The following is a 125,851-nucleotide window of genomic DNA, read 5'->3' on the forward strand; positions in this document are numbered from 1 at the left end:
GGCAGTTTGGATGTCTGTATTTGGTGGTGTTGTGTCCAATCACTTTGTAGCTGATATGCTGTTGCTTTTATGTGTTTACTTCACAGTAAATGTGCATGTGGGGTAGCTAACACAGTAGCAGGGCAGAAACGTAACAGACTAAATGGTTGAAAAGGTGGCACCCCGAACACCGTCAGGCTGAAAGTCAACTTTCAGCTTTTTGGAGCGACTCGTTCTAACGTTAGTGTTTGTCTGTGGGGTTTGTAGGGCTGTATGCCAAAATCACTAGTAAAGAGATTCATATACATTTACCACAATGTAAATAAATTATGGGTGGCAGTCTCAGCTCTGGACTTTGTGGTCACTGTGTTTTTGGTGGGACCTCTGTTTTCCTTTCACTTTTCAAAAACATGGAGAATATGGATTAACTATTAACTATTATTCAGGGTTTTTCTGATTACTTTACCATATTTTTAGGATGATTCAATCTCTAGTGACTTAAAGTCCAGTTCCATAGAATTTTCCTGCAGAACGGAAGGTGACACACTGAACGGGCAGTAAAGGAGAGTTTTCCTGCATGCTAACCTTTGCTCTGTCTGTCACATTTTTTGCCAGAATAAATGATATTAGTTGACAAAGTGCTGGATGCATATTGAAGGTCAGCGGAAATGTTCTTCCTCGTTTAGTTCAAATCGCAACATTAATTATGAATCTTCCAGTCATCTAAATCCATTGTTCTAATCCGGATAAAAATATCCATGATGTTTTCAGAGACGGAGACTGTAGGTGCACGGGGTCCACGGTGAGTTAACGTCTTATCAATTAGAAGGAAACAAAGGGAAAGAAAGACAGATAATGACTCGACATCACTGACTGTGTGCATTTTCAGGAAGCTACCACAGAACCGTCAATGTAAGGACATAGGCTTTAATATTCAGTTACAACTGCAGCAGTATGAACTAGCACTACACAACACCACTATGTTTATATTGTCTATATTTCTGAACATACACCGATCAACCATAACATTAAAACCACCTCCTTGTTTCTAAACACAATAAATTTTATCAGCTGCACTTACCATATAGAAGCACTTTGTAGTTCTACAATTACTGACTGTAGTCCATCAGTTTCTCTACATACTTTGTTAGCCCCCTTTCATGCTGTTCTTCAATGGTCAGGACCCCCACAGGACCACCACAGAGCAGGTATTATTTAGGTGGTGGATCATTCTCAGCACTGCAGTGACACTGACATGGTGATGGTGTGTTAGTGTGTGTTGTGCTGGTATAAGTGGATCAGACACAGCAGCACTGATGGAGTTTTTAAACACCTCACTATCACTGCTGGACTGAGAATAATACACCAACCAAAAATATATCCAGCCAACAGCGCCCCGTGGGCAGCGTCCTGAGACCACTGATGAAGGTCTAGAAGATGACCGACTCAAACAGCAGAAATAGATGAGCGATTGTCTCTGACTTTACATCTACAAGGTGGACCAACTAGGTAGGAGTGTCTAATAGAGTGGACAGTGAGTGGACATGGCATTTAAAAACTCCAGGAGCTGTTGTGTCTGATCCACTCATACCAGCACAACACACACTAACACACCACCACCATGTCAGTGTCACTGCAGTGCTGAGAATGATCCACCACCTAAATAATACCTGCTCTGTGGGGGTCCTGGGAGAGTCCTGACCATTGAAGAACAGGGTGAATGGAGGCTAACAAAGTATGTAGAGAAATAGATGGACTACAGTCAGTAATTGTAGAACTACAAATTGCTTCTATATGGTAAGTGGAGCTGATAAAATAGACAGTGAGTGTAGAAACGAGGAGGTGGTTTTAATGTTATGGCTGATCAGTGTATATAATTTATACAGTTTGATTTACTGAAAGACTTGATGTGTACGATATGTAATGTGTTTTTTTATTGTGTTTTCCTGACCAAGTTTGCAGTGAATCCAGAACTTGGCACGCCGTCATTGAGCACAAGGTGAGATCACACCCTGCTATTCTATTACAGACTCTCCCTCTCGCTTTCACTCACTCACAGGTAATTTAGAGTAGCACAGAACCAACAGTAACTGGAAATAAGGATCTAACTTAAATCATTGAAAATGTCCAGCACTAACACTACCTGATGCCTGTGCCACTGTACCCACTTCTTCATCCTGCATTGCATATTTTCATGTTAAACAAAAATGGTGCCCTGCAGTGAATTGGCTTCTGATCCAGGGTGTGTTCCCGCCTCATGTTTGATCTTTTCAAGTGTTGTTGGACCCACCCTGACTAGGATAAAGCGGTTGAAAGAAAATGAATGAATGAATGAATGATCATTCCAGTCTCACTTTGCTGTTGTATCATAAAGGAGTTTACAGTTTATACAGGAAAATTACTGTCTGCATTACAGTTTAACCAATAAAAAAAACACCTACAGTCACTTTTAAAGTTAGTATTTGAAATATATACAGGACAGCTTGATTATTAAAGTTCATTGAAAGGTTTATGTTAAAATTGTGTACACATCAAGTTACATTGAAGTACATTAAGAATATATTTTCACCATTGTTTCACGACATAGACATCTAATTGGTAATTCAACATACATTTACAGTCTTCATGCAAGTTTGGACAGCTGCTAAATAGGTTAAGTTAACACACCCTTCAAATGAAACAAACAGCTACGAATAGTAATGTATGATGACTGTGTTACTGTAATTGTGTAATTTAACATGGGGGTGTTCAAATGTGACATGTTTAAACATTTTGGCACATTTTAGTACTTTGATTTTGAGATTTTTAATGTGTTAACTGTAGCACATAAACACGGATTATACAATATAATTTACAGGTAAATGCCACATTCATGTATGTATGTCTGTAAGTATGTCTTTATGTCTGTATGTATGTTTGTATGTATGTATGTATGTATGTATGTATGACTGTATGTCTGTCTGTCTGTCTGTCTGTCTGTCTGTCTGTCTGTATGTATGTATGTCTGCATGTATGTATGTAGGTATGTCTGTATGTACTGTATATATGTGTGTATGTCTGTATGTATGAATGTATGTCTGTATGTATGCATGTGTGTATGTCTGTATGTATGTGTGTATGTATGTGTGTATGTCTGTATGTACAGTGTATCACAAAAGTGAGTACGCCCCTCACATTTCTGCAAATATTTCATTATATATTTTCATGGGACAACACTATAGACATGAAACTTGGATATAACTTAGAGTAGTCAGTGTACAGCTTGTATAGCAGTGTAGATTTACTGTCTTCTGAAAATAACTCAACACACAGCCATTAATGTCTAAATGGCTGGCAACATAAGTGAGTACACCCCACAGTGAACATGTCCAAATTGTGCCCAAAGTGTCAATATTTTGTGTGACCACCATTATTATTCAGCACTGCCTTAACCCTCCTGGGCATGGAATTCACCAGAGCTGCACAGGTTGCTACTGGAATCCTCTTCCACTCCTCCATGATGACATCATGGAGCTGGTGGATGTTAGACACCTTGAACTCCTCCACCTTCCACTTGAGGATGCGCCACAGGTGCTCAATTGGGTTTAGTCCATCACCTTTACCTTCAGCTTCCTCAGCAAGGCAGTTGTCATCTTGGAGGTTGTGTTTGGGGTCGTTATCCTGTTGGAAAACTGCCATGAGGCCCAGTTTTCGAAGGGAGGGGATCATGCTCTGTTTCAGAATGTCACAGCACATGTTGGAATTCATGTTTCCCTCAATGAACTGCAGCTCCCCAGTGCCAGCAACACTCATGCAGCCCAAGACCATGATGCTACCACCACCATGCTTGACTGTAGGCAAGATACAGTTGTCTTGGTACTTCTCACCAGGGCGCCGCCACACATGCTGGACACCATCTGAGCCAAACAAGTTTATCTTGGTCTCGTCAGACCACAGGGCATTCCAGTAATCCATGTTCTTGGACTGCTTGTCTTCAGCAAACTGTTTGCGAGCTTTCTTGTGCGTCAGCTTCCTTCTGGGATGACGATCATGCAGACCGAGTTGATGCAGTGTGCGGCGTATGGTCTGAGCACTGACAGGCTGACCTCCCACATCTTCAACCTCTGCAGCAATGCTGGCAGCACTCATGTGTCTATTTTTTAAAGCCAACCTCTGGATATGACGCCGAACACGTGGACTTAACTTCTTTGGTCGACCCTGGCGAAGTCTGTTCCGAGTGGAACCTGTCCTGGAAAACCGCTGTATGACCTTGGCCACCATGCTGTAGCTCAGTTTCAGGGTGTTAGCAATCTTCTTATAGCCCAGGCCATCTTTGTGGAGAGCAACAATTCTATTTCTCACATCCTCAGAGAGTTCTTTGCCATGAGGTGCCATGTTGAATATCCAGTGGCCAGTATGAGAGAATTGTACCCAAAACACCAAATGTAACAGCCCTGCTCCCCATTTACACCTGGGACCTTGACACATGACACCAGGGAGGGACAACGACACATTTGGGCACAATTTGGACATGTTCACTGTGGGGTGTACTCACTTATGTTGCCAGCTATTTAGACATTAATGGCTGTGTGTTGAGTTATTTTCAGAAGACAGTAAATCTACACTGCTATACAAGTTGTACACTGACTACTCTAAGTTATATCCAAGTTTCATGTCTATAGTGTTGTCCCATGAAAAGATATAATGAAATATTTGCAGAAATGTGAGGGGTGTACTCACTTTTGTGATACACTGTATGTGTGTATGTATGTGTGTATGCATGTGTGTATGTCTGTATGTATGTGTGTATGTATGTGTGTATGCATGTGTGTATGCATGTGTGTATGCATGTGTGTATGTCTGTATGTATGTGTGTATGTCTGTATATATGTGTGTATGCATGTGTGTATGCATGTGTGTATGTCTGTGTGTATGTATGTATGTGTGTATGTATGTGTGTATGTCTGTATGTATGTCTCAGAGCTCTGTGTAATAATACAGGTGTTTCCCTTTTTTAATTTATAGCTTACACACGTGTGATCTGATAGTGATGAAGCATGTGGATGGTGCTTAAGGGCGCACTGGAGGCTGGATGTAGTGGTCAGTGTGCAGGAAGGGAGAGGCGGTCCTGTCCGCTCCTATAAGCGCTCAGACAGATCGGAGCTCTGAACGCGCACTCAGTTAGAAGTGCATCAGCAGCACTCAGAGACACCGACACCAAATCCGGTCTGTTTCAGCTCCTCCACCGGCTGTGTTCTGATATATAGATGAGTATAGGGGTTTGTGTGGAGCTGTCCATGGTGCGGACGAGAAGAACTATAGGATTTGGGATGAGACACCTGTGACGTTTCCTAGCTGTTAAGGATGAAGCAGGACATCTGAAGTGGCTTCTGAAGTGACTGACCTGCATGCTGTCAGCACAGGATGCAAACGGAACTACTGCAGAATCCTTCCTGAAGGGCTCTATAGATCTACACTCTAAATAGAAAAAAGCTTCCTAAGATTTATCTGGGTGATTAAACAAGAGACAAGAATTTAACTGGTGCAAGATGTTCTTCTAGAAGGGGTTCAGTCTGTACTTTAAAATAAATGACCATTATTACCATTGTGCAAATATTAAAATGAGTAAAAAGTGGCTAGACATAAAAATGAATATTAATACAATTTTGTTAAGCATCAACTAGTTTTATTTACCAAGATAATCAGGTTAGTCTGGAGTTTATTAACCTTCATACAGACAATTATGCTAGAAATAAAATATGCTTTATGTTTTTGAACAAACTAAGTGCTTGTGTTAAAACGAACCTTAACTAATATATTTAAATTACACAGATTTGTGAATTTTTTGCACATTCATTAATTGAGTTAGAAAAACTTGCTTAGGTTTACTTAATTATTTTGTTTTATTTCATATTTTACTTCAATCTAAACTACAAGGACATTGATGCTCCAAAATCAGATGTATGTGTAATTATTTGACTTCTGACTGTGAAATTATCTTGGTCACAGGGTCAAATCGAAACAACCCTTTATTGGCCATTTGAACCCTTTTTAAGCTCTGATCTGATTTCTTGTTTCATTCTGTGCCAGAACTTGATCAGTGGCGCAGTTCATTCTGGTGAATGATTTACAGCCTTCAATCCCAGGGAGAGGGTGTATTGCTAATTCGGGCTGGCGCTGAAATGCCAGCAGGTGCTGCTGGGTGGAGGTGGTACTGGTGGTGGTGCTGCTGCAGCCCCTGCGCTCGGCCCGCGGAGCCCCGGCCGCACTGATGACGCTGGCACCGCGCCTCGGCCTGCTGGCGGCGGCGTGCACCTGCGCGTGGCTGCTGGTGACCGGCTGCGGACCGGGACCGGGATACGGAAAGCGCTCCCGGGTGCGCAGACTCACTCCTCTAGCCTACAAACAGCACGTCCCTAACGTCTCCGAGAACAACCTGGGAGCCAGCGGGAGAGCCGAGGGGAAGATCAGCCGCCACTCAGAGCGCTTCAACGAGCTGGTGTGCAACTACAACCCCGACATCGACTTCAAAGACGAGGAGCGCACCAGAGCCGACCGCTTCATGACCAAGGTAATGGAAAACTGGCTAATCATTAATGCGTCTTTGTACAGAAAGCTGGGCTTAATTGTGCATCCATTGTTTTCACATCAGCTTTCACATGCAGCAGGTGAGTCATTTACAAAAAAAAGTTAAGGATTGTAAGAACTTTGCAGCACAAACTATTTTAAATGAGATCACTTTAAAGATAGAATTAGTTAGATAGACAGACAGACAGATAGATAGATACTTCATTGATCCCGAAGGAAATTAAAGTCTCACTAGTATTATACAGCACAAACGTAACAACCAAGATTGAAAGTAACCTGAGTTTTACATATATTGCCTAACTACAGTGCAGCTATTAATGATGATGAAGAATTTGAGTGAAAAATGAATGAATGAAAGTAAAAGTGCAGGGAGGTGCAGTTCCAAGTATACAGTGTAAGGTACAAATTAAATATAGATTCAATATTAAATAGTAAAGTGATAGAGTGGCGAGTATTACACATTAAATTGGGCCAATATAGCCATATCTATATATACATCAACATGAAGCATTGGATTCGTTTTTTAATGGTTATTCAAGTAGAAACGGTTCTATTTAAAAGCATTAGCAATTTAAGAAGCAGCAACAGGTAGTGTGTGCTGCACAGGAGCATTGGAGTCTGGGGGACTTAGGGGCCTGAGTTTAAACCTTGTTTCCTTCAGGTTCTCCTATTTCCACCTACATCTCAGAAGGTGGACTGGCTACTCTAAATAGCCCCTAAAGGTGTGACTGAGTAAATGATTAAAAGGAAGAGTGTATAATGCCCTGCCCTTCGGCCATTGTTTTCTTCTGGCTCTGGACCCACTATAAAGCCAAAACATTACACCTTACCCCAATGTAAATGTGCACTGCAATGTCTGTTTTATAACAATTTTGCATGTCAAGGTCAGGGATATGTTTAACGTTGGGCTAATGGATGTTACTTGCAGCAGATATGATCAGGCGTAAACACCAGAGTGAACTTAATAAGGACAAAATTGTTATAATTGCTGTGGACAGAAGACTAAGTTGAAGTATTAGGGTTTGTACCTTATACCTGGGAGAGTGTACCCAACATCCTAAGCTGGCTTGAATGCTTAGTACCTCACTATATGGTCAAAAATACTGTATGTGGGCACCTCTGCTAAATATGTAGCTCAGGTGTTTGGCCTCACAGCGGTATACTTTTAACTTTGTGGCAAAAGTTTGGGGAAGGCCCTCTCCTCTACAATGCACAATGTTGTATGACGTTATAAAGACATGGGTTGACAACTTTGGTGGAGAGGAAATGCAGTTGCCTGCAGCATTAACCCCTGATTTTCACCCCATCAAACACTTCTCAGTTTTCACACGCCTCTGAGAGAGGGGTTTCTCTGAAGTACTAGTCTCTCGTTCAGCAAGTACCTTTAGACTCTTAAAATTCTGGGAAATGTCTGGCATGGTTTTACTTTGGGCTCATTATTATAGCCCATGCTTTTAATTTTGGATGTCCAACAAGCATATGGTCAGATATCGCAGGGTAGGAACACACCCTGAACAGGGTATCACTGCAGCACTCTCTCACATCTAGGGGGCAGTTAGAAATAGCCAATACACCAACAACAAGTCAGATTTCAGTATCCAACTGCACATGCATGTACTGAGGCTCACATTTGAAATGTTCTGTATCTTAACTCTACAGCTCTGAAATGGACAAAGATTAATCTGTTACAGTGTGACTTTGTTGGATGGAATATTTGGTGAACTTTTAATCCTACATCACAGCTAAATGTTTTGTTAGCCAGTGTATTTTGAGAGCACATCTTAGTCATTGATTTACTGATTTTCTTTAAGTGCTTTATCCTGGTCAGGGTTGTGGTGCATCAGGTGCCACTTAAACACTGGGTGCAAGGTTGGAACACATAACCAGCAACCAGAAGCAAGGATTGAACCCAGGTTCCCATCTTGGTTGTCTTTAATAAGCAGAATAGCACAACACAATGGAGATTGACAATAGTGATTTTTTAGACTATCACTAGTTGGGGTGGTAATAAGAAAAGTTGGGACATGTGGTAACATGAATGGTAACATTAAAAACTAGATTATGTTTTAAATTTGATGCCTGCAACTCAATAAAAATGGGTAGAAGCTTAATAAGAGTAAAAGCTTTGTAGAATTTGTAAGTTACATCATTTTAAATTATATTCAATTTTAAGCAGGTGAGTTGATAACAGGTGAGAGAACCATGATTGGGTTTAAAAGGAGGATCCATAAAGGCTCAGCCAAGCAAAGCAAAGGTGGAATGTGGCTCATCAGTTTATGCCAAACATTGTGCATGAACTGTAAATGAATTCCAGAAATTTCAAATTTATGAATGCAAAAAATTTGGTGTTTCACCACCTACCGTACATAATATCATACATCCTCCGCATCATACATGAAGGATCAGACAACACTGACCATAGACTGTCAAACAACTGTCAAAAGTCTTATATCAAGAACTTCAGGGCAACAATTAGTATCCTCACTTCCCAAACTTTTATGAAGTTCAATTGAAAGTGGTAAACATGTTTTCATCCCAACCTTTTTGGATGTGTTTTTGAATGTGTGTTTTGTGTGTGTGTGTGTGTTTGCGTGTGTGCGTGTGTGCGTGTGTGTGTGTGTGTGTGTGTTACATGGGTTTCCGAGAGCTAGAAATCAGTGACTAATTCTTAGGTATGAAGCAGTGAAAACTAAATAAAACAAATGTTTAATCACATAATCTTTTACTTAGTGGGAAATCATCCAGGTCCCTGAAATCATTAAGGTTGTTTTGGCTACACGTGTGAAGCTGAGTCACAGGTGTCTTTCGGATACCAAGACTGAGAGTTGGCGTATGTATATGTACGCATGTGCTCTCTCCTTGTCTAGCACTGAAAGGCATCCTTTGTGAATGTTTTAGTGGTTCTGCGGGGTACAGAATTCTCGCCCGCTGAAGTAACGGCAGCATCGGAAAAGCCTCTATTGTAGTTCTGACAATGAAACGCCTCTGTCAGACAGCACTGCGAGAAAAATGCCCCTGGTTTGTTTTTGCTCAGCTTGATTTTTCACTTTTCTCTGTCATATTCACGAATGCATGCCCAAACATTCCACCAGTCTGGCCTCTCACTTAGCTGGGTTGTCTTTTTTTTCCTCTCGTTGCCATTTTTTGCCCCCATGTCTGTCTCTTGTGCACTTTCTCACTCGTATTCAATAGCCTCAATATACTCTATGCTAGATTTCCCACGACAAGCTACGTTTTATCATTCACTGCATTATCTCCAGCTCTGAGAAGCTCACCATAGTCTGTGCCTCAACTACATAAACGGTAGGCTGTACAGATACTGTAACACACCCATTAAACTCAAAGTGTATGAAAGGCTCTGTGAAAATATTACTATCTTCTGAGGAAAATATGTGACCTTGAATTTACTCTGTAACGTAGCTGGAAATTGCCAAAGAATGTTGCAGATTAGTTACAGTAGCTTTGTTATGATTGTTAGAGGCACTTTTGAAGGGGATGTTGATGGCCTTTATCGGCGCTGAATGCACAGACAAAAAATTTGCTGATGTTAAGTGTGAACAAAACCAAGCCAGAAAGACAAAACACAATTCAGTGCTGGGGTGTTTAGTCTTTGTTCAACATGAGATGTTTTTAAAAGTGGGAAGAAAGGTAGAACAATCAATTTCAATGTTCTTGGCCCTTTATATATACAGTATATATATACAGTATATATTTATATATAGAAAAATTCTTTTCACATTATGGGGACTGACAGCAACTGATATGCACTTAAAGTCCAACTTGTCAGGGAACATGTATTTGGCAGTCATTGGGATTTTAATGAGTTCTATCATGGGTTTATTGTACATACATACAAAATTTACATACAGCAACTTAGATGATCAAATTGGTAATGTAATTCTATAAAGCCATTTAATCTGAGACATGACTTCATTTATTTATTGTCTGTTTTACCACCACTTTATCCTGGTCAGGGTCATGACAGGGGCCTTCTAATTACATCTAATATTATATATGAGCTCGTATAAATAAGGCTAGTTATTTAACTGCATTTAAATAAACAGTACAAGGAGCAGTGGTATTTAAGGTTGAAAAAAACCTTAAACTGTCACCTTAAACTGCAAGAACAAAATTGGTCTGGATGATCAGATGTAATCATATGGGACAAGATCATTTTGTATTCCATTATACCATTTAAGTGTGACTTGGATGCATCAGGATTCTTGCAAGAATCACTGGCAAATGATATTTGTATCTTGATATGCTTCCTCATCATTGTGACTAATAACAGACCAAAAAAAACATTGGAATGGCTGGCATTGTTTTTAAAAACTGTTGGACATCCTTAGCTGTCCATCATCCAAAGGTAGTAAATACACAGTCGTAAAGAGAAAGTCTTTTAATAGTTCATTATTCTTTTATTAGTAAACAGTGATTACAATAGGGAAAGTGTAACAGAAGTTGCTGCTATATTAAATATAGAAGTTGCTGCTATATTAAGCCACAATTTATTGTACAATTTATTGTATCCTGTGTATTAAGAAAATATATGATGTTATAAAGATGTGCTGCTAAATTGCTTTTTACTAGTTTTTATTATTATTAAGTGTCATCAAGTTGATTCCAAATCCTGGCTACCGTGTGGATAGTGTTTCTCCTGAACATCCTGTCTTCTGTTTGGGTCTTTAGGCTTCTTAATGGCTTGTTTATTCCTCTAATTGTATCCATCTAGTTTTGTGTTGGCCTTCCTCTTCCTTTTTTACTGCAACACTTTCAAGCACAATGTATTTTCCCATAAATTGTTTTTTCTCGTAATGTGTCCAAAATACAGGAGCTTCAGTTTGGTTATCTGGACTTTGACTGAGAGGTTAGGTTTGATTTGGTTGAGGATACATTTACTTGTGTTTTTTGCTGTCTAAGATACTGTCAAAAGTCTTGATATCAATATTCTTCCTTTATTCCTGTATTCAATGAAGCACATGTTGAGTTCCTTGCTGAAGTCATTGGCTTTTTTATAATCCATCGTAAATATGCAATGATATTTCTTGTTCCTATGCTTTTCCTGAATCCTGCTTACACGTTTAGTTCACATTTCTCTTTCAGTCGTAGGCTATAATCGGACTTAAATAATCATTAGCATAATTTTATATAAAGTGGTGGGGGATTTCAGATGCTTTTGGTTTGTATCTGTGGTATTTGTGTTGTTATCCATGATTTATTAAATCACCCCCTTTTATTTGTTTGTTTTTCTCCTGCAGCGGTGTAAAGATTGCATAAACAGGTTGGCCATTGCAGTTATAAATCAATGGCCGGGTGTTCGACTGCGAGTGACGGAGGCCTGGGATGAGGACGATAATCATCCGCCTGGTTCGTTGCATTATGAAGGCCGTGCTGTGGACATTACCACATCGGACAGGGACATAAAAAAGTACGGCCTTCTGGCTCAGTTGGCGGTGGAAGCCGGATTCGACTGGGTACACTACGAGTCCAAGTATCACGTCCACTGCTCTGTCAAAGCTGGTAAGTATGATTAAGTAACATTTACTTACATCACAAATAGCACCAGCTGACGTGCAGTTCTTCATCTCAACAACTGCACAAGTAATAGAACTTATAACTTGCTTTCTTTCAACAGTTATGCACTTTTTATGGCATGAAAGCAAACAGGGTGCTAAAATGCATTAGATTAGTACCTGCCCCTCACTTGTATTAGCTTGCACTTGGACTTAGCATTTGTAATGATTTTCAAGCTTTATATATCACACTGCACATGCTAAATTAATCTATTTACATTGGCACTGACAGACTTTGGCCACACTTAGTCAATGTCATGTTTTTTTCATTCTAATTTAAATAAATGAAAATATAGAAACAATTTAGCTGCACAAATAGCTGAACTGAACATTATTAATATTAATAAAGATATTAAATATGCAATTGCAAATAAACAGCAACAGTACATTACAATGCAAAGAAGAACAGATCTTATTTTCAGACAATAGACAACATATGGAATTTAAGATGAAATATGGGAAAGCCTAAATTTACCACAGCGAAATGTTAGTTTGTCTATTTAACAGATGTAACTTTATACTGTTAATAAATTAAATTGGGCCACTGTAAATAGATCCTGAAATGTACTTTGTATGTATTGTAGGTCCTTGTATTTGTTACACTGTGTTTATCTGCACTGTGTATATTGTATTGTTTGCACTTTTTTTGCATTTTTTATCTCACAAATACTTGTAGTAGATCAGGCCATCAATTTACTGACTACGTATTTAATTTTGTGTCAGAGGGATACTGAATATTTGCCCTGTTTCTCGATTTCTCAGATCACTCAGTTGCAGTGGAGAAAGGAGGTTGTTTCTCAGCATCAGGACTGGTGACTGTGGCTGCAGGACTGCAAAAGCCAGTGTCACATTTACAGCCTGGAGACTCAGTGCTTGCTCTGTCTGAGTCAGGTAACATGATCTTCAGTCGTGTCCTTCTTTTCATACATTTGGACAGTAAAAGGAGGTTCGACTTCTTGATTTTAAGCACAGAAGATGGGCAACAGCTCGCCCTTACTGCCAATCACCTCATCTTCATGGCTGCAAGCTACAAACTAAACCACCACGAGTATTCCGCTTGCTTTGCCAGTCGAGTCAGGCGGGGAGCTTATGTACTAATATCTGGAAAGGATGGTCGCACGCATCCATCAAAAATAGTCTCCGTCATGCAGGAGGAAAGAATTGGAGTTTACGCCCCATTAACAGAACATGGAAACCTATTTGTGGATGGCGTGCTGGCATCCAGCTATGCATCTATTGAGGATCACAGACTGGCACACTGGGCATTTGGGCCTGTTCGCATTATGTTTAAACTATTCGTGGCGGATAATCCTCGAACAACCACCAAACAAGGTGCTGTTGAGGTTCAGACAACGTGTTCCTCTTGCCAAATTCCTTCCAGAGGACAGATAATGAATAACAGTTCAAGTGTGGTGCACGCTATGATGAGTAAATGTAACCACAGTACATGTTTAAAGAAATGTAGTTGTACTGAATATTCTGAGCATGTTCATGACACACAAGCAGGCGTTCACTGGTATGCAAAGATGCTACAAATAATTGCCCAGATTTTTCTGAATCATCAGACATTTTATGTTTGAAGGCCTGAGGATGGGCCATAAAAAATGGTCATACAAATTCATCCAAATCAAAGAAACTAACAAATCAATGCAAATCCATTTGGAATACAAATGATAATTCTTGGAAATGATGATATAATGTAGTATCATTCATTTCTTACACTGTCTAAACGTAGATGAAGTACACTGTAATATTGTGATAGTTACTGTTGACTGTGGCACATATTTTGAGATTCAGAGTGAAGATTTTTATACTGAAGAGGAAATATTTCAGAATGTAAAAACATTTTATTTTTATACATTTGGATTTATAATATATGGACCTTTTATGATAGCTCTTAAAATTAATTTGGTTGTGTTTTTTTTTTGTCTTTACTACACCTGTGCTTTAGACTGACGTGACTAATTTCACAGAAGTTTTAATTTAATAGTTGATAGATCTTACATGGATTTATTCAACTTGTTACATATCCTAAATGTTAAAACACATCAGTTGACATGTCACCAATGAAGATCCTGGATTAGGAACTGTCTAAATATATGTTTTTTTCTGCAAAATAATTATAATAATAAATGGGTTTGAATCCTTAACTCAATTTTATATTTTTCCATGTTCGTGTGGTTCTGTCCTCCCACCTTTTGAAAACATGCAGTGGACTCGCTGGCCGCAGGTGAGAGTAAGTGCATAAATGTGTGAGTGTGATTAGATCTGTGTTAGCTGCCCTGCCCAGCGTTCCCTCTTTATATACTTTCATTTGTGAAAGTATTAAAAAGTGAATGCAGTGAACTTTAAAATCTCATTCATTATAATGTATTTAATGACTTTAATTAACGCTACAGTAATTCTGGGGATGCACTTTCCTGTAAATACCAAGATTTTACTTACAGCAAAGTTTTTTTTGGTTATTTGAGAGATAAAAGTAACTCCCGACTCAAACAAACAAATGTGTGCACATTTTAAATTTGTGAACATATGCACATTTCTGTAGGACTTATTTATTGTGCATATCTACTTCACAGTCTGCACTCCAGAGGCTTTTAGTTTAATCATGTTTACCTTTGGTAAATTGCAAGAATTTGCACCACAGGGTGCACCTGGTTAGACAAAATTGACTCATATTTGTTGGCTTTAGAAAAATATGGTTAAAATCACCACACAAAGATCACAATGTACAGCTTCTGCTGAAATTAGCTCAGAGAAGTATTCAGTTTGCTGTGTGGAACTGTTGCAATTGTATATTTAAGACATTTATCAATTATTCTGTAAAGTCGTGTCCATCCCTGTCAGTAAACTTTCACTTGTGACTACTGTTCCTTTTTGCCAGTTCTGTTTGTTACTGCTTAACTTGTCTTTAACAATTATCAGAGGGTCTGTTTAAGTTGCTGTATTGTTCTTCCATGGCTTTGTGCACCCATTAATTATTAGTAGTATTGTATTTCCCAAGTGTGTGAGAATGTAAAGACTGGTAGCAGTTTAGAGGTGTTTGGACATCACTGGACTGTCATCATTCTGCAGTGTGAACATTTCACACCCCCTTGTGGACAGTAAGCATCATTGTTAGATTATGCTAGACAATTTTAAGATTATAAATGTAAAATATTTAGGATACGTTTAAAACCGTGACACAGTATCTACTGACTCGCGTTTAATTTCTAATCTTTATCCTCGTTGCTTCACATTTCTTTATTTGCATGAGCAAAACGTTGGAAAGTTTCCCAGATGGTAAACAGGAGTGGTTACGATCACAATCTGGTCTTTGTTTTTACATTTTACCAGTTTAAAAAACAGCCAGCCAGGAAGAACTACAGATTTTTTCTTTGATTAATGGTGATTCTCTGTGACCTTTAAATTATAAAACCACTGTAATCAAAAGAAATGGTTTTATTTATTTCTAGAGAAACTTATTTTAGATGAAAGGTACTAAAAAGAAACAAAATGCTACAATATTTGAGTAAAAATACGTAAAACCAACAGAGATTAAAACCATAAAGTCATAAGGCTATTTAAGTATGCAGCATACTTATTAAAACATGCTTATAATAATATGTTTACTAAAGCTGCATTAGAAACAGAGATAATTGTTATTGCTGACCTTTAAATTATAAAGTCTAAAGGTTTAATGAAAACAAATATTCTTGTTTACTGCTTTTCTACAGCCTACAATATCTGCAATCATCAGAGTAAAGGAATCTTAAGTGATGGCAGTGTATGGAATAAAACAATCTATAAAATACAATTTAAAGTGCTGATATTCTGGGCAGATGTGAATGTATTACAGAGGATTATACTGCTGGAAACAAGGCAGATGGGTACAAATTCCTAACAGAGGTGTTGTCCTGTGATTCATCTGTGTATGGTCAATTGGAAATGAAACATTAAAAAACATGCATCTATTAACATCGCAAACCAACCAGTTGCAGGAATAATTTAATTTTCAAGAGTGTCAGGAAATTCATGTTCTGTTCTGTCTGAAGAAGAGCACAAAATAAAGTGTTATCAATTTTACATTAGTAACGACTGTATTAAAGAACAACTCTGTCCTATGGTATCTGGTAACAGGAAAATTACCAGCAGGTCACTCAACTTTTGTAAGATGTGAGGTGGAGGGTGCATCCTTGTGCCATCCCCTCCATGGGTAAATGATGCATGTGCCCTTCTGTCTACATATTTATAAAGAAAACCAGATTCATTTTCAGACTAGTCAACCATTTTTACCCATCAGTCTTAATCACTCATAATGACAAAGAGAAGATTTTTTTGGAAAAGTTTATTCAAATTAATAAAAAAATAAAAAACGGACACTACACTGTAACAAATTTCTGTAGTTTTTACAGTATTACTACTGTAGAATGATCAAATTCTTACTGTAAAACCTGTACACAGCATTTTACTGCACTGTAGATCTACAAAGGATCATGGTCAAGATTCAGTGGTGGGCGAGTTCTACAGTAAGCATATTTCTGCTGTGAATCACAATACAGTAAGTTTAAGCTGGATTTTTCTTTTTCTGTCAGTTTAAACAATAATCCATCTTTGGTAATAGTACAGATTGCATTATATCTAACACAAATATTAGTTTTTTGTTTTTTATCACTCAGACAGAAAGACATCTTTATATCATCAGTAACAGGTACAGAAATTAGAATTACTTGATAATAGTCACCTACTCTTTTAAACATAGAACTAATCGGCCAGTTGATAAACAACTAGCTAATGGTCTAGCCAAAAGTGATACACTAGAGAGCCAGTGTTCATAACATTACCAAAATAAGCTATTTGTACATGATATTTTGTTATCTGGTGATATTTAGTTGATAACGCCATCAGTTGAATGTATGTAGGAGTAACAACACTATTCGTAACGTTTGTGTATATATGTGGCTGTGCTGTAGCTCCATGTTCTATGTGGTGAAACTCGTCACTCGTTTATTTCTAGTTACCGTGAGGCAAAACAGAGCCCCAAAACAGGTAAGAATTTTAAACAGCACATTTTTAATGGTAGTATTTATAATAGTAGTGTTTATTCATGTGATATCTCTAATGAGAGGTTAGGAATTAACAAAACTGTCATAGTCTCCAGTCTTGTATATACATTTCTATAGCAGTAACAGTAATTCCTTGTTTTATCTTTACAGTGCAGGGAAGAAAACTTCAGCCCAAGATGTGGATTCCAGCAAATGTAAAACAAAGCACTTGCACATTTTTATGTTTTTGTTCAGAACAGCAGTGTTTACAAAAATATGAATGTATTTATTTAATTATCTATGTATTTTCAAAAACGTTTTAAAATGTTGAAATTCAATAGATGATTTTTTGTTACAAATGCAGTGTCTTAATTTTTACAATGTACAATGTATAGTTATTTTTCGAATATTATTTTAGTGTTAAATGCAGTAATGCCTTTAAAGTAGTCTTTGCTGTATTTGCTGTAATTAAAATACTGCATTACTGTGATAACAATTACAGTAAAGTGATTACTGCTGTAAATAGGTTACAGTAATGTGAAATTACTGTAATAAAATGTTGGTACTGTATTATTACTGTGATTATTACTGTAATAAATATTTTATAGTTACTGTAATTAAATTTGCAGTATGCGTACTGTAAAATTTATTACAGCAACTTACTGGCTAATTGCTGCCAGCAAGTTACTGTACATTTCACAGTCTCCTTTTTACAGTGTATTCAGTATTCAGAGCCTTTATTTCATACTTGTTGTCCCTGACAACAACTAGAAATGCACACCTATATTTGTCCAGTTTATGTTATTCTTCATGGCAGATCATGTCAATGCCTGTCAGACTGGATGGCAAATGTCTGTGAATTATCATCTTCAGGCTTCTGTGAAGTTGTTTGATGAGGATTAAATCTAGACTTTAGCTGGGCCACTCAGAGACATTGAATAAAAGCCACTCCTAGGGTCATTGTTGTGTTGAAAGACAAACTGTCACCCAGTCTGAGTTTAAATGCAATCTGAAGGAGTTTTTTTTACAAGGATGTTTTTGTACTTGGCTGCATTGAGCTGTTCCTCAATGATCTCCCTACTCCTGCTGCTGAGAAGCTCTCCCGCAGCATAATGCTGCCACCATGTTTCAAGAGATGGTATTAGCCAAGTGATACCTGTTTTACTCCTCTGTTTACAAGTTGATCAACCTGGTTGTGTGGCATAGAGCATGCTGGAATAAAACAACTCTCAAACCTGGACATCATTGTTAGGAAATCACCAAAAGTTTTTTTTATCCAGGATAAACGTGACTTGTACGTGACTTGACTATCACTGTTTTTGCTTTCAACAAGGTGCTTTTGCAAGAGGATAGTAATGACCACAGCAGTGGTTTCTAAATGCATCCTTGTTAAGTAAGATATGATTTATGTGTTCATTAAATCAATACCTTAAGGTGTGCCTATGCTGGAATTTAACAGATGCTGGAATGGAATGGCTGTCATACAAGTAGAGATGTTGATCTAGGCAATAATTTGGAGAGATCTATATTTTTTGTCAAGAGCTTTTACTTTATTAATATACTGTACATGCAGATTAATATACATACAGATTAATAAAAGATTAAAGTAATTGACATGTTAATAAAAGCTTAAATATATAAAAACATGAAAAGCTAAATTATACACAAGTTACAACACATTCAACAATGAATCAATACCTGATTAAAACAAGTGAAATACCTGATTGTTTAGGGCAACTGTCAGGCAGTTGTAGCCTAGTGGGTAAGATACTGGACTAATAACCAAAAGGTCACTGTTGGGCCCTTGAGCAAGGCCCTTAACCCTCAATTGCTTAGACAATATACTGTCACAGTACTGTAAGTCACTTTGGATAATTGCCTCTGTTAAATGCTGAAAATGTAAATGATTGTAATGAATAAAATATGATAGCACTGTGGTTTCATTCTATAAAAAGTAATTGATAAACTCCATGTCATGTTTTTTTGCAGATTGATTTATGCTCAGCTAGCTGGAGATAAATCACTTGTATAAAATTAACTTAATACAGGAAAACATTGTTTCTCTACATCTCAAGAAAACAATCCTATTGTTTAAAAACAACTGAATTATTAAAACACAAAGATTACAAAAATAATTAGCTGATGTGAATTCATAGCACTGGCATTAAATGCCTCCATACATTTAAAAAATCACAATTGATAATTAAATAATTGCGATTAGACGGTTATAAATAATTGTAGTAGGTCTAAAGAACTAATAAACACTCTTATTTTGATTTTAAAACGCATTCAATCGATTTAATAACATATGGGTATGATATTCAGTAGGAATACCACGCATGCTAATGAAAAATAATAAGGTAAATTAAAATGCTTTGTTTACTACTGTAATTATAAGTAATTACTATTGCAGTTTAAAGCAAACTGGTGGTAATTTGTATGTAAAACATTATCGTACAGCCTTGTATAGAGAGAGAGGTCCAGTATGAACTCGGTATGATTAATTTGGTTAGCCATCTTGTACGCTGCTAATACATTATCAAGCTTACAGTCAGTCGAAGCTTTCGGGCACTTCCCCCCATCCACATCCACATCCATAACAAACCGCTTTAAGCTTTATGAAATGACATGAACACGGAGGATTTGTGTTTGTGGGATTGTTTCTGACCATGTTTCAGGACGAGAGTATCGCCGTGTGAGGTGAGTTCAACTCTTTATAATCTGCTTTACAGCAGAATGAACTAGTTTACATGCTGCTGGGTCTGATTTTGTGTTTGTTGATGGTTTTAATGTGCATTGTTATCTAAGTGCTTTACTTCACCAGTATCGCAGATCGCTGTTTGTGTAGTTTAATGTGTAATATTTGCACTTATTCTCTTTCTTCTAGTTTCATGAATCAAACTGATTACAGTGCAATGATATCCTGCGTGCTTACTTATTTTTATCCCGGTATAGACTCCGGTCTTGGAAGTTGTTGACAGTTCAGCATGTAAAGCTTTGGCAAGATGTTTAGACTTCGGAAAGAAAATAAAATACACTGTGAAACGAAACAAATAACACAGTTGACTTGCTTTCACCTGGTTCACATACTCAACTTAAATGCACCTAAATGCACAAACCGTGCCCTTGGTTGCTATCAGTTAGCTTAGCATAAGTTCCCTAGCTAGGTGGGATTCATTTGAAGTTCGAATACTTCCCGTGCTTATTAAATGGAATAAAGTTCGTTTTTTGATAAATCGGACAAGTTTGCAATTTATTTTGCTTGTAGTTGTTGAAATGCACGGCAGTTTTTAACAGTTTTAATGTCGCATTTGATGTAGCAAACGTTAACCATGTTTCCCGGTTAGCATTACACAACCAGCTAGTTAGCGCTTAACTTCAATTTTTGACAACAACAATAACAACAACAGCACTAACGTGGGAAATGTAAACATTTGTATTTATGCCGGGGTTAAATGACTTATATTTGAGGGTCTCGGTAAATATGTAGTGTGGATTAATTGATAATAAGCGTCGTTTAGTGCTTTTTAATCAGCAATATGATAGAATAGCTGATCTGTAGGTATGATGTAGGTATCGTTAGCTACTTTGTGTACTATACTAGTATTACGTAGTTTGCTTAAACGCTAAATAGAAAGCTTTGCTGGCTGTGTATAATTCACTTTTTAAAGTTTATTACACACTCATTATGAATATAAATAATCATTATAATGTAATAGACGACGTTTATAAATGTGCTACATCTAAAACGTTCGCAATTCTGATCGTATTTAGCGTTGAAGTTACTGTACATCGCCAGTTCAAGTGTACTGACCTATTATTTTGGATTAGCTGACGTTATGCTAAGCTAAACTAGCTGCGTACTTTTATCTTTTTAAGACACTGTTCACTCCAGTGCAAGACAATTTCTATGAAGTAATAATATTAATATTTGGTTTATTATGTATACAATGTTATTTGTACAATAAATCAAGCACAATTTCAAACCAAAACAAACGACGCGTTATATGCGGCTATTTATTTATCTAGCTCACATTGTCAACTTCCATTACAATACAGTACAGTACAGTACTAGGGTAAAAATATCAACTCAGCATCCTGGTTCAATCAATATAAGTGGATAAAACAGTGTAGTTTTAAACGTAGCATTTAATTTAGTTGCTATTATTTTGTCTTAACAGTGCAATTCTTTTTACCACACAGACTAACCAATTTGCATGTCCATGGTGCAGGTAGTGCCTATTTACATTGTCCAAAAGGATCACTGTAGGTCTGAGACTTTAGATTGTATTATATTTTCCATCCTACATTTTTCCAGAGCTACAGTGCGTAGCACTGTCGCCTCACAACAAGAAGGTCCTGGGTTCGATCCCCAGGTGGGGCGGTCTGGGTCCTTTCTGTGTGGAGTTTGCATGTTCTCCCCGTGTCTGGAGCTCCGGTTTCCTCCCACAGTCCAAAGACGTGCAAGTGAGGTGAATTGGAGATACTAAATTGTCCATGACTGTGTTTGAAACTAAACTTGTGAACTGATGAACCTTGTGTACCAAATAACTAACGTTTCTGTCATGAATGTAACCAAAGTGTGTAAAACATGACGATAAAATACAAATAAACAAACAAACATTTTTCTTAAATATTTGTCATTACAAATATATAGGTACGGCCAACTACGTATTTTAATAAATGTATGAATATTTGTGTTTTTTAATTATTTAATCTATCTAAATAAAAGGCTGTTCCTTGTTAAGGTCACAGTTTCTGCATCTTTGTTAGGCAGAGCTGATTAAAAGCATATCAACATATTTTATTTATTGATAGGGAAGTTGTTTTTATTACTACTACATTTTGTAATGCATTATTGTGTCATCTGTAAAGACAATTGTGTTAGTATTTGTGATACGAAGATACAGTTAAAGTCAAACATTTACATTGTGTCATGTCGGTTTGTGGATTTTAAAGATTTCTGTTTGTTTGTTTGTTTGTTTATTAGGATTTTAACGTCATGTTTTACACTTTTGGTTACATTCATGACAGGAACGGTAGTTACTCATTACACAAGGTTCTTCAGTTCACAAGGTTATATCGAACACAGTCATGGACAATTTTTTTGGTATCTCCAATTCACCTCACTTGCATGTTTTTGGACTGTGGGAGGAAACCGGAGCACCCGGAGTAAACCCACGCAGGCACGGGGAGAACATGCAAACTCCACACAGAAATGACCCGGACCGCCCCACCTGGGGATCGAACCCAGGACCTTCTTGCTGTGAGGCGACAGTGTTACCCACTTAGCCACCGTGCCGCCCAAAGATTTCTGTAACGAATGATTGGACCATGTGCTTTTTGGTCTAATAACAGTTATAAGTTGAGTCTTTTTAATCAGGTACTTGTAAAATATTTACAACATACAAGCGCTAATGCCACCTAATGTTTGTGTTCTATATATTTAACATCTGTTTTAGCAGTTTTGTGACCCCCATCCCAACCAATCTTGAATCTTGAATAGCTGCCGATATAAAAAAGCTTTATCAGTTCAACCGAAGTAAGACCTATGGACATCCCATTCCATAACCATTTCCCCCCAGCATTTCTGTGGTCAGGTTGATGTTGGACAAAAAGGACAGGCTTGCACATGACATTACAATTAATCTTGATTATATTTAACTGTAAAATACTGAAACTAAATTAAATTAAACCGAAAATAATTATTTATCCTTGCAGTATTTTGTTTACGAGCTGCAAGTGTTTTCAAAATTCAACTAGCAAACTTATAAAAATCATAATGAACATATAAAAATATAAACCAGTAGAGCATGTTTTTTTTGAAGAAGTAAGATTACCAGCCAGTCCCAAATTTGTCCAGTGTGTGGTCAAATATCACTTTACTTCCTCATTATGAGTATTTTAGTGCATTTACTATTTTATTTTTAATCACAGTGAAAATATTTGACAGCAGTTCTGTCATCAGCAGGCTTGGATGATGCATGTTGTAACACAGTGATAAATTAACATAAGAAAAAAAGATTTAAGAAACATTTTGATGGTCTACCAGTGGCGTTTTCTACCCAGTGGTTGCTCTTGTAGGAGGAAACAGACATGGAAATAAAGGGATGTGGTGGCAACGATATTTAACTGTACTGGCAATGTAGGAGCAGGACATCAAAGTTCAGTGGGTTTAAAGGGTTTACATTTACAAAATCACTTCTACTGTTATGTGGTGAATGATAGGAATTAATGACACTAGGAAAATATTCACATTGTTAAAAATGTTCATAATTATAAATGTATTTTTTATAAATATATACTATATTATTATAAATTGTGTAGAAAGAAAATCACTCTCAATAATTAGATAAGTGTATACTGGTGGAAATGTATTGCAATATCAATATTATATTGTCATATTCTACAGCAGTAACGTAATAAAAATGTAAGTAATGAAAAACACACTAACAGGCATTTCATGATAGCAGAGCTGTAATTATATCTTAAGCTATTGTTTAAACATCACATGTCAATTTTACATGTGGTGACAAAATGTCTTACACAAAGTGTTGAAAAACAAATCCGTCCATACTTGTATTTTTGTAATAAACTTACATCATACAATTCCGTTTCAAAACAATTTAGTCATATACTGTGCATTAGTACAAGCATAAGTAAAGAAGTACAAAATACCTAACACAACACATAGGTGTGTAATAATGTAATTCTGTACAGCTGCAGTAATTCATACATTTAACGTTCCTCATTGAGTCTTATATGAAATGTGGGTCAGTAAAAGAAACTGAAGATAATTTGTATTATTTACCATTTAAATGATAATAAGTGCATTTACTTGTGCAATGTCAAGAAATCCCGAGGGTCCAGTAGTGAAAAAAGCAGCGAAGTAACACCAGAATGTTTGTGATTATACAGGTATGTTTATGTAGGGTTAAGATTTAGCATCAGTGTATGGATTCATGTTAACATGACAAATCTATCAGAGCCAAAATAATGTATTTATTTTTTTATTTTAATGCAGTGAGGACTTGATGTATGAAGGGTCCCAGAAAGTAGAATCAGTACAGCTACTGTAGAAACGGGCAAAATCTGTAACAAACGTGTCTGAAACTAGAGTCTTCTTCACTATATCTAATCCAGTGGTACCTTGAAACTCAACGTCAGTTGGTTCTGGGAGTGGTGTTGAGTTTTAAGGTAATTTTTCCCATAAGGATGTATGGGTAACCTTTTAATGCGTTCCATGGTCCCGTGAAACTGCATATATTTAAGGCTAATGTAAAATAATGGGGTTGTTTTTGACACTGAAAATAACATAAATATAATATAAAAATAACTGAAATACAATAAAAAAAACAGTTAAAAATCAACCAAAACAATAAAACCTGCACTTTAGCTTCACTTTTTTATTGTTTTCTTATGCTTCTTAATTAGTGGAGAGAACAAATAAGCAGTAATAATTAAGAGAGGTTTAGTGTTTTATGTCGTTCTTTTAATACATTAAGTCACATTATTATTTTTAATGATAAGCATTTTAGACTTTCTCGGAAAAGCTGAGATTCAGAACACTGACTGAAACAAGTGGAACAGGCGAAAATCCAGCTAAACACAAATACATGTGGAGCTTTCAGAGTGAATTTGATGGTTATTCCACACAAATGCAGATTCGTCTCATGTTCGCACTTTGATGACGTTTTACCACAACGCTCAAACCGAGCACTGAGCAAAGCAGCAGTCGCACACATGTTGAGTTTAAGGGTACACATTTCTCGATGAAGGGCGTCGAGTTTCAAAGATTTTGAGTTTAGGGGACGTTGAGTTACAAGGTATCGCTATATATCTAATATTTAAAGTACAACAGTGCTTTGGGATTTTATAAGATAAGATGCCTTTATTGTCATTGCACAGTGTACAACGAAATTGAGTAGCAATCCAACGGTGCTTACACATACAATAAGTAAGAATGGAAGCACACAAAAAAAATTATATACAAATACACAACACACACACATGTATGTATACGAATCTTAAATATAAAGAATAAAGACTAAACTATAGTTATAAAAAAAGAACAGTAGATTGTTTAAAAACAGCAGTGAGGTAGTAGTGGGGTATTGCACATGCCCTGAGTGGCTTAAGATATTGCACAGAATAAATTGCACGCTCTAAAAAACAATAGTGCGGTCATAATAAATATAAATACGGTCAGAGTAAAATGAAGCATTGGCCATGTTTAAAAGGAGTTAAATATTTCCTGTTAAATATTTCTTTATAAGGTTATTTAAAACACATAGGACTGTGCAATTTTCAGACAATGTTTACTAAGGGTTATGTGCAAATTTCCACCAGCTTGCTACTAAACAGAAAGTCTATTTTTTGTGTGTTATTGTTATTGTAAATTCTGTAAATTTTTAAATTTTGATAGTTTGTAAATTCTAGTTTTCTTTATTTAAATATTGTTTATAATCACTTGAGAATATGGCACCTTAATTTCGTTATACCTGGTATAATGACAATAAAGAGATTCTGATTCCAGAGTTCAATGTTTTTGTTCAGTTTTACTTGTGCATTGATTTTATAAGTGTCGGTTGTTACTTATGCTTGCTTTAAAAGAATTACAACCAAATATAAATGGGGTGTATTATAGATTTTCGTTGGACTATTTTAAATGTATGTATAGATTGTGAAAAGCACTTTAGTTTAGCTTAATATTAAAATTCATGCGGAACTTGGTGGTACGGCGCGTGTTTCAAGCCGGACCCGTCACGGGAAGCGAGCCAGTCGGAAGTTGTGTGTTCTTTGTGTATGTGCGTTTACTGTTGGTTTATATGAAGGAAGTAGCGTCGGCGTTTCATTATTTGCGCTTTTGAATTATTTTATTCCTCAGTTGTTTTAACCCTTGACCGCATCTGGGTGCTGTTAGGAGTTTGTTTTTCTGCTTCGGCGCACGCAGGGGGCATTTTTTTGCAGAATTAGTTTAGTCCGGTTAGCTGGCTATGCTAAGCTAAGCTACTGTGCAGGGGCTGTATGTGGTGTAATGTGTGTGTAGCTGAGAGAGGATCTAAACCGCAGCGCACTTATTTCAGTCTGAGTTTATTATAAATGAACATCAGTGTAACCGAGGAGAATGAGCTGAGACTCGACTCATCTTCATGGTTTGTATTAAATGCTTTATGTTGAGTATTTATGTTTATGCATTACTGAGTGGATGCGTTTCAGGTTGGATTGATTTGTATGTGCTGGATTGCATTTTATTCTTTATTAATGTCGTACTGAGCGATCAGAACTTAATTTTTTAATAACAATGTTCTGTGGTTGCATGTTTGCCTGCAGTTTATCTCCACAGCCACGTTTATGTGTAAATGAATAAACATCTGGTTCACACAAACCTCGTTTCGTTTGAGCAAAATTGCATCTAATGTACAAATCAACCACCAAACAAGTCCAAATTCATCATATATGTAACTTGTATGAACACCTCATACAGTCAGAGTGACAAAACAGGAGGAGAAAATACAGTGCAAGTATTAAATGATTATAGAGATGTAATTGGCTGACAGATTTTTGATAAATATGTACTTTATTTAACATTTAGACAGAGAATTGAATTTTCTTATTACCCTTGGACCTAGCACAACAAAATATTGTGGTATCTATAATAGCAGACATTTAGCACATGGGTCTGCCATGTGTGGGTTTGTGAGCAGGAAGGTTGGGGGTGGGGCTAACGTGTGTAAACAAGACCGTTTTTACTAGTGTTTTTTTTTCCAGGCAGTTTCATTGCAATCCCAGGCACATGGTACACTTTCGTTTATCTCACTGGGCGGCACGGTGGCTAAGTGGATAGCACTGTCGCCTCACAGCAAGAAGGTCCTGGGTTCGATCCCCAGGTGGAACGGTCCGGGTCCTTTCTGTGTGGAGTTTGCATGTTCTCCCCGTGTCTGTGTGGGTTTCCTCCAGGAGCTCCGGTTTCCTCCCACAGTCCAAAGACGTGCAAGTGAGGTTAATTGGAGATACAAAATTGTCCATGACTGTGTTCGATAAAACCTTGTGAATTGATGAATCTTGTGTAATGAGTAACTGTCCGTCATGAATGTAACCAAAGCAAACTTTAATCTCACTAGTTCAGTAGATATATTTCATTGTGGTCTTATGAAATTTACAATCATATTTATCGTACACAATCATAAGACAAGCAGGAGGACTACGTGGGCTTACTGCACTACTCTAAACATAAACAAAGTTTTTCGTTTATATTGTGTATTATAAGCTCAGTGTATAAACCAATTAATCAAAATAAGTCTCGGGGTTTTAAACTTTGAGCATGTTGCTCATATATTTAACCAAACTTAAGTCACTGTGCACGAGGTCTTGTGAGGTCACTTGCCATTCTCTTAACAACACTCAGCTTCTATACACTGTTTGGAAGAACTGGCTTTAAACAACTCCTAAATGCAGTGCACCCCCACCTGCAGTTTTCTTAAACACATAACATACACTAAGTGCCTTAGTAAACAGGTGTTTACCCTACTTCAAGGTTGTAGATGTCAATGTTTTATGTTTATTCTCTTTAGCGATACATTTTGATACATTTCTGTAGTTTTTTTCGGTGGCTCGTAGCACTGTCGCCCCACAGTAAGAAGGTCCTGGGTTTGATTCCCAGGTGGAACGATCTGGGTCCTTTCTGTGTGGAGTTTGCATGTTCTCCCTGTGTCTGTGTGGGTTTCCTTCCACAGTCCAGAGATACAAAATTGGCCGTGATGGTGTTTGACATTGCACCTGAACTAAGTAATCAAAGTGTGAAACATCACCTTTAAATCCTTTATCTTTGTATCTAATGGCTAACTGCATATCGTTCAGTTCAAATGCACCTTTATTTACCTCCTTTACTTTTCTTTCAATGCTACTCTGCAGTCTGCACTATAAATAGTTCTGCTTCTCCTTATCTTACCCCAGGACCCACATTTGTCAATCATCCTTAAGTCATGGCCAAGTGTAAATTTCTTATTCATTTATATATATTTTTGCAAACATATTATACTGCAGTATAAGGCTGTGTTCTAATTCACTTAAAACCCTAATGCACTACGCAGAGATCCTAGCTGTTCAGTCGCTGATTGTTCATAAATCCTGCATTTTTAAAATTCCTGGCGATGAGTCATGTAGTGTGCTCACTCCAACAATGTCACAAACCCAACAAGTACAAATAGCCAATAAGAGAGCGAGGCTTTATGGGGACGGGCTTTCACCAGAAACAAAAGGATGAAGAGCTCATCACAAAAAGTGCATGAACAGTTTCCAGCATGAACCTTTTCTGTAAAGTTGCTTCATCAATGTGCAGAGAAGAGCTGCCTTGTCCTAAACACTACACTCTTCACTAAATAGTGGGTTAAATAAGTAACCTCACCATTGCACAACTTACTTGAGCTTACTGTATAACACACAGTGTGCAGTTTGACACACAGACCTCCAGCCTGGATGTTGAAGTAGCTGTCAGTGCTCATGGTGGTATCACTCCTCCACACTGATTGTGAAGTGTGCACTCCGCTATGATCTTAAAATGACAATCTCAGTTGATTAAGTCGTGAAATTGCACTGCCCTGTACTACAGATTTTTTTCTACCCATAATCCTCTAGTGCAGCAAACAAGTAAACGTAAACAAATCATACTGGAGGGAAAAAGGATAAAAACTCCAAAAATCTGATTAGATTTTTATCATCCAAAACAATTCAGTGCGCTCCTGATCTTTACTCAGGCTAGAGTAATGAGGTCACATGTGTTGTATAACAGGCCATGCTTAGCAATTAAAATCACAAGAGCTTTTATTTACTGGTTTATGTGTACATTCGATGGCCAAAAGTATGTGGACGCCTGTCCATGAGTTTGTTACACATCTTGTTCCAAAACTGGCTATTAATTTGGAATCTTGCTCCTTCAAGGTTATAACAGCTTTCACTCTTCTGCCAGGAATTTGCATTAGAGGACTGTGCCTGTGTGCTCGGGGAATTTGTGCTCATTTATTTAAAAGTGCATTTTAAACATTTTAAACTCTGTGAATTGTTGCACTAAATATGAATCCAAAAACTTAAAATATTTTGCATTCTATACTGGCATGTTAGATTATATAATATTAAAGCACAGCGTAAAGAGACTTCTTTAAACATGTTTATATTATATTGCTTTACACAAAGAGGTGGTAGTGGGTAGCACTGTCACGGCAAGAAGGTCCTGGGTTCAATCTCCAGGCGGGGCGGCCCGTGTCCTTTCTGTGTGGAGTTTGCATGTTCTCCCCGTGTCTGCGTGGGTTTCCTCCCACAGTCCAGAAACATGCAGTCAGGTGAATTGGAGACACTGAATTACCCTGTAGGTGAATGGGTGTGTGTGTGTGTGTGTGTGTCTGCCCTGCGATGGACTGGCGGCCCCGTCCAGGGTGTTACTGTGTGCCTTGCGCCCATTGGAAAGCTGGGATAGGCTTAAGCAGAATGTCATTTTACAATATTACAGCCTAGCGACTAGAAAAAGCGCTCTCAGTGCTGGTCACGAGCCCAGATAAGAAATAAGGAGGATGTGTCAGGAAGAGCTTCTGATGTAAAAACTGTGCCAAGTTTGGTAGGCGGCCCAGAATGATTTGCAGTGACGACCTCTAATATGGGAGCAGCTCAGAAAAAAACCTTTTATTCACCATAATTATATATCAAAAGCATTATTCTAAACCTAAAGCACAGAACCCGGTCTCTGTTTCCACACAATCATTTTCTTTAAAAGGAGTATTTATTTTTAAATGCTTACTGTTATGGAATGCTAATTTAAATGAAAGTTATTTTTATTTAAAGTAATTAATACATCTGTTCATTTTTGTGTTTTTCAGATCTCTTTTAGAGAGATCATCCTTAGGTGTAGGAATGGACGAGCAGAAGTCAAACTGCGAAGAAAATGATTCAGAAAAAGCAGGCGAGTACATTTAAATTGTTCTTTGTTTTACTTTTCCCTGTAACAGTCTCATGTTATGCACATTTGTAGTTTATATTCAGTAAATGTTGGCATTTTTAAATAGATTTACACTGTAGTAATGTTTTAGTTTTTAACACAAAACAATGTCCTTAAAACACTTGCGCATTCTTTTTCGCCCGCGCTTCAGTGGATTTGCATGTGAGGTTTATCCATATCTTAGTGGTAGCATTGCCGCCTCACAGCAAGAAGGTCCTGGGTTTGATCCACAGGTGGAGTGGTCCAGGTCCTCTCTGTGTGGAGTTTGCATGTTCTCCCCGTGTCCGTGTGGGTTTCCTCCGGGAGCTCCGGTTTCCTCCCACAGTCCAAAGACGTGCAAGTGAGGTGAACTGGAGATACAAAATTGTCCACGACTGTGTTTGTCATTAAGTTTGTGAACTGATGAATCCTGTGTAACGAGTAACTACCGGTCCAGTCATGAATGTAACCAAAGTGTAAAACATGACGTTAAAATCCTAATAAATAAAAACAAAACAAAAATTATCCATATCTGAACAGGTGCCTCCATCTGCTAACCAGGGTCCTTACACAGTGTCACTTATTTTGGCAGACTCCGTGGCCAATTATGTCTGCTTCAGGCACTGCCAATTGTGCCCGCTAGATGGCACCCAGCCAACCTGTAGCAGAGCAGAGATTCGAACCGGGGTGTTCAGAATCCCAGCACTAGTGTGCTAGCGGAATATCCCGTTGCCCCACCTGGTCACACTCTGGCCTTTCAAGCTGCAATGTAACCTCCCTATACTGACTGACTAAAATCAGTGGCCTCTTGCTGTGATGCTTTTATTTCTGTGCATGTTTAAATGATCTGTTTTGCACTTCACAGCTGATGACAATGGCTCTTCAAAGACTGTCCTATCTCAGGAGGAATCAAAAGCCCCTCTTGCTGCAGAGGACATCTCAGGCACTACTGTGGACCCTTCCAACTCACCATCGTAAGTGTTTAGTTATTATTTCCTTCTGTTTTTTCTTCTTTTATTTGTTTATATTCTTATACTTTATCTATTTGCATAATAACTTGCTTTTATGGAGAGTTGCTTTTTTTAACGTGAAGCTGTAGCAGGTACTGAGATGAAGTTGTATGTTTAGGGAACTCATCAGAGCCTGTGCGCTTTGTAACTGCGTGGAGAGAAGTCTTCATGGACAGCGGGAGCTCCGGTGTTTTGGACCTTACTCCCCTCCAGAGTCCTCTACCTCCTCACCACCACTGGCTGGAAATGATGACCTGTCTTCCATTGGCTTCTCCGAACCCGTCAGTCCCGCGGCTCTCTTTGATGAGAAAGGTATGTTCTTTTAGGCATGAACTTGGCCAATCAACACGGTGCATAAAATGGTTAACTGAAGCTCAATGTTTCACACCACAGCTTTATAAACATGACTGATCATGCCTCTTGTCACAGGGAACTGTTGGGTGCATCACTGGTGCGCCGTCTGGTCAGAGGGAGTGCAACAGGGTGAAGGTGAAGAGCTGACACATGTCGATAAGGCAGTCCTCTCAGGGATAAAGCAGGTAAGCTAGACAGTTAATTTACTGTACGCTCTGATTTCAATCCCACAAAACCCCTCTGCTGTGAGTCTGTGATTTTTATAACGACCTCAATACACAGCAACGTTTTATTCATTCAAAGCGAATTTCCTTGGTATTTTAAACAAACATGATTCAGTAAAAGTGAGGTATGAGCTACAGATATTCAGTACGTCTGACTAGTTGCACAGTTATGATTACGACCCTACCTAATTCACAGCCGTTGTAGCCTAGTGGTTAGGGTACTGGATTAGTAATTGAAAGGTCGCTGGTTCAAGCTCCAACAGGTTGCCACTGTTGGGCCCTCGAGCAAGGCCCTTAACATTCCACTGCTTAGACAGTGTACTGTCATGGTACTGTATGTCGCTTTGGATAAAAGCGTCTGCTAAATGCCGAAAATGTAAAATTGTGTCACAGACCGTGAAATGAGTTTCCTGTGTAATATGAAATTTGCTGTAAAACTCAAAATTTAAGGTTTGTGTTCAGCGATTTAAAATTTTTCATTCGCAAAGCCTTCAAGTTTTCCACGTTTACTGGTTAACCTGCGCTATGAAGCGTCCTAGCATTCCTACGGCAATTCAGTTAGCAGTCGGTTAGTCAAAACGTTTAATATGTCAATAAGTCAATAAGTGTAAAGCAGCTAAAACACTACTCGGGTAAGTAGTTTGGAAAACTTGCAACCAATTCTGTGGATGCAGAGGGTAGGTGTCAAAACACGGACGAGAATTTTCGAATATGAAGTCTCGCACCGTCGCTGAATGTTCTAGGCTTACACTCAACTATTAAGGTAGCTGTGCATTGTAGCTTCTATTTATTCTGTCATTTAATTTATGAGTGTAATTTATTAAATTCCGTGAAATGTGTGACTTTCCTGTAAAAATCTGTGAAAATTTCTTAAGTAACATAACAATCCTCTTCACAAATAATTGCATCATCATACAAGCTGTGCGCCTGTATCTTCAAATTGGACTTTTAAAAACGATCATATTATTATAAAACAGTGAAATCCCTAAAAAAAAAAAAAAAAAAACTTAAAATAAGGGTCTTTCTAACTCTATTTTTTATGTTCCAGCCGTGCGATTATTGTAAAAGGATGGGTGCCACCATCAGATGCCGTGCTCCAGGCTGCTCACGGTTCTACCACTTCCCTTGTTCGGCTGCGAGTGGATCCTTCCAGTCCATGAAGCAGCTGGCGCTCCTGTGTCCCGAGCACATAGACAAGGCGGAGGAGATCGGTAAGGAAAACTACTGGAACACCAGGAGCTACTTATTAATCCTTTACGTTCTGTTGTTTTTGTTAAAACTGATGTCTGGATTGTGTCGCCCGTCAGCTGGCGAGGAGGCGGGCTGTGCGGTGTGCGATTCAGCAGGAGAGCTGCTCGGGTTGCTGTACTGCACAGGCTGTGGGCAACACTACCACGATGCCTGTCTAGAGATCAGCGCCACACCACTCCAACGCTCTGGCTGGCAGTGTCCAGAGTGCAAGGTGTGCCAAACCTGCAGGTATGTTGAAAATAGCCAGGCTGTTTTGTTAGCAGAATAAAAATGTGTGCTTTTACATTTGGAGAATCAGTTCGACACAGTCTCTAAATAAATCAAATGTGTTTAATGTCCAGACAACCGGGGGAAGATTCCAAGATGCTGGTCTGTGACGCATGTGACAAAGGCTATCACACGTTTTGTCTGCAGCCAGCTATGGACTCCGTACCCCCAGACTCGTGGAAGTGCAGAGTAAGTGCCACCCAGATTTGTTTGAAAGACTGTTTCATGTTTGTGTATTGAACAGTTGATTGTCATGGCAGATTTACTGTAAAATTTTAATAGATAAAAAAATAACGGTTTACAATTTAAAAGAGTGACAGACTTAAAAGCTAGTGGTTTTTATTTCCTGTGTTCGGGGTGGCATGGTGGTTGGGTGGTTAGCACCGTCACCTTGGTTCGATTCCCAGGTGGAACAGTTCGGGTCCTTTCTATGTGGAATTTGCATGTTCTCCCCGTGTCTGTGTGGGTTTCTTCCGGGAGCTCCGGTTTCCTCCCACAGTCCAAAGACGTGCAAGTGAGGTGAACTGGAAATACAAAATTATCCAAATTACAAAATTCATGCACCCTTTTAGCCCTCGTGCAGGTGCCTCAATTAGTCAGCAGAGGCCGCAGTTGCCCCAGCTGTCAGCCGTTGTCCCACCCCCTTCAGACATGCAGCCAATCCTGTGTCTGTGTAGGCACCCGGTCGGCTGATAGCAGAGCTGAGATTGGTACTCTAGGGCTTGAGATCTCAGCACTGGTGGGCTAAAGTGTTTTATAGCTGCGACTCCCAAGCGCCCTGCTAGATAACATCGAAACAATCTTCTCATTTCTGCAATTGTTAAAACAGGTTAAGCACATAATTCCACTGCAAGAAACGGAAACATTTCAGTAAAAATACTGTAGGCCATTCCTCTAATAGATCGTCTGTCTATTGGTTTTAAATGTCCTGTAGTTATTTACTTGGTTAAAATCTAGTGACTGTCGAGGCAGTAGTATATTATATACATTTATCAAACCATTCAGTAATCCCTTATGGATGGGGAGATGGTAATGGCAGCAGTTCATGGATTAATTCTGTTGTAATTGCTTACTTATCAAAACGTTTTTTACCTCATATCCAGCTGTATTTTTGTCACCTGGTTATATTATGTATATGTAAAATATATTAAGTAAGATTTAGCAGCTACTGGTTTGCTTGTCACATTGATCTTACTGAGGTTTGCTTCTCTTCCTTTCCCTTTTCAGCGATGTTGCGTGTGTACTTACTGTGGGGCACGAGGACTTACCCTTCCTGCCACTGAGCAGTGGTTTGAGAGTTATTTGGTGTGTGGCAGCTGTCAGCAACAGCGCATGACAGTCTGTGGTGTGTGCAGTAAGGTCGCCGAGTCATCAGTCCCTCTACAACACCGCTGTAACGTTTGCCATAGGTACGTCTGTACACTTGCTTACCAACCAAAATAGGTAAAGGAAACGGATGATTGTGTTGTTTTGGGTAACCAAATTACTAAAGACTAAATTACTAAATACTTCCTCAAATGGGCCACAAGGAACAGCTCAAAATTATCTACTCAAGTTTTAACACAGCAATTGCTAACAGTAGCTTTGCAAAAAAGTTCATTTCTGGTGTCAAACTCTTTATTAGCACCAAGTCAAATAGCATTATCGGCATAATGCATTGAATTTAAGCACTGGGAATATATTACAGGATAAAATCAAGTGTGGTTAAATGTTTATTTTCCCTAACTGTTTCTCGTAAGAACAAAAAAGGTTTGAAGTATTCGATTTCTCTCAGTCCTATTTTTGACTGTCACATTGCTTGGTATTTTTGTCTTTAAGGTAAGGTAAGGTAAACATCCTGGACACTTTATTTTAACTGCAGCTGGGACATCAGTATTAATGCACCATCTTTTATTAACAAATGACTTCTGGCCACTTTGTCACAGTGCATTACTGCTAGTGTCACGGTTTCTTTTAAAATGAGATTGGGTTACTATAGGGATGTACAGCATATCTTAAATCCTTTAGCATAGTACATTTAATATCAAAATAACAGAGTATATTTTGTAAAAATGTTTAATCTCAGCTGTGCTGTGCTGATCGGGTGTCTACATGGACAAAACCGGAAGATATTTCTGAAGATAGGAAGGCAGCCGAACAGCCTAGATATTGGGAGGTTCACTCGTCAGGGTGCTCTCAGTGCTGGTCCCAAGCCTGGACAAAAATAAAGAGAGTTGTGTCTGGAAGGGCACCCAGCATTAAAACCATATCTGCCATATCAAGTATTTGGACCAGAATGAGCCACTGAGGCAACCCCTAAAGACAGGAATAGCTGAAAGAAAACATGTAAGGCTATTAAAGCAGGGATGTTTACAACTGGAGCTAATTTGCTTTTCAACTGTGAACTGTTGCCGACTGATTCAGTCGAAGTCACATACAATAGTGGGTAAAACTCTGGGTATTAGCACTAGGTAAATAACTGTTGCTCTTCGTACACTGTGTTATTAATTAAGTGGGTGAAATTGATCCTCAGATGGCATTTTGTTTTGTTTTTCCCCTCATTAGATGGGTACACAGTGAGTGTGCATCTGTCTCAGAGGCTCCAGAAGAAAAATGCATTTGCACAATATGCAGAGAAACGCCTGCCATGGTCTCCGAGACAGAAAAATCTTCTACACAGATAGAGGAGAAAATGGAATTGGGTACGATTTGTATTCTGTTTGTCATTTTACTTACTAATAATGTTTTTTGGGTAGTGACGGGAACCTCAGTCTCGTTAGCTGTTGATCTCTGTTTATATAAACGACGTGCATTTGTTTTGATTTAGACACAGAAGCTGAGGTGCATAAAACAGAAAAATCAGACAAAAGCATTAAGGAAGAGGGATCACAGCAAGTGACGTCCAGGGTTCCTGCCGATTCACATCTGGATAGCGGTGACTCTAAAGAGGAGGAGGCCTCTATAGCTGAGGTTACAGGTAATCATATAAATCAAAGCACAGATGAACCATGTTGAATGCTTGGATGGTCCAGGTCACTCAAGGAGGATGGAGGTTCTTGCTCAGTCCGGTTCCTCTCAAGGTTTCTTACTGTAATTTTTAAGGGAGTTTTTTCTTGCCACTGTCACCCTCTGCTTGCTCAACAGGGGTTTCGGTCTGTCGGTCCAGGATTCTTTAAAGTTGCTTTGAGACAATGTCTATTGTAAAAAGCTGTATACAAATAAATTTGACTTGATGGTACAGCGGTAAAACATGCTACTGTTGAGATTCGGGGTTCTGTCTGTTGGGGGTGGTGGACAGATAGCCTAGTCATTGGAAGGTGCACTGGCCAGTGCCAGGCCCAAGCCCAAATAAATAGAACGGCTGCACCTAAATGTTTAAATAATGCACACAGTTTAAATAATCCTAATATTTTGACCACTGCATTGACATTTTTGACATTTAGCAGACACTTTTTATCCAAAGCGACGTATAGTACTGTGACAGTGTACTGTCTAAGCAATTAAGAGGGTTAGGGGCCTTGCTCAAGGGCCCAACAGTGACGACCTGGCAGTGGTGGGGCTTGAACCAGTAACCTTTTGATTACTAGTCCAGAACTTTAACCACTAGGCTACTGCACAGAGTGATCCTGGCGTTTACCACTAATCCACCTCCTGTCTCCATTACTCTAATCACAACTGTCTTTTTTTTTAGGTGATGCTGTTGGAGTCAGAGAAGCTTGCAGTGAGCCTGTTGCTGATGGTGCTGTTAGTACAGAAGGAAAACTTAAGGACACTCAGGTCTCGATGCACAGCCCTGCTACCCCAGTCACAAACTCTACAGTGGAGGATGAACGTAATGTAGCAACAGGGTGTGTTCAGCTTCAAAAGGAAGCCAGCTGCGAGGAGGTAAAGGACCTGTCTAGCAATGTAGATGTTGCAGTACCAGAGCCTCCTCCAGATTCCTCCTCTTCTCAGAGCCTATCCCCTGCTGGGCCGGAACAGGCCGAGCCTGTTGAAATGGACACAGCAGAGGCGGGGTCGGAAGGGCAGAATGAGGAGGTGACAGATAGGACTTCTCCAACCGTTCCTCAGATGGAAATACCCTCAGCATCAGACACAGATGAGCGAGTAGGTCAGTCGGAGGATGATGACGACGAGGAGGACGATCCCGGTGTGGAGGCGTTGTTCGATTCGGCTCACTGTAGACACGATGAGACGTCCAACATGAGCCATGGTGACGAGAGCAGCAGCGGCTTCCTCGGCTCACCTGGAGAGCCCGACTCCCAGATGCTCTCCATGGATCTGGGTGTTGTGCCAGCCTGCAGGCCGCGCTCTGATTCTCTGCTCACGGAGACGGATGATTCTTTACCCTTCGACTCTCTCAAGTGTGATGGAGAGAAGTTAAAGCGGAGAGGATCGCCAGGTCGCTCCAGAGTAAAACAGGTAGGCTGATGTATATAGGTTATTGCTTTTATACTGTGCTTGAAATACGGTACAGTACAGTTTTTTTTCTTACATGCAAATCATTTGATTTATGATCCAGCATGGAAGGGGAGGTGGTTTCCCAGGAAAGCGGCGGCCAAGAGGTGGGGGAACTGGAAGAGGACGAGGAAGATCACACCTTAAAGCTATGGCCTCTTGCATTGATGCGTTCATTGTAAGTCATGTTTATTGGATTTGCTGTGCAAAGAAAGGGCTGAATTATGGATTTATTGCTGATGTTTTTAGGACATATTTACAGTTGTGCACAAAGGAAATGGGGCATTAATGGGCACAAATTTCCACACACGTACTTCAAAGTCTTGTGAGAAGCCTTTTATAAGTCTGTTATAGCTGAAAAGGTGACATAGAGGTCACTCTAATACCACTTGATTTTGCAAATGGAATGTTCAACAAGCTCATGGTCAGGTGTCCAAATACTTTTGGCCATATAGGGTATGTTATGTAGAAGCTTAGATGGCCGTACACATGGGTGCTACAAGCGTGTACTATGGCGTATTTCCCCCGGCTATTAAGAATAACATGCAAGTGGTTTATTTCTGTATAATATCAGTGAGGCAGCTCGGTGGGTAGCGCGGTCACCTCACAGCAAAGGTCCCAGGTTCAGTTCCCAGGTGGAGCAGTCCGGGTCCTTTCTGTGTGGAGTTTGCATGTTTTTCCCGTGTGTGTGTGGGTTTCCTCCGGGAGCTCCAGTTTCCTCCCACAGTCCAAAGACATGCAAGTGAGGTGAACTGGAGACACTAAATTGTCCATGACTGTGTTTGACATTAAAACCCTTGAGCTGATGAATCTTGTAACCAGTAACTACCTGTCCTGTCATGAATGTAACCAAAGTGTGTAAAACATGACGTTAAAGTCATCTGAAGTCACATATATAATCATAACCGGCTTATTTATTATTATACTTTGTCATAACCAATCATTGGTGGCATCATGTGCCTGTACAAGCACTTTAGTTTGTGAAAAACATGAAGTTTTACATTCATATTGGTTTAAAAAAGGTTTAGAACGTGTGTTTTTAGAGGCTGGTTGTACATCTAGAAAGGTAGGGCAGTCTCATACTGATTTGCATGTCACACCTAAACAACTTCTGTAATTACCATAGCAAACCCTGAATGCGGACACTGGACTAAATAAGGAAGACGATGACGAGGAGGACGACACGATGCAGAATACAGTGGTGCTCTTTTCCAACACGGATAAATTTGTCCTGCTGCAGGTAAAAACACGACTAATATTTATTTTACCATAGTCATGTGTTTGACATTAAAGACTTGAACTGATGAATCGTGTGTAACCAGTAACTACCGTTCCTGTCATGAATGTAAGCAGGGTGTAAAACATGATGTTACAATCCTAATAAATACATAAATACCATAGTCAGGACATCTCAAATTTCTCAAAGTTCTAAAAAAAAAAAAAATCTCATATTGTAAGTTTGTTCTCTTCTTTCTAGGACATGTGTGTAGTATGTGGCAGTTTTGGGCGCGGTGCCGAGGGCCAGCTGCTAGCTTGTGCGCAGTGTTCGCAGTGTTACCACCCGTACTGCGTAAACAGCAAGGTATGTTTAGCAGTGTGCTTCTTCTTTAAACATCAGTTTGTTTATGCAAAATGTCATTTTTGCCGATTGCCGAATTCTCCTTCTAGATCACCAAGATGATGCTGAGAAAAGGCTGGCGCTGTCTCGAGTGTATCGTGTGTGAGGTGTGCGGTAAAGCCTCCGATCCTTCCCGGCTGCTGCTGTGTGACGACTGTGATGTCAGCTATCACACCTACTGCTTGGATCCAGCTTTACACACTGTACCCAAGGGAGGCTGGAAGTGCAAATGGTACCTGATGTTTTCTTAGTAACCCTGCAGTTTATGAGTTTGAATATCAGCTTTGCAACTGGCAGGCTGGGCACCTATACGGACAATGATTGGCTTAGGGATTCCTCATGACTGCTGCAATTATGACCTCTGCTGGCTGATTGATGGCACCTGCACTAAGATGGGGGATAATGGGGATCGGTGTGTGACTCTCTGTGTGCGATACTGATCTCCAGATGAACCCGCCACGTGCAGGTAAAAAGAAGCACCTGGCTACTGCGTAGGTTCCTGAGGGGGCGTGTGGTAGTTGCGGCTCTCCTCAGTCAGTAGTGGAGGTCTGCAGCAGTGATCAGGAAATGATCGCTTTTCCCACTGGTCCGAATTGGTCCGGTACCAAATATTCCAGTTCAGATTTGCACAGGTCTGGTACCGATGAGGGACCACGTTTTGAAACTAGCAGCACTGTTTAGTTTCAGACTGATCACTCAGTCTAAAACACACATACAAACAACTTAATTTAAGCTACTTAATTCCTTAACCTGGGGTGGCATGGGAGTGAAGCAAGCATTGTTGATGCACAGCTTTACAGACCCAGGTTTGATCCTTTTCTCTATTTACTGCCTGTATGATGTGTTCTCCATGCATCTATATTACGCCACCACCCCCTCATTTGCCATAAAACATGCCAGTATGTGTTCTGACTACTCTAAATTGCCTTTTATTCGTTCATATTAACACACAACTGATGTCTTAATACACACACACATTATAACAAGACCGCTTTCATATTCCTTCCAGGTGTGTGTGCTGCATGCACTGTGGCTCCAGCTCACCAGGGTTTCACTGCGAGTGGCAGAACAACTACAACCACTGTGGCCCCTGTGCCAGTCTGGTAACGTGCCCCGTGTGCCATGAGAACTTCATGGAGGAAGAGCTGCTCCTGCAATGCCAGCACTGTGACAGGTAGGCTTTTGGACTGTTAAAATGGCTTGTAGTTTTATTCTAAAGATACTCCGGCAGTACAAACCTTGATCTGAATTAAATTAATAGTTGCACTTTGTTGCATTTCAAATCGTAGATGGGTTCATGCTGTATGTGAAAGTTTGTATACTGAGGATGAGGTTGAACAAGCTTCAGATGAGGGCTTCGCATGTACAGCTTGTACTCCATTTGTTCCCAGACCTGTTGGTGAGTGTTTTGGTTTATTAATTGTTTAAAAAAAGAATAATAAATTGATTTGTTTATAAATTATCTGGATTATTACTAAGATACTGTGACAGTACCAGTACTTTTGACATCCGTGTACCTTGTGTTTATCTCCTGCAGTTGAGTCGCCAATGATGTCAGTTTTCAAAATGAAAGAACCTGGTACGTCTTATTTCCTAAATACCTCTCATAGCCCTTTTCGACCATTGTACAACTTGTTCTGTTCCAGTTTGCACCTAATTTTAAACCGTTTTGCATACTTTATCAAAAATAAATAGGTTCAGAACTGGGAATGTTTATTCCAAGCTGGAACCGAAGAATAGTAGGTTTGTCTACATGAACCATGACACCATCTGTGGGTGTGTCAAATTGTAAAGGAAAGAGAATCCCCAGTAGTTGATCCATTCTTGCTTTTTGGATAAAAACAAACATCTGTAACAGGACAAATACTAACATGTAGTCTGTGCTCTCGGCTAGCTTGTTACTACTGTTTATTTCTGATGATGCATCCTTGATTCCAGTAAAAAACTGGTGCATATGCGAGCCGGTTCTCTGAATACTACCATATGCACCATATGTTCTACCATGCCTGATCACAACCAGTGCAAGTCAAGTCAAATTTATTTGTATAGCTTTTTTACAATGAACATTGTCTCAAAGCAACCGGGCATCCTGGACCGACAGACCAAAAACCCCTGTTGAGCAAGCCGAGGGCGACAGTGGCAAGAAATAAAACTTCCTTAAAATGACAGAAAGAAACCTTGAGAGGACCCAGACTCAGAAGGGGCTTCTATCCTCCCTGGGTGGCCTGGAGAATAATTTAAATGAATTAGACCTACACATCATAAATACATACTAAAAATAATTAGCAAAAATAATAAACAAGCAATTTGAGTTTTTTGTTGTTCAGTCCAGTCTGTGATAAAGTCTGTAGTGAGTTCTGGAAGAAGATCCATTTCAAGATCCAGAGTTATTGTGGTTGAAAAGGGCTGTTTGACATTTCGGTAATGAGTATATACTTTTATATAATTCTGTTTCTGATTCTTTCCCATCCAGAGCCGCAGTTCTACCGTCTGGAAGGTGTCTGGCTGACTGAGACGGGAATGTCCTTACTGCGCAGCATTTCCATGTCCCCTCTGCATAAACGCAGACAGCGCCGCTCCAGACTGGGTACCTGCCTCGATGAAGTTCATGATGGTCTGGAGATGAAAGAGGGGGAGGGTGATGGAGACGAGGGAAAAGGTACTTTTCGCTTTACAGTAATAAGAAATCTAGCAATTGCCTTTATTAGTTTCATTGTACATCTGTGGTACATTGGCTATGGCTTAGAAGCCATTATGCTTTAACCTTGTCACAGAGTTGCAACCCTTCCTTTTGGATTTATTACTATCAATGCCATTAATTTTGCATGTCTTGTACTGAGAAAAATGGAAATGGTGCTATGATTTTACACCATGTTTGTAAATAAATTGGAATCCTCAAATATAGGATCTTTCAAATCTGCATCTACAGGCTGTGCTGAGTTAATGGACTGTGAAACAAAACTGGATGCTCCTGGAAGCCCCGATAGAGATGGTGGAGTGGACAAAGATCCGTTAGCAGATGGAGGTCCAGAGGGGTCGGCTGACTGTGACAAAGGGGTTGAGGAAACAGATGATGGGAAAAAAAGAAAGCGAAAACCATACAGACCAGGTCACTGATTACACTCTTGTTTTTATGTTTGCTGTATTTGTCTAACAGCTAAAATGGTTTTATAGGTGCTAATAATCCCTGTGCTTTTTAGGAATCGGAGGGTTTATGGTTCGGCAGAGGAAATGTCACACGCGGATAAGAAAGAGTTTGTCCGGGTCTGGTGATGTGGTTGACGGACAGTCAGCAGAGATGAAACTTGAGGAAGGCAAGTTAAATCATCACGTAAATGTGGAAAAATTTCACTATATCATGATTTATTATTGAATTAAAGCAATAATGGCTCAATGTTTTGTTTAGGCTCTCATCCTGACAACGATCCTGCTGAAGTGAGGGTCACAGAAGGAGACGGGGAACAAGCCAAAAAGCGCAGAGGACGAAAGAAAAGCAAACTGGAAGACATGTTTCCTGCATACCTGCAGGAAGCCTTCTTTGGGAAGACCTTGCTTGACTTCAGTAAAAGGGTTTTTTTAGCCCCTCCAGCTCAGAGACCTTCTCAGGGCATTATGAGACCCCCGTTACCTGCTCCTGGAGCTAAACCTACAGCTCCGGAGTCAGGTATGACCGTTTTATTAAGCGCAGGTCATGATACTATACTTCATATGTTAATACAATGTAATTATTTTAAATTTTCTGTGTCTTTTTGTTCTAGGTGAGGTCGGCAATCAAGCACCAGAAGGATCTGTGCTGCTTAAACAAGAGTCCGATGGCCCAAAGTCTCAAGGCGACAAAAATCGTAAGTAGCAAAACTATAAAATGCTCAGAATTAAGATTTTAGGATTTTGTCTCAACGTTTCTAAATATTTCTTGTTTGTTTTTCTTGTCTGGTTTAGCAATGGCAGGAGCAGGTGAGCAGCCCTTTATTAAACATCAAAATTCAGGTGATGTTCGGTTAAAAAATGCTGAAAAATAAAGGTAGGAACTTTACATTTACATTATAAAATTCTGAAATTTCCCCTTTTCTGTTTTATTTAGGTTTTCCACAGGGAACAGGTAATCAAGACATCGAGCAGTGTTTCCATAAGGTACCTGGACCCTCAGACTTGACAGAAACGAATATAACGCCTTTTCAAGAAGGAGAGCTTAATCGCCCTGGCTTACCCCAAAGAAACCTGGCTGGTACGGAAAAGCAGATTTATTTTTACACCTTCCAGGTTGTAGCTCTGACAAACGTACCCGTCATGGTGTAACTTGTCCATATTTTTCCACAGGTGGTTCTGGATCATCTGCCCCTACAGAGCCGTTTCAAGGACTTTCCCAGTCGCCATTTTTTGACATGCTGTAAGAACAATCTAATCATATTTCTACTCTTATGATTATTTAAGAACATTGTTAGAATATTTGTTGTTTTTTAATTTAGAATGTTTGTTAGTGACCGAATTTTGTGGAATTTTTAGTCCTGAACAGGATGATGAAAGCCCCTGGGCAACACCTTCTACTCCAGCCACTCCCACCACTCCTCCAACTCCAACTGAACCAGATGGCGACGGCCTGACTTACAATCAGAGGAGTTTGCAGCGATGGGAAAAAGACGAGGAACTTAGAAATCTGTCCACCATTTCTCCTGTGCTCTATGCTAATGTCAATTTCCCTAATCTGAAGCAAGATCACCCTGGTTAGAAGAAAAAAACAGACATTATTTTACATGAATGTTATGGGTGTTTCTTTTGGTATTATTAAAAAATTATTAAAAATTGATTTTTGACAGATTGGGCCAGTCGCTGCAAACAGATAATGAAGATTTGGAGGAAAGTATCAGCTTCAGATAAGATTCCCTTTTTGGTAAGAGCTTGACTCTTAGATTGTTACAGTTGTATCACTTATGATGAGACAGAGCATTCAAACTGACCTCTTCTCGTATTTTTTATCCAGCAAAAGGCGAAAGATAACAGAGCAGCTCAGCGAATCAGCAAGGCCCAGAAGGTATTTTTTATTAATTGTGTCCAGCCTTTATGTTTGCTAATTCCTGCTTCACTCTAAAAAATGATTCAGCACATTAGTAAATTAAACGTAATATAACAAGTCAGTTCAACATAAAAAAATAAGTTGGTTACATTTGTTAAAAATTTTAAGTTCGGGCAATTTAAAAAGACATTATTTTAGACAAACTCAAAATTTTAACCTTTTTCAACGCATTATTTTGCTTTAGTACAACATCATACCAATTTTGAGTTGAGCCAACTAAAATATCTGAGTTGCCTGAATGTATTATGTTTAAATACTGGGAAGGGGCGGAGCTTTACCCAGAAGGACTTGCGGCAGTGGTATCCAGACCTACCGTGACCGTGCAGCCCAGCATTGGGAACAGTGTGGCTACGCTGAAAAATGCTTTGATGCATGCTCGATAATCCGGGTACACAAATTCACAAAGTTGAGTCGGTTCATCTGGACACAAGGTTGTTGTAGAATTTGTTGTTCTCTAGAACAAACTTGTGTCCAGATAAACTGATTCAACTTTGTTGACATGCTGAGTAATGGATCAGCATGTGCATTTGTGGTATGAATGTATGTGTATGAATAAGTGTCTGTCCAATGGTTCAGTAAAATAGCTGATTCCTATCGTGTCGACATTACAATAATATTCAGCATATTCATATCAGCGGAACCTAATTTATTTGGGTTTGTGGAACCAAACAATGAAATTAAAATTAAGTAGGTTCAGATTAATTTTGCGTGATGTTTTAAAGATTTTCATGTTGATATTACCTAATTTAGTTAAGTTAGTTTAACAGCGAGAGGCTTGTTGCATTTACTTAAAACATTCTAGTTGAGATTACATAGAAAAATGCATGCAAATTGTTACCATAATTTTTTTTAAGTAGATCCAGTATATTATTTTTTAGAGTGTTGGTGTCATATTCTAAAATACTCTAAACGTGACTCTAAAATGGTAGAAAAAACCTCGGTGTGTTCGTTTTACAACTTGGTTTTGGGCGTGCTCCGGTGGTACAGCTTGTCTAATCGCTAGCACATCCACTGCAAAGATTACATTTCAGCACAACTACCAACCTGTCCGGGCATCCACACAAACACAATTGGCTGTGTTTGAGGGAGAGAAGGTCGGATGGGGTGTATTCTCGCTGTGAATGTGATTTCCGGGTGCCTGCATTAGTGGGTGGCTTCACCTGGATCTCATTGTGTCTCTCCATACATGATATGGCTCTGTGTGGGAAGCCAACACTAGCAGGTGATAAGAAGTGGCAGTAGATTAGACACATGTCAAAGGGGGCGTGTGGTGATCTGGCTCTCCGATTCCTATCAGGGGTTGTACAAGCTGCAGTGGATTTACAATCGGGAATTGGAAATGAGTAAATTGGGAGATAAAGGCGGGTAATTCATAAAAAACTAACCATTTCATAGCCTTTACCTTGAATTAAGTGCTTTGCCAGTTACTGATGACAATATAAATGTTGTTCCTTTTTTACTTTACAGCAAGCAGAAAGTCAGGTGTTAAGACCTGTTAAAACGGAGACAATTCGGATAAAGGCAGAGCGTCCTAGTTTGCACCTTCAAATTCCACTGCCCTCCGGATCGCTGTCCACTCCCTCGCAACCAAGTTCTGCTGAGAGTCCCTTTCCCTTTACCCCAGAAACCGCATCTTCAGTCTTTTCTCCAGATGGACCTCTGAGGGCTTCAGGCTCATCAGATGTTCACACAAACCCTTTCTCCAAGCCTCCATCTCAGTCCCCGCATACTCAATCTCAGCCATCAACTCCTTACTCGCAGCCTTCCTCCAGTCCCCTGCAAGCTTCTTCAGGTTACCCTTTACCTGGCCCACAGGGTACCCCTCAGGGACGGCCAACCAGTCTTGGCTCACTTGATATGCAGCCTGGTACTCCTCGCAGGGCTCAGCAGGTTGACCCATTTTTTAAACCTCAACAGCAGATGTTTCCACTCCAATCCCAACAGTCCTCTCAGGAACCTGTAGGCCTACCCGAGAGTCCTCGACCCAAGACCGGAGACTCTCCTTTGTTTTCCCCGCCCCACACTCCCCATGGAGACGCCTATCGGAGCCACCAAGGAATACTCAGACAAGAGTATGCGTCATCTCCATCTCCCTCTGCGATCGCTTCTTCACCGGGAGCAATGATGCAAAACAGGGCAGAGATGAGCGCCCCTTCTCCACGAGCCTCTACTAGCCGGCAAGACCTAGGAATCAGTTCCCCAGCAGGTATTATGGACTATGGAGAAGGCTTGTTCAAAGCTCCTATGACACCTCGGACACATCAGGGAGATTCCGGAGGCTCATGTACTCCGCATCCCCCTGGTGCGTCCCCCAGTCATCATCCTGATAGCTATCGCCAATCTCCTTCTGCATTCTCTGATTCCTGTGTCCAGTCTCCTCATACACCTCGTCCACAGCCAGGAGACTGTCCGTCTCCTTTGCTTCAGAGACTGCCAGGACCTCAAACAGAATCTTATCCAAAAGTGGCATCTAGCCCTCAGTCACAAGGCAGTTCTCAGTCGCCTTTGACTCCAGGAGCTCTTTCTAATGACGGACTTTCTGTCCAGTCACCAGTGACACCACGCTTTAATTCTCCAGACCCTCACTCTCGACCACCTTCGAGGCCTCAGTCCAGAGATGCTTTTACTTCATTGCCCAAACCTCCTCGCCCATCTTCAGCTGTCTCTGAGACTTCCTTTAGAGGCTCTCCTCATTCTAGCCAGCAGCCTCCATGCTCGCCGTCTGTAGGGGATCCACTCTCGGGAAAACCCTCTGGACCACCTGGTTTTAGTCACAGCCCCAGTGCAGATGCTCTTCAGATCGGTCAGCAGCCAGGAATGGGCCCTAAACAAGTGCTAACCCCTCAGCAAGCTCAGGCTCAACTCCAGCAATCGTTCTTACCACAAACCACTGCTCCCGATGTAAACACAAAAGCACTGCTGGCATCTGGAAATCAAGAAATCAACGCTGTACGTCCCCCAGATACAGTGCACATACCAGTCCTGCCAGGCACTCAAGAGCTGCCAGACCTTTCGTCTGGACAGGACCAGTCTCTCATAGGTCTTAGTCCATCAGAGCTTGAAAAGCACAGACAGGTACAGGTACATCTCATAAAGCAGTGTAATTTTTATGGATTTGTTATTAAGTTTAAGTGCTAACAGTACTGCTTTTTTTTTTTACTTTAGAAACAGAGACTTAGACAATTTTTGATCAGACAGAAAATACAAAGGAATTCACTTCGCCAGGAGAAAGAAGCTAGCACAGCCAGCAATAACGCTTCAAACTGGCAAGAAGGTGAAATGGCAGTTTATCAACAAGACAAAACCCAGCGAGCGCCACCTCCATATCCACAGGTAGGAGATTTAATGAGCTAATTATGTTACTAGATTTCTCTGTTTTTTGTTGTGCCTTATTAACTGTATTTAATTAATGTCAACTAGGACCGAGCCGCTGTTGCTCAGGTTGGCATCCCAGGCAGGATACCTCAGCCTATGGGAGCAGTAGATGAAAAGCTGTGTCGGCCTCCTCCTCCTGGAACACCTGGTATCATGGACCCTAACGTGATAAGGTACAATTAAGTGTGTTTGAGTACCTTCTTCCGTATTGACAGTAGCCATTTAAAGGCATAACAATATATAATTGTTTTCAATCTAGGCAACCTGGGCCTAATATCCCCCAGGGAATGTATCCTCATCAGCCATTTCCGGCTCAGTGGCAAGGTCAGACCGCCAACCCTCAGAGGTACCCGCAACCAGCAGTGATGGAAATTGGACCCAGCCACCACCTTAATCCTGCTATAAACAACCCTCTACGTATGCAAGGGATGCAAACCATGACGAATCCCCTTGCAGTGTCTCAGAGTGCCGGACCAGAGACGGTGCAGCACTGTGTGTCTGGACCACCACCACAGTTCATAGAATTGAAGCATAATGCCCAGAGGTTACCGCTTGTACCACAATTTTTGCAAAGGGCTGCCCAGCCCAGACCTCGTCTATTTATACAACAGCAGCAAGTGAATTCTACTTTCCTTCAGACGTCCTTGCAACCTTGTCTTAATACTCGGGTGGAAAACGGGCAAGTTGCCAGGTTGCCGCAAGCCGGATTGGGCGTTATAATGGCACAGCAAAGCAATATTCCTCCAACTCAGGGCCAGTTGCAGGCTCAGCAAATGCCAGCTGCCCATTTGAATATACCCCACGTTTCCCAGACGAACATACAGCAACAGGCTTCTCGAAATGTGCCTGTAAATGCACAGCAGTCTGCAGAAGGTAACGTCAGCTTACCAGTGCCTGACCTCGACCCTTTTGCTGCCAAAGAATTGAGTGATACAGGGCCTGAAGCTGGAGTAGAGGATGATGACCTTGCACTTGACTTGGATCCTGATAAAGGCGACGATGATCTCGGAAACCTGGACAGCCTCGAAACAAACGATCCCCATCTGGATGATCTTCTCAACAGTGATGAGTTTGACCTGCTTGCATACACTGACCCTGAACTCGATCTGGGTGACCCTAAGGATGTGTTTTCTGATCAGTTGCGTCTGGTTGAAGCGGAAGGTGAAGGTTCAGGTCTGTCTGGCCCTGCAAATGTTAAGGTAGAAAAGAAAGCTACAGTTGGTGTCATTGCTAAACACTCAACCAAAGCGCCCATGCAGCAGCCTATAAAGACTGAGGGCGCAGCATCTAATGTCTCCTCTCCCCTCAAGGCAGAGTTATCAGACACCACTGAACTGTCTGCTGTCAAACTGGAAGAAATGGGTAAGCCTGGCCAACAGCCGTCCGCGCCGACTGTAGTAAAAAGTGAGATGGATAATTCTGTCTCCCTGATTCTCAGCAGAACACCATCCAAGATCTCAACTCCTGAAAATTCTTCTGCATCACTAAGCACAGTACACTGTGGCGTGCCATTTCCTCCTCCCGCTCAAGCGGATCCTCTGCCTTTTTCTCCGGCTACACCACATCCAGACTTACCTGAAGATCCTCTAGGGCTGCCAGACGGTGGGGGTCAGCACTCGCCTGCAGTCGATCTTGACAAAGTGGAAAGCTCACTGGAATCGAGTGAACTGCCTTTATTGATTCAGGATTTACTGGAGCATGAAAATAAAGAGCTTCAAAAACAGCAGCAACAGCAACAATTAAGCGCTCTGCAGGGAGGATTAGGCAGCCACCTTCATAATCTTCAGAATCAACAACAACCTCCTCCTGCGGGACCAGGCCAGGTTTTGCTGCCCCATCATCGCCCCCCTCAGGGTCTCGTGGCTCAGCCTGCAATGGTGAGGCCTCCTCACATGATAACACCGCAGCAGCAGAGGATGCTCGGTGCGGCGATGCCTCCGCCTCACGTGGCCATGGCTCAGCAACAGAACATGGTGCGAGCTGGACAGCCAGGTGGCATTCACCCCGTTTTCGATCCACAGCAGCAAGCGGCGCCGTCTCAACACCTGGCAAAGCAGCAAACTGTCCCTAGCAACTTCTTCCCTGATAAAGGTATGTCAAGTGTGTCGTCTCAGGGTTTATGGTGTGCATTATTCCTTCCCCTGCATCTTCACATCTGTGTTCCTTTCTTTCAGATCTGGATAAATATATGACGGATGACATCATGGACCCAATCGCCAAGGCAAAAATGGTGGCACTGAAAGGAATCAAAAGGGTGCTGACTCAAGACCCCATGGGTGTGCCTCCTGGTATCAATAGGTACTTTTTCTTGATTCATTATGGAAACACATTTTCATTTTTCTTTACAGCCATTTTATGCCATCTCCGGTGACTTGGTTGGTATCACTGTCACATGTCAGCGAGTAGGTACTGGGTTTGATTCCCAGGCAAAGCAGTCTGGGTCCTTTCTGTGTTGAGTTGCATGTTCTCCCTGTATCTGTGGGGGTTTCCTCTTGGAGCTCTGGTTTCCTTCCACGGTCCAAAGACACGATTGGAGGCACAAAATTGTCCATGACCGTGCTTGACATTGAGGACTTGAACTAAAGAATCTTGTGTATGGTCAACTACCTGTCCTGTCATGAATGTAAAACGTGACGTTAAAGTCCTAATAAATAAAACGCCATTCCCTTTACCTCTTTCAGGCAACAAGTATCACTCTTGGCTCAGCGGCTTGCTCCAGCTCCAGGAGGTGCAGAGTCACAGCCCCTTCTTGGACCCGAATCCTTAAAGGTTTGTGTATTTTCTTTTAAATTGTTTGCCTTTATGCAAGTTTGAATTTCACAGAGTGATTAAAGATTTTCACATTAATTTTAGGATGGGGAGAGCAGTGACAAAGCCCAGCCGAGACCTAATCCTCCTCAGTTCGTCCAAGGCATCATCAGTATGTCCTGTTTTTTTGGGTTATTCGATATAAAGTCGCATTGACATGAATGACTATGCCATAACATTATACATATTCTCTCTGAACACTGAATAGATGATGCTGAACAGCACCAATATGAAGAATGGCTGGTGCACACCCAGCAGTTACTACAGATGCAGCTAAAATTCCTAGAGGAACAAATAGGCACGCATCGTAAGTCTCGCAAAGCGCTCTGTGCTAAGCAGCGCACTGCAAAGAAAGCAGGGCGGGAATTTGCAGAAGCGGATGCTGAAAAGCTGAAATTGGTCACTGAAGAGCAAAGCAAGATCCAGAAACAGCTTGACCAGGTATGCAAACTCCATATCAACTACTAGTCTTAGTCTGTATATCCTGGATAAGAAACCTTGCTAGTAATTCTTTTGTCCCGTAGGTACGCAAGCAACAGAAGGAGCACACCAATCTGATCGCTGAGTACAGAAGTAAGCAGCAGCAGCATCAGCAAGGCTCCTCCATGCTGGCACCTGGTCCCTCCAACCAGGGGCCCCACATGCATTCTAAGATGCCTGGACAGATGATGATGGGCCAGCAAGTGGGAGCAATGATTGGTCAAGTACCTGGGGGCATTCCTCAAGCTGGAATGCCTGTTAGAATGCCACAAGTTCATCCATTCAATGCTGTTCAGCCTCCTCATTCCGGGGCTCCTGGCGCTGTACCACCCAGTCCACCCGGTCCACCCGGTGGATTCTATCAGGGAACCGCGGCACAAGGTCCAGACCCAAGATTCCTTCAGGAAAGACAGTTACAACAAAAAATGCAGATGATTCAAAAACTCCAGCAGCAGCAGCAGCAGCAGCAGTTCATGATGGGCCAGCAGCCTGGATCACATCCTAATCAACAGCCAGGTGTTTTGGGTCAGCAGACAGGGCCTATGGCTGGTCAGCCACCCCAAGCTATGATGAGCAACACATTAATGGGACAACAGCAACCAAATCTGCAACAAGGATTGATATCTAATCAGAAACATCAACACGGGTCATTACAGGTTCCTCAAGGTATGATGGGGACTCAGGCAGGTGGTCAGGCACAGCCGAATGCCATGGCTCAGCCAGTGGCTCAGAATCAAAATGTGATTCCAGGTCAGCAAGTCATGCCTGGGCATCACTCTGTCCAGCAGCTGCAGAGACCTCAGGGTTTAATGAGCCAACAAGTACCCAGCGATCCACAGCATGTTCTTAGAGGCCCTCAAGTCCAGCTTACCCCTCAGCAGCAGAGTCTTCTGGCGCAGCGTATGCTTCTTTCTCAGCAGCAACAGAATGCAGCGAAGAATCTCGCCCAACTCCAACAACAGCAGATAACACAAAGGCAGCCACCTCAAGCGGGCTCCTCAGAAACACAAGGCATGCTGGGAACACCTCCATCAAGCAGTATTCAAGGAAATGTTGAGAATCTGCAGCCGCGTGTACAAGGCCTCTCTCAGGAGGTTCAAAGCCCTGCTCCTAAAGATGGAATCCTCAGCCCTAAAACCCCACCACAGCAAGGTCTCTCAACTCCAGTGCACATGATGCAACAAGGGCTAAGTGGAGATATGCAAGGAACAGCTGGACAACAAAAACCAACCGTTCCTTATATGGCTCCACAGCAAGCAACACAGCAGCAACCAGGACAGAATACTGGCTCAGTACAGCAACATAATTATGTGAACAACCAGCAGACTGGAATACAACCTCAAGAACAACAAATGCAACTCGCTCTTCAGAGACAAAACTCTTTTAATATTGATAATGTGAAACAGGAGGGTCAGCAGATGTGCCTCGTTGCCCAACAGCAACAGCAAGGTGGCCAACATGTTACACAGCAACTGCAAGGTGTGCTGGGACAGCAGAATGGCCAGAATCAGACTGTTATAGCAGGAAATCCAAATCAGCAGCAAGATATATTGGCCCAAAAACAAGCCTTGCTTGAGCAGATGAACAGAAATCAGCAAATGATGGCTCAGAGGCCAAGTGCTCCTCCTGGACAAATACGGCCTTCAATAAACATTCAAGCCTTAATTGCACAGAACCCTCAGCTGCGTAATCTACCTCCTAACCAGCAGTTGCAGCAAATTCAAGCAATAATTGCTCAGCGGCAGGCTCAGCAACAGGGTCAGATGCTAAGAATGCAGGGGCAGCCCCAGATGCGCCTTCAGGGCCCTCAAGGGCAGCCCGTTGGTATCAGAATGCCACAAAGTCTCGACGGGCAGCAGCAACACCCTTGTGTGTTTCCTGTTAAACAAGGCCCAGCTGGAGCTGCACCGCAGCAAGGAACGATGGGTCAGCCTTCTGTCATGGCTTCCCAGTACCCTCAGCAGGCCCCACAAGGTGTCTCACCACAGTTTAGCGCAAACGCTCAGCAACAACAGCAAATGATGCAACAACAGCATCAAATGATAAGAAGCCAGGTGCCTTTGACAAGACCAATGATGCCACAGGTTCGCCCAACACCTCTTGGCCAGTTGGCCATGTCCCCTCGTCAGTTTATGGGCCAGGGTTCACCTGGTAGCCCTCAAGCTGGTCAGCAAAGACCACTAATGGGCATGCGCCAAACTCCACCAGGCCAGCAGCCTCTTGGTGTGAGAGCACTTAGCCCCTATCAGGCCTCTCCTTCTCATGTCAGTTCTCCCGCTAGTTCTTCTGGTCTTGAACCTGGCTCAAGTCCTGCACCTTTTCCTAAAAATGAATTTGGTGCTCCTGGATTTTCTACCAGCTTGTCACCTGCGTCTAGGTCAGACTGTTCCGCTGGGAAAAGTAGTCCATTTAGTAATACTGGAGCAATAACAATGTCACCGTTACGATCACCTGTAGCTAAGACTCAACAAGATTTATTAAGCCTCAAATCCGAGTATCACAGCCCAGGTGCACGAAAGCCAATAACCGCTGTTCCACTTAATGGCCCATCGCCCAAGTCAACACCAAGCCTGTCCCAGTCATCAGTTCCGGCAGCGGTGGTCATGGGTGAAGTTCCTCATTCAACCCCAGTGTTTAATGAAGCAGTCCTGTGCAAAAACACACTGCAAAACATAAAGCAGGAACCACCCGAGTTTAACTGTGACTCGGGTGGTAATGAGGAGGCTCCTACAGTCATAAAGCGAGAAATTACAGGTGAGGCACTCTGTGCTGGTCATATCTCAGGCCCTGGAAATCCACCAGGTGACTCTGCAGCCCAGATTTCTAGAACTGAGACCGGTCAACAGCTTTTACAGAAACTCCTTCGGACCAAGAATCTTCAGTTGGCATCACAGAGGCCGTCTGAGGGTCTTCACAATGAAATAAATGGTCATATTAACAGTAAGCTGGCTATGTTGGAGCAAAAGCTTCAGGAGACACCACGCAACATGGAGGTAAACCTGGAAAATACTTGGCTAGTTTAATGTTCTAATGTCTTAATCTGTGTAGTGGTTGTGTTTTCTAAAACATGCTGTTAATTTGTATTGTTTTTCGACTTATCCTAGGATCTACAATCACTAACTCAAAAAGCTGCACCCGTGACAAAAGCCAAGCGGACTACAAAGACCATAGAGCATGGCTCGAATGCTCGAAAGAAGACTAAAAAAGACGAGGTTGGAAAAACAGAAGCAATAATGAAGCAGATCAAACAGGTAAGGACACAAAAAGTAAGAAATCATCGTCATACCTTGTTTTCTGATACAACATTAAAAAATAATTATTTTTTATTGTCATCGAATCTCCTCAGGGACTGTCACTTCTTCCACTGATGGAACCTTCTATCACTGCTAGTCTGGATTTGTTTGCTCCTTTTGGGAGCGGCTCAGCTAACGGCAAAACTCAGTTAAAGGGCTCTTTCGGAAATGCTGTTATAGACAATATTCCAGACTACTATTCAACGCTTCTTACCAAGGTACAGCTACAGTTTTGCTTTGATAAATACCTGCATAATGGCTCTGTCTCCTCTCAGCCACAACTGTGTATAAATCTAATGATTATTGTAGTTTGCTAGATAATTTGGACCCTCGGAAACAGGGCCACTGTGTTGTCAGGAAAAACAATGTACCTGGATTAATTTGTACAATTTAAATGATCAGAATCACCTCAGCAACCCTCCGACGCCTCCCTCATCTCTTCCTCCGACTCCACCTCCTTCGGTTCAGCACAAGATTTTAAATGGAGTGACTGTAGTGGAGGAACTGGCAGAAGGTCAGAAAGAAAGAGCGACCTCAGAGGACACCACTGGTAAGATTATTGTTCAGGTGCTTCATCACAATGTCAAGTTCAAATTCTTCAAGCCAAATTCTTCTTTTAAATAGAAGAAGAAGAAGATGATGATATACTTTATTTGTGATATATACATACAGTGTATCACAAAAGTGAGTACACCCCTCACATTTCTGCAGATATTTAAGTATATCTTTTCATGGGACAACACTGACAAAATGACACTTAGACACAATGAAAAGTAGTCTGTGTGCAGCTTATATAACAGTGTAAATTTATTCTTCCCTCAAAATAACTCAATATACAGCCATTAATGTCTAAACCACCGGAAACAAAAGTGAGTACACCCCTTAGTGAAAGTTCCTGAAGTGTCAATATTTTGTGTGGCCACCATTATTTCCCAGAACTGCCTTAACTCTCCTGGGCATGGAGTTTACCAGAGCTTCACAGGTTGCCACTGGAATGCTTTTCCACTCCTCCATGACGACATCACGGAGCTGGCGGATATTCGAGACTTTGCGCTCCTCCACCTTCCGCTTGAGGATGCCCCAAAGATGTTCTATTGGGTTTAGGTCTGGAGACATGCTTGGCCAGTCCATCACCTTTACCCTCAGCCTCTTCAATAAAGCAGTGGTCGTCTTAGAGGTGTGTTTGGGGTCATTATCATGCTGGAACACTGCCCTGCGACCCAGTTTCCGGAGGGAGGGGATCATGCTCTGCTTCAGTATTTCACAGTACATATTGGAGTTCATGTGTCCCTCAATGAAATGTAACTCCCCAACACCTGCTGCACTCATGCAGCCCCAGACCATGGCATTCCCACCACCATGCTTGACTGTAGGCATGACACACTTATCTTTGTACTCCTCACCTGATTGCCGCCACACATGCTTGAGACCATCTGAACCAAACAAATTAATCTTGGTCTCATCAGACCATAGGACATGGTTCCAGTAATCCATGTCCTTTGTTGACATGTCTTCAGCAAACTGTTTGCAGGCTTTCTTGTGTAGAGACTTCAGAAGAGGCTTCCTTCTGGGGTGACAGCCATGCAGACCAATTTGATGTAGTGTGCGGCGTATGGTCTGAGCACTGACAGGCTGACCCCCCACCTTTTCAATCTCTGCAGCAATGCTGACAGCACTCCTGCGCCTATCTTTCAAAGACAGCAGTCGGATGTGACGCTGAGCACGTGCACTCAGCTTCTTTGGATGACCAACGCGAGGTCTGTTCTGAGTGGACCCTGCTCTTTTAAAACGCTGGATGATCTTGGCCACTGTGCTGCAGCTCAGTTTCAGGGTGTTGGCAATCTTCATGTAGCCTTGGCCATCTTCATGTAGCGCAACAATTCGTCTTTTAAGATCCTCAGAGAGTTCTTTGCCATGAGGTGCCATGTTGGAACTTTCAGTGACCAGTATGAGAGAGTGTGAGAGCTGTACTACTAAATTGAACACACCTGCTCCCTATGCACACCTGAGACCTAGTAACACTAACAAATCACATGACATTTTGGAGGGAAAATGACAAGCAGTGCTCAATTTGGACATTTAGGGGTGTAGTCTCTTAGGGGTGTACTCACTTTTGTTGCCGGTGGTTTAGACATTAATGGCTGTATATTGAGTTATTTTGAGGGAAGAATAAATTTACACTGTTATATAAGCTGCACACAGACTACTTTTCATTGTGTCAAAGTGTCATTTTGTCAGTGTTGTCCCATGAAAAGATATACTTAAATATCTGCAGAAATGTGAGGGGTGTACTCACTTTTGTGATACACTGTATACAGATGTACAGTACAATGAAATTCCTTCTTCGCATATCTTGGCTTGTTTGGAAGCTGTGGTCAGAGCACAGGGTCAGCCATCATACGGTGCCCTTGGAGCAGAGAGGGTTTAAGGGCCTTGCTCAAGGACCCAACAGTGGCTGCAAAGCAGAGCCTGGATTTGAACTGCCAATCTTCCGGTTGATAGCCCAAAGCTCTATCCACTACGCTACCACTGTCCCTAAAATGACAACCAATCATCATTAGGCAGTGGTTAACCTTTGAGTAACAAGCTTATAGCTACTCATTACAATAATACATTAAAAATGACTCGTTACTCTATTACTCACTACGTAATTAAAATTACTGGCAACTTGGAAGGCTGCAGGTTTAAGCACCAACACTGCCAAGTAATAGCCCAGTACCTTAACCGCTAAGCTAACACAACCTCATAATTTTAATTAGACTGGAAGTATGCAATGCAGAGTTTCAGAGAAATGGCCAACAACTTATTTTTTAACCATTTAATGGTCTCACCAAGAAAATAATGTTTAAAAACTATTTCTTAGCGTTTCTTTTTGATTTCTTAGTTTCTTGGGACTATCCCAACACAATTAATAATATTTACTATTTCGCACTGGGCGGCTCGGTGGGTAGCACTGTCGCCTCACGGCAAGAAGGTCCTGAGTTCGATCCCCAGGTGGGGCGGTCTGGGTCCTTTCTGTGTGGAGTTTGCATGTTCTCCCCGTGTCTGCTTGGGTTTCCTCCGGGTGCTCCGGTTTCCTCCCACAGTCCAAAGACGTGTAAGTGAGGTGAATTGGAGACACTAAAATTGTCCATGACTGTGTTCGATATAACCTTGTGAACTGATGAATCTTGTGTAATGAGTAACTACCGTTCCTGTCATGAATGTAACCAAAGTGTAAAAACATGACGTTAAAATCCTAATAAACAAACAAACTATTTTACACTGTATTTTTATGAGCCTTTACCAAACAGTTGAGATGATCTCAGTAACTCTGCAGCTTTCATGAATGATTTTTCAGTTGCTGGTTTCAAGATGACATAAAGGTTAGAAAGGCTGTTTTCTTAAAACCATCTACCAATATTTTTTGAGTTTAACACGTCAACTAAGCAGTAAATGTGGCCCAAACAAGATTATTTAAATACAGCTTATTTTTACACAAGAATTTATACTCAAAGTAAGCTGAACTAAATGGTTGAGCAGACCATTTTTGTTTGAAGACAAAAAGATTTGACCAGCATAAAGCATCAACACACCAAGATGCACAAACTGACAGAATTACTCTCTTCTCTCCAGACTCCGTTCCTGAGGAAGTAAAGAGCGTAGACATACTAGCAGCGCTCCCCACTCCACCACATAATCAGAATGAAGACGTCAGGTAGGTTGTGTAACGTTGAACGATTCACTATTTCCAAAATTCTGTTATTGATATGGCAATAAACCAATAACCTGTTGATTCTCAGAATGGAAAGTGATGATGAAAGTGACGTTCCAGACAACATAGTGCCTGCATCGTCTCCTGAGAGCCAGATGGGGGACGATTCCTCACGTTTTCCTCATCTTCTAGAACCCAAAGAGGAGGAAGAGGAGAGGGCCATTTCTCCTGTTATTCCTTTAATTCCTCGCTCTGCTATTCCAAGTATGCTTCCCAAATCGAACTCTACTTCTGTTTTTATATTTCTAAAGTTGATTTGCCAACCTGACGACATCTAATGACACCCCCTCTCTACCGAACAGCTTTCCCAGATACTAAAGCTCCCGAGGCAGCAGAAGGAAAAGCTGCATTTTCTTCCACTTCATGGGACAAAGCAAAGAGCAACGAAGTATCTGTTACCTTCACCCTCTCAGCAGCTGCAGCCAAGGTATTAAAGCTTTAGGTGGTTTATATGGCTGTTGAAACAGTCTCTGTAGGGTTGACGTGGTGTTTTTAACCCCAGCTCAATTGTTCTCTCTTCAGAATCTAAACTCAGTGATGGTAGCCGTTGCTCAACTGCTGCATGTGCGCATGCCAGGGTCCTACGAAGTGACTTTTCCCCAGAGTCCTGGAAGGGCAGGTGCTGTTGGCTCTGGGAAAACACCTGACACCTCCAACCCAGGTAACCGAGATCTCATCAATTATTTCTATTAAACACGTACTGACTGAATGTACTAAATACTCACAGGAATGACGGCCTCTAGCAATACCAGAGACTATGACACACATCCTTAAAACAATCCTTAATGTCTTGAAAAAAATGGTATTAAAGAGCGCATTTAAAGAACATCATAAGAACAGCACTTGAAAAGGATTATAGACTGATGTGAGAATTTATTACCCTTACTGCCCTGAATATAACCATGGTTTAAACATGGTGTAAAACAACTAGATAAATAAAATCTAATTATTCTGGTTAGATGTTTTCTGAATTTCATTATAGTTGCACCTAAAAACCTTGGACGTAGAACCAGAGTTTTACTGCTTTACTTTATTTGATATATTTTAGTAGCACAGGGTGGCACAGTGGCTAAGTGGGTAGCACTGTCGCTTCACAGCAGGAAGGTCCTGGGTTCGATCCCCATGTGGGGCGGTCCGGGTCCTTTCTGTGTGGAGTTTGCATGTTCTCCCCGTGTCTGTGTGGGTTTTCTCCGGGTGCTCCGGTTTCCTCCCACAGTCCAAAAACATGCAGCCAGACTAATTGGAGACACTGAATTGTCCTGTAGGTACCTAGCCGCTTAGATGCATAAACCAGTGCATTGTAGTGCCGGTCCCAAGCCCGGATAAATAGGGAGGGTTGTGTCAGGAAGGGCATCCGGTGTAAAAAAAAAAACTGTGCCAAATCAATAATGCGGATCACGATCCGCCGGCGACCTCTAACGGGAGCCGCTGGGGAAATAGACAGATATTTTAGTAGCACTCAGGTCGCGCAGTGGTAAAACATGCTAGCTCACTATCAGCCCATTGAGCATCTACAGACATGATACGCCATGTTATTCTCAGTATTATCAAACATCCGTTCACTGAAGTCCCCAGGTACCCACAAGTAATACAATATTAATATTAAAGAGACTGGAGAGAGGGCGGAACCATTAGTCAAACTCGCAAATATGAGACTACCTAACAGTTACCTAATATATCGCAAGGCTAGGTGGGTAGCACTATCACCTCACAGTTAAAAGGTCCTGGGTTCAGTTCCCAGGTGAAGCAGTCCTCTTCCTTTCTGTGTGGAGTTTGTATGTTCTCCCCGTGTCTGTGGGTTTCCCCTGGGAGCTCCGGTTTCCCCCAGCAGTCCAAAGACATGCAAGTGAGGTCAGTCGGAGATACAAAATTGTCCATGACATTAAACTTGAACTGATGAATCTTGTGTGACCTATAACTACCTGTCCTGTCATGAACATTAAAATTCTAATAAATAAATAAATCCTAATTCTTTGTTCCATATGACTTTACCTCAGGTGCTGTGTTAGTAAAGACCGATCAGTCCTCAAGTCAAGATGCAGAATGGCTTCGGCAGTTTGATGTCACCCTACCAGGCTGTACGCTAAAGAAACAGGTCGACATTTTGTCCCTCATTAAGCAGGTCGGCTGTCTGGTGTGTCTCTTAATTTATATAAAATATTTTACAATCACGCTTGTTTTTATTCATTAACAAGATTATAAATGTTGTGTTTTTATTTGCAGGAAAACCCAGAACATGAAGAGCGTCCACCTCAGCACAGCTACATGACCAACGTGTCAGACCTCGATGTACGTCATCTTCCCGTTATTCCTGTTGAAGCTTCCCCACCACCTTCCCCACCTCCTCCACCACCAGCACCATCATCATCATCATCATGCAGTGCAGAATTGAAGGGAGTTCCTCAGCCTGAACCTGGTTCTCATCCAGAACCAGAACCTGAACCACCCGCTCAGCCAAAGTCACCCAGTTTTTCTACCCCTATAAAAACAGAGCCTCCAGAACCTATGGCGATTGAATCTCAGAGCTCTCCGGTAAAGACTGAACCTGAAGAGCCTTCATTACCCCCTCATGCTGCTCCATCTGAGGACATGGCGGCTACTTCTGCTCTGCCCCCTGCGTCAGAATCTCAAGATATGGCAACAGTGGATATCTCTCCTAAACTCATTAAACAGCGCAGCAGACCCTTCATAGAGGAAGACGAGACGCGGCCCAAAATCAAAAAGTGGAAAGGTGTGCGTTGGAAGCGCCTTCATTTGGTCATCACCATTCGGAAAGGCGGCTCCAAGAAGGAGAACAGCCGGGAGGTGGCCGAGCTAATGGAGCAGCTCCGCATCACACTCAGACCGGACAGGCTGCCACGGGACAAGCGCAAATGTTGCTTTTGCCACGAGGAAGGCGACGGTCCGACCGACGGTCCGGCTCGTCTTCTTAACATTGACGTAGATCTGTGGGTGCATCTGAACTGCGCCCTGTGGTCCACCGAGGTCTATGAGACGCAGGGTGGCGCGCTCATTAACGTGGAAGTGGCCCTTCGACGCGGACTACGCACCCGTTGCGCCGGCTGCCAGAAGACCGGCGCTACCAACAGCTGCAATCGTCTGCGCTGCCCCAACGTGTACCACTTTGCCTGTGCCATCCGGGCACGCTGCATGTTCTTCAAAGACAAAACGATGCTCTGCACTGTGCACAAGCTGAAAGGTCCGACCGAGGAGGAGCTCAGCAGCTTCACCGTCTTCCGGCGTGTTTATATCGAGCGAGATGAAGTGAAGCAGATTGCCAGCATCCTGCAGCGCGGTGATCGTGTGCACCTCTTTCGGGTCGGTGGGCTCATCTTTCACGTCGTGGGTCAGCTCCTGCCCAGTCAGATGGCTGCCTTCCACTCGCCCACTGCCATCTTTCCTGTGGGTTATGAGGCCACACGGATCTACTGGAGCACCCGCGTACCAAACAGGCGTTGCCGCTACCGCTGCCGCATCGGTGAGCAGGAGGGCAAACCTTTGTTTGAAGTGCGTGTGCTGGAGCAAGGGCAGGAAGACCTGCACTTCCGAGACAGTAGTCCAGACGGTATGTAGTGTTAGTACAATTTAAGCAAACTATGTAATGTATGGACAAAAGTATTGGGACACCCCTTCTATATTTTGTATTTATGTCTTTTAGTAATAGGGATTGCTAACAGTGGTAATACATTAATTTTATTAAGGAAATTAGATGCTTCCAACATTGCAGGAACAGTTTAGGGAAGGTTCTTTCCTGTTCCAGCATTACTATGCCCCTGTGAACTAAGCAAAGCTCTGTACAGACTCTGCACAGAGCTCTGACCTCAGCCCCACTAAACAGCTCTGGAATAAACTGGAACATCACTTCAGCAACATCAGTGCATATCTTACAAATGCTCTTTTGACTGAATGGGCACAAATTCTTACAGACATACTTCCAAGTTATAGCTGAAATGATTGCATAGAGGTCACTCTGTTTTAATACAATTTGTTTTTTTATGTGACGTCCACAAGCTAATGGTCAGGTGTCCAAATAGTTTTGGTCGTGTAGTGTATGCTGGAAAAGGTCCAGAGCTTTGGGTCATTCAGCACTGAATCATTTACCCTGTAATTGAGTTTGACCGTCTTCTGCCAAGTCCATTGTGTGGCACATTGATGATTCAGCAGTATAACAGCCTCTCCACTTGCAGTGCTCGTACGTGGCTCACGAATGACAGCGTCGTATACTTAAATCATTCATTAATCATTTACTATTAATTAATTTTGGGAAGCAAAACAAATAGCTTCATTATTTTGGAGGTTCTTGTGTGTCATATTAGTGACACACAAGAACATTAAACAACTAAAGTCAGTGATAAAGAAAGTGTAGTCTACATACTTTTGGTTGTATAGTGTACCAGTAAATGTAATTAGTGTTTTAGATTTTTTCCTTTTGGCTTAATCTTTGCCTGCTGTAATATGCACTTCTTAATACTGTTATTGTAGGCACAGATTTGTTACCGTCTGTGTTAACATGTTTGTTTGAAATTGTAGCGATCTGGAACAACATTGTGCAGAAAGTCGCCAACCTGCGCCAGGAAACAGCCATGCTGAAGCTCTTCACTGATCAAGTAAAGGGAGAGGAGATGTACGGACTCACTATTCATGCTGTGTTGCGGATCACAGAGTCGGTAGGACATCACACCAGACACCAAGATGCCAGCTTTAATATCTTCAGAGTTAAAAATCTGCTCTACACCAAGATGCTAGTTTTATTAAACATATGCTGTATTACATACGTTTACCAAACCGGTTTGTTTGTCCTGTAGCTTCCAGGCGTGGAGAACTGTCAGGACTACACGTTCAGATATGGCCGCCATCCTCTTATGGAGCTTCCTCTCATGATTAATCCCACTGGTTGTGCACGCTCTGAGCCCAAGGTTCTTACACACTGCAAACGGTAAGGCAAGCACATTGCAGCACTGTACAGCCAATAAAATTCTAGTACATGCTACACAGTGTTCAAGGTCTCCGTCACTTACCTCTAAACATCCCCTCTGTAAATCAAGAACTTCTATCAAACATATCCTCTACTCATGCCAACAAATCAACACCATCAGAACACAATTCTACAGTACAAAGAGCTACAAGGAAATCTTCACACCAGTACCCCCCAAAAAAACTGCTTAAATTCTTGGACTCACTTGCAGTTACAAATCACCATATATGGTGTACATGTTAGACCCTCACAGTCACAAAAACACTCCTAACCCACCACCTTGACGTTTACATAATCTATTAGTTAGCCATTGCAGCTGACATGGCGTTAAGAATTAAACAAACAAACAAACCTCTAAAAGTTTATTTTCTATTTTTTAGGCCTCATACGCTGAATAGCACAAGTGTGTCTAAAGCCTATCAGAGCACGTTCACTGGGGAAATCAACACGCCCTACAGCAAGCAGTTCGTTCACTCCAAATCCTCGCAGTACCGCCGGCTGAAGACCGAGTGGAAGAATAACGTGTACCTGGCTCGTTCCCGTATCCAGGGACTGGGCCTGTACGCAGCTAAAGACCTGGAGAAACACACCATGGTCATAGAGTACATCGGTACCATCATTCGGAACGAGGTGGCAAATCGACGGGAAAAAATCTATGAGGAGCAGGTACGTCAAATCCAACAGTAAAACTGAATGATAATTCATTTCTGTCAGGTTAGAATTGGTCATTGGATTCTTATACATGACCCACACAGCTATGCACAGCTGCGTTCTTCTCTCAGTATTTACCACAACACTGGTGTTATGCCAAATTCTGCGCCCCTGCTGCATTTCAGTGCATGCTAAGCTCCATGTGAACACCCCACTACCCCCTCCCACCTTCCTGGCCCACGCAGGCAGCCAGACCAGTCCCAGAGAATGCATATTGTAGTGGGATGAGACCCCATCAGACTTTCCCTTATTTAAACACAACCAACTGTGTCAGTGTGGATGCCCAGCCAGGTTGGTGGTGTCAGACCACTGTGCCACCTGAGCTCCTCATTGTTTTATGGTCTAATAATCTTTCATATTTATAGAATATAAAATAGAATTATCCCCTCACTTCAGTTTCAGACTTTCTGTCATGCCCAGTTATTTCTGTTCAGCTGTTTTATTTGCATTAAGCTTCATCTGACTGGTTGCACCTCATTTCCTGATAAACTGATGCTAACGTTTCTGTTATTGCTGTTTTAATCAGAATCGTGGTATCTACATGTTCCGCATCAATAACGAGCATGTAATAGATGCCACCCTCACCGGCGGCCCTGCCCGGTAAGTGTCTGATATGTACATTGTTATTTCTGATATCATTGTTGCGTCGTCTCGTGTCTCATCGTATTTTGGGCGTGGTGTTTTGTTAACAGCTACGTGAATCATTCTTGTGCACCCAACTGCGTCGCCGAAGTTGTGACATTTGATAAAGAAGACAAGATCATCATCATTTCCAGTCGCAGGATCCCCAAGGGCGAGGAGGTGAGAACTCACTGATGAACTATCTATTATTTTTGACATCATGCCGACGTTCTATTGATTTTCAAATCGAATCCTGTTCTTTTTCTTTCTGTTTTTTTCTCTGATGGAATATCAGCTGACGTACGACTATCAGTTCGACTTCGAGGACGATCAGCACAAGATCCCCTGCCATTGTGGAGCCTGGAATTGCCGAAAGTGGATGAACTAACGGGGAGAGAGAGGATGATGCCTTTGCTCCCTGGTGCCAGATCAGTTCTGCGCCAAAGTCTGTTTAAACCAGATTATAAGCTGTTTAGAAAAAGAAAATAAATAAAAAAAACGTCTCTTTCAGCTTCACATCAGGAGCCAAAGCTTTGAAGAGAAATATTTGAAGCCACATTTTTGAAGCCACATGTTTAAACGAGCTCGCGTGTGCGCTCCGACGTTGTTGAAACTCTGCACCTGCCAAAAGCACCTCCGTAATACTTCCTGTACTGTTTTCCTCCAATAAGCTGGCTGCAATCAATCCTCTACATTTACCAAAACGTCTGATTCTGAATCATATCACGTATCTACACTTAGGGGTAGCACTCAGTGAAACGTTTGATTAAAGCCATTTAAGTACTCAAACTGAACTAATCCACTTTATTCTTGGACCTACCTGGATTTTTGTTTTTGCTTTGTTTTGTTTTCGTTTCCCATCACCTTTCTCGTCACGCCAGAACTTTTCTCTCCCATCGTGTCCATCACAGAAGATCGACAAAATGGATATTGGCAAGACAATCCTGGAGTGGCTCCAATCCGAACTGTATCTACGACGATCGAGATGTAAAATAATATAAAGGAAATAATACTATTTGACCTGTGGCTCAAAGGCACCAGATGTTTATTATATTGAGTTTCAAGGTGGGTTTGGTTGACCCGGTCTACCTCATTGAGTGTGTAAGAAGCGACTGCTTTGTATTAAACTGTTAAGTGCTACTGTGGAAAGGCTAAACGAGCGATGTTCTCATGACAGTTGCCTTCTTGGTTGAGCAGGGAAACGTAAGCAGCTGGTTTGCTCCTCTGTTTTTTTGCTTGTTTGCAGTAGTAAGCCATTCATCTATACACTCACGGAGCTTCTGTCACAGATTTTGACATGATCATGCATTATTCAGAGCAATCACAGACCAAATGGGGGTCCTGCTTTATTGGGACGCCTGTTGAATGACGACTGTAGTTCTCATGTAGCCATTTTCCTTTTGTCTGCCTTTAGAAATCATGCTTCTTGTAGTTGTTTCCTTTTTTTTAAGCGCACAACCAAATCCACTGAGCGAAAACAGAAACCAGGTTTTAGCATAAACCTTGAAGTGAAGTAGAATCATGGAAGCTGTTTGTTTTTCCCTCATTACTTTATTTTTGGTTGCGTTTTCTTTGTTTCATGTTCCTGTTCCATGTCCCTCAGCTAAATGATTTACGCTCGGACTCCTCACTAATAAACGGTAACTTATGATGTAAGACTACTATCACTCTTAACTTGTTTTCCACGGCATGATCATTTTCCTCGCGCGTCTCAGATCTCCATCTCATCACTTCAACCCGAAGTCTCTTCCTAATAGTTAGCGGACTGTTGTGAACTTACTGTAGTGAGCTTTTCTCCACCTGACCGCTCTCAGGCTCTGTCCCTGCGTGCGGTGAGAGAACTGTTAGAAAAAGTTCAAAAGGGCATTTGTTCATATAAGTTTCAAAATATTTGCAAAGTATCTTAAAAGAAAGGAAGCGGAACAAAGCCTAGACGAAACCGCTATCGATTTGTTCCTTCCTCCCCAGATGTATGACCTCAGTATATTAATGCAACTTGTACAAACTGTATATAACGGGTCGAAAGCTCTTTATCACACCCCTTTTTAATGAATACGTTCAAAAATTCTACAGAAATAAAATTGATTAAAAAAGAAAAACCACTGGATTTCATTTTATCAGAAAGATTAAAAGTGTAAATAACTATAAATATATGTACAATGAAAAAAACAAATATCTTTATGTATATGAATCAGAGTGTTTTTTTGCAGTACATGTTTTTTCTATTAGCGTTTTTGCTATAAGACCATATACAAATACGAGGCGGTTTCATGTGTTCACCAGGAATAAGAATGAGTGGTTGATGTGAATGAGAAATTCATGTTAAAACAGTCCTGATTTTCCTTAATCATGCAAATAGATCATTTTATTTCTGGAGAACGAGCTAGAATGGTGCATAACGTTTGTGTATTTATATAACAATGTTCACATATATTTCTTCTATTATTATTTATGCTACTACTTGTGAAACACCCGAACACCGAACCCTGTCCGTAAATTGGTTTCCAGTGACCATGAATAGATTTCTTTTTTTATTGGTTGAGATGATACTGTATGGAAATGGTTGGTGTTGTTTTCTCCCCCTGTAGAAGTGAATGTGTTTCGATGTGAAATGACTGTAGTGTGTGTGTGGTTAATAATATTCAGTCTTTTTTTTTTTCCTTTACCGACCTGATATCACTGAAGTGATCGTGCTTAGCATTACTGGCCTGAAGACGAGTTAAAAACGATTAGCAGAGCTGGTGAACTTGATCTTTTTGCGTGTATTTTGTCAAAGAAGTTTATTACAGAAAGTTAAAGCGGACGCTCACTGGATTTTAGATCGACTTCCACCATCTGCTCGGTTATCTTCTAATTTAAGCTCTTTGCTCTTTAATTCAGATAGATTGCTGATTTGTTTTTTTTTTACCCAACATACTTTTTAAAGAAAAAGATGCTGCATCTGTATAGCCAAGCTACTCTGAGGGAGGTAAATGAACATTTTTTCGTATGTGGCATGTTTTGTATGGATATAATTTTAAATTGTACATATTTTTGATGACACCAGAGGTTGCATCACTTTATATACAGCTTCTTCCTTCCCTTTCCCTCTACTGTTTCTTTGTCTCTGCTTAATTTCTTGTAAAGAAAAATAAAATACATTTTAAATATCTGGTTTATTTTGGGGTTATTACTGTTTTTAGGTTCATTTAAGTGAAAAGTGATAGATAAAATAATGGAAATAACATTAAAACAAACTTTGCAGGATAAAAAAATGGGCGAATCATTGAAAGAGCACAGATACAATTCGCTAAGTCTCGGTAAGAACTTGGGAGCACAAATTTTAACCCCTGAGTGATGGAACATGTACAGTACAGCTGAAGAAGATGCTTTCAACCCACCATGTGTGCTGCCAGCCATTGTTCATGCTGATCCATAATGGTTTGATTGTTTATGATTTAATTAAATGATATTGCTCACAAACTGTAAAATGAGCCGTTTTCGCTGCACCGAGACGCTGCTCCAACCTAGGGGTGACCATAATTATTCATTCTTTCTGTGCGGCCCGGTAATAAATAGCTTGGTGGTTGGGGAACAATGGTTTAACAATCAGTTCCATGTAACGGCCAATAGTCTTAAGGTAATTTTACAGGATCAGATGCACCCTATGGTGCAAACACTTTCCTTATAATATGCCGGTGCATGAATAGTCAATGATTCCTTTCTGTTAGAGTTCACCACCGTGGATCAATCAACCGCATATTTGATTTGGCCCAGTTTTTATGTTTATGATCATTATTATTTAAAACTATTATTTATGTCCACATGGCATGCCGTGACACTCTACATTAACCACACAGCACGACAGAACAAAAATTGTAGCTTGGCACTAAAGCCAAATAATCTGTGTTTAGTAAATATCAGCTAGATCTCAAGTTTCATAAATTAGCAAAATATGAAAATTTACACAAGCAATTTGCAAAATTCTAAACTGAAAGCTTGCTCGCTACATTAGCTTAATAGCTTCAGTGCTAAGCTAAATATGGCCAAAAGCATGGGCAACATTTGCTCTTTCAAGGCCTCATGTTTTTTTGTAAATAGTACAACAATGTGTTTTACCTATTTTATTAAGTTTGTTCATCAGTTTTTCATGTCCAGGGCGGTCAGCTACAGTGCCATGGGCCGTAAGCTTCGTAATCATGTTGCACACAGTGGACATAGATGTTCTGGAGATGGACTTGTAGCCTGAGACTTTGGTTTTAATACACTCTAACAGTTTCACAGTTATGTGATAAGTTCTATCATCCACCTGTTACTTGCCACAAGTGAGTTTACAAATTCGAGGAATAGCACATGTTAAAAAAAGGTCCAACTAATTATGTTCAGTCCATTTCTGACTATCTCTAATTAGATTTTTTGTCCCATCTCATCTTTGTGTTGTCTCAATGCAAACAAAATAAATGAACACCAATACATTTGGAGTTGCAACAGTGGTGCGTTTTTAAAAAAGATGTACCAGGTTATCAATATCCACGGCCATGTTCGTAAGTAACTTTAAAACTACAGGTACAAATTAGCCAGACACAAATATAAGAAAAAAAAATGTATTATGTACAGTTCCAAAGAATCACAAAAAGGATTTGCATTTAGCATGAATTTACATGGTTTCAGTTGCATACAGTGACTAAGCTAGCATAGACAATCATGTCAACCATTCGGTCTACACGCCAGTGTGGTTCTTCCAGTAAGTGGCCTAACATCTGACTAACACATTTCTTCCATTTTCACTGGTATTAGTTATCTGCAGTAAGACCCATGAGAGCTATAAAGAAAATAGTTCTTTAGAAAGGTCAACATAAAAACCCAGTGTTGCAGTTCTCTCAGTTTAGCTATAATCTACATGTTTAAAGTTTTGTTGATGCCAAAAATCAATCAACAGAGTCAATTACTATGCTGCTTTGAAAAGCTTCTGTGTTTCTGAAAAGACTCTCAACTGAAGTTTATTAAATGTGTTTTCATCTCCGTTTAACAAGACACACAATAAAGTGGACAATGTTTGGTGTCCATGTAATTGAGCAACAACGAACTTCACAGCTGGAGAGATCTTAATCTGTTGATGTCAGATCATGAGAATGCATTTCTTGAGTCCAATTGCCAAAGTTTTCTTCAATTTACACTAGGTTCCATTTACCATGGTTAAATTTAAGCATGAGGCTCATTTAGCCATAAAACCTCAGCCTATAGGACTCGCTCCTGTGCCGCCTGAGGCAATTTGGCCTAAACCATGTGTGTTTATACACATTCTGGCTTTGTTTGTTTAGTAGGATTTTAATGTCATGATTTACACATTTTGGTTCCATTCATGACAGGAACGGTAGTTACTCATTACACAAGAGTCATCAGTTTACAAGGTTATATCAAACACAGTCTTGGACAATTTAGTGTCTCCAATTTACCTCATTTGCACGTCTTCGGACTGGAGGAAACCCACGCAGATACGGGGAGAACATGCAAACTCCACACAGAAAGGACCCGGACCGCCCCACCTGGGGATCCAACCCAGGACCTTCTTGCTGTGTGGCGACAGTGCTACCCACTTAGCCCACTGTGCCACCCATTCGGGCTTTGTGATGTAGTTTCCAGGCTATAGATATATTTACAAACATAACAGAGCTGGGCCATCTAACAGGGACTTATGAATAATGTATTTAAGAATGATTCACTTTGTCTTTACGAAACCACACGCCCTGATTAATTACACACTAAAAGCTCACATTACATTTATCTTTCCCGTATTAGGAAGCACAGCTTTCCACATATAGCGATACAGTATACAGACGCGTCAGACACCGGTGCATTAAAATTCAAAATAAAACAGCGCAGATACGTTTTTAAACAGGCAACAGACATTTTCATTCATGCACAAAACCAGTCAGTAGTACCTTCCAGTTCAAACAAAATGATAAAACGTATGATAAACAGATCATAAAAGGTTGCAGATTATAAATGGTACATTATAAATAAGCAGAGATGCATTATTTTACACGAAACAGTTACAGGAGGCGTCCGAATGTGGCACAAACAATCGTGTTCTAGAAAAGCAGAACCTGAATTCAGTTTAAAATCATTAGTGCAGTTAATTACAAAGAAAAAACCTGAAATAAAAAGCACAACATTGATAATTAAGCTACACTTTTGCAGTTTGGTCTGTACACAGCACGGACTGAAATCATGGTTTTCTAATAACAATCTGTAACTTGTATAATTAGAACATGAATAAACATGAAGAGTCTCACAGGGTCAAAGAGCTACATCATAAAAAAAAAAAAAATCATACCTAAATAAATAGGAAAACGGGGAGGAGGCATAATCCCTGTAAAAACAAATCATAATAATGATATAACCTGAACATCTGCTACACAACATTTCATACAGTAACGTAAGTCACAATCTTAATCAGGTACATAACTGTTAATCCATGTGAAGAGCGTCACATTTAACTCATTAGCAATTCATTTTCTTTAACGGATAAGCAGTGGCCTCGAGGGGTCCCACAGCTCGGTTGCTTTATGATCGTTTTTAATTCTACAAGCAGATAAAAACAGGAGGGGATCCCAGCACAGCAGGGCTACAGAGTACAGCGTAGTGTATGAGCTAGCAAACACACAAAAATCATAACGCGTATATGGCCATGCTCTTTTAAATAGTTCATTCTGAAGGGCCCATCACAGTTTCTAAACGATTCCTGCCAGAGAAACAACAGTTCATGCAGTGCAGGTTGGCGTATGGAGATGGACACTGACAGACACGTGTCTGTTTAGGAGCCAGTGGAGGACAGTAGTAACAGCTCGAGCTGGATCTGGAGTGGAGTGGCAATCTTTTCAGTAGTTTTGGCTAAAAAGATGAGGTAGTCCCTGTCACAAGCCTTAAAAAAAAACTGTGAAACTGGCAGGCGGATTTTGTCAAGTCATTTTGCTGTGCGCCTCTGCGGGACGTCGTAACCCGTGCACCTCACATCTTTACATCCTCCTGCACGCTGAGCTGCGAGAGAGTCTTCTTAATGCGCAGCGCTGTGAGTCGGGCTGCTCCGTTAGCGTACCAGCACTCGCGCATTATCTTGCCCATCACCCTCAGCGCCTGAGCAAACATCAAAAATCATGTTATGAGAAGTGATGCTTTTATTCAGGTGGGGATTAAAAACAACTTGCTTTAAAACAATGACTGTTTTAATGAGATGAGATAAATGGGGTTTTTACCTCGTAGCTCTGCCACCAGTTGGGCACGTTGGGTCGCAGTCTTTGGTCACACACCACCTTTCTCATCTCTTCTATAGAAGGGTCAGAGGGCACCAGGTCGTAGTATGGTAGCTGGTATTCCTCATGGATGCCTGTAGGAATAAAGCAGTGGAAGAAATCATCAGCACCTTTACATGCTTGGCAAAACCTGAAAATGTAATCAAAAGGTCACTGGTTCAAGACCCATGACTGGGTGCCACTGTTAGGCCCTTAAACAAGTAACTTAATCCCTTGATTGCTTAGACAGTATACAGTCAAAGTAGTGTAAGTTGCTTTGGATTAGAGCGTCTGCTAAATACTGAAAATGTAAATGTAAATACCTGATTTGTGGAATTACATGAATGTAATTTGAATTTAATCTACAATACAAACGACTTTACAACTGTTTATAGTCTCCAAATGTTTGTCTGAGTTCTGGGCAGTTTACCCTTGAACCAAAAACAGCTGTACCATGTGTGATGTATCAAGGGCTCTTACCTCCCGCGTTACATCTTCTGGCGATCTCCCAGTACACCAGTCCTAAAGCGTAGATATCAGCACACTTAAACGAATCGAAATGCTTCATGTTGATGGTTTCATCCAGCACCTCTGGAGCCATGTACCTGCAAGACCATCAAGCAAGCCGAAATTTTCACTGTCTGAATACAGCAGGTTAGCTGTTTCTGCAGTAACAAAACAAATTATATTGGTGTACATTGCAGGAACATGTAATCCAGAACCAAGTACCTCTTTGTGCCCACTCTCTGATTCGGGGCGATGTCAATGGTGTCAGTGACGGACTCATGGCGTACAGCCAGACCCAGATCCGCAATAGCACACGTGCCGTTCTTCTTTACCAGAATGTTTTTAGATTTCAGGTCTCTGTGCGCGATGCCAGGTTTACCTTCAGGACAAAGAATAACATTATTAAGGTGATGGTCAGTGTCGCAGTGGGTCCAGTTTCCTCGGAATAACTAGGCACAGCATGGCAACACTCCCCGGGCAGGACACCGATCCATCACAGGGTCTCAGCCTTCCCCCATAATTTATACACAGCCAATCATGTCTGTATGTAAACCTTCCCCTCCATCTGACAGCACCGCTGGGGCTTTGAACCCTGGATCCCACTGCTGTGCCTCCCCACAACCAAACAGATTTGTGCATCACAAAAACTAAGCAAGGACATCGGTTTGCTTCATAAAAGTTGTTAGGTATTTACCCTGTGTGCCGAGGATCTCCATATGAAGGTGGGCAAGTCCACTGGCAGCAGACAGGGACAGCTTAATCATGCCTTCAATAGTGACCGAGTAGTGGTTCAGATAGTCAAAAAGTGAGCCGTGCTCGTGGTAGTCCGACACCAGCCACAGCTGAGTCCATGTGCCGTTGTCTGAGACAGAAAAATAGAAAACATTATGTCAATGTTACCTAATATAATTAAAAAACAACCAGAATGTGTGTCTATGGAGTATTTTTTTTACTTTGTTTGATACTAGTCAATCATGCACAATATGACCGCCCACATTAATAATTTGTTTAAGTTCCTTAAAACGCAGGCAGCTTGCCTGTATCTAAACTTCCTTTGTTCTTTAAACATTTTCTTACACTGTGCATGAAGGGTTTATATAAAAATCTATTTCAGGAGTTTGCTGTGGTGTAATAGATCTTATTAGTCTTGTAGGACAGTCATCACCTCCTCAAGATCTTTTCTGAAGAAACCAAATGATTTTTGAGAGGCTAAGAGACGCTTATAATCCAGATTTAGCGCCATCTGATTTCCACCTTTTTGGTCATTCAAAGAAGCTTTAAGGGGAAGAAGATTTTCATGTGAGAATGATGGGAAAGCAGCTTCTTTTTGAAGAACCTTCATATAATAGATTTTTACTCCTATCAGCAATTGTTGTGGCAGAAACACATGAACTCAAATCAGAAGTATTGGAATGTCCTAATACTTTTGTCCATACAGCGAACCTGAGACACTGTTACAGTTGTTTATGTTGTTACTTACCTTTGTTGTCCGCAGCGATGAAGCCCAGGATGTTCTCATGTCGAAGCATAATGGTCTGGTAGATCTCTGCCTCACGGAACCAGGAGCGTTCCTCTCTGGAGGAGAAGATCTTCACGGCTACGTCGCCTCCTCTCCATTTTCCCCGCCACACCTCCCCAAAGCGACCCTTCCCTATAATCTCCTGCAGCACGATGGTCCTCGCCACCGTCCTCTGTACAAACAACGGTAGACCTGCAAAATCCCAGAGGACAGAAGCTCACACCATGGTCTTCATTAAATCTAGTAATTAATGTGGTCATAACCAATGTCTGCTGCTTGAGACTCACCAGAGCCAGAGCCTGAGGTGGACAGGTCGAAGATAAGGTCCTGCAGCGTTTTGTCCTTGGCCAGGTAAAGGTGCTCACAGGACGGATCCTCCACGTCTAGGCGGTGCCGATGGTTGTAGTTCCTCTGGTGGTGCTGGTACAGGAACACACCAACGATCAGCAGCAGGCAAAAAACAAACACTGGTCCTGCGATCACAGCCACCAGTTCCACCGGACCCCAGGTACCCACTGAGCCAGTCCAGCTCTTGGCCTCAGGAACTCCTGCCAGGCACAGAACCAAACCACAGTCACATGTACAGTAAAGTTTAGGCAGAAGACACAGACTAAATGTTTAGCCCACTAACTGGTACCTCACAGCAGGCACCATAGAAAGTGCCCATGAGCAATAATGATGCCTTCAACCTAGGTCAGGTAAGGAAAGCACAGTGGTACATGTAGAGTTAATTAGTGAATACTGTAGGTGATGTTTGCTGCTGTTCTCACCATTGGGGACCTGCAGGTCGACGCTGTTGCAGTAGTCGGTGTAGCAGCAGTGTGTATTGAGCACCCCCTCTGCACTCAGACAGTAGATGGGCTGCCCAGGCGGCATAAGACTCTCTCGTGGGATACAGATGCGCACGTGCTGCTCCTGACCCTTAATGTAGGAGGTGGAGGCCATACAGGCGCCATCGGTCTCACACTCATAGCCGCTCTTCTCACAGTTAGTGCAGTTACACTTCAGAGCTGAGAGAGAAAGAAAGAGGTTTAACGTTTCATTCTTACAGAAGCAGTACAGAAAAAAGATGCTGTACATGAATTACATTTTAATGTTTGGGTATTTTACAAAACAAGGTGATTAACAGAGCAACACTTTATTTCTTTAATACTCCAGTCACATTGAGTCATATCAAACCTCAATAAGTGCTGATGCAGATACTGATCCCATCACAGTGACTTAACCTTCTCTTCGCAGTCATGTATTACATTAAGGTAGCGTGAGTAATTCACTTACTTATGAGGATTTTAACGTCATGTTTTACACTTTGATTACATTCATGACAGAAACGGTAGTTATTCATTACACAAGATTCATCAGTCATGGACAATTTTGTATCTCCAATTCACCTCACCTGCATGTCTTTAAACTGTGGGAGGAAACCGGAGCACCCGGAGAAAACCCACGCAGACATGGGGAGAACATGCAAACTCCATACTGAAAGGACCCGGACCGAAACAGTGGTGTAACACAGATTCAGTGCTACATCTGAATTCATAGTTTCTTCATTTACCAAACTAAACATAAAAAAAACTGACAGAAAAAGTCTACAAACTGAATCCAGAAAAGTTGGGACAGTATGAACAATGCATATAAAACAGAGCTTAAATAGCAGATTCTTTAAGCAGCCTGGGTCATTCTTTAAAAATGGGGCGGCACAGTGGTTAAGTGGGTAGCACTGTTGCCTCACAGCAAGGTGGTCCTGGGTTCGATCCCCAGGTGGGGCGGTCCGGGTCCTTTCTGTGTGGAGTTTGCATGTTCTCCCCGTGTCCGTGTGGGTTTCCTCCAGGTTCTCCGGAGGTGAGGTGAATTGGAAACACCAAATTGTCCATGACTGTTTGATATAAACTTGTGAACTGATGAACCTTGTGTAATGAGTAACTACTGTTCCTGTCATGAATGTAACCAAAGTGTAAAACATGACGTTAAAATCCTAATAAACAAACAAACAATCTTTAAAAATGAAGACCATGTCTGTTCTTCACTTGATGTAGATTGTTTGAGTAAAACATGTTCTCCATAATGTGGCATGGTGGTGCAGTGGGTAGCCACACAACAAGAGGGGCCTGGGTTTGATTCCCCAGCTAGATGGTCAGGGTCCTGTCTGTGTGGAGTTTGCATGATCTTCCTGTGTCTGTTTGGGTTTCCTCTGGGTGCTCCGGGTTTCCTCCCACAAGTCCAAAGACAAGCAGCCCATTCAACTGGATCTACTAAAAGTGTGAGTGTGTGTGTGAATGTGTGTGTTTGCCCTGTGATGGACTGGTGACCTGTCTGGGGTGTTTCCCTTCCTTTCCTTTCACCCAATGAATCGGACACACTGTGACCCTGATAAAAAAGACAATTAATGAATGAATGAAATGTTCTCCAGATCACTTAAACCCCATCTCGAGTGGATTTAACTCTTCCTCTGCAGGAATATCCTCTATATGCTCATTAATTATTAGCTTAGCTTAGCCTTGAACCTACACAGTACTGTATTTGACGCTATGTATTGCTCTGTGCTTCTGTGATGCCCCCAGCAGGGGGAGAGCAAAGCTAACATCAAACACGAACTCCTCAGGTAACAGCCACTGTAGGTTCAAGCTGAGGCCAGGAACTCGGGCACCAGCACCAGTTTACCACCAGGCTGCAGAACATGAAACCCAATCCCACACTGCAGATAAACCCAAACAGACTGAGAAGCGCCATGACTGTCCTGGGACAGCAGAGCCCGAATCACTGCGGCGTGGATGTTCACATGTACCGAACGACTCCAGAAAGAAAGCTGGCACTGGATTATTGAAGATAATAGAACATTTTTTCATCCACTGTTATGGAAAAAGGAGCCAGTCCAAGACAAAGATTAATTATGGATAAATTTTTAAGAGTAAAAATAACTGATAGAGCAAAAATAGATTCTGATAGAGAAAAACGTCAGTGACATGATGCTTATCACAATATGATGGAACAGAAGGCTTTTGTCATGTACACATATACACACATACAGTATGATCATTTTTTCCCCACATATCCCAGTGTGTTTGGAATCTGGAGTTTGAGCACAGAGTCATTAAATACAGAGTACTGAAATTGTAGTCAGAAGGTTGCTGGTTCAAACCCCAACCACCACTAAGTTACACCGTTTGGCCTCAGTTTCTGACACTAGGGGGCAATTTAGAATAGCTAGTCCTCAACCTGGCTGGACGTCTAACAGACAGTTGGCTGTGACTGATGGAGGGTAGTAGATAGTAGCTAGTTTATCATTAAGACTTGTAAATAAGACCCAGCAGGTCAAGGCAACTAAACAAGATGTGGGGAACCTGTGTCTTCTGATGACCCATGTTCATTATGCCTCTCGTATCATGTCGAAAAGGGCAAGCTATATTCTTTGGCTCTCCTATGTCAGGGCAGATGAGGAAATAAAATTGGGATATTGAAATCAACATTATTAGGAGAAATATTTAGAAAAAAAATAGCTGAATGATCAGCTTGGTCGACCCTTAAATACAGAAGCAGCTAAAAGAAGAAGAAAGGAAGAAATGAACCACACCCAATTAGGATCGCGTTTAACCACAAATCCTCTCAGTCCGCTGCCCTACTGTACGACTGTAAACACGGCAGGCAGTCACTTAAAAAACAGCAATTCAAAATTCACGCTCGAGGACATTCAGACAGACACGCCGCAGCGTAACGGCATGCGTTTTGTTTATATCCGAGCCGTCATCACTGGTGTGGATATCCGTCTGACCGACAGACTGGGTACTCAAACAGACTGGAATTAGAAAGGGGCCTGGCGTCTCTGGCACCCAGCGGCGGCACAAGAGAGGCTGAGGTCATGAGCAGGGAAGAACAGGTCCGCCTGTCACGCTCCGCTTCCACCCGCCTCTTATCAGCCACAAAGCTCAGCCACCGACAATGGTGGGCCACTTAGGACAAATTGCAGTGGGTTTAAAATAACAGGACTTGAAAATGGTTATGCATGATGACAACAAGGCCTTGGAAATGTCAGGAAAGTGCTGGGAAAGAGTCGGGTCGACATTCTTTCACGCCAGGCTGTCGCAGACTTTCCTTTACAAAGTGGCCTATTAGAATCCCGACTTCTCCTTTATTTCCTTTCCTGTTAGATCTCGCCGTTCGTTCTCTGATGTTTGTACAAGTCTTTTATTAGCGGATCATGTACCCGGCACACACCTACTTGTTCACATGCACACGCAAACACACACCAACCCCCCTTCCCCCTCCAACACACACACACACACACACACACTTTGCTTCCTTGATCTTACACTTTGGACTCTTGAGGCTGGCTTTATTAAATTAATCTCACTCGGTGTGCTTCCCCTCCCTTTCTCACATTTACACTGCAAAACACATAACGACACAGAAGTGGCCGACCACACCCTTCCATATCGCGCTACACGTAAGAGCGTTTCCTAGCACGGCTATCGACTCGACTAATTCAGCAGCTTTGACAGTCGTAAATTTTTAAACAGTTAATGTCAATAGCTCGACTCGAAGCAATAAAAAGAGAGAGGAAAAAAAGAGACGTCCACGGCGAGTGAAAGCCAGAACAGAACGGACCGAGAGAGAGAGACATGCTCAGTACATTCTGTAATTGTCGAACGCCTGTGTTCTTTAAAGCATTAAAAAAACTGTACTGCCAGTAAATGCCAGTGGAGCAGATCCAACTGTTCACATGCGTCAGGAATTTCCTGAGTATTTCACAGAGGTGACCAGGCCCAGATAAAGTCAGAAAAACAACTCTGGGGTGGCATATCCTCCTCATGAGTGTGCCAACAGAGCACATCCACCACTTCAACCAAATACACCACTTAGTATCTCAACCTAATCCAGACTGTTGTCGATACACGAGTAAGATTTTAAGGATTTTAGCCAACACATTCATTCATTTGTGATCAGTATTACATTTTTGGTACACCAGTGTACAGCTGCAAATATTTGAGGTTCAATCGAAACTGAATCTCCCTGTACATTTATTCATTCATCCATCCATTTATTCAAACTCACTTGTGGTGTTGATCTGCTACAGTCTGTTACAGCTATCCAATATACTTGTAAAATAGAGGTACCTTAAAGGTCTTTATTGTTGTGTATGTTCAGTTTCTGTACCTGTACTGTTATTTGTACGCTGTTCTTCACGATGTGTGTACTTTAATAGCTGTATTATGCTACAGGGATCAATAAAGTATCTATCCACCTACCAACCTACCAAACCTACCAACCAACCAACCTATCTATCTATCTATCTGCCTGTTTGATCCCAAACTTTTGCACACGCTTGGGGTTTTCTTCTGTGCCTCAGTGATTGGAACACATAAAAGAACTAAACATTTTCTGGAAAAAATAAACATTTTAAATCACTGAACACTCAGCAAATCTGATTGAATTCAACCAACTAAATACAGTTGGGTCTTCATGCAGTGACTTGACTGTTTACTAAAATTCATATCTTCTTTATAGGGCTGGGTCAGGACTTTCAAAATAGATTCAGGACTAACCAAACAAAGCTAAAATTAATTTAAAAATTGCACATTTAAAGTCCTGCTGAAACATCCAGTAAATCAAGTGCTTGAAATGACAACATTTTCCATTCTGGCTGTGTTTCAAACCCCATCCAACAATACATATAATATTATCTACAAGTGCCCAACCATTGTGTCATTTGGACTGATTCAAAATGTGATCAGACACAGTCTGTTAAAACATCAACAGAGATAAAACAACAAGGGAAAAATTGTTCAGTTCAAGACCAGTTTAATCAGAGTGACGATCTAAAGACGTCATGAGGTCTGTGGCTTGCAGAACTTTCATCGCTGAAGCTACTGAAATCATGTAGATGTAGGTAGATCTTTATATAGAACTTGAAGACCACACAAAAGATCACAGCTCTATCAGCAAAACCTGGTCTACACAAATCCCGTTCTGTTTAAGTGTTTTACTATTTAATCAAAAGCCTGAAAAAACATCAGATTTCTGGTCTGATTATCTTTAGAAACATTTTAAGACAAAAAAAAAAACCTTCAACCAAATTACATCCAAGTGTGATGGAACAGGCCAATGTTTTTTTCTCCCCTGTCTTTCGGCTGCTTTCAAATTTATGGGGTCGCCAATGCGGACTAAAATGCTGTGCCGTGGAAATGAACTTATCTAAAGTATTAAAAGCAGGAGACGTAAACAGCAGAGCGCATTTGCTACTTTTAGCATGAGAAATCTTGAGTCTGTGACCCTAAATTTGGATTTCAGACCCAAATCCTTCACACAGATTGACTGTAAACATCTGTACTCTGTAAAACATCCCTGATATTTTTAGTTCTTGGTTCAAATGATTTTGCAGACTATTGGTTTGCACAGCCCTGATCACGTGCTGTATTTTAAACAAATGTGCTTGGGAGACTTGAGAATATTATAATAATAATAATAATCTGCACTTTTCCTGATGTTAATGTTTTAATGGACAGCATGGATTTGTGCTCAGATGCTCTGTGTTGGTGATTTAATTGTGTAGTGAAGGATCATCAGCAAAATGACAGTCACAAGCAATTGAGTCACAACGTGTGCTCCGTTCAACCATTATTAGTCACATTTAAATCCCTGTGCATTCTACAGAAGTGTGAAAAAAGTGAGTAAGTGTGTGATTCCCTGTGATGGACAAATTCAATGTAACCCTATTAATATTTATACAATATTTCTGATATAATGAAAAACAAAACGATCTGTAAAATTTGCCTACGACCAGTTTACAGTAAGCAACGTAGCTAAACAATGGCCGAGGTGCCCTGATCACGGATTATAGTGCGTGGGTCTCCGCATGTGATACTACGTTTTAAGTGACCCCGCACCTGGCAGGTGAAAAGAAGCGATCTGGTGGGGGTGGCAGCAATGCTGAAAGAGAGAGGCCACAACTGTAGTTGGTGCAAAAAAATATATGGAAAATATAAGGACCAGAGAGGTCATTGTGCATGTCTCAAAAAGTGGGAGGGACCATTTTCCTCAAACTGCACTTTTACCCAATACAAGCCCTGCACAAGGGCCCAACAGTGGCAACCTGTGGCTATAACCAAAACCATTTATCTCTTTGTTTATTTATGTATTTATTAGGATTTTAAGATCATGTTTTACACAAGATTCAGTTCACAAGTTTAATATCAAACACAGTCATGGACCTCACTTGCATGTTTTTGGACTGTGTAAGGAAACCGGAGCTCCCGGAGGAAACCCACACAGACACGGGGAGAACATGCAAACTCCACACAGAAAGGACCCGGACCGCCCCACCTGGGGATCGAACCCAGGAGCATCTTGCTGTGAGGCAACAGTGCTACCCACCGAGCCACCATGCCGCCCATCTCTTAGTTTATAGGTTCTCAACCTGCCACCTGTGGGCCATTTGAAGGTGACATGGAGATGCAGGCCGTGCATCTATCCTACAGCCCTGGATTTCTTATGTATTAATAAAAGTGTGAGCTCTGAGAAACTGGGGCTTTGGACCACTGTTTCAGCTTCATGTGGTGCAACTGATAGAAGGTTTTTGTTCGTTCGTCAGTGTTGTGATATTCACAGCAGGAGTAGTGTTTTATATTTTACCAGGGTCTGTCTTATATTTGTAAATTCACTCTTATATTAGTAAGAAATTTGAGAACTGTTCTTGTGTTATCTTGACTGAGGGTCTGTTACTGATCCAGGCATTCGCAATATTTGTCTTTCTCCGTTAGATGTAGGGCACTCGCAACTGATAGAAGATAAAGAGCTAGGCGAGACCTTCGTCTACTTAATGCAGACACAATACTGCCACTGGTGTAATTTTCTCTGAGATTTTTTTCCTTAGGAATTATACAACTGTTTTTAAAAAAACAATCATATTTCCTCGATATTTCTAAATAAAAGTGCATTTATTGAGGACGTGAATGTGGCTTTGGGACTGAAGCAGCTGACTCCTGCGGTCACAAACACCACACAATATCTCACACATCCCTGAAACCATTCAAAACATCACTTCAACCAAAGAAACAGATCAAAACTGTTTCTGTTAGCCGTGCTGTAAACAAGGCAGTGAGATCATTCCTATATTCCACTGGGTGGTAATAGATGGTGTTGACATCATGCAGCTCTTATCATGTAATGTCGAACACTAGACAGAGCAGGTCACAGAAATAGCTCGACCGTTTGTTTATATTTAGACTTTCGGCACAATAACATCAGGCTACTGTATTTCCGAAGCTCAATGCCAATAAATGAGCCAAGATGGCACAAAAACCACAGAAAAGCACAACCAGAATGAGCGTTTACTGAAAAAAGTCTTTAATGCGCATTTGGCTGCGAACGTGGTGTGAATGAGTGCTCTCATATACACATAATTGGTGGCCTTACACTGGCCCTTTGTTTGGAGATTAGGCAGACATGAGGAGGGATTGGCCTGACCGTGTCTTAACAAAGAGCACGACTGGGCCGTATGGAGAGGGCCGTTAGGGGGCTGGACACCCCCTCCCACCCTGGGCTTCTTAGAGCTGTTGGGGGAGGAAGGAGCAGAAATGGGACAGGATTGTTGGGGGCAGGGAGCTTTCCGCCACAGTTCTGTCCAAGGGGCCAGCTGTGGCCATCAGTAAAATCCAGTCTAGACTTCGACTTACCCCGTTATATAGAGGGAGCTCAGTATGGGCCCAGAATCTCTCTGGCAGTGTGAAGTTCCTTTCATTCCATTCTTGTTCAGACAGGAAGTGACAGACGTGCAGTGAAGAGGGAAAAACTGCTACCATTAAGTGCAAGTCTGAACAATTAGAGTGAGGTTAGCGATATGATAAAACCACAAATGGATCTGGCATAAGCAACTGCACATTACGGTAAGGTGACTAAGGGCAGCGCAGGCCAAGAATTTCCCAACCTCAGCGCTCCTGCACAGGCATACCGGCAAAACTGCAGCGCCTGATTCTGCTTGGTCAGAAGTGCTTCACAGAGCCTTGTCAAAAAAACGTCACAACATAAATCTTTTTTTTTTGTTAGAACAATTTGTTTGTTTGATTCTTAACACCATGTTAGCTGCTATGGTATCATGGCTGAATAAAAGGTTCAAGCTTTAAAAATAAAACTGGAGTCAATTTATTTGATGTATTTCTTTATTAGGGAGTTTGCATGATTGTGAGGGTGTAGAGTTCAATTTGGCTTTTCATATCCTTCAGGGTGATTTTAAGTCCTGGTGCTTCTAAGAATTAAAGCGGTGTTTGGGGGGACTTAAGTGAAGATACCTTGTGGTTGTTTGTATTGTACAATTTTGTTCTGGTGGTGTTCCTTAAGAACAGTAGGAAAACTTTAGATCCCTAAACAATAGGTGGGTAACCAGCAGAATTTTTGAACAATGGGAGGGTAACCAGTAGGATTCTTAAACAATGGGTGGGTAACCAGCAGGATTTTTAAACATTGGGTGGGTAACCAGCAGGATCCTCAAACAATGAGTGGGTAACCAGCAGGATCCCCAAATATTGGGTAGATAACCAGCAGGATCCTCCAACAATGGGTGGGTAACTAGCTGATGCAGTAGGTAAAAGCTCAGGTCAAGGGCAGCACTGGTCCCGATGTCCTTTCAGCTGATTGAAGGGCAGATGGGTGACAAGTGTACAGAGTAGCTGATGAACTACAGTCAGTAATTGTATACCCAGTATGGCATGTCAATGAATTAATCAATGAATGTATGCACCACATTGGTGTACCTATATTTATTTATTTAATTAGGATTTAACACCATGTTCAGCAAATTTTTGAGTTGTGTGTAGGTATTATATTTTAGTCTGTTTATAATTTATTTTCATTCGAGTCCACCTTATATTTTCATTTGTATTTTTATGGCTGCAAGATACTTCAGTATTGTTCTTGTGTTTTCGTGAGTTAGGATTTCTTTTATGCTTCCAGGTATGAGCAGTTGTTGCCTTTCCCTAAAATATTCAAGCCATTCTGTAAGAAAGTGCTTTTTTGTGATGTGTTTGGTTGTGGGGTTTAGCTGTACCTATAAATAAATAAAAAAGTTATGTGATTTAACTGAAACGTTTCCAAGAATCCAGCAACCTGAGGTAAAGTTTAACCCCAGTTACAATTGAGTACAGGATCTGTTAACCTGGCTCACTATTACTACTGCCATAGAAAACTGAAACGTATCCACACTAGACATGGATCTTTATATATTCTCTGTTAACAGGCACACATGCACCAATAACCTTTTCAACACACCAATCTGACCACCTAAAGGTTTTCTGTAACCTATTTGTACTGAAGCATAAACCAGATCTCAGGACTAAACGTCTTTAGTTCACAAAAACATCATGCTTATCTAGACAGGAAAAAAACGGCCTGGATTCATTATGGCTGTGGCCATTATCGCACCCGGCGTCTTAGAATAATTAAAGTCCATCATGCTCTTCTGTGTCGTAGAGGGCAGGATGTTGGGGGCCAGAGGGAGCGAGCCGACTACTAGAGTGCTGTTACCCAAGATGCAAAGGGCTGAAAGGAGATCCACAGAGCCCCCAGACACGGAGCTGATTAAGACATGCTGACGCCACCAGACAGAGCATGTACACTCGCGCGCACACAAAAATCGATGCTGATGAAGGAGGGGCATCGTTTGGGTTTGCTCACGGTCAGATTACTCGTCTGGTCCAGAAGCAGGAATCTTTCTGCCTCCAGAAACACAAGTTCTGGTCTTTATCTATAGAAATAAATTTCATCTTGTATTTCAGGTGGCCTTCAGACTATGTAACACAATACAGTCGGACCGTCTCACCGGGAATACATATAAACTAAATCTAATAAAAGATAAGAAAATGGCACAGAGCAATGATGACTTAGAACCGTACAAGCTTTTATCACTAGTTCAACAAACACCTTGGCACAATAATGCCAGTTTTATGCAATGTACATTTGTATGCATACTGGTACGATGAAGTTGCAACCAGTTAACACACAACTGCAATAACTTATTCACATTACATTAGGTCACGTTTGAGGAAGGGAGGGTCGGACAGGAACTGTTTGCCGCTGTTGCGATATGCCAATCTCCAGAACTGATTCGGGCACCTGGACCCAACCTCACAGGGAGCTTAGCATGGTGCACCACATGTGATATACCTCTATTGGACATTGGACCAGATCAGAACAGGGTTGTGTAAGCAGCAGAGGATTCACAATCGGGAATTGGAAATGACTAGATTGGGAGTTAACAGGGGAATAAATCCAGAATCAGAGATGGGGATTCAGTCACTTAGGTCAGTAAAAGAGATAGAGCAGAAGTTGACCATGGCCATCAGCTTCCATCCAAAACTGCTCAGTCCAGCATTTAAAATCTATTTCATCTTCTATTTTATCTTCTACATTAATTTAAGACAAAAAACAGTAGCCGATTGAAGTATCAATTGAGTTTTTAATACATTGTTCTGCATCCTATACTGATCTAAACATTACGTTGTTTTCAGTATTCCTGCCCAGCACACAGGAAAACCATTACAAGCTTCTATGGCTGTGTACCAAATGCACATGATAATAAACCCTATGAAATTAGAACACAGTCATTAGTGTCATAACTAATTTTAGCAGTACGTATTTGGTATGCTTTTTGAGACCAGATCTTGTTAATGATATAGAGAATCTAAACACACCAACAATGCACTTCAATGCATTTTCGATGGACCCTAGAAAGTCTATGTGAAACCAGACCCCTTTAATGGGATCCAAGCTTCTCATACATTCACAATTTGTTATGATAAAGCACCGTCCTCTATATATTACAGGAATCAGTACTTGACTATGACAAACATACTAAGAACATCAGGAAGAGAAAATTTCCCAAATTTAAACAGACCCCAGTGGCTCCGAGTACCCATAAAAAGCACCACTGACCTACTTTACACCTAAACAAGGGAATTTGACAAGATTTGGAAATGGTGTGTGCCATATTTTCTCTGCCTGAAAAACAGGACAGGAGAGATTTTTATATTACCAGAACCCAACCGGCCAGCCATTAAGTCATTAAGCTACAATGATGACAAAAGGGAGTCGTAAACAAGTCCAAAAAGCCTTCAACGTGGAAGAGTCGGGTCATGCAAAGGCTAGTCCGTCTGCGAGAGCAATTAGCCTGTTCTGCACACCGGCCACTGGGGTCATTAGCAAGGTCATTAACGAAACAGAGACAGATCTCTGACCATGAACTCGAATACCCAATGTCCCCGCCAAAGGCTAACGCACAGACAAAAAGAAAAACAAAACGCGCTTGCACACTTTCGCCCCGTGTAACCCTACATATATCTGTTTCCTCTGTACTGTCGGGCTTCCTGGACATGCAGACACATGTAGGATATACCGTCGTTTAATGCATTCCCTCATTTCATGTACATAAATTAACTAGCAGTTCAACACTCATGACAGCTGCGGCGTTCGGGCTTGGCCTCGTCGCTACCTACAGGTTTTTAATCACACCATAAATATAAGAAAGTTATAACCGTATACAGCCACATCTGAGAATGCATGTTTAGGGTTTTACTTATTAATATGATCAAATATCAGAGCTAAGCTGACTGCAAAATCTCAAGGTTTTGATGCCAATGTGCTTCAAGACATATACATGATATGACAAAACTCACCACGAGCTTGTTGGACATCCCATTTCAAAACCATGAGTATTAATATGTATTTATTTAGTCGTTTTACGCCGTTCTTACACCATGGTTGTATTCACAGCAGGAACTGTAGATAATTCTCATGTCAGTCTATCATCCTTGACAAGTGCTGTTCTTATGTTTTATGTTATGTTGTTCTTTAAATGCGCTCCTTTATACCAATTTTTATAAGACATTAAGGATTGTTTTTATTTTGGCTTGGTTAAAGATGCGTCATAGACTTTGGTATTGCTGGAGATTGTCGTTCTTGTGAGTATTTAGTATTCAGTCAGGTATTCCAGTAGTATTAATAGGGTCACCCGACTTGTGACTTTGTCTGTAAGTGATTTAGTGGTGTCAAGTCCAAGGCTTTATAAAGGTCCCTAAAACACTGCTACAACAAACCTGCCAAACTGTATTTGTAGACCTTGCTTTATTATTAATTAGGCTTAAAAAAGCCTAGAATTAATTTAAATTAATCAATTGTCCCACATACTTTCACCTTTTATGTTTTATTATGCACTAATAACCATCCAAATGTAAACAATTTTAAAGACCAGAAAAAGACCAGAGGTGTTTGTTTAGTTCAGTTTGGAGAATATCCATGAAAGCCGGTTGGAAAACAAACTAAAAAAAAAGAGAAGCACCCAGACTCCAGGATATTCCCTCGCTTCACTGTTGCTTCATCACATTGATGATGTTTTCTCACACAGAACTGTGAGTGTCACATGACCACGCAAGAGCTGCTGCCCATCAATCTGAATTGAGTGTAATTGAGTCAGTCGGGCTGCTGAGAGAGGAGTGAGAAATGCACTCGGCTCTATTGTGAGCCTCACGGACAAATATGCTCGGGCATACAAGGATCAGTTACGACACCTCCGAGGCTTTCATTACCCTCGATCTGGAACGAAATGGTCCAAACACAGCTTTCCATATCAGGCCAGAGGATCCAAGGACCTTTAAGGTTTTATTATTACTACTTCATACTTGATACTCCACCCTCTTATTTAAGGAACAGCCTGCAAATAGTGATTTCTCTTATTTAAACTTCCTTCCTTCCTTCCGACGTAGACTTCCCAAGCCAGTGGCTGTCAAATAAGCACTTCCTCGGCCCGGCTAAGCAGACAGTCGGACAGAATAAAGTATCGATGGCTGAATATTAAATCACTGTTCTAAATATATTCAGTCACGAGTTCCATTAAGAGAGAACACCATATTCATAGGACATTTAGAACCCTCTTTGAAGAGCCACATATAAAACACCAAAGTCACAGCAAAACTCGACTTCCAGTAAATAAAATATAATAATATTGTTTATTTATAAATATTTAAGCAAATGATCAGGTGGCACAGCTTTAAAATACACTGACATGATTGGCTATGTCTGGGGAGTGTACTTGTTAGTGCTCTCTATGAGCCAATCCCAAGCCCGTATAACATAAGAAGGATTGTGTCAAGAAGGGCATACAGCATAAAAACTGTGCCAAATCAGGTATGCAGAGCAGAATACACCAGCGTTTAAAAAAATATTGCTTAAAAATTTGGTATCAGGGCTGACAGAGACACGTCATCTAGTCTCCTCAGTAATCAGGACAGGAGGAGCCGCAAAAAGAAAGTGTGTATAGTAACTGGCCAACTTCAAAGCTATTGGTCAATAAACATAATAAGAGGCCAGACCACCACAACTGAGACCTCAAGTTCGACTAGGCTTCATTGCCGCTGTACGATTGTGACCGCTGTTGCATGGTCACGTACGTAACAAGGTTCTCTGTGAGGCTCAGTCACCGACCAGCATGTGCTTTTTCAGTGTATTAATATAATAATATTTGTGTTCATTTTGCATCTGATAGCTGGTTAAAGACAGTCATTTTCTAGACGACCAGAGAAGTTTGTTTCTTACTGAATACAAATTCTTTTATTTGTGTGTATCAACTTTTATAAATGCAGTTCTTATTTGAACTTTTGAAGGAACATAAACTAGACTCCAGAAGACCAAGGTTCTTAAGTTTCAGCCTATGGACTGACACTTCGGGCACCTCCACCCCCTCTCAGTCAGAATAAAAACACAGCAGCTGTGCAAACCGATGCGTCTTGTTGTGAGTGGGGGGCCCACTAACAGCCCTGGGCCATTTCTCACCAGCCGCCTCGCACTACTGCAGGTGGGACGTATGTGGCCTTCACCTTTTCTTAAGTTTGGTATTGAAACGTAACACAGTGTATTCCACCCTGGCCTTGAGTGAGGAGTGGGAGGAATCGTTCTTGAAAAATCAAATTAATCATTTCAAATTTCATTTAAGTTAAAAAAAAGAAAGAATTTGAATGCCAGGCATTTCCAGTAGCAATCGAAGAAATATACACAAGTCATGTCAAGATAACAAAATAAAATCATTGTTTAATGCTGGTCTAAGATGACGAAGAAAGATTTGTTTTGGACAACAATTAGGAAACATCACTCGCACTCCTTAAACACACTCTATGTCCACCATGTTAATGTATGCAGCAAATTTAACCAACATTCATTAGGCCATACAAAGCCAAGGCAGACTTCCCTGACAGCACAGAAAATGGGGCCCATTGCCTATATTACCATCACAAAGGGCCAGACTTCAGCTTAGACTTCTGTCTGGGTTTGTTGAATGAACGATTTGCAAGTGCCTCCTGAAATACCGCCCCACACTTTCTACATGTTAGAAAACTGCTTTATTTCTTTAAAATCACCAACACACTTCTTTACTTCTCAAACACAAAAACCTGCAGGAATCGGTCTAAACCAGAAGTGCCTACAGGGCCAGAGCAAGAGCTTCTCAGCTCAAACAGGTTTAAAGAAAAGCAAAAAACAAAAACTGCACCAGTCTGGCCTGACGGGATTGTAGTTTGCCCCACCCTGGCCTGAAGAAAAAAAAGGTAGTAAGCTTAGAACTTTTACTTATATTAAGTGCAAAATATACTGGGACCTCAAGCTTGTCCTTAACCTTCATCTGTTCCAAGGGTACCTGTGACTGACCAAAGTGTTCTGACCCAACTTTCAACCATGGAACATCTGTAATGATTCTGTAACGTACACGTGTATATAGGTATTAAAATAACTGACATTTCTTTGAATTAGAAACAAATGTGTTTCCATGCAAAATTCTAATCCAGTCATTAATGGATGTCTGATGTGTCCAAATTTCTAATCTATTTCAGTAGCTTCCTGCCATTAAAACATACTATAGACACATAGAGATACGAATGTCAGTGATTAAGCGGTTAACCAACAACCAACAAAAAGTCATTGTTTGTTTGGTGCTGTAGATTAAAAATGTAGTTTAAATTCATTGAACAGCTTAAGTGGAATTTGAACTGGGGTCCCACTATGGATTGAACCCACCACAACCCTGACCAGGGTAAAGCAGTGGTGAAACATGAAAATGAATGAATAAACAATGGATTAAAATCCCAAATGGAGGCCGTTTTTGACAGTATGAAGTCTGACCGTGTGGATCTCTGTTTTATTTTTTACAGAAATTATTCTGATTTTGCGTCATGTTCCATTATAAAGCTAAAACTGCTTATGACGATAACTGCACTGACTTAATTCCCCTAATGAGCCTCAATACCCACTGCGTCTTTATAAATTATGATTGGCTCATTTAGTTAGCACTTGCAGTTAGCTCATTCGCTAACGACTATGGTTTAAAGGCTACATTCTGAATGCTGAACTGGTTCTGCTCATGCTGTTTATGTTTATCTCACTGCTCTTGATCAGCACTGTGTCTACTATCTTATGCTGTGTTTTAATTAATTAAAGCATTTTTTAAAGATTTGGTTGCTAAGGTGGCACAGGGTTCATATCTCAGCGGTGGTATTGGGTGGTATTGGCTGGTAGGGTGACTGCATGGAAATAATCGGCTAGTGTCCGACGGGGAATGGCTGAAAAACCCTAGCCATTGGTAGGTGCACTTGCCAGTGCCGGTCCCAGGCCTGGCTAGTAATAGGGTTGCATCAAGAAGGACATTCGGTGTAAAAACTGTGCCAAGTCTGGTATGCAGACCAGATCCACTGTGGCAACCCCTAAATATGAGAGCAGCCGAAAAAACACAAAGACTTGTTGATACAAAATCTGTGATGTGATCAGTTTTATATTTTAATGGGCACTAAGAGCAAATTCTGCAAATTCAACTCGTTACCATCAGCCCTGCTACCAACCACTGGGTAACATGTTTAAAGCTATTTAACTCATTTTATAAACATACATGATTGAAACAGAAAAACATTTTACACATTGTTTTGGTGAACCAGTTGGTATTTAAATGATCTGACTAAATGACTATCAATCCACAAGTAACAGAGATGACCCAAACTACTATGTAGTTACAAAAATGTTATAACTAGAAGTTACAGAACCAGTACCAGAGTTAGACCACATTGAAAGTAATTAAACATGAAATAAACTAAATCTGTAGGGCTCAGTTTGAAACCACATGGTGCTGGTTTGAGTATCAGCTCATCAGATTCAAATCCAGTGAACAAAGTGGCTTTTGAGTGTGGTAATCAACCGGAAAACAACATGCTCTCATGTTTAGCAGTGGAACATGGTGAGTGACCACCCGTAGGTAGTGCGTGTCCTGGTTTCTGGTCTGGAAACCCTTGTGGGAACAAATAACCCACTGAAAAAGTCACTTGCATGACACAGCGTGGTAAATATTTACTGGTTCGTACTGAATTCCTCACGACCACGCTGACCACAGAAGCCAGAAGAAACTGGGGAAACTGGCTTTGTGTTGCTCAGCGTCTAATACTGACTGGTTCCTGTTCCACCTTCAAAGGTGTAGATGAAACTGGAACTCGGGTCTGAGGTTAGATAGAAAACGAGGTGATAATAATAATAAAAAAAAGCCCTGATCGTAAATGCTGCACCAGCAAAGCGGAAACGAGAAGCTGGTTAATGAGTGAATGTCAGTATCACGCACAGTACAAACAAACAACCTGTAAGTTCTAGCAAGCATGCAACACACACACAAACAAACCGATCACTCATTACTCACCCACACCCGGTGCTAGTAATCCGGTCAGCGCGAGCAAAACTAACACACTTCTCTGCACAGACATGACTGCTCGATTCCCATCGCTTTGCATTTAACGCATTACAGGACTGGCATCGACTCAGCTACACCGACACACACCATCAGTCAGTCGTTCAGGTAATGCACTGTAGTGTAATGTAGTGTAATGCACCGCATGCACGCGCTCGCTCGTTCGATCTGGCAATGAGACTCAGCGGCGCTTAAAGCGACGCGCGCGCTCGCACGATTTAAAGGGGAGGGTGCGACACGGCGCGTGCGCGCTCTCCTTTTGTTGTGGCGCGAGCTCTCCTCTCACTTTTGCAGCGCTTCTGTGTGTGCTGTGCAGTACTGGGGACACAGTGTGCTGTTCGGCTGCACATCTAGGGATTTGGGCTATCGACTGAAAGGTTAACAGTTCCAATCCCAGCTCTGCCTTGCAGCCACTGTTGGGCCCTTGAGCAAGGCCCTTGAGCAAGGCCCTTAACCATCTCTGCTCCAGGGGTGCCATACAATGGCTGACCCTACACTCTGACTCCTTTACATTTTCAGCATTTAGCAGACGCTTTTATCCAAAGCGACTTATAAAACTGTGACAGTTTATTGTCTAAGCAATTAAGGGTTAAGGGCCTTTCTCAAGGGCCCAACAGTGGCAACCTGAACCAGTGACCTTTGGATTACTAGTCCAGTACCTTAACCACTAGGCTACAACTGTGCCCTAGCTTCCAAACAAGCTGAAGAAACGCTATATATGCGAAGAAACTGTACTGTACACCTGTATATCCTGTACATACCACGAAAGAAAGCACTCTATTCCAGACAACTCTGAATTAACTGGGTGAGGTTGGAGGTTTATTGATTTATTTATTTATTGGGATGTTAACATTATGTTTTACACTTTGGTTACATTCATGACAGAAACGGTAGTTACTGGTTACTCAAGATTCATCAGTCCACAAGTTTAATGTCAAACACAGTCATGGACAATTTTGTATCTCCAGTTCACCTCACATGCACGTCACGGAGCTCCCAGAGGAAACCCACACAGACACGGGGAGAACATGCAAACTCCACACAGAAAGGACCTGGACCGCCCCACCTGGGGATCGAACCCAGGACCTTCTTGCTGTGATGCGACAGTGCTACCCACTGAATCACCGTGCCGCCCATACTGGGAATACAGCGTGCTGTTCGGCTGTATATCTGCATTCATTACTTATATAACACGTTCGGATCATCTACAGCTGAAGGTAGAAGTTTGATTGTAGCTGGCATGTCCTGGAGCATGAGACTGTCCACAGTCAAGCAAGCTTTAGCTTTAGGCTGCCACGAAAGAAAGCACTACATTCCAGACCTCTCTGTATGAACTGGGTGAGGCTGGAGGTGTAAACTGTCCAAAAGTTCAAATCTGCTCCTCTCAAGAAAGTTACGGGCAGTAGTAGTTTAGTGGTTAATGCACTGGACTGTTGATAGGAAGGTTATTAGTTCAAGCCTCACCACTGCCAAGTTTCCACTGTTGAGCACCTGAGCACAAATTGCTTGCTTTGTATTTTTCAACTGTAAGTTGCTCAAAATAAAAATAATAAATTTCAATGTAATTAACTTTAGAGGGCTGTAACAATATTATAGAGGTGCATGAATCTGTACAAGGCTACAAGGCATTCACGGCATTTACGAACACCTAAATGTTTTCCACCAATCCACAACAAGACAACTTTTATTTTAATTTCCAGACTGCACTGTGTATAATTAAGCCCTAATCAATCCCTATTGTTAATAAATGCATGTTTCTGTCATTAGTTTAAGCAGACCATGTTTATTAATTGTAAGGGTCCAGAAACAATTGCAATTTAAAGTTGAAAGCACTTCTAAATTCTTTTGTATTGGCTACTGCATTTAAGATCTTACATACTGTATAATATACTACATAGCCAAAAGTATGCAAACAGCAAAGAGCCTTTCCCAAAATGTTACCACAAAGTTGGAAGCATATACTGAATTTCATTATAATTGTCTTTTTTACACCTGTTTGCTCACACTAGCACACACCATTACTAACATTTTCATCATATTGTAAATTTACCAGTAATTAATTCTAACATAGTTTTTCCATTAGTTACACATGTTAACACAAATCAGCACTTTGGATTTAGCATCGGAGTGGACAGTAGCGATAATGTCTGTGATATCATCCAGCCACCTTTGTCTGTTTATCCTCTTCTGGCCACTATCTGTGTTTCTGGCACCGGAGCTGTCTTCACGTTGTCTAAAACCCTTTTATGCAACGCTTGGGACTAAAACAAGCTTACAGGAACCCCACAAGCAGTCTGAAGAGCAGAACAAACACCCACATAGGTCTATAAGCTTGACAGTGGGGGGAATAGAGATTAAGAGACCTCTGGTCCCCATTAGGAGAGGATTAATTGAAATACATGGCGACCTCTGTAATTTTCCTCTGTGGTTAAATACTGTGTATTGGGTGCCTGAAGTATTTAGCATTAAAGGAGTTTTACTGTATATCTTAGAAATCAGCAACTGGTACTTGGGATGGTTACTACATACAGTTAACCAGTGGAGGACCATGTGATTCTAATTACGTACATAAAGAGGCACTTATTACTATTCTTTATTCAATTATGTGAACCACATGAAACTGGTGGACCATCAGCTACAGAAATACAAAGGTTTGTACATTGAACATAAAAGAAATAACAAATTTAAATACTAATGATATATTTATGTGCACCACTATTATGGAAAAATGGGTTATACGTTTTATATACAGTATAAAATTGTATATTTTGGTAAATTTACAACTTTATAAAGTTGTATATTTTGGTAAATCCTATGGTAAATTAAAAAAGACTTTCATTGTTTTTTTATTCAAGGTAGCCAAGTTAACTTTACATTTCACTGTTTGACATTCAGCCAGATTCAGACCTTTTATTTTATATCAATAAAGCACCAAGAATATCTACACAATTTTAGCTTTAATTGATGTCGGACTGGAGAAACAGAGCATGAAATGAGTTCATCCAGCATGGCCGAGTCCAGCTACACCACACAACCCCCCACTCCGTTCGACCAATCAGAAGGAAGAGGTTATTTGGGGAGTTTTATCTCCCCCTAAAGCCTGTCCAGCCCGTCACAGATGCTATACAGAGAACAGACACATGCAGCACAGATATAGATAAACCAGCAGACAAATCAATGCTCATCCTCTTCCCGAGTCACTCAGTGATACTCTTTCACTGTCAATAGGAACTGCACACACTGACTAATAGAACTGGTTGGAAGACTTGAGTAATGCAGCTTCTTCCAGTGATGACGGATTAAAAAAACAAACTGTTTAAGTCTTTGGGATTTGTGTTTGGTCACACCGAACTGACTTGTGTAAATAAACCAAACTTTCTCCTGTTCAGATTAGCCAACAGTGAACAGGCAGTTAAAGTAAAGAAATACAGCTATTTAATCTATTTTTATATTGTTCTATCATTTACTTAGACTGCATTTATTTAAAATTACACACAATGTTTTTATTTTGTATTTGAAAATATGAACAAAAAGCATGAATATGCTTGATAAGACATCCAAAAAGAGACCTTTTGATGGACTTGGTATTACAAAATTCGTCAAATATAGTCCAGAAGATCGGCTAAGCTATTCTACATCTTACATTTTTGTCTGTCTGATAAAGAAAGGAATTAATTTGGTAGAAAAACGTATAAAAAAACTTGATGGCAGTTTGATGATTCTTAATACAGTCGTTCTAGTGAATTCTGTGCCTCCAAAGCTTGTGGCAAACGTTCAGGGAATGACCATAACTGCTTTAGTTCTATTAATAACTTGTTTGATGAAGTTTGTATAGACCAACTTGACTAGGATGCATTGAGCCTTTATCCCAACTCTTATGTTTAAGAAGAAATTGCATGTCAGGTCTTCACTCCCACCATCAGTTCCATACTTAATTATTGCTATTGTAGCCGAAGTGAAGCAAATCCTCACAGTTATCATTCAAAATCTAGTGAAGAGTTCTCTAGACAGTTTGGGGCTGTTATAGCAGCAAGTTAAAAGCAAATAAATGCTAGATTTACACTCATGGTTTTTATGATGTTCTATTATTATGTGTTCACAAACCTTTGGTCACGTAGTGTATAACAAAGTTCAGACAAGGCTGGAGTGAAAGCAACACTACCGAGGTTGTGCACGTATCTGAAATGGAGAACGTGGTCTCATGGCCTTGTGGACTTGCCAGTGCTCGTGGGCAGGGAGGGATTAACTCTGAAATTACATTTTACATTAGCATGGATAAGAGATGTGAGATGCGGGTAAATATAGGTCTGAGTGTAACTCTATCAGGGAGGATGCGTTCACTATTGTTGGTATGAATGTTTGTAGAGCACTGAGGTGTGTCTGGGCTCTCCGGGGAGAATTAGGTCCTCGAGTGCCCTTTCTATTGTTCTAAACAGTAACATGATGCACAACAAGAAATGCACAATGAAAAACAAATGTAACAGATTCCTGATCACAATAAGAAACCTGCTGAGGCTGAGTTACATTTATAAAAAGAATAACTGGGTGCAGGAAACCGATACCAGTCTGATGCAGATCAAGGTAATACAAACCCAGAGACCTTTATGAAGAAGCCTGGAGCGTCTGATGCCCCCTAGTGTTTGACATCGACTGCTACATAACAGTCTAACAAACTATCAGCATGTCATATAAATGTTTTGTTACACCTTTACCTATACTGGATATATCAGAATTTATGAGCATTTATATTTTGACGACATTCAGGAGTTATTTAGTAATACACTACACTATATGGCCCACACTGTATGGACACTGTATGGTAGTGCAGCTGCCTATTCCACCACCTTTGAGATCTGAGTTGGAATGGCTGAAACCCTGCAATCGATTAGCACCCTGTCCAGGTATTTATGCCTTGCACCCAGTGTTTTCAGGTGCTTCCCACGACCCTGACCAGGATAAAGCGGTTGATAAAAATGTATGTCATAACTCTTTTATATTGTAATAATTTCTGCAACTGGGTGGCACGGTGGCTCGGTGGGTAGCACTGTCGCCTCACAGCAAGAAGTTTCTGGGTTTAATCCCCAGGCGTGACGGTCCGGGTCCTTTCTGTGCGGAGTTTGCATGTTCTCCCCGTGTCTGCGTGGGTTTTCTCCGGGAGCTCCGGTTTCTTCCCACGGTCTAAAAACATGCAGTCAGGTTAATTGCAGACACTGAATTGCCCTATAGGTGAATAGATGTGCATGTGTGTACATGTGTGTCTGCCCTGCGATGTACCTTGCGCCCATTAAAAATCTGGGATAGGCTCTAGCACCCCCCTGCGACCCTGATTGGATAAGCGGTTAAAAAAGTGAGGGAGTGAAAGTGAGAATTTCTGCAACTGTTCTGTTTCTGTGACTAAATGATTGAAATACATACTTTTTTTATTTTGGATGGAAGATATAAATCAGTTACAAGCTTCTAACTTTTAGATCCAGCATGACTGTGGCCCTCTGCTTTTACAATTTCCCACCTTCCCAAATTCATGGACAGGTTGAGCGGCTGCTCTAAATCATTCCTTGGTGTTAATCAGTGAGTATATAATTGGGTATGTGATGCCAGTCAATGGTTTGGCACCCTGTCCAGGGCATATACATTAGCTTTGGGCTCAGTGCTTTTACATGGCACCAGATGCAATATTTTCAAGACTAATATGAAGCTCATAGTTAAAATTACTGATTAATTTAAAAATGTATATATTGGAATAAAGAAAATGGTGAAAATGCCCATCGCAATGTAAGACACTTGCTTAAAATGCTTAAAATGTCACATTTTAATTTATATGATCAATACAATACAATTATTCAATATTATTCAAAGTGAAAGTTACATGTTTCTGTAAACAAGAAAATATTCCACCAATATAAAAATAATGAACAATATAAACGATAATATACACGGTATTTAACAATAACATGCCCCATTATCTTGATTATATGTTATTATGGTAGTGCCTGGTCATATATAGATATTCAACTTGTGATTATTCCTAAAACAAAACTCTGAAATATGGATAAAACGTAAGACATATTGTAGACTGAATCAGTCACAACAAGTACATGGTGTCTTCTTTTAAAAATGTCTGATTTATGAGGAAAAAGCCATAAAGGAATTCAGGAAACTCCTCCACTGGGAAGTCCAGTATGGCTCATATCCTGACAAACAAATTCATATTAAAAAAGTAACAGTGAAACGCAGCGTGGACTCAGAGGAGAGCTCTCACCTCAGAGCTACTTTTACTGACCACTGTATCACTGTGGTGCAAACGCAGTAAATCCACCAAGAGCAAAATTCCAGCACGCAGGAGGAGCTCCGGTCAGTCCAGCACAGCCGAGGCAACAAAATGATATTATTAAATACTGAATAGATAGGACTAGAGATCTGCAGGGGAATGGGGACAGCAGAAGTCCTGCAAATTCTATGATCTGACGGAAGGAGACAAAATGAAATAATAATAATGTTTACTATATTGCCAGAGTTGTTGTAATAAATGGAATGTTAAAACAGAGGTTTTTATTTGCCGATTTCTCCTGGTTAGGGTCCAAAATGGGCGTATTTAAGTGCTGTGATTATTGCACACAGGGATGGTCCAGGAAGGGAACATAATTCCATTCATATGCAGCTCTGTAATATGGACTCCTATTATAACTTGGCTACACCCTACTGAATACAATCTCTATGAAAAAAAGACAGCTCTAAAATCCCCATAGACAAACTTGTTGTAGAACAGATTATAATGAAGAGCTCAGTGACTTTAACATGGTCCTGTACAGTCATCTGTAAGTGCTTTTATTAAAACATTAAAACAATTAGAGACAAACAGCAGATTTTGTCCCCAACTGGAAGGCAGATGCTCTCCGACCAACACTGTTGCGATTCAGTCTGGTACTGGTCCCCAATCTAGAGGTGTGGAAGTCTGGTACTGGTCCGCAATCTAGAGGTGTGGGAACTTTGGTTGACACACGTTGTCTTTTAAATGTGCTATAGAAATAAAGGTGACTTGACTTGACTTGACTCTGCTGTGGACCAAACAAACTTACAGAACAAGACCGCCAAGTGCTATAGTGAACACAATGGAAAAATCCTCTAGCCTTAGTTGCAAAAAACTGGCTTTGAAAAGACAAAAATGTGTCTCAGGAATTTAACAGATTGGCGTTTCCAAAGTTGTGCAGCTCCACACAAGCCTAAGATCATCATAGACAATGCATAAGCTTGTGCTGTGTAAAGCACACCAGCACACTTGGACTCTGGAAACAGGTAGGAGGCTAGGAGACCCATAGCAGCCTAAAACAGTGTCAAAATTGAGTGAAGAAGGTGTGTGATAATGGCCAGCAATCTACTGCAGGTTATCACACACTCTCCCATTCACTTATTCACATACAGGGTAATTTAGAGCAGCCAATCCAACTCTTGCATGTCTTTACAACCCACACACAGACATAGAGAGAGCGTGCAAAACTTGAGGCGATGTTCTTTTGGACTTCCAATTGTGTGATCCACAACAAAATGATTGATCCCTAAATTAATCCCATTTAACACCTTTAAAAAACTAAAATACCGACTGCAGTTCAGGCTTCATTACTCTGTATCTCCTGGTGCCCAGCTGTGTTTGGCTGAACCAATAACAATAATGCCCATCATTTTGAAATGAATTGTTCAACAAGTGCACAAGGATATGATTTAGAGGTCCACAAACTTTTGGCCATATGTATATTTTTATAAGGCACGTGAAGCAAAGACGTTTTTGTCAGCGTTTTTGTCCATTTTACCCTTTTATAATGCAGGGCTCTAGATATCCAGTTTGAGTTTGTCTATGCTGCAGTCCTGGTCCTGGTCCAGCTTGGCCAGGGTCTTGCGCACACGCAGGGCGGTAAGGCGAGCTGAAGGGCTCTGGAACCAGCACTCCTTCATGACTTTAGCAATAGCAGACATGATCTGGACACAAGGAATAATAATAATAATAACAAAAGTGTTCAATACAATAAAATTCTTATTTGCATGTCAGAGCACAGAGTCAGCCATTGTATGGCACCCCTGGAGCCAAGGGGGTTAAAGGCCTTGCTCAAGGGCCCAACAGTGACTGGATGGCAGAGCCTGGATTTAAAGTCGCAACTGTCAATTGGTAGATAGTAATAGGAACAATGAGGCACATTCATTCAGGGTTGGACAGTGTGGCTAAGAAATGTGAACTGTGTGGACAGGGAATTTTACCCTAACCCTGATCAAACCCCCTGATCAAGATAAGATAAGATAGCATTTAATTAACCCACAGGTGGAAATGTGCAATGTGTCACAAGCTTTTTATTTTCTCCCAATTTAGATGTATTGAATTTCCTGTTATACGTGCAACTTCCAGTGCATGCACAACACCAAAGCAACACCCAGCTGCAAACTTCTACAGACTTTAATACAAGGACCAGGATATGCTCTCTGTATTCCTCCACCTCAAGCGCTGGCACCTGATCAGACTGAAGGTGTTATTTCTCTGTCAGACACCAGTTGTGTCTGTAGAGCGCCTGACCAGGCTGATCCTTCAGTCCAAGTCTGCGTGTTGGTGCAATTTTTCAGTAACAGTTTAAAAACCATGTATGGTACTTTTGCCACAGAGAGAGGATGCACGGATTAAACTGCCTACCGGGTGGGAGTGCAGTCGGTTGTGAAGACAAGGCCTGTACTGGTCCACACACACCACCTTCTTCATCTCCTCAAAACTGGGATCAGAGGGCACCACATCGAAGAAGGGGAGACGATACTCCTCCACGATTCCTATAAAAAATGAGGCAATCTGTCAAACATTTAGCAGCAGTTGATGTTTGCAGTGATACACATTCTCTCTTTTCCTGACAGTCAGGCTGAGATTTGTTGAGACTGGAACCATATCAGTAAGACGGAATGTTTTTGGCTGTTAGGGAGTTCAGAGTAGCTAATAGTTGTGTGGGAGGAAGCTGGACATTATCTAGAAAGCTTATGAGCATGTGGCAACTGACATCTCAGGAAAAAAGACTGCATCACAAAGAGGGAGTGAGTGAAATGGGAAAAGGGAGGATAATACTGTAGTTGAAGGCAAACGTTTATTTAATCTTGTAAGAAAAATATTTACTATATGGCCAAAAGTATGTAGACATCTGACCACAAGCTTGGCATTCCATTTCAATCTCAGAAGCATTAATAAAAAATTGTTACAGTCTTCACAGGCTTTCCTTGAGGTTTTTTAGTGTGCCATGACAGTCTAATTCCTTGACAGTGATGCCCATATAAATAGGGTTTAGTGGCTGCACCTGTTAAACAGTACATGGAAGCACAGTCTCCTGGCAAGGTTGAAAAAACCCCAAATAATCATCTTACGCCAAGAGGAAATTTGTCCTCAAAACAGGTTTTGCCATGAATTGGAAGCAAGTGGAACATGAACAACATTGTTCACAGTCAAGCAGGCCTTATATTATCAAAGGCTTAGAGGCTGCTGTTCAATAATAGTTATTTAAAAATACATTTTCAGCATTTAGCGGATGCCTTTATCCTAAGCAACTTACAGTATACAGTCTAAGCAATTGAGGGTTAAGGGCCTTGCTCAAGGGCCCAACAGTGACAACCTGGCAGTGGTGGGGTCTGAACCAGCGATCTTCTGATTACTAGTCCAGTAACTCAACGGCTAGGCTACAACTGCCCTGTGTTATGTATCAGCATATAAAGCTAACCTGACTGTGAACAGTGTTACCCAGATTTCAACTTTAACTGTACACTGAGTCCAGTTTTTTCTGGGCATTATCATGTCACAAATTAAAGCGAAATTCCTCATATGGTTCAGATTAACAAAAGCCTCTGATGTTCATTTTATACTGTTCTTAAAGGTCATGCAGAGGGAGCATTATTACAGCCTCAAGAGTAATTAGTTAGAAAAAGATTGATTAAATGGGTAAACGATCATTTTCCATTAGATTTGTGCGTGTGTGTGTTTTAGAAAAGAGAGAGAGAGAGAAGATGAATAGCATCTGGACTGCATGAACAAAGTGCTGACACTTGATAAGACTGTTTATAATTGCTGGACTGCTAATCGTGGGTAGACAGTGGAGACACTGAAAAAAAAAAGATCGAGTTGGCAAGACAGGGAGATGAGGAAATTCTGCGGTGTGAGGAGTACCGTGGACATTTCCTCTACATTAATTACTACAGTGAAATAGCCTTCATGTGAACAACAGAAAAAAGCATGTTGTTTAAAAACCTATGATGATGGGGTAAAATTCCCCTGTAAAATGTCCCGGTACATTGCTGCACCCATGTTTTAATTTCATGATGTGTAATGTATTTATGTTGTGTTTGCATGTGCAATGTGTTTGCATTTCCCCCTGTGTCCATGTGGGTTTCCTCTGGGTGCTCCGGTCGCCTCCCACAAGATCCAAAGACATACAGTCAAGCCAATCTGAGCTACCTGAAATTGCCGTGTGTGTGTGTTCTGTGATGAACTGGCGAGGGTGTTTCCTGCCTCTTGCCCAGTAAATCAGACCCTGACCAGGATAAAGCGGTGATAAAACAACAATAAACAAATAAATTAATGATTGTTTACAGAGTAGTCATCCCATGTCATGATGATCCCACCTCCTTTGTATGTATGATGCTCTTGGGATCATAGTCATATTTGCTATGGCTCTGTAGGTTTTTTGTTTTAAGTGTGACGAATATGTAATTAGATTAGAATTAGAAGGAAACAATCTCTTTTTACACCACTGTTAATATTTCACTATCATGTTCTACAAGAACCTCTTTAAATCATAATTTCTTTAAAACCCAGATCTGTACCAACCGTTTACAATGGTGCGACGGGTGATTTCCCACAGAACGAGTCCCAAAGCCCAGATATCAGTCTGCTTGTATGACTCAAAGACGTCCACACGGATGCTCTCATCCAGGACCTCCGGTGCCATGTAGCGCTTGGTGCCCACCCTCGGGTTGTTTCCGACATCCAAGTAGTCAGTAGACTGAGAGTGAATGACTGCCAGGCCTACGGGAATAAAAAGACCCATTACTTTTACAAAAGGTGCTTCAACTATTGCATATTTACATTAGCACAGTAGTATTTGTTTGATGAATCATTTGGAGGGTACAATTCAGCAGGCGAAAGGTAGAAACACACAAACACATTTACATTTAGGGTGTTTTAGACTGTTAGAGGAAAACGGAGCTCACAGAGGAAATCACAGGGAGAACATGCAAACACCACAGAATAAGGACCCAGATCACTCCACCTGAGAATCAAACCCAGGACTGCTAAAAGTGCAACAAATGCACAACCCAAATACCTGTTCAATTGTGGTTGCTAATTCATTTTAAATAATGGATTAGAATATTTTTTCTGGATTTCCCCTTTATCTCCCAATCTAAGTATTTCCAATTCATGATTGTGAATCCGCTGCTGCTTTCATAACTCCCGATATGATCAAAGGCAGCTGGATTGCTACACGCCACCTCGTGAGATGTGTCTGTGGCCGCTTCTTATCACCTGCCAGTGTTATGTTCTCGCAGAGCCGTATTGAATATAGAGAGTCATGCTAACCAGTAACCTTCCAATTACAAGTCCAGTACTCTAACTGCTGAGCCACTACCGCCCACACTTAAAGCAGAAACGGCTAAATACATTTCTAATGGTGCCTCAGCATTGCATTCCTCTTACCTAAGTCAGCGATGCAGCACTGACCATTCCTCTTCACCAGGATGTTTCGGCTCTTGAGGTCACGGTGGGCGATGGCCGGTTTGCCCTGTGTGCTGAGGATCTCTGTGTGCAGGTGAACCAGACCACTCGCTATCGACAGGCACATACGCACACAACCCTCCGGATCCATAGTGCTGTACTGCAGGAAGTCGTAAAGAGAACCCAGCTCATGGAAATGAGTGACCAGCCAGAGCTGAGTGCTGGAGTTTTTGGATGTCATGTCCGAGGCAATGAAACCTGAAATGAAACAGAGAATAATAAACTGTAATCCAAAGTATCAAGTGTAAAGTACAGGCGTGTTTGAGCAAAAGCAACATGAGCATGTGGGTCTCACCTAAGATGTTTTCATGTCTCAGCTGGACGGTGTTGTAGATCTCGGTCTCTCTGAACCAGGACTGTTCATCTCGAGATGAGAAGATTTTTACAGCCACACTCTCCCCCATCCATGTGCCCCTCCATACCTCTCCATATCGCCCCTTACCTGCCCCAAAAGAGACATAAGATAGCATTAGCAAGGTCTAGAACAGTGTACATGTTCATTACAACAATGCAAGATCAACTTTATGTACAATACAATTACACCTGAGATTTATATTTGGCTCAATTCTGCTCAGTACAATTTCTATAAAAGATGTAATTATCCCCATACAATAATTATCAAGGTATTTTGCTAAACCATGCATTACATTTATACTTTTTTATTTTCAATATTACACAGCTGTGTCTGTTTATGCTAGGACAGGATGACACCCTTACCAACACACTCCACTAGGGAGATTTGTCGAGCCATGGTCCTCTGGACCAGGTAAGGGAGGCCGGTCCCACTGCCTGATGTACAAAACTCATCAAAGATATCCTAAAAAGAAGAAGATCCCACATTGTGTGATCATGTTGCCACAAATTATTATTTCATGTTATGTACTTATAAATTAGAACAGTTATAGCTTAGTGGTTAATATACTGGACTAGTAATCAGAAGATTGCCAGTTCAAGACCCATTTGTGCAAGGCTGCAACTGTTGTTCCCATGAGCAAGGCCCTCTCAATTGCATCGATTGAATACCGTCACAAACATAATTCGCTTTAAATAAAAATTTCTGCTAAATGGCAAAAGTGTAAAATAATATGAATGTAAACAAAATAGGTAAGAACTAATGACATTTGTTACGTAATGTATAAGTCACCTTTTGCACTATTGAGCAATTGTTAAAGAAGAAAATGTGCTTTGTCAGCAGTTCATGGCTTGTCCCTTCTCAGACCTCTGTCAGTGGGTACTCACCATGGCCTCTGTATCAAATATACTTCAACCCAGTCTGGCTATAACTATTTGGCCCTTATTAAAATCACTTAGGACTTTATGTTTGACCATATCTGCTGGATTCTACATGTGTACTATGAGTAACTACAATTAGCCCAGCATTTAATACATCCCTGACCATGACATGCATTTAATTGTTATAAAACAGGCATTAACATGCACATTTTAGATGGTGGTCCTAATGTCTGGCCTCACTGGTGTGTATTCATATAATACTTGCTTTTCACTAAGAAAAGACAGGTATGTGTGAACTTTATACAACCCCTTTACACACAGTATTTGACTACATTTAAAAAGACATACAATAATACTTATTTCCAGTAATAATTGTAATAAGTCCTTCACCTCAAGAAGTCTTTGTAATGGTACTTTTACCTAAGCTGAGCAACAGAAGGTCTACATCTATAGATGTTCTTTAGCCATCTATAAGAATAAATCATAAATACACAGTGTAGGCTGGGTGAGTGTTCGAGCAGCTCATACCCCATATGTTGGGTCTCCTCCACTGGGGATTTTGAGCATGGGGGGTTCGTGGTCGTGCAGTGGGAGGTGCTGTCGTTTGGAACGCAACCACAGGACGAGGACACACATAGCTACAGACAACAAGAGCAGCACCAGCAGAGGTACAGCAACCAGGACCATCATACTGCCCGACTCACCTGGCTCTACTGAGACACACACAAGTAAAAAGAACTGTTTTTTATTTAAGAAACAACACAGAGGTACTAAATCAAATGCACACAAGCGAACTGTTGGTTAAAAATGTGCTTTCTTTATAAACGTAAAGCAATATGAACAGTGGCTGTTTAATTCTTGTCCGCTAGGAGGCAGCATTGCATTTTCTCTCGGTCTGTTCGTTCCTAACAGGAAATTCCTCACATTAGCATGTTCTACTGAGCTAAACAAAAACCACAAGATAATTAGCATCACCATTATCAGGCACACCCACCATATACAGATATAAGTATATATATATATATATTTACAGTACAATGGACTGTAGAAATGTCATAAATCTGTTTGTTAAAAAGCAGAGCTATAACAAACAGATTTATTAACCTGCTTTATTAACCTGATCTGCCATGACTAAGCGCCATCTGATTTCCACCTTTTTGGACGTTCGAAGAAGCTTTAAGGGGAAGAAGATTTTCATGTGATGATGATGTGAAAGCAGAGGCGCATCAGTGGCTACGAGCTCAACCAAAAACATTATTTGCTGATGGCAACGATGGTACGACGCTGGGAAAAATTTATTGCAAAGGAAGGTGACTATGTAGAAAAGTGATGTCATTTGCTTTTGAAATTCTTAATAAATAGATAAAAGTGTAAAAACTTTCTGAAGAACCCTCATATTATTTAAAATGTACTAAATAAGCCTGATTTTCAGTGGTTGCTCCACAGGGATGTGTGCTCTCTCCTCTGCTCTACTCCCTCTACACCAATGACTGCAGATCTAACAGCAACTCAGTTAAGCTCATTAAATTTGCAGATGACACTACCCTGATCGGACTCATTTCAAACAACGACAAGTCCACATACCGGGAGGAATTAACACAGCTGGTGTCATGGTGTGGTAAATACAACCTGGAGCTAAACACACAAAAAACGGTGGAGATGATCATTGACTTCAGGAAAAAACCTTCTCCACTGCCTCCGCTGGTCATACACGGCTCCACAGTCAGCAGAGCCGAGTCCTGTAAATTCCTGGGCACGACCATCCAACAGGATCTTAAATGGGACAGGTATGGCACAGCAGTTATGAAGAAGGCCCAGCAGCGCTTGTACTTCCTGAGACAGCTTAAGAAACTTAGACTGCCCCAAGCTCTGCTGGTTCAATTCTACACTGCGATAATCGAGTCCGTCATCACAGCTTCTATCACCGTCGGCGTCTCTGCACACCAAACGTAAGCTACAGCGTACAGTGAGATGTGCAGAGAAAATCATCGGCTGTCATCTTCCCACCCTAGAAGATCTACACTCCTCTAGGATGAAAAAGAGGGCAAGGAAGCTTATGGCAGACTCTTCTCACCCCGGTCACTCATTTTTTCCAGAGGTTCTCATCTCAGCGGAGACAGAGAGTGAGAGCATTAAAGACTCGTACAAACCGCCACCTCCACAGCTTCTTTCCCCAGGCAATCAGCTTACTCAACAAGGACTACTCCCACATCCCTCCGTTTTAATAAATGCTCGTGGGTTTCACACAAGCTTCCCGCATTTTAATAGTTAATGCACATATGCACCTTATGTGTAAATAATCTCTATTGCACAATTTTTTATCACTACTATATTGTTTATTTTATTCTATGTATATATATACCATTGTTTATTGTTTATTATACGTTTAGATATAGTGTACCTTTTACTATTTAACTTGTATGTATGTTGACACCTGCACCTAAAGAAATTCCTTGTACATCTGCTACTTGGCGAATAAAAAAGATTCTGATTCTGATTCTGACAACCGCTTGTATACTGTGCACTGCTCATTAACCGTAACTAACCCCCCATAAAGATCCGTCAATGTTGACTAATCATGTGATTGCACTAGCTAATCAATACATTTTGACCAGCACATTTTCAGCAGGTCGTTCACAGATCCTGACCTTCTTCCTTGGGTAATGTGATGTTGCTGTTGCAGTAGTCTGAGTAGCAGCACTGGGCGTACACGTTCGGGATCCCAGACATGAAACACTGCTCACGCTGCCCCTTCTCAAAGCAGCCCCGGTCCACATGCCCATGGGTCCAGGTGAAGAAGCAGACATGCCCCTCACAGGTGTCTGTACATGCATTCTCACACACACAGCGCACCCTGTTTGTCGTGCTCTGGGCTGAGAAGAAAATATAAGAGAATAACAGAAGAACAAAGGTTAACTTCTTGGCTGATTCATTGAGCTTCATTAGTGCCATCTTTATTAGATCATTTTTCGGATCATATTTTGATCAATGTAGAAGTGGCACTCAGGCGGTGCAGTAGTAAAATATGCTAGCCTACAACTGATGAGATCCAGGGTTTGAATCTCAGTGTTGCTATCAGCCAGTCAGGTGTATACACAGGCATGATTAATTATGTAACACATTTTATTGTGTTAGGGTGACTTTTGCTTGGAATTTTAAATAATAAATGGTATAACCACAAATCAGGAAAAGTTGGGACAGTATAAAAATTTAACAAAATTAAAGACATTTGTTTGTATACATCCATTCCCACATTTCAGACCTGCATGTGGCATGTATTGTGGTCAAACAAATCAGTATTCCAGATCTTTTTTGAAAGAAAATGGACACTCATGGTATGTGGCTGTGTCAGTGCCCTTGGCACTGGTAATTTACACTTCTGTAATGGCAGCATTAATGCAGAAAAGTACATTTGGGACTTAGCAACATACACCGATCAGCCATAACATTAAAACCACCTCTTTGTTTCTACACTCACTGTCCATTTGATCAGCTCCACTTACCATATAGAAGCACTTTGTAGTTCTACAATTACATACTATAGTCCATCTGTTTCTCTGCATGCTTTGTTAGCCCCCTTTCATGCTGTTTTTCAATGGTCAGGACTCTCCCAGGACCACTACAGAGTAGGTATTATTTAGGTGGTGGGTCATTCTCAGCACTGCAGTGACACTGACTTGGTGGTGGTGTGTTAGTCTGTGTTGTGCTGGTATAAGTGGATAAGACACAGCAGCGCTGATGGAGTTTTTAAACACCTCATGGTCACTGCTGGACTGAGAATAGTCCACCAACCAAAATATCCAGCCAGGGCAGCGTCCTGTGACCACTGATGAAGGTCTAGAAGATGACCAACTCAAACTGGACATGTTTGAAGGAAAAGACAAAATATTCACTTGGTACCCTTGGTTTCAAAACATCTGTTAAGGGTTGTAAGCAAGAATGGCAATGTTACAAAGTGGTAAATGCAAAGTTGAAATGTATTATAGGCCTGAAATGCAGGAATGGATGTATATAAACAAAATATAATTTATTTTCAATATCTTGAAATAAAAGTCAAAGTAAAACTGCATTTTTGCATATTCCATACTCTCCAAATTTTCTCTTATTTGTGGTTGTATGTACAAACAATGACAAATTATTGAGAAGCAAAGCCCTCAAGGGTCATGTGAGTTTATTAAAAGTTGTCCTGTCAAGCATAGCGGGCTCAGTCAGCGCAGGAAGACACATTTCCTTTACTCTATTGTTTCCCTGCTTAAGGAGCAAATCGCTACATCACTGATTCATAATCAGCCACTCTTACTCAAACAAATACATGCTGAGAAATGAAAATACATGTAACAATGTTCTGAGCTGAATCACAAAGCTCCATAGGATGGCATAAGAATTACAAATTAACAAACTGCTTCCCTCTGCCAGTACAAATCGTGAACGCAATTAATATGGACATACAATTCAGACACACCAAACCACTGTAGGAAGTAAGATCTACCTGTGGGAACTGTGTCGACTGTTAAAACCACTGAAGAAAGCAGAAGTGAGAGCACAGCGGCAGCCTCCATCTCTGTAAAACAGAAAAAAGAAAGAAAGACATCAAAGGCCTGCGAAATGTTTCAGTTTTTATGTACATTAGGTCACATCCGCTATTCTTACCCGCCCACCCCGCCCAGACGTCTCACTCTCATCTTTTATCCTGTCCCATGCAGCTGTGATTTAGCTAAACTTGAACATCTGCCTGGCATTCCACATGACTAGGATGCAAGATCCCTAAATGGTCTGGGGCGACATGACGGCACTCGTCCCCAAATCGGAGGAAATCATGAGCTAAAAATGCAGCAGGCAGTGGGTCCAGTCAGTCTGCCTGTGCTCTAATTGCTGCAGTCAGGGTGGGTGGGAACAGGATTCAGAAATCAGCCGCTCAGCTCTGCCGACACAAAGTAAATATTGATGGCTTTACTTCCTGCCATTGAGGAGCCCGCCAGCCGGAGCCGAGGCCGGGGCCCGCATTCATTTCTCGTGGTGTACTGATGGACTGAGCTTCACACAAACACGATCACTGTTTGAGTTAGGAGATTTTAAGTGTACAGGTAAAGGTTTGCATGTTGCAGCATATTTGGATTTCAGGCTGCCAGTAACATCTCACCAATACATAAAGTGCAAACTTTCTAATCCCACACTGCAAATCATAAAGCACTAGCTAGCCCAATAAGTACTCCAATGTGCTTGCACAGCTCTGTACTTATGTGCTATATATTTTGCAGGGTGGGGTCAGGTGTGGTGTTTCGGTCAAATCTAATTAAATACCTTCACAAGAAGTTGAGCAATCAAGTTCAGGATGAAGAGTGAAATTGAACCTGATTACATCTAATGTAAAAAGTTACAGACTACAAAGCTTCACCCTCCATTCTCACTAATTCCAACTTCTCAAAAAAACATACTATTTACTTTATAAGAAGCTTTTAGTTTTTAAACATCCTGGATTACCCAAGTTCACTAAAAAGTCTTCTTGGGGGGGAGTGGGGGGTGGTCAGGTAACAGGAACAGAACAACAGGAATCGTTTGTGTGCCGCTCCAGTGCAGTAGTTCCTAAAGTACACGGTGTAGTCCTCTGATGTCATGGAAAAAAGTCAGCCATGCTGTTTCGAAATAGCTGAGCAATAAAAACCAGTGTGGTTTAAATTCAGAAAAAAGTTCTAGTTCTCCTTATATGTGCTTAAATATATTCCATATTTCGCTGTACAGTAACTGGAACTGGAAAAAGACATTCTACTTTTGATAACTAGAACTATTCTGAGACTCATAAAGACATTTTATAAACTGGTCTTTCTTAGGTCTAGTCTCGAGACTCAAAGTCCTGCAGAGTTTTGAATTGTCCCTGGTCCTTACACTTATGTTTTTTTTTTTTTTTTTTTTAATTAAAGACCCTTATGACATCTTTTTTCTGATCTTCTGGCAGTCAAAGTATATCAAATCTTTATAAAGGACAAGTCTAAATATGGCCACACTATATGGCCACATGTCCGAATCTCCTAATTACTGAGTTCTGGCCACACACACTAAAAGGTTATTTATTTTAAAAAATAAATGATATGCTTTCAGCTTCGTGGCAACATGTTGGTGAAAGCCCTTTTTGTCTCCCATAAGCCCGGGAACACAAAACCTTCACAGTCATGACCTTATCGGGATGAATTGGAATGACAATTTAAGCCAGACTGTACAAATACATTTTTTGAACGAATAAGCACAAATTTCCCCAGATACAAAAATGTTGTGGAAACCATTTTTAGAAGAGTGGAGGATGGTAAAGCCACAAATGATAAGAAGGTCCTTTATACTAATGTCCATGATTGTAAAATAAAATCTCCAACAAGCCTAAGTGTCCACATATACACTTCTGGGCAAAAACAGGCCAAACACAAAATTGCACTAATCTTGTGAGAGAAAATAACATGCCAGTAGATACGTTGGATCATTCTAGACATGTTAGCTTCAGTTTTATATCAAATATTTAAATCTGGTCATGATTTAATTGGTACTATTTAAGTGACTTTCCCTGGTTTCCAGCCTTTCCCACCGAACAGTTCACTGCATCAACAGTGATGACAAAACAATGGTACAGCTCTCATGAGCACAGTTTTTTGTTGTAAGGTCCATCCATCACAGCAATCCATCACAGGGCCTCAGCCCTCCCACCCCCAAAGACATAGTCAATCATGTCTGTATGTGGATCCCTGACTGTCCACTAGCACAGCTGGGAATCTGAACCCTGGATCCCAAAGTATGGGGTTAGCGTAATAATGCCACCCTGGCACCTATAATAGTTTTTTCTTTGTGCAAATGTCAGACTGGGACTGTTTCACTTGTTTTTTTTCCCTTGCTACGCATCCTTGATTAACTTTATGGCCTGTAAAAATAAATGAATAAATACTGCACATATTAAATCAGAAGTGTGTCATCCAGTGATCATAAGAAATCAGTGTGTGACCTGTAATAACATCCCACATACAAACTAGACCAAACCTGATAAAGGTGCAGATTCAAGTATGAAAACTACATTAAAGGTAAAGTGTGTGCTTCTTGGAGCAGCTGGTTTGATGTAATATTGGCCATCAGAAACGTTGAGTCCTTTATTTTAGCTTTTATTTGGTTGAGAATCAGAATAATTGACCATGAAACTGACCCAAGAGAACCAAAGGAGCATCAGCAGCTTTGAACCTGAACACATTACTGCCAAGTGCACACACAAAGTATGTCCCCTCAGACATCATGCCTGTGTTACAGCCAAAACACCCTGGGTCTGTTTAGAGAAGCAAATCCACCTACTGCGTGTTTAAAAAAAAAGATTTGTCATAGATCAAATGGCTCGAACCTGTTTCCAGGACCCATGTTACCATGCAAAACCCATTTGTTGTGCCACCATGTTGCCCTGCAAAACAATTCAATTTAAAATAAACGTTTTGTGGACAAAAATTCACTTACCTGTAGAAAGACTCTAAAATTTCTTAGTAAATTATAATGTACATGGTAGAGTACCAAACGACTTCATACTCCTCACATAGGGCACTACTTTTGATGTATTGGTGATGTATTTGGTCCACTATATAGTGCACGCATGTAGTGCATATGGAGCCGTTTGGGATACAGCTATCATATCCACGCATCTAGACTGCATGTCGCTAATGTTTATTGGATGTTTATGGAAAGTTTGCGTTCATTATAAGACCGGGAAAAACCCGCATTTAAACTTCAACCCTGGCTTAAACATCTTAAAACAAAGTTGTTAGATTAAAATAAGACAGAAAACGAGGGATTTTACGGTTGTAACGACTCTTATCGATGATAAACGTGCGGTGATTTAACGTAACCTTTTTTACCTCAGGTTTTTCTTCTTTGTCCTCTTCAGTTCAACCCACAAGATGTTTGGTCAATTCTGGGTCACATATTGCTACAAAATAGTTTCAGGAGGCAAAATTTAATTTTCTACCATATCTTTAAAATGATAATGAGGTAGAGTCGAAGATCCGCTCCTAATCCAGATGTTTTAACGCCGTGTGGTTACTACATCCTCTTGTAAACTTCAGATAACAACACAAGCGTGAAGTAAACTCAGTTCAGACTTCAAGCTATTTACAAACAATTCATCTGAAGTCAAATTAAAAGGTATTATTTAAAAAAAACATCTACAAGACAAGACCAGACAAGACGCGGTGGTATCTCCAGCTCAATCTGAGCACTGATGAACTGAAAGCAGCGACTGAACGGATCTGCAGTTTCACACAGTTTCAAGCCTCTCTCTCTCTCTCTCTCTCTCTCTCTCTCTCTTCAAGGTTTACTCTCCACCAAAACACTCTCCTTCCTCAAATCCGATCCCATCTTGATAAAACCAGACCCGAATTGATCCCAGACTTCAGATGAAGGATTTGTTAAATATCCAGAGCGGTGCAGTGGAGTTCCCACCCCTCATTGTGTGGCCCGCTGGGGCAGCTGTGCTGGAATGCGGCCTCTCATTGCTGTTTTCCTGTCGCTCACAAGCCTTTCATTTCACTCCAGTCTTTAAGTCTGTGGCTGGAGAGCACTGGTGTAGATCAGATCTGTTCTTATGAACAGCTTAGCTACAGTGGCTTGGCTGGAAAAGAGTTTGTGAACCCGTTAAACCCACCTGGATTTTAATGTCAGTTGTAATATTGGCTCAGACATGTCCATCATAATATTTGGACAAACACATCTCAGTGTCATTTTTACATGTATTCATTTATCCTTAGTAACAATTTCATCCTGATAAGTGTCACCTTGGTCCTGGTGTCACCAGAACTCATTGGGCACAAGTCCAGGAATACACCTAGGAGAAGACCTCAATTGTTTGGCATTACACTCTTACCCATTCACTCACCCACACATAGAGACAATTTACAAAGCATCACACACTTATCTAATTACTCACCAATCACGGGGCAATTTAAATCAGACAATTCACCTTTTTACAGTACTCAAATGGAGGAATCTTCTTGCCGAACTGTCTGTTCAAGGTGCTGGCACAAATGGTGGAGGAATATGAAAACAAAGCCTGTTCCTCCAAAGTTATGCAATGGATTGCACCCTGTACAGGGTATGCCTGCCCTAAGCCCCAAAAGTACAGCTATCCTGACATAGCTGAAATAGCAAAATATAATACTGTAATAATGTGCTTTCAATTATGCAGCAGCAGTTTGTGGAAGGCCCTTTCCTGTTCTGGCATCACTGTGTCTTGGAAACAGCAAAGTCAATAAAGACGTTTAATGAGCTGGATATAAATGAACTCTAATGACTTGAACACCTTTGGGATAATTTGGACGTCTTATTTCTGTATTTGAGCAATAAAACAGTGGAATAAATGCTGCAACTTTATTAAATGCTTAAAACATGCTTACAAACATGAATTAATGACTAATGAAAATATAAGCAATGCAATATAAAGGAGACTATGTACTGTACTGTTGTCCGACACAACCAGGATTATCCTGTCTCACGTTAAAACGATAGCCCTGCTTCACTGTATGATGAAAGCTTATTATCTACTACAGCTCTGATAAACCACGAATGCTCCAAACTCTCCGCAGTGAGCTTCGCATGGCTTTCTAAAGCCTCCTCCAACAAACATAAACATGAAGCAGACTTAAGAGACAGGACTGGATTGGCCTGAGGAAAAATCCTGATTAGGAGCAGCTTCCCAACATCTCGCATAACCAGGAGCCAGGGTTCTTCCAGGGATAGTCACGATGTTCTACGTAAGCCAAGGATTACGCATATCATATCTTAAATTTTGGATAAGCAAAATGCTTTCTAAAAGCAACACAGTCTAATTTTTTGAATATTTAAAAAAATTGTTGATTCCGAAAGCACATGCTGCACATTAGATAAATCCGCACTGTTCTGTTGCACAAGATGCAAGAAAAACTCATTATCTACAGACACTGGAGAAGAAAAAAACATGCCTATAACATGACTGTTATCTTACACTTCTATATTCTGCACAAAGTGTTTCTGTAATCGAGTAAGAGACATTTAAAATGGAATAATTTTAGTGGGAGTCCTTTCTTTCCCAGGACTTGTAATCTGTGAAAGTATGGGAAGCCCAGCTGGAACTGCTCACATCAGTGAGACACGAGAGAGAATGATTATCAGATCAGTATTTATTACTTTTACTCGCATCATGAATCATTTAAGATATTTCATCATTTCTATTTTTCCTTGTGACCATCACAGACTGCTCATTTGTTTTGTCAGCAGTTTTAAGGTTCAGCATCTGATATATTGTCTTACTTCTTTAAACATTATTAGATGTCCAAAAGCATGTGGTCAGCGGACCACGAGGTTGTCTATTTTCAATGCTTATCTTAAAGTTTTGCTTTGCTGTAGACAGTGATCACAGGGATTAACAACATAGGGGTAAAAATAATGCACCAGCACTGCACAGTAAAATGAGGTACAATAGTATATGAATCATTCACAAATCCAAGTCTGTTAATCAGTGTGAGGCTTTGTGTCTATGTAAAAGTCTGAATGTCACTTAAGATAAGATAATGTAATTTGAATTTACTTGGTCTATGAGGTCAACACTGGTGATTCTGGTAAATCATAAAGTGTATAGATTAACAAAAAAAAACTGATCTTGTAAATTAATTTATTAATGCCTACCTGGTTGTATGAGCTAAAACCCGAACACCTTTATTGACCATTTGGGTGACGATCCATTGGTTTACATTTACATTTTATCCAAAGCGACTTACACTTAGGACTGAATACCCGGCAAGCAAGTGTGGGTTAAGTTGGGCCACAGTTGGGTATTGCTCAGGGACTCAACTGGATTTGGAAGCACATCACATTGTACTATAGGGCATCATACAAATGAAAAGATGCTTTAAAGATACCCAATGAAAGAAGGAAGCCTCGGGTCTTGCTTTTTATTGTCCAGCTGATAGTAATGTGAAGCTTGCTTGACTGTAGACAGTGACACATGCTTTCCAGTAAGATCTATGATTGCAGATCTGATCTTTGGTGGTTTTTGGATTAAATCTAACTTTTCAGACAAATTCTCTTTCAGCATAAAGTGACACTTATTGTTTTCTTTATGACCTTTTTTTGGACAAACAGGTAGGTGTCAATCAGTCACATTAAAAAATATTTGCAGAAACCATGGAAATCCCAGGACTGTAATGATATACACGAATCTGTGTACAAACATGATGATTTGTAGTTTTTCTCTCTGTGTGATGACTTTCAACACTGTAATATTTTCTCGTCCTACACAGCAAAGCCAGACATTGGGACATTTCTGAAGGTTGTTTTACAACTAGCTTGATCCCAAATGAACGCTGCCTCTCTGAAGATTTGGCGAATGACGAATGCTGCCAAATATTTTTTGTGTTTAGTGTTAGAACAACAATTAAATAAGGCCAACAGCTGCTTCTAAATAGTGCTACTGGTGCCAGTTCTTTATGCATGATCCAAATAAACATCGGCAGCATGGTAGTACCCCAGATTTTGGATTGGATTGGAGCCAAACAGCTATATTGACACAGGTTTAATCCTCGCTCTGGTAACTGTCTTGTAATGAACTGGTGCCACGTCTAGGGTTAATCCTTGCCTTGTGCCCTCTGTCTTTTGGGAAACCATGTCTGATCCACTTTGTGTGTAGAAAAATTCTCATGGACTTTCTGAAAATATTGTTATGCAAATGTCTGAGGTCCTTCCTGTCCATTTTTTAGGTTTTCACAAATTTTTGGACTTCCTTTTAGCTTCTTTGTCTGACTTTTCTGAATCTGCCTTCTCCTTCTCCAGTCGCTTCTTCTCTTTTTTCTTCTCCAGTTTTGCCTCCTTGTACTTCCACACAGGCGGCTCCAGGTATCCTTTCGTCATCTTCCTTTTCTTCTCTTTTTTGGGCGTTGAATCAGCAGACTTGGTCACTTTGATATTGGTTATACAACCAGTGGGGAAGATACTGTTGCGACGTGCCATGCTGCGTGGAACAAACCTACGCATGCTGCTGGAGGCCAAAGAAAGCATGCTGCCGCTACGCTCTGGGTCCGAACAACACGAGGCCAGAGATGCTGATGAGGTTGAGGTGAGGGTGGGTGTGGCTGATGAAATAGAGCCATTGCTGTGGCGCATCACACCTCTTTCAAGCTCTTTGCTTGATTTCTGCTGCATCAGTTCGGGTACTGCCAGCTGCCTTCTGCCAATTTCTGGTGGACTACCTAGACACAGCGGGCTACAGCCGGTGACCACCAGGGGACTGTGGACGCTCGTAGTCATGCGCACCATGTGATCCAGAACACCATTGTCCTGAGGGTCTTTTGGAAAGGATACAGTGAATGTAGACTTGAAGCAATGGGCAACCTTTTGCCCCGCACTTCTTGGGGATGTAGCTTTGTCCACCAACTGCTTAAGTTCAGGCCATTCTGGTATGTAGCTTTCACAGAATTGTTCTGCTCGAGGTCGGCTCATCAGCAGCCTGAGTCTGTTAAAAGTTTCAAAGTGTCCTGTCTTTAGTGCCCATTCGTTTACATCCTTCCCTCGTGTGGAATCCACTGTATTAATGTCCGCACCTAAGATTAAGAGGAATAGGAATAAAATTAAGCTTATAAAACTTTAGTGAGGTGTAAAGCAGTTTAGAAAATTTTAAATAGCCCTAAAGTCTGTAACATTTTACAGTGATTACCCAGTAGTAACATGTAAAAGAGAATAACACTGGATGGAACCTTTGTCTTGCCACTGTTGGTAAATTTTCCTCAAAATTTAATTACTGTTATAACCCAATTCTCAGATCTTGCTAACACATCTGGGAAAGTTTGGCCTATGAAAAACTGTGTGTGAAAAGGCACAATGTTAGGCATTAGCATTTTTGCAATTAACATCGCTGTTTTGGTTGCATTGCACAGAAGTTGTTTGTTTATTAGAATTTTACACTTTTGGTTACATTCATGACAGGATTGGTAGTTACTCATTACACAAGATTCATCAGTTCACAAGTTTATATCGAACACAGTCATGGACAATTTTGTATCCCCAATTCACCTCACTTGCACGTCTTCGGACTGTGCGAGGAAACCGGAGCACCCGGAGGAAACCCACGCAGACACGGGATGAACATGCAAACTCCACACAGAAAGGACCCGGACCACCCCACCTGGGGATCGAACCCAGGACCTATTGCACAGAAGAAAGTCATTCCTGCTAAAATTAAATAGTCTGTAAACTGTTGAACCGCAAAATGATTTGATCTGGTCATTTATATATGAAACACACAAAAAATATTAATTCTATTCTATTATTCTGTTCTATTCTAGTTTCACGGCTTTATCTCACTTTCCGAAATCACTTGGCAAAATGCAGCAACCTACCCAGAACAGGCCGCCGCCAATCTAACTTATATAAAGATGGGTTTTTACCAGGTAACACCAGGTAACGGGCTCTGTATAAATAATATATTAAAGGTATATTAAAGTATAGGCCAGCTATAGTTTATATTTCAAATCATATATTAAAGGACATTTTAATGTTTATCAGTTGCAGTTCTGGAGACGCTTTTCTGTTCTCGAACTTATAACTGAACTTATAAACATTTGATATGACAACAGTAATACAATTAATAGTGCACTAATGATGTAATGGGATTGAGCAGGAACAATCACAAAATGTATCTTGCGTTAGGGGAAGTGATCACAAAATCATCCAGTGTAGCATTAAAACAATATTATTGCTCCCTCATGTGGCCTCTGAAGGAACCAACTCATTTAAATGTTCTTATTATTGTCAATGATATTTCACTTTAAATTGTAGTGAAAATGATCAACATACGCTGTATGGCCAAAAGTACGTGGACACCTGATCATGAGCTTGTTTAACTTCTCTCAAAACGATGGGCATTAACACAGAGTTGGCACTACATCCATTTTTCTGAAAAGGTGTCTGTGGGATCTTGTGTCTATTTAATCAAATGACCATTAGTGCAGGTCATGCACTAATATTAGACAAGAGGACCTGGCTCACAATTCAGCCCAAAGATGTGTATTGGGGTTGAGGTCAGAGCTCTGTGCAGGCCACTGGAGTTCCACTGGAGGACCTTGATTTGTGAACAGTCTAGCTGGAACAGGAAAGTTTATATCCCAAAATGTTTCCAACAAAGTTGCCATTATAGAATTGTTTTGATATTGCTGTTAGCAATGGGTGTGGTTGAAACATGCCAACACGATAATTAGAAAGGAAAGTTAACAAACCGAGCAGAGGAGCTTGTAATTATAAGAAGGAAAACATTGGAATGGAGCAGAAAAACAATTTCAATAAAAAAATCTATATGTGATTAACTTCCTTAGTAGTAATAATACTAACATGTGGTATTTTAACACTAATCTTTTATAGCTTATACATTTTCACATTACATTTAATAACTATGAAAATTATATGTAAAAAAATTAAAGAACAGAAAAAGAGCACTATAATATAAAATTATGAAATTATGTTGTATTTACAATGTAGGCTACATCACATACACCTGTATATGTGTAAATAATGGCCTGTGCTGCCTTTATTGAGCCAACAATAAATAGGACTGACTGCTATCCAGTGAGACTTTAAATAAGTCCTAATAAGTCCACACATGCTTAATCCAGTGCTCTCTGTTGTAAGGACTCCTAGATTAGCCAATGGATCAGAATTGTCCTTAGATCTGACTTTTAAACCTGCCTGTGTTGGCGTCACCACTTCACTGCATCACTCTGTAGGGTAAATGCCACAATCCCTATGACTGAACATAATTATTTATTTATTAATTATTTATTTATTAATTTATTCACACCACTCATCTAGAATCCCTCACAATGCTCTTTAAAAAACATTTAGCTCTAGCTTGGTTTTCAGCTTCTTAAATATTGTTTTCATCTGTGTAACTCAGCATTAAATTTAATCTTAGTCTTGTTATTTTTAGTTTGCATGTACATGTGTACTATGTAATCCATATGTCTGTGTATTATTAATTAAGAATGGCAATTGGAGATTGAGTATTGACTATGTGTTGCTCTGCAATAACTGGGTACCCTGTTCATTACGTTTTCCTGATCTGTGCCCCACTTGATGAAGTGAAAATAAGTGAATGAACATTTTTTTACCTGCCATAAGTAACGAGGCCACACAGTCATTATTGCCTTGTATGGCTGCCTTAATAAGAGCAGTAAAGCCACGATGGTCCCTGAGTTCGATGTCCACACCAGAAAAGTAGTTCAGAATGTAGGTCAGGATGGTCACAAAACCTGTAGAGATGCAGGGCAGTGATTTGAGATGATTAGTTGATTAGTCTGCATTCTATTTTGTCTTACGCATGTTAAACAACTAAAATATCTTACCAGCTTGTGCTGCAATCATGAGTGCTGTGTTTCCATCATTATCACGGTGATTTATTTCCAGAAATGGACACTGGTTCAGTGAGTACACAATGTCTACAAAGCCTTTAGAAACTGCCACCATAAGGCCGTTCTGTCAAAGAAATAAAGGATAGAGAAGCTTAATTTTATCCATCATTAAAATCATTCAAAATGTGACGTGAAGACTACACTATTATCTGTATTAAATTTTTTTTTTCTTGATTCCATGATGAAAGCTGAATTTGATACAGAGTGAGTATGTCTGCACTCCTACCATTACTTGTTTTATCAAGAAATTTAGAATGTATTCATGCTAATCGTTTCAAATGATTAACTTCATTGATTTTTGTCATGTTTTGGTTAAAAAGGAGCATTGATTATCAATGCCTGTGACCTCTGATCCTTTAAAGGCACTGCAAAATAGACCTGCTTCTTATAGCAACACAGGCTATAAATACTGACAAAATTCTGAAATGCCTCACAATTCACTGGACACAAGCTCATATAAGATGAAAAAAAGACCATCTCAGTGTGCAGTGGTTTATAGTACAAGTACTGTTCCAATATTAAAAAATGCAGGACAGCAGTGTACAGACTGCATGTCTATTATTTTTCATCAGTTGATGGCAGCATATAAAATAGTCTGGCAGCTGTGTTTTATAATATTAAAGGTGTTCTTAAGTTCCTGTGAATGCAATATAATGGGCAGCACCCATTATCTTCTGCCATTTTCTTATATATGTCATTATAATCCCAAACACCCATTTTCCTACCCGTCCGTTGACGTCCAGCTCCATGACGTCTTCCTGTGTGACACCCGCATCCAGCACTCTGCGCAGGGACACGATCTCATTCCTAGCACAGGCCTGATACAGAGTTTTGGCCGTCCCTGCCGTTTTATCCTCCAGTTTGTAGTCAGGAAGGATCGAGTCATCCGAAAGCACGCTCCCAGAGTCTGAATCATCTCCAGAGACAGACACCTCTGAGGCATCCTCGTCTGGACCGGGGCCCAGATCCGGATCCTCGTGGATGAGGACTTTGACTGTAGGCATCTGGCTCCCAAGAGTTTGGGATCACACACAAAGAAGTCGATCCATTGCTGCTGCCCATGCAGGACCCTGCAATGATAAGGGTTTAATTATTATTCTGCAAACATTCCTACAATTGCTAATTTCCAACTTCGATTCTGTGGATCACATGTTACCCTTGAAAAAACAAACTGCCCCCTTGTTTACACAATCAGTGTTGACTTTTTTGCTGTGACACTCCAAATTGCAGTCAGGTGCATCCTGTTTGCCTAAATTATTCTTAAGATGTGTCTAAAACTTTTTCTTTTTCTTTTTTATTCTTTATGGCAGATCTGCACAAGTTCCATCAGATTTGATAGTGAGCTTTTGTAAACTGCCATTGTCACATTTCTCAACAAAGCTTTGATGGGGTTTACGTCTGGACTTCGGCTAGGTCACTTATGTGGGGACAGGAGTTGGTTTGAGTGTCTGAAGCCCTGCAATGTCTGGTGCCCTGTCCAGGGTAATCCTGTCAGTTTTGTACAATCTAATACTACTACAACTACTACTACTATTACTGCTGCTACTACTACTACCAATAATAATAACAATAATAATAATAATAAAAAACATGTAAAACATGTAAAAGTTAGTATAGGCTATTTTTACCTTAAGCCCTTTACTTACTTAATTTTTTTTCTAATGTACCCTGAGCTGTTGTAATACTAGACTTTCCCTTTGGGATTATTAAAGTGATCTATTTATGTACTGTATGTCTGTCTGTCTATCTGTCTGTCTGTCTGTCATTAATTGCCCCCAAGAGTAAGTGAAGTGTTAGTGTGTGACGCCCTTCAGTGAAATTTTAGCACTATATGTGTTACAGTACACAAATTCATTCTGTTTATTTATGATCATTGTAAAGCAATGTGTTCACGACACAGATGAACAAGGCCTGTATTTGGACTAAGTGACGTTCTCTGTCAGCGTTAGTGGCAGAACTGTTTCAGAACCATCTTTGCTCATTCAGCATTTCTTCCTAAAAAGACAAACCAGCCGTTATGCTCAAGCACTGAGCTAAATGTAACTGTTATTGCTGCTAACACATTTTGAGTGTTGCCGACTGACAGAAAGGTTCTGTTAGTGGCTGTGAGCGAGAGAAAAAGGCAAAACATTCTGTTTCAGTTCCATAAACAGTCTGTCCTCAGTGAACTGAATATGCTTAGTTCAGTTCCAATAACAGAGCGGTTCATCTGGCAGCCTGGACACGGCTCTTCTACGTTCTTATTAGGTTCTTATGCTGTGCTTCTCATTGATCCTTAAAGTAGTTCAGAAAGTCTGTTTCTTCAATTCATTATTTATAATTAACTGTTTCATCCTGATCAGGGTCACTTAGATGTTGAAGAACATATCAACTGACCAGAGGAAAAGACTGAACGCAGGTCCCCAGAACCGTGGAGCCATATGGCACCTAAGTACCCACTTTACTTGCAATGCTACTATGTTTTCCTAACATGATCTCATTCATTTAAATATTCTGCACTTAAAAATGTTTGGTTCCTTGTGAGACATTTACACTGTGCTGGTCAAACACTACAGATACTGAAGATCATATGATTCAGCAGTCATGAGAAAGAGTTGCCGGATGACCTGAAATAAGCAAGAACAGCTACACAATAGACAATAAGCAATGAACTGAACTGTGATCCTCTTCATTCCTACAGCATATTAAAACCCTAAATGTTTAAAAGAACATACATTAGAGTATTGTGTAAAGCCACAAAAACCTTAAGTTATAGATGCTTTAATGGACTTCTCCGACTCCCGTTGTAAATATTTGGGGATACTTGAATCCTAGTTGTATCATTTTACCCCATCACATTTTGCTTCTAATCCCTTTCTAATGCTGCAGACCACCATTCCTGACCGAGCAGAGCTGTGACTAACACAAATCCCTTCCAACACGTGTTCAAATGGGGATCCGTATCACCAATCAGCCAGCAGAGATCGTAATTGCAGCAGTTATGAGGAATCCCCTCCAGCATTCCCACCGCGTCATTGTCCATATATGTACCTGACCTGTCGGTAGCAGAGCTGAGATTTGAATTGGCGAGTTTAAGATGTCAGCTCTGATTGGCTAGTTTGTTTTACCGCTGCGACACCCAAACACCAAAAAACTAGTGGTTACTTACTGTGTACGTCTCTACAGTAATAGAATTTTTTTTCTGCCAGCAATTGCTTTGCAACATTCACATTTACTGCATTTATCAGACAAAAGCATATTATCCAAAGCAAATTACAGATGGCACTGAATACAATGCAAGCAATTGAGGATTTAGGGCCATGCTCAGGGGCCCAACTCCTATTTTCTCCCAATTTAGAGTAGTCAATTTCTCTTCCACTGCTGGGGATCCCCAATTTCTTGCAGTTGAGGTGGGTATATTGCTGCTCACGCCTCCTCCGACCCGCACGCAGTCCTTAACGGAACCCTTTTCCACCCATGCACTCTGCACAGGCGCCTCTATCTGGCCAATCAAGGTCCTTACACAGCGTTTGAAGACCCCGCCCACATATTCCGGTCATTCCTTCCTGCAGGCACTGCCAATTATGCCCGCTAGATGGCGCCCAGCCGACCGGTGGCAATGGCGAGTTTCGAACCGAGGAGTTCAGAATCTCGGCGCTGGTGTGCTAGCAGAATATCCCACTATAAAAATATTTTTAAAGATTTAACTTCTTACTTATTATTTAAATAAGAAAAAGCAAAAACAAGCATTTTCACTAGTGGTCTCAGACTTTTGGCTCCTATTCTGGACATTTGTCGTTTTCACTGATAACAGAATATCACAATATTGTACTGTGTGTAAAAGGTTAAAATAGTTGCTGAAGCTTTAGAAAACAAAACTATATTCACATGGCAGAGCACTTTTTAATTACAGTCCTGTTTGATTTTCCTCTCTGCCCCGCTTCCTCTGGTCTCTCACACTGGAGAATTCCTTGAGGTTAAATTCCAAATTATACCCTATAAGAAAATGTAATCCATGTTGCCTCACCATGATGTTTGCTCAGTAGACTGTCTGGCTGTGTCTGGAACAGTCACTCATCAGTACTGTTTGGCCTCACGTATCGTCCTGTTCTGTTCACTTTCTGTTCCCACACAGACAGAAACGCTGCTCCTGTTCGTCTCTTAGTCCTTCTGCTCTAAGTTTGTACAGACATCTTTACATAGTCACTGTTTTAGATCAGGCAGCGTGCACTCTCTCATCCTGATTACAGGAGATTTGGGGATTAGCTGACAGAAACAGTAACAGGCTTGCTCTCTGCAGTTGATGTGGGGTTGAGATTCCTTCACTGAGGTTTTTATCATCTTGCTTGACTTTTAGATTCTTATTTCTCAAATCTTTTAATGTTTTTATTTGTAAGTTTTTGTCTCAGAATATTCCCTCCTATGTCCATCCCAGTATGGCATGAGAGGAGACTGTAAAATGTGCGCTTTAGTTCTCTGTAGAAGGTTTACAGCACTCATATTAAGATCATATTACATACAGCACACACATGCATGCATACGTTTACACGTGTAAACACAGAGCTGAGAAGAATGTACTAACCAAACATTGGTGGCTGAATATTAAATACTCTGTTTTTTGTAGGGTGTCCTATACTGGGACAAAGCAGTAAGTGGAAATAAATAAAAGCATGATTTGTGTTTTGAACTGGCCAAGAATTTAGACTCAAACCCAATTCAGACCACTGTGCAAATCTAATATGTGAGGGTAAACAGGTTTCAGTTATAGAAAAGTACAATAGATACATACCCCGAATGTACACACACACACACACACACACACACACACACACACACACATACTGTATGTGTATATATATTTTGGTTATATTTTGGTTGGAAATGGTGAGGGTGAGAGGAGGAGTAATCGGTTGCGTCTGAGAGACTAAGAGAGCTTATAGTCCGGATTTAGCTCCATCTGATTTCCACCTTTTTGGACGCTCAAAGAAGCTTTAAGGGGAAGAAGATTTTCAAGTGATGATGATGTGAAAGCAGCGGCGCATCAGTGGCTACACGCTCAACCAGAAACAACAACCAGAGCTTATAAAGTGCAGAAACTTTTTAAAGAACCCTCATGTATATATAGGCTTTGTAATATGTCCTGATGTTGGTCAGCAAAGCCTCCAGTGATGTTCCAGTTCATCCCAAAGCTGTTTAGTGGGGCTGAGGTCAGGACTCTGTACAGGACACTGGAGTTTCTTTAAACCGAGCTTTTCTTCATGTCTTTATTATTATTATTATTATGATTATTGCTTTGTGCAGTAATGCTGGAACAGGAAACAGTCTTTCATAAACTATGATGTCTGGTAAAAAGGGTACAGGCAGGGCAGGAGGAAGGCAGGACTTCCTCGCTATTTTCTCCCGCGGCTGACCTGAACACTGTACACAGCTTCAGACAATGACAGAAATTAACATGAGGTTAGACTGACCTGATACTTAAAAGAAGGAAACTCATCATTAGGTCCAAAGTCTAGATAAAAATAAGGCACGCTGTGCCAGGAAGGGCTTCTGGTGTAAATATAAGTATGAGGACCAGAATGATCCTCTGTGGTGACACCCACTTCTTTAAAGTACCAAAAAAAAACGTAATATTTGTGTCTTATTGGTTACTGTCTCATACTAATGTCAGCAACTTTACACTCTGTAACTGTTCTGATCAAGAAGATAAATGAGAGTTATTCCTCATCATGCCAGAAGGAGGAGTCAAAACAAAGCCACAGACAAACCTCAACTACAAACTCTCTCTCAGCACCGACTACAGTCTGATAATATCATTTTATGAAGAAATTGTTGCATTATTGATCATGATTAATGACCATTTCCAAATCTGCTGTGTTAATACATGGCCCTTAACCTGTGAGATTAAACAAATGTTTTTATTTTGTAATTATTTATAATGTAGTTAATCATTTTTTAAATACAAAAAGTAATGAATTTTGTAGGTCTTTTATGTTCAATCCACTTAACTTTTTTAGT

At 40.9% G+C, this 125,851-nt stretch overlaps 5 protein-coding genes across 5 annotated transcripts; 2 read left to right on the forward strand and 3 right to left on the reverse strand.

Annotated features, from left to right (window-relative positions):
* The first annotated feature begins 5,881 nt into the window (after positions 1-5,881).
* dhh (desert hedgehog signaling molecule) lies at positions 5,882-14,279 on the forward strand. The gene is made up of 3 exons (XM_063015033.1): positions 5,882-6,529; positions 11,805-12,066; positions 12,882-14,279. Exons 1-3 carry the CDS (start codon positions 6,230-6,232, stop codon positions 13,697-13,699), a joined length of 1,380 nt encoding a protein of 459 aa, XP_062871103.1. The 5' UTR covers positions 5,882-6,229; the 3' UTR covers positions 13,700-14,279.
* Positions 14,280-19,789: 5,510 nt separating this feature from the next.
* On the forward strand, positions 19,790-67,508 carry kmt2d (lysine (K)-specific methyltransferase 2D). The gene is made up of 54 exons (XM_063015923.1): positions 19,790-19,843; positions 30,013-30,095; positions 30,976-31,084; positions 31,239-31,432; positions 31,550-31,659; positions 32,747-32,909; positions 33,006-33,177; positions 33,291-33,405; positions 34,444-34,625; positions 35,761-35,897; positions 36,023-36,172; positions 36,887-37,617; positions 37,718-37,831; positions 38,780-38,893; positions 39,131-39,235; positions 39,322-39,503; positions 40,281-40,445; positions 40,561-40,670; positions 40,809-40,850; positions 41,745-41,930; positions 42,201-42,380; positions 42,472-42,585; positions 42,678-42,935; positions 43,030-43,113; positions 43,211-43,225; positions 43,353-43,496; positions 43,589-43,658; positions 43,775-43,992; positions 44,086-44,159; positions 44,250-44,300; positions 45,810-47,417; positions 47,508-47,675; positions 47,763-47,890; positions 47,977-49,808; positions 49,892-50,015; positions 50,399-50,486; positions 50,571-50,637; positions 50,734-50,966; positions 51,050-53,998; positions 54,110-54,256; positions 54,352-54,516; positions 54,701-54,848; positions 57,914-57,995; positions 58,081-58,256; positions 58,355-58,479; positions 58,575-58,713; positions 60,050-60,174; positions 60,276-61,617; positions 62,583-62,719; positions 62,858-62,988; positions 63,408-63,693; positions 64,265-64,338; positions 64,431-64,539; positions 64,655-67,508. The coding sequence occupies exons 2-54, from the start codon at positions 30,047-30,049 to the stop codon at positions 64,745-64,747; spliced, it is 14,814 nt and encodes a 4,937-aa protein (XP_062871993.1). The 5' UTR covers positions 19,790-19,843; positions 30,013-30,046; the 3' UTR covers positions 64,748-67,508.
* Positions 67,509-68,928: 1,420 nt separating this feature from the next.
* acvr1ba (activin A receptor type 1Ba) lies at positions 68,929-91,510 on the reverse strand. The gene is made up of 9 exons (XM_063014894.1): positions 91,358-91,510; positions 74,427-74,666; positions 73,944-74,204; positions 73,618-73,848; positions 72,832-72,999; positions 72,360-72,516; positions 72,111-72,235; positions 71,595-71,725; positions 68,929-71,475 (listed from the first exon to the last, which is right to left on the reverse strand). The coding sequence occupies exons 1-9, from the start codon at positions 91,446-91,448 to the stop codon at positions 71,350-71,352; spliced, it is 1,530 nt and encodes a 509-aa protein (XP_062870964.1). The 5' UTR covers positions 91,449-91,510; the 3' UTR covers positions 68,929-71,349.
* A 7,288-nt stretch (positions 91,511-98,798) lies between these two features.
* acvrl1 (activin A receptor like type 1) lies at positions 98,799-112,338 on the reverse strand. The gene is made up of 10 exons (XM_063016175.1): positions 112,289-112,338; positions 108,907-108,978; positions 107,066-107,290; positions 104,946-105,127; positions 103,902-104,001; positions 103,480-103,626; positions 103,107-103,382; positions 102,240-102,437; positions 100,077-100,207; positions 98,799-99,376 (listed from the first exon to the last, which is right to left on the reverse strand). Exons 2-10 carry the CDS (start codon positions 108,974-108,976, stop codon positions 99,230-99,232), a joined length of 1,476 nt encoding a protein of 491 aa, XP_062872245.1. The 5' UTR covers positions 108,977-108,978; positions 112,289-112,338; the 3' UTR covers positions 98,799-99,229.
* A 3,824-nt stretch (positions 112,339-116,162) lies between these two features.
* ankrd33aa (ankyrin repeat domain 33Aa) lies at positions 116,163-120,861 on the reverse strand. Its single transcript, XM_063016011.1, has 4 exons — positions 120,583-120,861; positions 119,792-119,921; positions 119,558-119,698; positions 116,163-116,998 (listed from the first exon to the last, which is right to left on the reverse strand). The coding sequence occupies exons 1-4, from the start codon at positions 120,859-120,861 to the stop codon at positions 116,163-116,165; spliced, it is 1,386 nt and encodes a 461-aa protein (XP_062872081.1).
* Positions 120,862-125,851: the final 4,990 nt, after the last annotated feature.

This window comes from Trichomycterus rosablanca, chromosome 19 (genome assembly GCF_030014385.1).
Source record: "Trichomycterus rosablanca isolate fTriRos1 chromosome 19, fTriRos1.hap1, whole genome shotgun sequence".
In the NCBI taxonomy this organism is placed as follows: domain Eukaryota; kingdom Metazoa; phylum Chordata; class Actinopteri; order Siluriformes; family Trichomycteridae; genus Trichomycterus; species Trichomycterus rosablanca.

Coding starts and splice junctions, on each gene's coding strand:
- dhh (XM_063015033.1), top strand. CDS start 6,230: ATGACGCTGGCACCGCGCCTCGGCCTGCTGGCGGCGGCGTGCACCTGC. Junction 6,530..11,804: donor CCGACCGCTTCATGACCAAG/GTAATGGAAAAC, acceptor TTTCTCCTGCAG/CGGTGTAAAGATTGCATAAA. Junction 12,067..12,881: donor CCACTGCTCTGTCAAAGCTG/GTAAGTATGATT, acceptor TCGATTTCTCAG/ATCACTCAGTTGCAGTGGAG.
- kmt2d (XM_063015923.1), top strand. CDS start 30,047: ATGGACGAGCAGAAGTCAAACTGCGAAGAAAATGATTCAGAAAAAGCA. Junction 44,301..45,809: donor GAATCAGCAAGGCCCAGAAG/GTATTTTTTATT, acceptor TTTACTTTACAG/CAAGCAGAAAGTCAGGTGTT. Junction 63,694..64,264: donor AAAAAATCTATGAGGAGCAG/GTACGTCAAATC, acceptor TGTTTTAATCAG/AATCGTGGTATCTACATGTT.
- acvr1ba (XM_063014894.1), bottom strand. CDS start 91,448: ATGCAAAGCGATGGGAATCGAGCAGTCATGTCTGTGCAGAGAAGTGTG. Junction 74,205..74,426: donor CGACCTGCAGGTCCCCAATG/GTGAGAACAGCA, acceptor TGTGCCTGGCAG/GAGTTCCTGAGGCCAAGAGC. Junction 71,476..71,594: donor ACTGGTGGCAGAGCTACGAG/GTAAAAACCCCA, acceptor ATGTTTGCTCAG/GCGCTGAGGGTGATGGGCAA.
- acvrl1 (XM_063016175.1), bottom strand. CDS start 108,976: ATGGAGGCTGCCGCTGTGCTCTCACTTCTGCTTTCTTCAGTGGTTTTA. Junction 103,627..103,901: donor CTCCCTAGTGGAGTGTGTTG/GTAAGGGTGTCA, acceptor CTTTTGGGGCAG/GTAAGGGGCGATATGGAGAG. Junction 103,383..103,479: donor GAGACATGAAAACATCTTAG/GTGAGACCCACA, acceptor GTTTCATTTCAG/GTTTCATTGCCTCGGACATG.
- ankrd33aa (XM_063016011.1), bottom strand. CDS start 120,861: ATGCCTACAGTCAAAGTCCTCATCCACGAGGATCCGGATCTGGGCCCC. Junction 119,922..120,582: donor AGCTGGACGTCAACGGACGG/GTAGGAAAATGG, acceptor TTTCTTTGACAG/AACGGCCTTATGGTGGCAGT. Junction 116,999..119,557: donor GGCCTCGTTACTTATGGCAG/GTAAAAAAATGT, acceptor TCTTAATCTTAG/GTGCGGACATTAATACAGTG.